Source organism: Elgaria multicarinata, chromosome 4, assembly GCF_023053635.1.
Source record: "Elgaria multicarinata webbii isolate HBS135686 ecotype San Diego chromosome 4, rElgMul1.1.pri, whole genome shotgun sequence".
NCBI lineage: Eukaryota > Metazoa > Chordata > Lepidosauria > Squamata > Anguidae > Elgaria > Elgaria multicarinata.
Window position 1 is genome coordinate 99,730,074 of NC_086174.1, and position 144,179 is coordinate 99,874,252.

At 42.4% G+C, this 144,179-nt stretch overlaps 2 protein-coding genes across 2 annotated transcripts; one reads left to right on the forward strand and one right to left on the reverse strand.

Moving 5' to 3' along the window:
• Positions 1-566: 566 nt before the first annotated feature.
• Positions 567-77,568, reverse strand: KLHL32 (kelch like family member 32). Its single transcript, XM_063125762.1, has 11 exons — positions 77,549-77,568; positions 62,803-62,893; positions 60,116-60,296; positions 53,715-53,822; positions 44,384-44,482; positions 29,099-29,314; positions 13,307-14,033; positions 7,645-7,703; positions 3,896-4,088; positions 2,354-2,448; positions 567-811 (listed from the first exon to the last, which is right to left on the reverse strand). The coding sequence occupies exons 2-11, from the start codon at positions 62,823-62,825 to the stop codon at positions 650-652; spliced, it is 1,863 nt and encodes a 620-aa protein (XP_062981832.1). The 5' UTR covers positions 62,826-62,893; positions 77,549-77,568; the 3' UTR covers positions 567-649.
• A 17,953-nt stretch (positions 77,569-95,521) lies between these two features.
• Positions 95,522-98,911, forward strand: NDUFAF4 (NADH:ubiquinone oxidoreductase complex assembly factor 4). Its single transcript, XM_063125763.1, has 3 exons — positions 95,522-95,655; positions 96,544-96,641; positions 98,298-98,911. The coding sequence occupies exons 1-3, from the start codon at positions 95,532-95,534 to the stop codon at positions 98,586-98,588; spliced, it is 513 nt and encodes a 170-aa protein (XP_062981833.1). The 5' UTR covers positions 95,522-95,531; the 3' UTR covers positions 98,589-98,911.
• Positions 98,912-144,179: the final 45,268 nt, after the last annotated feature.

Sequence of the window (144,179 nt, forward strand, 5' to 3'; positions counted from 1 at the left end):
CTGAAAATACACAGCAGTTATGTTTTCAAGGTTTTCCTAATACCAAGGACAAGCACCTAAAATAAGCCCTGTTCAAGGCTTAAGCAGTCAAAGCTCACTGTAGTTGTAGCCCACATTTTGAAAACTTCGGTTTTAGATCAAAGGTAGAATCCCTTTATTTTCTTTGCACATGTCTAATTAAAGTTTTTTTTTAATTGTTCTTTGTTCCCTTGACTGTATCTAACGCTAGAAGCAACAACCTGTGGAAATAAAACTAAGTTAAGGATACTTTCAACAAAGATTTTAAATTGCATATGTAGTATTATATTGTTCTTATTAGTTGACCACTTTCTTTTTTGCAATGCACTTCTGGAAATCAAAAGAGATAGCAGATCCTTATGAGCAAGAGGCCATATAAACTGCATAAAATGTCCCTAGAATACTTATATGGAAAAAATAGGCGATGATGCCCCATCCTGCTTGAAAGTAGGAAATGAGTTTGTTTAATTCTGGACCCTTTTGTTTGTGCTTCCCCCCCACCCATTTTTTTTTTTTTTTTTTTTTTGGCTTTTGCTGCACAGCACGGAACAATTTCAATGACTCTTCATTTTGGTTGATTCAAAGATGAAGTCAGGATGAATGAGGCAGCTTGTCAGTCCTGCTTCCCTTCTCACATAGCGCCTATCTTGTGGTGAGGCACTTGCAAAGGCTGCAAGTTTGGGCACGTGGAGTAGGGAGCAGGGAGAAAGCAGGCCGCTATTCCATTAGAAGCAAAAGGCAAGGTGGGCCCATAGAAGACTTCTTCTTTGCCTTCCCGACTAGCATCCAGCACCTGTAAGAGTAAAAAAGAGAGAGGGGTAGGTGGTTAGGACCATGACATTTTATCAGGAGCAAACTTGAGTAGCACTTGTGAGTAATGACAACTGGAAGGCAGTTACGTATTGTGGATCAACTGATTTACCTATTATAGACAAGAAAAGTTACACGTCACCCCGTATCCTTAAATTAGCAGTAAAATGGTGAAAGCTATCGGTGTCTATCCACCAGCAGAAAAGACACTGTCAATAGAATGGATTTGTCAGGATTGAGCCCAGGCCCTCTGTTTTGGTTCTGAACTCTCAGATTCAAAGCTAGAACAAGCCCAGCAGAGACAGGAAGTGAGGGAGGACATTCCCCAGGAGCCAGCATAGAACCTCCCCCAAGGGCTTTTCAAGGGGGAGGGCCAGGCTCAGAGATCATCCTCCCCCGCTCTCCATGGAAACCCAGGTTCTGCCGTTTGCCAGAGCTCGCCACCAAGTTAGGTGGGAGGCATCACACCAGATTGTCTCCCGGGCAGAAGTTGAGGCAGGAGCTCAGTAAAAGCCAATGGGGCATGGCAGGAAACCCCTCCAGGTGTTGAAGGGCAATTGACTTGCTTTCAGTAGTTCTCTTAGCAAAAGATTTACTTTGCAAATCAGACCTGGAAGACAACTCAAAGCTTTTACAGTCATTTCAGGGGTGCTATTAGCTGAATAAAGAGTTTGTGGATTGCAGAGCAAGTCTTTGCTGCCCCACTACTCAGTAGCAGTATCTGTGACAGGGTTCTCCTGCTCGCTGTGTACCCAAGATCTACTTTGAGGGCTCTCTGGAGCAGATTTTGGAGATCTATGGGGGTGGGGAGGAAAGGTAAAGTTGGTGGAATTTCAGAACTGTACATAGATTGGCCCAACATACGCAAATATACGTAGATTGGCCCAGTATGATTGAACTAGTGCCCTGTTTTGGACCTAGGCTTTGTCTATACCTGCAGCAGAGTAAGGTGGCAGAATGGAATGGACCACTTCAAACTACAAGAGTGAGGGAATCACATTTTAATGCTCCCTTAAAAACACCTTTGGTGGGGGGATACAATGGGAAACAGGCTAGGTTGGAATCTCTCTCCCTGGTTTGCTTGTTTTCTAGACCTGCAGAGAAGCAGTTGGAGGTTATTTAAAAATATGGAGCATAATCAAAGTGGCATCTCCTTACTTGTACAATCCTGCCCATTGTGCCACTTATTCTGCTGTAAACCTCATTTGGAGCTTCCTACAACGAATACCCTTAAAAGTTAGATACAGTCTAAATGATTCCCAGTAAACAGAGGCTAAATCGTCTTCCCTGAAAGAGAAGCAATATTAAAAACAAGTAAATCTGAAAATGAAGAGGTTATTGCATAAAGACACTGAGCAGGAGTCTTAACGGTTTACTTGAATGTGTTCTATTTCCTGCATACATTCTCTTTGAAGCAGATGTCAACTCTGATTGTCCTTTCCCATCCAAAAGATGTCTAGCTTGAGTAGCAGTTCTGTAAAAGGTAACCTTGGACAGACTTCAAAAGGGAACCTAAATCACTCACCTGGATACAGGCTGAGGGTTCATTTGTCCAAATTGAGTAGCCACCAACTAAATATATCCTGCCATTGTGGACAGCAACTCCAGATTCATTTTGGCCTAAAATGGAAAAACAAGACCCAATGACGTATGGTCTGCATTAGCCTGTCTTAACAACTGAAAGTCAGAACTTCTTTATTGTGATAGCATGGGGAAATTAAAAGGATTGGAGCAGGGTAGGCCTACAGGAAAAAATGGCCCACCAATCAGGTACTTTTATAGTGCCTCACAACAAAAAGGATTACTAAGCCCCTTCTTAACGGCCGGGGAAGGCAACGGCAAACCACCCCGCTATAAGGCCTGCCAAGAAAACGTCAGCGAAAGCTGGCATCCCTCCAAGAGTCAGTAATGACTCAGTGCTTGCACGAGAGGTTCCTTCCCTTTCCTAAGCCCCTTCTACAGGGGCACAAAACTTCAAGCCTGGGGTCAAACCTGGGGTTTCCCAGATGACCGCCCCCTTCCCCAGATTTCCTCTCTTTCCCCTTGACCAGCATAGGAGCACGCAAGGCGTGTGCCCAGGAACATCCTAATGTCTCAAGCAATAAGCGTGGGATCCAGACCCAGTGGAAAGCCCACGCCGAAGAACCGCTGCCTCCGAAAGAGCACCATTGCGCCTGGCAGCAGGAACGAAAATGAATTGCTCTGCCAGGAGCTGCACCCCCTTGGCCACTAGGCCTCTGCTTGAGCAGCTGCAACAGCCCTCCCGCAGTCAGGAAAACCGAACGTGGAGTACAGCATCAGTGTCTACAGTGCTTAATAACGATAAGAATAATACGAAATTTATTTCTTAACCACCTCTCCGTTTGGATCAAGGCGGGGAACAACAATAAGTATAAAATACTGATTAAAAACATACTATACACTGTTAAAACATCCCTAAAAGCATACTAAAAGTATTAATAAATAAATGAATAAAAAATATGTCCTTTATGATTGAGAATTCAATAAATGTTTGCCTTTAAAAAACCCCACCTAGGTGCACACCCTAATGAAATGTGCAGCACTCACCTATGCCAGTCATTTTGTGGTCCCCTGGCTTTGGGTCAGTTTTACCCCATTCTAAAAGGTTGAAATGGCCATAAGACCTTTAAGCCAAAATATGCTGGTATTTTGGGGGCTCCCCCCCCCCCAGCTACTCCAAAATGGAATTCAGACTTCGAGCTGAACAGAGTATTAAAACCCCTGTCCTAGTAGGTTATCAGACGTAGCTTGGTGGGTCAGAAATTGTCTATGCCTGAGATCGGTGACCCCACTCTGCCAATTCAATTATATGGAATTGGAACAGTTTTTCCTTGCATTCCAGGGTAGCTGACATTGGGCCCCTGCTGGGCAGTTGTCAGGATTTCCATGAAACAATGTGTTCTAGATCCATTGCGGATCAATGAAATCCAGGGAGCAAGCTCAAACCAACTGAATGAATGAGCTTCCTTTTTTTCTTTCTTTTTTAAACTAGACGAGTTGTCTTGCTCCTTTGTTTCAGGAACCGCACACTTCTAAAACTACTTGCCTGTCAACATACTGAAGCTGCAGCGTGTCCATTGGTCAGTGTCTATATTGTAGGAGTCTATGTGGCGGACGAGAATCCTGTCGTTATTATAATCCAGGTCATTGCCCCCTAAAACATATAGCTTCCTTTGAACAGCAGCCATGGAATGGTAGACTCTCCTTTGCAACATGGGGCTGCGACTAAGCCATTTATTCTGCAAATGTAGACAAGAGAGCACTTGTTCTCGTTAATTGCTACATATATATAGAAAACTGTATGACTTAAAACACATATCATCCAAATACATATCAATAAAACCACATCAAAATACCATTTAAAAAATGTGTCAGTATCTGCCTTTGCATCTATCACTGAACCACTAAAATTGACCAAATGGATGAAAGATTTGCCTGAGCGAAAATGTCTTTGCCCTCTTTTATTTCTTAATGTGTTCCACCACTTAGGTAAGTAAAAGTGATGTTTTAGTCAGTCCTAAGATGAAACATATTTTTGTGTGGTTTGAGGAATGGAGAGTGACGAGCATGAAACAGGGGAAGCTGGAAAGCAATTGCTCCATGTAGTCCCCATAATGTATAGCTATCCATTATACTGTGTAGTATTTGACTAGGAGGAATTAATATTTGCATTAACAGTCCAGTCCCTTGACACAGAACTATAGACACCATCTGCTTTGCAAAGCCTGCCTGCATCCCCTGATTATATCTTCGCTTCTTCCACAGCAGTGACTGCCAGGTAAGCCGCCAAGCACTGCAAAGGCAAAGAAACAGAGGGGCCTGGTGGGGTCATTCCTAATAAGCCAGTGTGTGAATACTAATCAGCAGTGGAGAAGCAGAGGTCACCCTAGCCTGCCTGTTGGCAGGTAGCTATGTGCTCGGTGGCAGATGGTAGGTATTATCAGCGCTCCACAAAGGCCTAGTGCAGAAACAGGCACCAGCACCAAATGATAGAGTTATTGAGATTCTGTGCAAGACGCAAGCAGATGTGAGGTTCTGCCAGTGCCCACCGTATACAATATGCCAGCAGAATTTTTAAAAAGAGCATGTGTGTAAAAACACGAAGCGGACCTCATTGAAAGAATGCTAACACATACTCTCGGCCTTTTTAACCATTTGTGGCTTGGGCCAAACAGTGTGCAGCGGGCCAAGATGCTGGGGGCCCCTGCCTCTGAGCCTTGACGGTGGCAAAATATGACACGCATGTAAAATGGGGTCCTTAGAAAATGTAAGGCGTAAGTACGCAAGATCTCACTTTATTCAGAGCAAGGCCAAAACTAATTGCTCTTGACAATCATTTGGAGGCAAAAGAAATGTTCTACTACACCCTTCAAATTGAGATGGGCTTGAACAGCTTCCACCTCCTTGCACTGATTATCTGTGGCTTCTAATTAAGTTAATACGTGTAGGGGGCTATAGCTCAGCAGCAGAAACTGGGCTTGCTTAAGTTATCCAAGTTTCAGTCTTGGGATTTCTAGTTGAGAAATCCAAAGAAGGTGGGCTGGGAAAGACTTCAGTTACAACAATTAAACTATACCAAAAAAAAAAGACTCGCACATCCCTCTGCCGGCAAGTGCTGTACCCCACACAAGGATACAGCACTTGCCGGCAGAGGGATGCCCACAGTGGCCATTTCATGCAACTCTCGTATCTCCATCCAGCCATGCTCCATGCTATGGACGTTATTAGAGATCCAGAGCTGCTAGATTAGGATAGCAAAGACCTATAGAAGCCTTTTGTTTCCAGTGAGCTGCTTTGATAGAGAAGCAAGGAGGGGAGGGGAAAACATGTCTGGGTTCGCACGACACAACAACCCAGCAGCAGCAGCCAGCCATGATGGGTTGTCATGTCGTCTGAGCTTGGCATGTTCTCCACAGGATGGCTTGATTTTCACAGACAAGCCATCCTGAGAACCCATGGCTTGTTGTAGGTTGTTCATACCCAAGGTGGCTTGTTGTGTCATCTGAACTTGGGAGAGCAATTTTATAGTGGGTTGCCAGGATCAGCTACAGAACCACTTGGCAAAAAAAGCCTGTGCCACTCTTTACAATTTCGTCAGTGACTGCCCCTCCACTGATGACCAAATGACACTTTGCAAGGACCGTCACTCATTCACCAACTTAAAAAATAAAATAAAATGGTGCTTTGGTAGTACACAAGTATGTTTGTATTTTTGTATTATTTCTTCACCATTCTTTCGCAAGTCCGCTGTAGTGCACTTTGGCCTATCCAGTATGTGTAGTCTTGCCTGGTAAATCTCCTTGTATGTTTCAGCTGTCAAAGGGAGCACTGAAATGGAGTAGGTATCATACAATGAAACTGACAAGATGAAGCTGCATTTGTGCACAGTTGCAAAGGATCAGGGAAGAAATAACAGTAAGAGAAATGAGGGATCCAATAGTGCAATTTAGAAGCACCAAAATTGGGGGGGGGGGGGGGAGTGAACAGAGTAAATCCATCCAAAAGGGGCCAATATCTCCTACTTGGCAATGTAGTACTTTTGCTTTTAAGTATTGAACTGACACTACTCAGTGTCCTCCACCTTTTCAACACTTCTTTGAGTACCCAGCTAGTCCAGAAAGGAGAGGTAGGAACTCCCACCTCCTTTTTGCAGCCAATTTCTGGTGCAGTCACTACGTTTCTTCCTGAAAGTTATTATTTATTTATTGCATTTGTATACTGCTCCATAGCCGAAGCTCTCTGGGCGGCTTACCTGACAGTTGGTCTAGGTGCCCCATTTTCTCCAGCCACCCTCTAAAGTTTTTATTAAAAAAAAAAAAAACCTGTTGGGAATATTTGTGCGAGAGCTGAGAAGTACACAGAGGGGAAATCTGCACTGCTGCAGTAACTACTCTGGAAAGGAGGCACAAAAGAGGATGAGCCAGTATCTACCCTTCTGAACTTGCTAGAGAGTTGGGGAAGTGTTGAATGGAACGAAGTTACTGACAAGTGTCAGTTCAGTATTTAAAAGCGAGAGTATTACTTTGCCAAGTGAGAGAGATTGATCTCCCCACCCTTTAGAGCACTTACTGTTCTCACCATTTCTCCCCCCCCCCATTTTTGGTGCTTCTGAATTGTGCCACTGGGTCCCTCCTTTCTCTATTATTTCTCCCCAGTCCTTTGGAATTGTGTGCAAATTCGCCTATATGCTGCCTCATACTGTCAATTTCCTTGTATGCTACGTACTTCACTTAGGCACTCCCACTGACAGCTGCATTGACCAGGCAAGACTGCACATATCAGACAGGTGAAAGAGCACTCTTGCGCATTTGCAAAAGAACGGGGGAGAAATAATATTAAAAAATTATGAACACATTTGCGTACTCCCAAAGCACCATTTTTGTTAAATAGCAATCAAAAGGGGATATTGATCAGAGTGGGGAAGGTGCCAGGGTGAGGAGACAAGACGGGTTCTGTTGCAAAGGAGCCGGCTGGAGGACTAAGAGGGAAGGGAAGGAGAACAAGCCATGACATGCCCGAATGTCGGGTATACTGTGCGTTTTAAGCTAACAACAAACTCAATGTGGGTTATTTGCAAGGAGGTTTACGAAGATGTGTGAATCTGCTCTATGTTTACGTTGTGGGGAACCCTCCATGCCAGAGCTGTGAAGGCAAGTGAAAGGACTGTACCCCAATTTATTCATACACAGCACTGTTGTGAATGAGATGCTTGAGAATAATTTGACAGTGCGTTTACTCACATAGTTACTTTACATTTTCCTTGTGTAACTAAATATCTGTAGTATAAAAACTTACTTGGGCAGGATCATACACCATTAGCCTGTTTTGATATTGTGCTGTATTCGTTACTCCTCCTGTAATAAATGTTTACAGTGTTACATGAACACTAAACACAGTTGGGAGTGAACCTAAGCAAATTATTTACCATCAATAAACATTCTTCAAATGTTGCCATGTTACATGTAGAATAGAATACTACTTAAGTTTAACTTTCCAGCTTTCATAGTCCTCTAGTGATGAGTTAACAATATATCCATGCCAAATGACCAGTGGACCCAGAGACAGGATGGATGAACGAAGAGTAAGAAGAGTTGGATCCACTGGCCATTCATCTGTGGAATGGAAACTAGTTGTAGAATTGGTTTCTTCTCCCTCCTACAAACACCGTCCCACATGCACCCAAATTGGGGCACATGCAGGTGATACAGGGGGAGGGGGAGAGAACGAGGAGAAGTCCTATTGTGTGAACCGCACTCACACAATGCTGGATTCAACCCACTATTTTAAACTAAAATATTACAATAACAATGAGTAAAATCCTACTACTTTTCTCTCCCATCCAAGGGGGCCTCTACCAAAACCCTTGCTATACCAGCCCTGTTTGAGAATGAGAATTGTACAAATCCCAAAGGTTGTTTTGCAAGAGATGTTCCTGTTGGACTGGGTTGAATAAAACATTTGTACGAAAAGGTACAATGTGCATTTCTTGGTAACTGGGACACCCTTCCTCTGCAGGTTTAATTTTACGCACATGCACACTCCATACCTCTAAAATCGTTATTCTCTTTGCATCGTGCCCCTCTTTAAAAAAGAAACTCATCTGCCAAAATGAGATGCTATGGATTTGCATACAGATTTGACTACACAAAAAATAGTGGAATTAATAACCGTCCCTATATGTTTTAATCTGTCCCCCCACCTCACCCCCATTAGATCAAATACCCTTTGCCTCTAGCAGAATTCCTGGCTTTGAAAGTCATCAAGCTGATTTGCCTGCTCTTAGGTTAGGCTGCCACATGCTGCTACACTGCCCCCCTGCAATCACCACATTTGCAGAGAGAGATTCCCTGCCTTCCCTGCCAACAAGTATATTTTATAGATTGGCAGTTTTGATCTCGCCTCCTCCTCCCATCTCTTCCCCACTCCATCCTCCACCTTCTCCCCAGGGGGATAATATGCATCTTAACAGCTTTCTATAGATTCATCTGCTATTAACTATGCCATTTCCTATCAGCATCAATTTTCAAAACCAAGTTTATCCTAACTTTGAAGTGCTATAGTGAAAGTTTTATTTTTTTTTAACATCCTACCAAAATTCACATTTAACAAGCCCATAATGCCCCCTTGAGCGACCACTTTAAGACTACTCTAGGCAATGGAGGAATAGAAATAAAATGTCTCCCAAAAAAGAAATAATAGTGGAGAAATAAAAGTTTAAATGGTACAAGAAAAAGTGATGTTTTGCGTTGTAAAATGGGACAATCAAAAAGGCAATTGCTTTAACTTCTCTGTGCTGCTTTCCAAAAGGAGAAAGAGAATGATAATGCCAGGAGAAGAGACGATATTGGGATGCATTTAAAAATAAAGTCTGTAATAGTCTTTTCGAAGCCAAGCAACCTGTAAATAGCTCATAGGCTTTCAAATGCAGCAAGAGAAAAATGTATCGGTAAATGATCATAAAATTTTTGGTTTGTTGATTGCTGGTTAAATTTATAGGACTACTGGAATAAATAATGCATTACATAAGATCTACACTATGTTGGATCAGTGGCCCATCAGCCCAGTATCCTGCCTCTGATGCAATAAATCTTCTAAGAGAGAATACTATTCCCTGGCATCCATTCTTAGCCGCTGGAAGCAGCATATTACTCTGAGAACATTCCCTCTCTGTTCTTGGCATTCCTTTGTTTAGACTGCCACTACAACCTTAACTATGATTACTGGATTAGCATAAACATCCCAAAGGCAAGCATATTCAGGGTGGGTGGGGTGGGAAGAGAATAATTTTGCCTATTTTTAAACAGGACTTATGTCAATTTCAAAAAGTACCCTTTCCTTTTTGCATTCTGGAAATTTAAGCAACAGTTGTGAACAGTTGCCTAACCTTCTTTGGAAAGCGCACCAAACCTGTTGTTTTTTTTTGTTTCGTTTTTAAAGCAGTTCATGGCACATTAATGCTAAAGTTTTTATTTTAGTGTAAGTTGGGGGCTCAGTAAGAAATGTCCCCTACCACTTCAATGTGTATGGGTGGCCTCATTGTTTTGGGTTTTTGTCATTTGTAGGCAGAGTTGTATACAAATTTTGGTCATATTATATATGCTATAAAATAGGGCCCCAAATCTAATTCAAGCCCTAGATCAAACAACTAAAATGGATTTGACACATGGTGTTATACTTGCACCATACATTGTCCCTCTGTAATGGATTAGAGAGGAGGGTGACAGGAAGACTTTCTGCAGAAGAGGATGAGTATCTAAAGATCTATTTTGCTATATCAGGCCAGAGTTCCATTTAGTCCTGCACTCTGTCTTTAAAAAGGGCCAACTGTATGGTGTAGGGCGCTCACTGGAATATCCATGCTGTTTGCCTCCTCCAGTCAGAGATAAACTGCCTGCAATCCCAGACAATCTGTTCCCCAAATACATGTATTCTAACCTAAAAGGCGCAGGATAGCCTCCCTTTACCATTTCACAAAATGGTTTATGGGCATAAAAATGTTTCACTCCTACACATTGTACACAGCTTACAAAATTCCCATGGGCCCAGCTAGCTGGTAGATGTGATCTCTGGAGGTGTGGTGAGGAGGAGGGCTTGTTTGAGGAATGATATCTGGGTCCTATGTGATAGCCAATAACCAAGTCTTGTTTAAAGTACAAGTTGGTCGCCTAGAAAGTGGTGCGTGTTAATCCCACTTCCCCATGCTGAACCTTATTAAAATTATCCATAGCTCAAATAGTGTGCCTAAGTAGACAGCAACCTGGTGCCCTCCAGAGGTTTTGGACTACAACTCCCATCAACCCCAGCCACCATGGCCAGTGGTCTGGGGTAATTGGAGGATATAGTTCAAAGCATCTAGAGGGGCACCAGTTTGTCTAAAACCATTGCACATGATTTGAGTTAGGCAGGGAGAAGTGGGAGCACCTGTCATGTTCCCAACTGAGAAAGCTTTTTTTTCTTTTTTAACTGCTGATATTCCAATCCAATAAAAGGAACTTACTGTTCCTGCAACACCTGTTATCAAGGTACAGGGAAGAAAGAAAAATGTACACGGAAAAAGAACCAAAAATATTTAGAGGAAGTATGCCGCTGAATGTCAGCCGCTGGAGGGCTGTGGCTTCCGAGCCCTGCTGCTTGAAGCATCTGTTAGCTGACCTGCTTCATGAGTGGCTACCCAGAGGATACAAGGAAGCCATCAAGCAGCAGGCTGTGAAAACTGTCTGCTGCTGCTGCTGCTTTCTGATAAAGCTTGATTATAAAATGTAAACCTTGAATATTTTGACAAATAGGTTTTACATAAATGAAACAAACCGAGGCTGAAGCAAACATACGGGCCAGAATTTCATGAGTTAGTCAGCAATTGGGGTTTGTTTAGATGTCGGCAGATCCTGTCGCAGCCAGAGGTTGGACTATATGGCCTTGACATGTCTTCCAGCTCTACTGAAGGTGATAAATTCCACTATAATTATAGACCAAAACATGTCTCCAGTTACTCAGTGCTGTTTAAACAACAAAGAGGCTTGTGCTGTGTGTATACAGGCAGTGCAGGGTGACTACTGATGCTGCAGGAGCTGCAGGAGACTTGGGAAATTTTTCAATTTAATTATCCCAGAATGAGCTAGCTTGACATACTTGGATTTAAGCCAATTTAGTCCTATCAACTTCTTTTACAAAGAATTCTCTCTCATACGCACACACCTCCATAGCCTTGTGTGCAATTTTAGCTTCTGTTTCCGAGTTAAAAGGCATGGAAAAGGTTAATGATGGACCTTGCTGGCTTTATAAATTTCCCCAAAATGTAAAGATACCAGTAAGAGAAGGAAAAATTATCCTGAAAATTTGATTGAATGGGGCTTAATTATTTCCTTCCTCCCCAACCCATTTCAAGTGTGAGATGTTATAGTCCATGCTGCATTTTTTTCTCATTCATAAATAGATCATTAAGCATGAACCTGTAATGATTCTGGTGCATTTCAAGGCCATTTTGCTTGAATACTTCACATTTTAAACATGAATAGTATGCAGCTCTTTTTAAGCAACTCATATCAAACAATTAACAGAATCCAAAAATTTAGCACTGTATAAAACCTCAAAATTACCAGACAAAAGGTGCATAATATAGCTTCATAATGCAATTCTGAAATATTCCTGTTATTACTCTCCATTAAAAAAAGGGAGGAGACCATCCATGTAAAGCCTCATAGAAGCTTTTCCTACCAGCATCTTTTGATGCTAAGGGGTGGTGGGGGTGAGACATTCTCCAAGAGAGAGCCATACAAGGAGTTCCAACCCTAACTCTAATTTAAATCAGTCAAGTCAATCAACTTCATGTATATGTGTGTCAGCTCCATTTTCATTTAGTACGTAAATGGAATAGGTGTAAAACACTCTTGTTTTTGGAAAATTATCATTCTTCCCAACACTAGTCTGAGATTAGTTCATTTTTGTTATCTACTTCCTCATCCTCCCACTTGCATTTAGTCTAAAATCCTGCTTTTCTGAGCGCTAGTCACTGCTCTCATTCTTCTACTCTGCAGATTAGCCATGATCCAGTCCACTCCTATGCATTCAAGGCAGAACCCCACATCCTACCTCAACCTCATATCTTAAAACCCAACCACTTCATCTCCACAAGATAGAGCTTCTGGACCCACCAACTGTATAGAAATGATCACATAGTAAACATATTTGGATCAGGACTATAGGTATATATATACATTTTCCTCCTACCCAAATGTGCCGATGCAAATCTTTTTGAATTGGGCTATTTCTTTTACTCAAATTGTAATGGATTTGTTGCTTGGGGAGAAAAAAAATCTTCAGGCACTGCACTTTGTTTATCCTTTTATGTAATTCTCTAGCTGTTCCATTTCCCCTTGTTACCCCACTCCTTTGGAGTTAATGCCTATGGCTCATAATCATTATACCGGGGTAGGAAACCTCTTTGGGTTGTGAGCACACTTGACAATCTGAGAAACTGTCCTGGGCCCTGCCACAAAATGTCTTCCATGAGAGGAGTGGTAAAAGACAAGTAATCTCCTCCAAAGACTGAACACAAGGTAGAGGTGGGGTCTGAGCCCCAACACACTAAAAAAAACCCCACCTCCTTTGAACCCCCAGTGTTTTGCACCAAAAGAAACCAATTTCACAGCGATCCCAGGTGCCAGTAAGAACATGTGTTTTGGGTAGTTTTTTTTTAAGATGGAGCGGGTCGGGCAACTTGATGGACATTAAGAAAGCTGTATGAGAATACTTTGGTGCCTCAGGCACCATGTTGCCAACTATTGCATTACACCAACTCTCCCACTCTTTTCATCCTTGCTTGTTTTCTTAAACCTCGATCTTCAGCAACTGGCTCAGCCTTTCCCAAACCCAAAATTGTTGCCCCAAATTGACTCTCCTGACCAAATGTTGCTACATCTCCTTAGTCCCTCAAATTCTGCATGAAATGTTTTTCTACCTGATATCCAAAGAAGACCATCCACAACATATCCTGCATGACAGGAGAGGGATCTGTCAAAAGACTGGACAAAAGTCCATTTGTTCTTCTTGGGGCAGTATCGCTCAACTGTTGGCAAAACTTGACGCAGCTCATTTCTGCCTCCTACTGCATAGAGGTATTCATCCACAGCTCCCAGCACAAAATGTTCACGACAATTCTTCATTGGAGCTATTTCAGCCCAAGAATTATTACGAGGGTCATATCTACAAGCGGTCCGTACTGCACAAGTGCGACCAGTAGCATGCTCAACCTCGCCTCCTGCAACAAAGAGGAAATCTCCCATTACAGCAACACAGTGGTGGCTTCTTCCAACCGGCATGGGAGCCAGTTCGCTCCAGTTTGCAATCCCCGCAATGTGAACATTCTCCTGGTCTACAGGATTGAAGTATCGCAGCTCTTTAACTCTGCAAATCTCCCTTTTTTTCCCACCAATGATGTAAAGAGTGTCTGACTGGAAGCGAGGTTTTGTCCTTCTGGTCTGCCAAATTGGTTGTGCATAGATGCTCTGGTGATATACCAAGGCCTCGTTGATAAGTGCTGTTGCAGTTTCACTAGCTTGGACAAGAGGGTGAGAGAGGGCTACTGTATGCAATGTATCCACATCCATAAGTCCAAACCGAACATACTGCAGAAGTTCATCCATGTATTGATATCGGCAGTTGTGTTCTAACCACCTCACAGCTAGCTAGAAGGGAGGAAAAACAAATCAAAAAATGGAATTATCTACATTATCCACAATTCAGTGCAAGAACTATACATTTGCATTACTCAACTTATCAACAAAAAATTATACTTCCAAATTGCATCTGCTGAATACATAAAAACACCCCTTTATCTGCCCTAAAATAATTATGACTGTCTGTAGAGTTTATACATAATAATAAGGCTGTGTTGACTTTTTGCTCATTGAAGTGTCTTGTGAACAGTCAAGGGAGATCTACCATGTATAAATGGAAAGTAACAATACATAGCAATGCTGAAGTTGTAACATATATCACATCAGAAATCAATCTGCTAGAGCAGTACAGAAAACAGCCATGATCCAAATCTCTATATGACTATAGTATGTGCAGGGTTGCCCTGTTTTCAGTTGTGTCATAATGCTTGCGTCCAAAGATGACCTTTGAATATGCAGAGCATTCTAGCTCATAGAAGACAAAGAGAGCAAAAACTGGACTATACTGTGGAAAGTATTGGAAAAGCCAAAAAGGATCAGATACTTGAGTATCCATGCTCAAATATTTGCATGCAGCAATATGTTTAAAAATATTAAAATATTGTGCACCCATGAGACAAACCTTATGCTCATAGTGTGGCAACAGGAGCAATGGGTTGGATCCAAACCAAGTTATTTCAACAACTTACTGATGACTTGTCCTATTGATTTCAATTGGAATTAAATGAAGCTTACTCTGGATTCAACCAAATATCATTTGAATGCCAAGCAATTATTTAAAAAGAATACTTTGCAGCCTTATAGTAGAACTGAAGACCACTTACATCCTACTACATGGATCAGGATCCTCTATGGACCAGGATACTCTATGACTAACACATTATCTGTATATTGTATTTCATCATAAATAATGACAAGGGCCAAGCAATATACGCTAAAGCATCAGTGCCTAAAACTTGAGGAATAGATGGATGGATGGATGGATGGATGCTTGGGTCTCATTCACTCACAGGGGGTGTCAGCTTTGATTGAAGGTATTACCAAAACAGGTAAAAAGTTGAAATATGATGCACATAAGGTCTACAGACCAAAGACCCCCAACCCATAGGAAAGCCTGAAAATGTTCAGTGTGTGAAACCTGCTTCAAAGAATCACATATTAAGCCAAAGTACAGAAGTGATGGGATGTTGGATTGTTGAATGTTTGCTGTGGTAGTCAAGGCACAACTCTGAAAATGACACAAACCACATGCATGTGAAACTTTCCTCTTCACATTGGCTCAGTTCAATCATCTCAGCTTATTAAGCGAGATACGCACAAGCATTTGCCAACATATGCAACCCTTTCATGCATGCATCCTGCAGTTAAACTAGAAAGCGTCTAGTTAACCGTCATTTCCCATTTCATTCTAACCAGGAAAGTCTGTTTCAGAGCAAGACAGGATATTAAACCATGGTTTGAAGGGGATTAACTATTCTGGCTTGTTCCAACACTGGAAACCATTGTTTCCCCGGTTCGGGCAATACTGTAAATTATGGAGACAGAAATGTATACACTGGAAAGCAAAACTGGAGTATATTGTGAGAGGCATAGAAGAAGCTGGAAAGGATGAGAATCATTGCAACTGGCAACAGTGAACTAGATGTGAAGAACTCTTGCAGCTGTTAATAGACAGTAGGTAAGGAGGTAAATTTGAAGATCTGTATGAAAATATTTATATACAGCACTCCTGGTCATTTACATGGAAGTATCAGGAAGCCATAGGAAAGAAAAAAACTGATCATCTTTGGGTTAAAGAAATATCCTATGATTTGTAATTAAAAGTGGAGGAGCAATTATGAAAAGCATACCTGGTATTCTTAAGTACAAAGGTAGAAGAAACGTGGAGGTCATTTAGGTCAGGAGAAGGCAACCTGGCGCCTTCTACTTGTTTTGGATTACTTCCACTTGTTTTGGATTCCACTTGTTTTGGATTACCATAATCCCTGACCATTGGCCATACTGGCTGAGGCTGATCACAGCTGTCGTCCCAAACTTCTGCAGAACACCAAGTTGCCGGACTCTGATTTAAGGTAGAGGGGTGTGTGTGTGTGTGTGTATGAGAGAGAGAGAGAGGGATCCTTCCATTCCTGGCAGGTCCTTCAGCTAGCATTTTAAATTACCTCTCTCTTATGAAATATGTTTATACATACGCACACACACACACACACACACACCACCTCACACAGCCCCAACAACATCCAGTGAGACGTACTGCTATTTAAAGCAAATAAGCTGTGCAATAATTTTCGACATTCTCATTCTACATTTTTTTGAAAATTACTGTGTCAGACACAGGTGATAAACAACCATGCTAAAGTAAAGAGAAAATTTAGAGGGGGGCAGGAAGTGTTCTACTAGATCTGTTGTGCCTTTGAGCGTAATCTGGGGGGAAGAAGGGAAGTAACAAAAAAAAAAAAGGCAGAGAAAAAGCTACAGTGAAGGTCATAGAGTGAAAGAACTTCCTCGGGGCACAGAATAAATTAAATCCCAAAGAAAAAAATAAAATGCGATTTCCAGAGTGCAAGGCACAAACTCAAAATGACAATGATTGACAGCCAAACTATATCCATGCAATATCGAAGGCTGCACGTTCTCATTTACCTCAGTGTAGCCAGCAAGCGCCCATTAAACATCCGTCTGATGCCCAAATTAACCTTCTTGGCAAACTGAAAGAGGCACAAACTATCATAATCAACCTTTCATTATCACAGCAGCCTCTAGTTAAAGGGTCAGAATAATTGTGCCATCAGAGCCCTGATTGTTTTCAATCAACAGACGGCTGGAGTGACAGCTCAGTGATGGAGTAGTTTGATGAAACCGCACCAGGCCTAATCAGAGCAGATGAAAGGAAGGCATGATTGGTGCAAATGAACAGTCGTGCCTCTCTTTTTCATTTACAATCTGAAATTACTCTTAAATTTACAGGTTTTCCCCCCTCCCTTATGAGTACCTCAGAAAGAATATTTGAGTTATTATGAGTTCTGACAGAGCAGAGTTATAAAACACAGGTAGGGTTTTTCTTCTTCCCCTTCTCCCAAGTGGTGGATTTAAGTGTGTATTCAGTGTAATTTTTAACAAAATTCACTCTTGAAAAGGCACAAAATGACTAAAGGCTTCCAATGACCTCACCTTTCAGTACAGTTTGATTAGCAGGGGTTTATTACAGCTAACATCTTTCACAATAACAGAAGAGTTTTGAAGGGCGAGAGAATAACAGCAACAATCATTGATGGGCAAAGACCTCTTCTAAATATTTTCTCCTCACTAATAAATACATTGCCAGACTCTGTTTGAAGAATGCCGCATTAATAGTGCTTTCCCTTTTTGAAAGAAATCAAAGCAAAGATTACTTTTGAAATTGAAACTGAAAATCAACTATTGTACTCAACAAATTCATATTTAAGCTTCTGATTGGACTGCGGCCAGTTCAACGTCTACAGGATAGATAGATCGATCTAAGCATGTCTATATTAAAAATTGTAACAGATAGACCAATAATAAATGATGTTTTATTTGCATGGCTTACAAGCTTAAAAGCAAGTCAAATTGGAACTAATGTTAATTAAAGGGGACCAGAAAATTCCAGTTATGCCTAAACCACTTCAGATCTTAACTCCTAAACTCTCTCACACAGCTCTGCATAATTGTACCACATGGCTTCTAGTAGCTATTGAAATAAAAGCAGTAAAAACTACATAAATCAAAGGTAACCTTTTTGTACTGCTGAATAGAGTAGGTATTTTAAGTGGAGAGCAGCAAGCCTCTTTACTTTGTGTTCTTGAGCAGCATCAGATATTATCTGGCCAATCATACACCTCTACAGTATATCAGCATTCAGGTCACTGCAGCAAAACAAAAGGAGGCTTAGCAGCAGAGATTAATTTGTATCTGTAGAAGGGTGAGCACAGTCAGAAGGCTGATGCTAATGCAAAAGATCTTCACATTCCATAATTTCACATCAATTTTGTACATATCCAATAAGCGGAATCTATCTTTCTGTGTCCTTTTATACACAGACACTTCTGATAGTAGCTATACCAATATCAGTGTGCCCCCCCCCCCAGTCTTAATAATTCCTGGCAGAGTGTCGATGCGATGACATTATAAGTAGCCATGGTCCAGTCACTTTTAAGTCCCATTCATTTCTATGGAAAACAGTTGAGGGGGTACTTAACTCTCTGCCATTGAAATCAAGGGGACTTAAAGATTCGTAACTTTGACCAGATCGTGCCCAGTGGAAATTATAGTAGCATATAAAAGATCACTTCCATGATCAACGGTGTTTAACATACTACTGACAAACTAGAAGTAGCAGCAATGATAACCAGCTGTATACGTTTGAAAAGCACCAGAGCAAAATGGAAGAGGATCCTTCAGCAGGATCACAGACCATTACCTTTTGTGAAACAGTCCACATTCTTTCCATCCTGGGGTCTCCAGTATGGTGCCTCCAGGCACCAATGTGCCTGCAGACTTCTCTCTCCCAGCACCTCCAATTCTTATTTTATTTCTTAAGACTTCTAAAATTGTTGTTGTTGTTTAACTGGGAAGCTGGCATGCTGCAAGGTGAAGTGCTTCCCTCCAGCACAATCTTTATTCAAAAGAGTGGTTTGCAGAGGGAACCCCATCCACCCTAGAAACAGCTCAATGGAGAGGGTGGATTCCCGCATTGAGCAGGGGGTTGGAATTGATGGCCTTTTAGGCCCCTTCCAACTGTACTATTCTATGATTCTATGAGACTGAGCATGCTCAATGGCCATGGAATGCTTACTGTTGGGGAGAAAGAACCATGGGTGTTGGTGGGAGATGGAATTGAGTGGCTGATATCTTGAGCAAGAGCACTCCACACATCACAGTTCCAACGTGTTACCTCTATTTCCAGTGTTCAGGCTGGGAGTGCCATTGCTTACATCGCTAAGACCGCATCACACCCACGCACAAGAGCAGCTATCAGCCAGCCTGGGGAAACGCCAAGTTTTGCACAAGTGCAACAAGGACTAAAGCCATTCAGTGACCACAGAAAACTGACATTGTTGGGGGGGGGGGACAAAACCAGGTGAGATGGGGAATGGAACAAAGCGGCTAGAATCCTGAAGAGTAGCACCCCATAAAGTGACATTTTCATGCAGGTCCCACTTGTCTTCTATATTAGTAATGTTCCACATGTCTGTGAGTGTGTCTTTCCATTCACCGTTTCTCCTTAATCATTTTGTTGATATGGGTAGGAGAGGCAGCATTAGAAAGCCGATGGTGAAGGAATGGAAATAAGCACTGTTTGGAGAATCTGAAACCCAGAAAAGTTATTGTTAAACACCAGCTTGTAGACCATCTGGGCACATTAAGAATAGTAATCCCATGCAGGTGAATAATTTGCCACATACAAAGGGTTGGTAAACTCCCCAAGGGAAGATTAATAATTCTTGAGCCCTAGGTCCAGAGAAACCAGCCACATACATCACAACAGAGGCAGGACCTGCACATGGACCTAATTTCTCAGCTTGTCATCAGCATGCAGCCTTTTCTAATTACTTTCGGTCACAAATTAAATTTTAGTTCCATAACAAAACCCACAATTTTTGTTTTGAGGGTTTGTATACAATGTGAGACCCACTTTTTAGAATGACCAACAATGTTGGTTTGATTTTGATAGCATTGGGGAGGAGATAATGGGCCCTCAGTTTAAACTTCTACTCAGCAATGAATGCTTATTGGATGGGCCTGAGTTATGAATGCTCATTGGGCAGGTCAACATTCCTCAGCCTGACCTACTATGACAAATGTTTGCCCCAGAAGCCTTTGCATCTTGCAAGACTCTTCCACCAACCTGCATAATAGGCTACGTTGAAAGTATTTATCCAAAAGAAAGATTTTTGTCTTCTACATATTTCTATCATAAGTTTAGAATTTCCATAAAGAAGTAAATGATAATTTAAGGTGTATTATCATATGAAGGTTGGATTAGTTTGATTCTAACAAAGCATTTTAACAGAAGCATTTGTGCTGGCATGCTGTGATGTTTGACTGAACCTAGGAGCTTGCTATGGGAAAGATGAAATTTTCCCAGCTGAACTCAAGAAAGGAGTAACAAGTGTTTCAGATAAGGACATTGGGAAAAGGGTAACTGCTTGCTAGACAACTGCACATGGTTAGAGTATGACACAAATAAAACAGTTAAAAATAAACAACTTATGAAAGAGAACCAGGGGGATCCCTGTATGCGGGGAAAGCCCCACGGTGGCTGCAAATCTGCACTGTGTCAGTTATATGATGCAGCTTCGCAGCCACCGTGGGGCCTTCCCACAAAGCTGCGCATTGAAAAAGTTGGGGACTTACCCCAACATTTTCAATGGGAACGAGGTCAGTACAGCTCTTCTGCCGTCTGACGTGGCTCTGGGCCAATCCAGAGGCGGTCCCTGGTGGAAGGCAACAGGCGATTAGCCACCTTCCACCAGGAAGAGGCCGGGGGCAGCAGCTCTGGTACCCAGATGGCTCTCCTTGGCATCGGGATTACCCAACGCCATTACAGGTGAGTAAAACTGCAAGGTTTGGGAGGGAGGCGGCACAAACTTGGCGCCTTGAAGACAACCCCCAGGTGGAATCCTGTTTGGGGAACTTGAGGAAATGTGTTCAGAGAAGGTGACAAGTAATTTAGTATTATTTCTCAAAACCATAGCTGAGTACTTTAAAAAAATGTAATAACTAATTTTTGTTAGAGAAATACTATTTTGTGGGAATGATACATAAGTAAGTTGATAAGGAATCATAAATATGAGGGGAAAGTACAAGGACTCCATAACAACCTGTCCTCACAAAACCAAATATCAGTTCTCAGGAGAGCAATGTCACCAGTCCACATTGACTACTCTGCTCTATTTTGCTACAAGCTCAGAAATATTATTGGGCAAGACATTTTATTACCTTAAAGACAATGCTCCTAAATGATTCTTAGAATGTTTTTAAAATTATGTGTGTGTTTTGAAATTACTATGTGTGTGTTTTTATGTTTAATACTTACATCATGAAATGTAAAACCTGCTTGAGATTTTAAAGTAAAAGATTAAAAGACATGCGTGATCTCAGAGTCCTTTGTCTAAAGATTCTGTGTTTATACCAGGAATGTTGTACACATACAATTTCTTTGTGACACTTTGTACCTAGAATATGGCACAGGATACGTAACCTGCTGATCCATGATCAAGCTAAATGCAAAAATCCCATATCATAATTTCCCTAGACAATGACAAAGCTGTCATACTACCTCACAGGCTTGTTGTGAGGCTAAACGAGCATCCTGAGCTCCTTGGAGAAGGAGTAGGTTACAAAATGTCACAAAATAGAACCTACCCTTTTTCTCTAATCCATTTCAATAACTACATAATCAGACATCTGATTGCAGATGTACAGAAAGAGCATGTTGAGAGCTGCCAAGGCAAGGACTAAAGCTCAGCACCACAGGAGATTAGAGCCAGTAATACACTCCCAGATCAGCAAGTTGCAGCAGCCAACTGGGGTTCTCTTTTTCTTAAGGTTTTGGCATAGCTGTTACTGTGCTGTAGACCTTTCGGTTGGGTACAAATGGTTCTCCGCAGCCCTCTAGAGTGCAACTTCCCTTCTCTTATCACAGCTCAATTCCACAACAAATGCTCTCCATTGCACGAGCTTCGAAGTGGAAAGCCTAACCAGACACACACACACACACACGTTATCAATTGTTGATGCTGCCACAGTATTCTCCCATGGGCTGTTAGATTATTCGAGGGTTGTTTCCCCCTCCAACAAGCCATGCCGCCCGGGTCTGGATGACACAAGCTGTACCCGGGCGGGTGATTAGGTAAGTGGCACTCGGTACATGGCTTGTTTAACCCACAGTGATTGTGCCAACCAGGCGTGCGCGTGCACACACACACACACGTGGAGATATAGAGTTTTGAAAAAAAACAACAGTTTTGCAATGTGAGACTAGGCGTCTTGATGGTGGCGCTTTGATAAGTGAGACCTCCAGCTCCCGCACTTGTGTTCCTTTCTGGCATTTGCATGGGAAGGAACGTAAGTGCGGACTTTCCGCCACAGCTGCCACTGTGCTGAGCACTGGGAGGGATGGGGGAGGAATGAGGCAGCCAGATGAGGAGAGGGACGCAGGGCGCCAGAACCACCTGTTCTCCCTCTGACCTCCCTCTGGCTGTCCGTTCCTCCCCTCACCCATTTTTAAAAAATTATTATCAGTATCTGCGCAGCTTCGCAGATACAGATAAAAAATAAATTAAAAATCGGGGGGTAACGAGCAACATTCTTCTCCTTCCCCTGTGTTTTTTTCATTTACCATGGGGCTCTCCTGAGCTCCTGGAGGTCCGTCTCCTTCTCTGTCCAGCTGATGACAACCAATCAGGGGGTGCCATTGATTGTGACACGCCTCCGCAGACAGAAAAGTCAGGGTAAGTGCCCGACCTTTTTTCCACGGAGTTTCTGGGGTTTGCCCCAGAATGGCTTCACAATGGTGGCTGCGTCATGTAGATGCCCTGCGGCTACTGCAAATCAATGCTGGGGCAAATCCATCATCTAGACAAGCCTTAGGGATCACTTTGTCAATTCAGCTTTTAAAGAATAAGGTTTTGAAGAACAGGGTTCTTAAGGTTTTAAAAAACGTTGTTGTTAAATTGATGTTACCCAGTTCTAACCATATTTACTCAGAAGTAAGTCCCATTGATTTCAGTTGGATTTACTTCCAAGATTGAAGATTGCATCCCACACTGCAGGATCAAACAAAGTTTTCAGAAAGACATTGTATGACCATGGTACTTGTCCGGTACTTGTCAAATGAAGTGAATTTATTTATCTACTCCACCCATATCTAGCATTTTCTAAAAAGCACTTGAAGCAACAAACATATCCCCACACACACACATTTTTGCCTCGTAACAACCCCATAATATACGTTAGGTTGACTGTGACTGTCCCAGGGTCACACAAGGGACTTTAGTGGATACTATAAACTGGCATTTGATGGCACAAAGAGCTGGAACAGGAAGAGAGTACACTCACACATGCATGTGTCTGTGGAAGCATTTAACCCACATGCATGGCCCTCTTTGGATCCTGACCATGAATTCCAGCCTTGTACTTTACAATTAATATATGTTGGCCATTTAACTACAGAAATTACCTAAATTATGTTCTTTAGACCCAACAACTGTCTTCACTTCACCTTTATGCAATTCAAAATGTAATCCAAGATAAATTATGCAGGGCAATTTTATTGTAAGACATGTGAGGCAAACATTATTCACTCCAGCAATTTCTTTGCTTACAGCACTGCAAAAAATAAAATAAAGAAGTCAAATAGACAGTATTAAAAGAGCACAGGCCTCCAAAATATCAAACATACACATGCATATCATATACATATAAAAATGAAGTCCATTAGCATAAACCTATGGGGTACATGGAAGTAATAACCTCATGCCACAAGTTAAAGGGGGAATGCAATGCTGAGAAAGCTCCGGAAAAAACATCCGATATAAAGAATGTAAAACCGATTCCTCTGTGGAAAAGGCTCAAGAGCACTGTATATGTTCACGGAAGACAAAGACAATGAGTGCCAGCTGTTCCAACAGATATCTAGAGGCAATATCCAGAGAAAATCTAAATCCCATTGAAATTGAAGGGCTTTAGGAGTGCACTTGAAACCCACTGATTTCAGTTGGGCTTAGGCTCACCTAAGGTTTTTTTCTCCAGAACTATGGACTGCGCACAGGCTTACCTCTGGGAAGAGTTACTATCCTTCAGTGCAAGTATTTTGTGTCTTTGCACTCATGGAATGACTTCGTACTGTCACATTAACACAATATACTGCATCAGAAACAGTCCCATGTATAAACATTTACTAGTTTAAAACACAGGTCATTATGTAAAGGCTACGGGTACTCCCCAAAGGAGGGCTCCTAGCACTACCAATTAAAAGACACTGTGTAGTTACTGACCCGGTTTGTATGTAACAGCTAACTATGAGTTTAATAACCCATGGTTAGTTGGGAGTTCGCTACTTCCTGGCCGCTAGCCGTTGTTTCCAGATTACAAAACAACTCAGGAACAATCCTAGGTTCTCTGCAATGTCCAGACTCGACACTTGTTTGTTGAGGGAGCAACAACCCAGAGTTTTAACCCAACAAACTAAAGCAGAATCGGCAAGCAATCAGGAGACAGTGTGCGTGCTCATTTGCTCCCATGTGGCTTCAACAACCCATGGATTGCTGTTACATCTGAACCAGACCATTCCATCTTTCTCTCCTTAATGGGTTTTTTCCCCGTCAGAAAAGAGTCAGAAAAAAGTGGTAGGAAAACATGGGAAGGTTGCAAATGGAAAATGACAATTCTCCCCCCACCCCATAAAATTTCTATGAATGAGGCAGGATGACTGCACAATAAAAGCTGCATCTAGAAACTCTCTTAAGCTCCAGCAGCAACCTTCAACCTTATTTGCATGCTTCATATATTACCATTTTTCTGACTCCCCCCTTTTAAGTGGTGCATTTGATATTCATTTAAAAATAAGGTTGTAATAATCAGCAAAGTCATGGGTAGTGAAGAGTATATTTTATTTACTTATTTCATTTCATTTCATTTCATTTATATCCCATCTTTTTTCCTCCCAGGAACCCAAGGCGGCATACATAACCCTCCTTCTCTCCATGTTATCCTCACAACAACCCTGCGAGGTATGTTGGGCTGTATGTGACTGGCCCAAAGACAAACAGGTCTGTCTACCTTGTTTGTGTTCAACAAGTATATGGAATATGAATCTTACTGAAGCTGAACAGTTTCAAATTGGGGACTGGGGAAGCCAACTCATTTGCTTTAGAGATCGATAAACCCAGACAGTGACCTTGTGTACCACAGTTGCTTCGATGGCAAATCCCCACAAGGATCCTGCATGAGCACTGCTGTTGTACTTTCTCTTATTCTACTTTTCTTCCTGGGTTTCATTGATTCAAGTGTGTGATGGGGAACAGAGCAGGGGAAATTCCTAATGCACCCAGACTGCACATGGGCACTATGGGGTGTTTTTCCCATTTTGTTTCTTCTCACTTTCATAAATTGTCCAGTATCCATAACTCAACTACAGAGGAGTAACTTGTGGTTTATGTAATGCAGCTTTGCTTTTCCTCTTCAGAAAGCTACTGATTTGAGAATTCCCTACAGCCTTCCCCAACCTTGTGCCCTTCAGAGGTGTGAGACTACAACTTCTATGATCCCCAGTCAGCTACCCCAATCGCCACACTGGCTGGGGAATTATGGGAGCTGTGCCCTCCATATGTATTGGTCTACAAGTAGCATTATGCTAAATGCTATTCAACCAACGCACAACTTCAGTGTCTAAAGGAGCATCTTATGACCACAAATCCCAAGCCAAATTCACCCTGAATCCTGTATGTGCCAGAAGTGTCTATTTCAGGTTTTGCAAAGCAATTTTAATTTGGGAGAGATTCTCAGTAAGATACCAAGGCTTGCTCATACACATATTTAAGCTTTGAACAACAACACATTTTTCATGTGGTTACTTTTAATGTTATTTATTTTAAGTTATTTATAATGCATTTTTATCATCAGTTACTAAAGCAGCTTACATGTAAAAATAAAAATGTGCTAACAATAAAGCACTAAAATAGAATTGGTAAAAAAACCAAAAAAACAGGAGCACTAAAGCCATCATGAGACAAGTTATCTATTAGTACACCATGTGTGGGGGAAGGGGGAAAACAATCACAAAATGTTTTACACAATAAAAAAAAAAAGCTTTCAATATCTATCTTAAAAAGGGAGAGGATTCCACAACTGCAGCGCCACCATGGAGAAAACCCTTCCCCCATTCCTATTACACCCAACTGAATATCCGCTAGAGATGGTCCAGAAAGCAGGGGGTTTTGATGTTGATTTGAAGGGTACTTCCAGTCATTTTTATCACCCGGACTCATTTATAGAATTTTACCAGGAAGGGGGGATCCAGGTGACAATTTCATCCACTCACAACCTCCCCACTTCCCAAAACCACTTCTTTCTGGTTCCCCCCACCCCACCCCTTACCAAGGAAAATCTGTTAAGGGAGAAAAGATGGAATAGCTGCACAACAGCTTCTGATTGTTAGAGCTAAGAGCCCTCCGCATAGAAGTACTCTAAGGCTCTGGCCAGTTTGTATTTGCAAAGATGATCCTTAAGAACCAGATTAGGGCTTTAAAGGTTATTACCAGCCATTTAAATTGATCCTAGAAACAAATCAGTAACCAATATAACTGGGGTAGCATTCTAAACTTCTTAACAACCATCTCCAGAGGAATAATCATAATTGGTCTTAAATATTGGAAGGGGGTGAGTACTTTGCATCCACCCTTCCTAAATGATTCCAGAAGCACGGACTTTCACAGCCAAAATTCACCGTAGATTGGCTTTCCCCCACGGACTGAGATAATCAAGAAAACAATGCTTTGGTGTTTTCACTGGAAGCAAATACAAGTAGAATAAATATTCAAATGTCACGCAGAGCATTTGGTTTAAAGAGATTTTATTTAAAATGTTCAAAAGTATTTTAATTATTACTGGTACAAGGACATAATTTCACCATGAATTAGAAAAGACAAAATTATCTACTGAAAGACTGTTTTACCCACAACTCAGTGCTAGTTGCAATAACTTCTGTCCATAGCCAGGCCTCACTAGTATCCAAAAAGTCAGATAAATATTTTTCCTCTAACTACCTCAACCTGAATATACATTGGGTGAGTCATCATTTCAGTGACACAGTGGAGGAATTATTTATGTCTACGCAATATTGCCATCCACTCCAGGGGTCCTGCCCTTGGGAAAAGAAAGGAGGAGAGACACCATTAAATTTGTGGTCGATGCTTATTGGAAGCTCAACCAGTGGATGATGCCTTGGGGGGAATACTAAATCAGAGTTATTTCTGTGCATGCATGTGCATACGCAACATGGCTGCAGATGGCATTTGCCAATGTCACAACGATTAACGTGCTACAGTAACCAAAGAGTAGCATTCCTCATCAGCTTTTATATTACATACTCTCCCTTTCCCCCACCCCCCAAAATTGGGGCCAATTTCCTCTTCCTTTCGTGGTACCTCTTGCTCTGTTGTTGTCCTTTAAGACACGGGATGAGGATTTGTCAAAGTCAATGAGCACTTTATTAAAGGGAGAGTGCTCGGTAATGAACAATTCAGGAATTTAATGAGATTCTGTAGCTCTGTCTCCAGCCTGTATATCAAGTTTCACTTCTATAAAGCACCCTGACACTAATCCTCTGGCATACCCAATCTTCACCCTGGGCTGAATATTAGATTCTTCCATGGTATATTGCATTACCAGTATAACCTTAGCAAAAATGATGAACTTAACTACACTTGAGGCAACAGAGCAGGCCTGATTTGATTTTCCTGTATTGGGTTGACTATGAGAGAATTACTTATTTACTAAGATAAAGCAAAAACAGTTTCTTATTGCCCACTCAAAGCTTAAATTGGCAAATATTTATGTGTGTCTTAATTCATTCTGGAGGACCAGAAATGAAGTATAACTATATATATATATTTGCCCACAGCAGTAAAATAGCTTAAATATTCTACGTAACAGCATTAGTAACCATCAGAGAGGCAATTATGATAACACCTAAAATGGTCAGTGTAGAGTTTGCTGCCACTCAGAAAGCAGCACATTAACCACAGCTGAACACAATACTAGCTGCAGCAAGTGTGACAAGAATACAGCAGACACTCGCATTTTCTTCATGGGGTGTTTACTCTCTGCTAACCTAAAAAAATAATCTATTTTTATCCTTCAGTACAGGAAGAGAGGCACATTTTCTGACAAACAAGACCTGCATTTGCTTCACTGGGACATGGTCAAATCGTTCTTCTCCTGAAGGTGTCAATTTTGTGCTCATCACTCTAAAAAAAAAATCTTCAGCAATAAAGGACACTCATACTGAGGCAGCAAAATGCCAACTCCCTGCTACAAGCAGTTACACAAGTAACCCCAGTCTGAGTCTACTACATGTGAAAAAGTTCTTCTCTCCCCTTCCACACACACACACACACACCCATGACTTAGGCTAAGGTAGTCTTGCTTAAGATGCCACCCAGGCACAGGGACCTGGACACTACAGGATTTCCTATTAAGAAATGACCATTTGAGGTAGAGCCTATCAATACCTAAACCCAATTCAGAAACTTGCTGCCCCGTACAATTTCCAATGATAGGATGTGAGGCTACCGTTGGATTTTTGTCATGTGGACATACCCATTGTATGAACCATTGTTGTTGTTATAGGTTTCTATGCTGCCCTTCAACACATTTCCAATAAGCATAAGTTAGTATTGGTTATAGTCACAGTCATACTCTAATCTTATTAAACATTGGAGTGAGTTGTACTATTCAGTACTCTAACAAAAGATACTTGCACTAAATGTCCTGGTTCCTATATCCATTTATTTAGGGAGGAGGTGCATTCCTTCTTTGGCAAAGCACATTTCAGGGGTGGCTCTTATATTTCTCCAGCTGCAAACTAGACAACACTGAATACCAAGGGGCAATAATCTGTTATGTTAAGAATTCAGACTACATAACTTACACAACAAAAAGGATTGTGTGATTTCCCAATGAATTAGTTGCATTAGGTTAATTGAATAGACTTTCACATATCAGAAATATCACAACCTAACGCATGGAGAGAGATCTCTGTAGCACAATAAAGGCATGTATGCACAGGCATTCAGTGTGTATGGCTATATGGAGAATGGAAGATCTATAAAGGTCTCCTATATCCCATCTAGTCCTCCCCACTCCACTCAGTTTAAAACATGTGTTTTCTGGAACTGCTGCACTCATGCCAAAGGAGTGAAACAAGAATTCCTCAGTGCACAGCCATAGAAGGACTGTGCCCCAAGATTTGTCCTCTGAAATGCTTAAGGATCCACAGTACTTGGTTTTCTGCAGTTTAACATATGCCGCCCGTTATCTTTGTACTTTACCTGCCAGATTTGTTCTTCACTGAGCGATGTGAGTCGGTCACTCTTCAAGACTTCTCGGATGAGGCAGTACGGTAGCGCCAGGACTTCTTCCGGGTGGCTATTCTGTAGCTCAGAGAGGTGCTTCACTAAAAAGTCGACCACTGCTTTCTCCAGCAGAGTGAGGTTAAAGAGGTCAGCAAGCTTATAGAGGTCCAAATAATTAAAGCTATTTAACTCCTGGCCAGATAAAACAAAAATACATCTTTAGAAGGAATGCAGTGTTCAAACAAAAGCATAAAGAACTATAGTGGGGAAATATCATTCTCCTACTTTAAAAGTCGCCCATCCATATAGATAACAATGTTTTAATATACTGTGTCTTGAACAAATTACTGACACACTCGAATCCCTGCAGATTCCCATTACCACCACCTAGATCACTAAAGACACACACACACAGATATGTTTATTTATTTGATTTAGACCCCAATTTTCTACCAACAAATGGCACTCAAGGTGGCTTACAATTTAAAATAGATTAAAACAATAAACACAATAAAATGCAATAAAAATGTAACAATTAAAGAATAAAAATAGCACTTAACCCACAGATCCACTTACAAGCCAAAGGCCTTTTTGGATAAAGACATCTTTGCCTGCTGTCGGAAGGATGGCAGAGAGGGAGAGAAACTAGCCTTGGGAGGGAGTTCCACTGCCTGGGAGAGGCCACCTAAAAGGCCCTGACTCACATCACCACCAAACACACCTCTGATAGTGGCAGTCTTGAAAGAAAGGCCTCTCCAGAAGATCTTAAGGTCTGGGCAGGCTCATATTGGAGAAGGCAGTCTTTCAGGTAGCTTGGTCCCAAGCCATGTAGGGCTTTATATATCGTAACCAGCACTTTGAATTCTTCCCAGAAACAGACAGTGAAACTGCTGTAACAAGGGAGTCACATGCTCCCTGTAACCAGACCAGGTCAACAGACTGGTCACAGCATTCTGGAACAGCTGGTTGCTGAACAGCTTTCAAAGGCACATAGAGTGAATTACAGTAGTCCAAACAGGATGTAACACAGACATGTGTGACTGTGGCCAGATCATATGACCTTAGGAACAGACGCACTTGGCACATCAGCCTCAGCTATGCAAATGTACTCCTAGCCACCCCTGAGATCTGAGCGTCCAGGTTCAGGGCTGAGTCCAAGAGTACAATCTGTGAGCCTCAGTCTTTAGGGGAGCACAACCCCATCCAGCACAGGTTTAACTCCCTATTCCTTGATCTGCCTTTTGACTGACCAGGAGCACCTCTGTCTTGTTTAGATTATGCTTCCATTTGTTTGCCCTCATCTAGTCCATTACCAACATCAGGCACTGATTTAGAACCAGAACAGTTCCCTTGCATTTGGATGACAAGAAGAGAAAGAGCTGGGTATCATCAGCATATTTGGTAACACTAAACCCCCCAAAGAGCTTCGTGTGGCACAGAGCGGTAAAGCAGCAGTTTCTGCAGCTGAAACTCTCCCCACAGCCTGAGTTTGATCCCAGCGGAAGCTGGTTTCAGGCAGCGGGTGGGTTGACTCAGCCTTCCATCCTCCCGAGGTCGGTAAAATGAGTACCCAGTTAGCTGGGGGAAAGGTAATAACGGCCGGGGAAAGCAACGGCAAACCACCCCGCTATAAGGCCTGCCAAGAAAACGTCAGCAAAAGCTGGCGTCCTTCCAAGAGTCAGTAATAACTCAGTGCTTGCACGAGAGGTTCCTTTCCTTTCCAAAGTCCCCAAACTCTGGACAACTTCTCCCAGTGGGTTCATGTATATGTTAAATAACATGGGGGATAAGATGGAACCCTGAGGGACACCACAGGCCAACAGCCACAGCATCGAACATGAATCCCCCTGTACCACCTTCTGAGATCACACCTCCAAGAGCCACTGTATAATAGTGCCTCCCACTCCCACCTCAGACAGATACTGTGCATGATGGTATCGAAAGCAACTGAAAGGCCCAGCATAACTAACAGGAACACATTCCCCCAGTCCAGTTCCCAGTGTAGATCGTCCTCCACGGTGACCAAAGCCGTCTTTGTTCAAACAGATGTGTACTAATGCGTTTTAAGAGTGTTAAACACACAATTAAATTCCTGTCAGTATTATGCCACCATAAAACATATATTAAATTAGATGCAAAACTCTCTCAGATCACTTTCCCTCTCAGAACTCTATTTCCATAGGGAGACATTATTCCTCTCCTCCCTATTCAGTAAGGGAGAGCTACCTTCACGCCACTTCTCCAAATTCATCGCTCTGCTTTCTTGGAATCTTGCAATCTACAAAAGCAACATCTCTTTCATGTCAGCATCACACAAATCAGTTACCCTTTGCTGCTCAGTGCCAGGAGCAGAGCAGGAAATAAAGAAGGATAACAAGTAGCATGAGCTTCCTTTCTCGGAACTCTGTGATTCCATAAGACAATTCAGTAGCTAGATCCAACGAACCATGCAATCAATGATGCATGTCCAAAGGGAGCTTTGGATTTGCATTCCTTTAATAACAAGCCCCACATGTAAGAACACTTCAGGAAATTCAGGGGCGTTTCAAAAGTACAGTATTACAGTATGGCATAGGTATCTGCTGTTCAAGGTCCAAAATCTAAATAGTCAAGCCCTTGGGTTCACTTAAAGTAGTTGAACCGTGGCTAGTAGTTCAAATCCTGGCCAGTGTGAACAGTTGAACTGTTATCATTAGTTATCACATTCTTTTTACACACTTTGTCTAAGGGCATTGGGCATTATGATCACATTTTATTCTCACAACAACCCCGTAAGAGAAGTTAGGCTGCTTAATAATGGATTAGCATGTTGTGAACCCGGGACGTTTTCCGCAGTGTGGCTTGTCAACCATGCAGTGTGGCTTGTTAACCACCCTGAATAACACAACGACAAACCATGAGTTTTCAAGGTGGCTTGTTCAAGAAAAATAAGCCACATTGCTTGGTTAACAAGCCACCCTGCAGAAAATGTCCTGGCTTCAAACAGTATGCTAACCCATCGTTCAACAAACAACCAAAGATCAACCACCACCACTGAGTGTGGGTTAGTGTATTGTGCAAACCCAGTCAATGACTGATCCATCTAAGCTGTGTGGGGATCTGAAACTAGTTTTTTTCTAGTCCATGTCCAACACTATTCAACGTTTCACACTGGCTTCTCTATAAACTAAGCCACAACTACATGCGGTCTCTTCTTGTACATAAAAGCCATCTGATAATGAACTTGAATGTAGAGCTTTTAATACCTCAAACTGTGTTCCACATTATTATTTTAAATAGAACTGGGTCCTTGCCCACTCAAGGCTACAAAATGTTAGTTCTGAATTCCACAGCCATGGAAGCTAAGTATATCAGCCTCCTCCAACAAAATTCACCCCATTGTAATACCAATCACTTCTTCAGCTTAAAATTATACACTGCTATCCAGCTGATGAAGCTGCACGCCAAAAAATGTCATGCTGAGATTGTGAAATGTATATTGCTGATCAGATAACCCACCTTCCAATCAGTGACAGGGCTTTTGGAAACATAATGACATGATAAAAGTATAGAAACTGTCTGCAAAATATGAACTTTTTACCTTCTTTTGGTTAGAAAAAATACACATTAAGGCAGCTATTGGAAAAATAACAACCTACTTCTTCAAAATACATTTCAAAACAAAACAAAAATGTACAGGAACAGTAGTAGTAGTAGTAGTAGTAGTAGTATGTGTGTGTGTGTGTATACATACATACACACACACATACTAAAAAGTTTTTTAGTTTACAAAAGATAGTTGTTAGAACAATCCAGAACGCACCATATTAACTTGATAGTTATTTAGCTATTTTAAAACCGGCCAATAGTCTACACAATTGGTTTTTCCAACTATGGACATTAAGATTATTTGTCCTTTAGAGATTCCCAAATATATCTTGTATCAATCAATCAACCATCATTTAAAACTCCACTCATCATTATGCACTGTTCTCTTTCTCCAAATGGGGGTAGGGGAGCTGAATGGTCAGTTCCCCTACCCCCATTATCTTATACTGTCACTGCCATTGTCATGTGTCACAGACCAACAATGCTCTGTTCTTTGAGTGGAAAGGAAAACAGACAAAATAAATGCACCCTCACCCCATCTTGCTCCCACCCCTTCCTGTGCCCTTTTCCACTGCTACCAGATAGAAACATTTTCTTCTCTGGCTGCCTCCACCAACCCAGCCTTAAAATGCTCTGAACCTCAGGTATTTTCTTTAGGTTTGGGGGGGGGGGGCGCATTGGCTATTAGACATAGCGTAGGTAATTCAAAAAGAAAAGGGACCACAAAGTTTCAAATAACAAAGTTTTAAGAATTACTGAAGAAACATGTTAATGTGAAACAGTTTTAACATCTGTTTTAACACATACACAACACAACACACAACACTAGGGTAATAATAAAACAACCAGGGATAAGCACATCCAACTAACCTAACTAGACTGTCTCTCTTTTTTATTCAGGTCTTTTATCCAAGCAATATCTTACATTCATTGGTCCAGCTCCCTCAGTCATTCTCCAGTTCTAGCAGTTCTGACTCTTTCCCCTAGGACTCCGGCTTTCTCTCTCTTCTTTCTGCATTTCTACCCCTCTGCCTTTGTGTCTTAGGTTTTTATCTACATATTAAAATTAGTCTTTTTTCTGCCCAAAAGCCTGTCTGAATAAAAATATATTTGCCTTCTGGTGGAAGGATGTAACAAGCCTTTGACCACCCCAAAAAGAGTGTTGGATGACTCTACGCAGACACAATGTGGCAGAGAATAATAATTCTATGCTGTCATTACCACCACAGAGTAGGACTTCAAATGTTTGGCCAGACTTGTTCCATGTTTTTTGCTAATATCACTCTAGCCATAATCTCAGCTCGTCTCATCACTGCCAGCTCCCCTGAAAAACAAGGAGCTTGTTTGGCTCTACTCGGTGGAAGAGGGCTCCCAGGAACGATCGTGCTAACTGATAAGCCATTTGCCGATTCCAGGCTTTGTCAGAATCGCCTGGCAGGAAATCCCCAGGACAGATCATCTTAATTGGACCTCTACCCCTGTAGACTATCTGAGCCCCCGGAAGTCTAAACTCCATCTAGCAGTAATCTATTTGTAACAATGAAATTATAGGTAGTTCCTCCACACACTCAGATCACCATCATCCAACCCAACACAGAAAACCAAATCCAAAGCATGCTTTGGGGCAGAATCCATGGTTACCATGGACCTCACCACTCCTGAAAGGGCAACCTCAGCATCTGTGTTGAAGTTCCTTGGCACAACAAGCCAGAGGGATTCCAGCACCATGCCAGCAATCTCAGGAAGGGAGTATGTTCAGAAACTGGGGGTGGGTGATAGTACACCAGCATAATTCCTATTGTGTCTCAGTGCAACACTCAGTACCGGAAGACAGGGCCGGTCCTACCATTAGTAAGAGTCAGGCAGTCATCTCAGTTGGCGGCAACAAGATGTTGGAGGAGAGAACTGTGTGCCATGCATCCTGCCCTGCAACCCCTAAGCTGACTTTAGCTGCAGTGGAGGAGGCTGTCCCATCCCCAGTATTGAAGTAAGAGTCAACTGCCAGGCCAGTTGGTTTTTGTACATGGAATGGAAGTGGGGTATCTTATTCTTCGCCTCAGACAGCAAAATGTTTGTGGCTGGCCCTGCTAGAAGACTTTAGGATGGAGAACCTCATCAGAGGAATAGAGTCATGACAGGCCACTGTAACTTTGCCTCCCCCCACCCATGCTGCTGCACAGTGAATCCAAGTGAGCAAAGCTGGGAGAGATTCACCACCACCCTGTCTCAACCAGTGATTCTCCAAAATACAAGCTAGGTCAGCATGCTGATCCAGAATAAGTCTTGGCCAGCTGTTGCTTTCCTCGTTCACCATCCTGATATTCAGCAGCAGTACTTTCAGCCCAGGGAGACTGTTCCCAAGGCCACTGAGGTTCTCTGAATTGGGAGATGGTTAAATAAAGCACACATTTAAATCTGTACCATTTTAAATTCAATAGGACTTACAAATGCTTAGCGTTGATTGAATCATGACCCATTTGCTCATTTACTTATTGTTCGTATTACTATTTATTCATACTGCATCGGCTGTCATAGTCAATTAAAAATGTCAACATGCTTACTATAGATATTACAGTGCCTTAGGTTGCAATCCTATGCAACCTATTCCATGGTTGCCTGGAAAATACTGGGAGTTTTAGGATTTTTTCTTTCTTTCTAAACATGCATAGGATTGCACCCTTGGTGTTTTGCTTTATGAACATGCTCCACTATTTTTAGTATTAATTTAATCACCTTTATGATAGAAAGCTTAGTTAAAATATCTTATAAACTTTTCATTACTAAGGCTGCAACTGCTTGCACACTTACCTGGAAATAAATACTACTGAACTCAGTGGGATTTACTTTTAAATTAATATGCATAGGATAGGGCTGCAAAGAGATTTAACAACAAATGTGCACTGAAAAATCCCATAGTATCAGATTGGTAAAACTATAGAAATTAGCCGCCAGAATATTTTTCAGAGTACCTCCTCCACTGCCCAAATGGTATATGAGCGTCTCTGCATTTATGACACATTGCTGCAAATATATATTATCCCTATAAGCTCGTAACATATACATTACATATGGCAATACCAATGTAAAACCACAGAGGAAAACAAACACTTATCAACGTTCTATTTTAGTATTATTTCACAGCTACTTGTTTTCCCCAACCATGTTTAAGAAAAGCACTGCATGTGCCATGGAAAAGGATGTATGTAAGTAACAGGCTGATAAATGGGAGTTAATCACAACCAAGTACACAGCAGAGTACAATATACCTCTGTTCCTGTGTGCTGTGCTATAAAAAGAAAAGAAAAACACAAGGAGAACTAAGGGGAGAGACTGCATTTCTTTATGACCTTATTTGAAAGATAAACTCCTTGGGGAAATACAATTTATTCAGATTATCAAGACCCTGCTGTGCAAATCTACAATCTGGGAGCACACTACAGAGATCAAAAAATATTTACTTTATTCTGTTGGGTATAAAAGCTTCTAATGAATGCATAATTAAGACAGAAAAAGTGTATACAGCTTTAGAAATTCCATCGTTGAGCCAAGCCATTAATATCCAAGGCATCATACCCAGTTGTTACTCCACCTGCTTTATTTTTGGATTATAGAATCATTATAAATCAAGGTATTATGTGATTTCCAAGCCATACTGCACCGCTTCCTACACACACACACACAGAGAGAGGGAGGATTCACTGGGCAATTTACTAAAATTATGTGGAAATATCTATAGATATTATCCTTTCTGTATCCCAAACATATCATACCTCTCTCTTTCTCTTTTACACACACACACACACACACACACACAGAGAGAGAGAGAGAGAGAGAGAGAGAGAGAGAGAGAGCGCCTGGCAAACCTACAGCATTCCTGTATTTATTAAATGCCAAGCTGCAGATGGGGGAGGTAGTTGAATGTTAGTAAAGTATTGAGGTTAGTTGTTGTTGTTTTTTAAAAAAACTACTTTGGTAGTCACAAACAAACACAAAGTAAGATTGTCTGTGATGGATGTGTCCTTGGGCTCCCATGCCGCCTCTTCTTCATCCCTCCTACTCAAAATCCCCCCTCCCCCTTTTAGTGACAAACATGATTGGTAGTATGCTTTCACTAAATGTAATATTAACCATGGTTAGCTTTACTTGGGGTTTGCAAGCAAGCTTTTAACCCTGGCTTCACACTCTGGTTTATTTACTTCCATGAAGATGTAATGCTAACCTTGATTAACTGAAAAGGAGATGGGGCACTAGATGTAGGAAGAGGAAGCTTGCAAGTCCATGGGGTACTCCTGATCTCCATGGTGAAGAGATTACCTCTTCACTGGTTATTTTCCTTTCCCACATGCAGCACCTTTCGCATGCTCAGGTCTGCACCCAGCAAAGGTAATTCACATATGGCATTCTGTTTCCACACAGTTCCCGCTTGCTTTATTGAAGCAAGAGTCTCCTCAATATACTGAAGCCTTGACTATGATGATAGGATGGCACTTCAGAGTCCAACAGATATGTCTTAAAATTTATTTCCTCAGCCCCAGTTGTCTGCCCTGAGCTATTCCTTCCCTGCTCCTTAACAACTCAAGCCTTGCTTAAATATTCTAACAGCAGAATATTCAAATCAAATATAAAAGTTGCACTAATTCATTCCAAATACAGAAGAAGTGGAGGGGGAAAGTGTGGTGCAGAACAGGGTAGGTTTTATTTTCTGTTTGGATGTGTGGATGGATAAATAGATAGATAGATAGATAGATAGATAGATAGATAGATAGATAGGAAGTCATAGGGCCCACCTAATAAGTTACACCCTTTACTAAAAGCAAAGCAGATTACTGCTTCTATTTTAGGCTGCTGAAAAGAATAATCAGTCAAACCCAGCAAGCATCTGACACACATCTGAAGATGAACTTATCCTTTTCCCATCTTAACCTCTCTCAGTAGCTTTTGGATGAGAAACAAGATTTATAATATGAAGGCTACTCGTTCTTCAGAGATGTCTATTAACATGGATAAAAACCAATTTAAAATTTTTGTGCATGTGGGTGGGTAGGACTGGGAAAGCCGAAATAAAATATTCTTCCAATTCTTTCCAAGAGCTAAAAGGGCTACATGCATCTGGTACTCATATTTCTATTCTCTTGCATTAGAGCCGCAAGTCTCCTCTTTCAGGTCACGTCTCCCACATAAAAGTGCTAAACTAATGCCGTTTAATGACAAATTAATGTCCATGAATAAAAAATACACCTCTAATAGCATAGAGTAATTTGCCATTACAATATCATCATTGGACATGCCCCTGGTTTAATACGATGTATTTAATTCATAACTTAATGAGTGATATATAAAAAGAGAGAGATGAACCCTGCAATTACATTTATGTGAGTCTGTCACCTTATTTGTAAAACCTTAGAGTCATTTACATTCAAATTAGAACAAATGAGTGATTTCACAAAGTGCAATGATAAATGACCATTGCGGCACAAGACGGGGCTGTATTTCCTGTGAAACCCTTAACAGTTTCCCATTATTTGTTAAAAATTACAATGCATATTGCCCAGTGTTGTGTGAATAATGACTTTTTTACTGATTAGGTCACAAGACTAATATGGAGCAAAATAAATAATTTCTTTTCTTTCTTCTTTCTTTTTTTCTGCCTTCTCTTTCCGATGCTTTAATTTATTCACACTCATGGACTCACACTGCCACCTACTGCCTATTGTTGAGTATGGTGGGAATTTAGTCCAATGTCTTTAAAAGCAAAATGCTCAGGCGTTTATAATCCCCGGCTGGTTGCTTTAGAGAATCCAATGCTTTCCCCCAGTCAAGAAATACGGGTACGCAATTATGGCATATTTACTATCAAATGCTAGATTGATGAAAATATGTAATGCACACTTGATTATCACTAAGCTCTTATCTGGATAAAGGACACCAAGAAACAGTCATCTTAGGTGAGCGTCCAACATGCATGTTTCTTCATTTACTGTATCAAACCACCATCACATATCAAACACCAAAGGCCAGACGGTGCCATCCAATACAACTCCCCTCTTTCCTACCTTGGACTTCTTTTTTAGACTTGACAGACAAGGAAGACAATGGCACACCTAATGAAATCTGCCACTTAAGGCAGCTGCTTCAGGGCAAGGCCTGCCCTGCAGCTGCTACCTAACGTATGGCCTATAAATGACTTAAAACCAACTAACAAATAATTCAATAAAATAAGATAAAATAAAATAAGGACAACCTTTTCCGGTTATCGTGGCCATCATGTGGAAGCCACTGGAAATGCTTTTGTGTGATGGCCATAACTTAATAATTAGCCCTGAAATTATGAGATAGTGCCACATTTGGACATCACCTTATAGTTTAGCATGATAAGAAGGAGCTGCACCGAACCCCAATCTTGCATACTCCCTGCCTCTCCTCTCGTGGAACGACTGCAAAGAAGAGTCAAGAAGCTTTTGCTTCTAATTTCAACTTACAATCTCAATCAACTGAACCCTAAACTATGATTACTGCTAACAAGCCAGCTTCATAAACCATGTTTTGAAGCTGACTTATTTTAAACAATCTATAGTTTAAACTAAACTATGATTATATTATCCTTCCCCAACCTGGTCCCCTCCAGATGTCTTGGACCACAACCAATCAATGATCATGCTGACTGGGATGATGGGAGTTGTAGTCTAACACATCTGGAAGGCACCAGGTTTGGAAAGGCTAGTTTAGGTTAACCATAGTTTGGGGTTCAGAATTCATGTCACAACCAAACACAGACACTGAGTGAAGAACATGTTTGCATAAATTAGCTTTAAAAATTATATTGGGGATCTAATTAAACACCCAGGGAAAGAAAATCACCTGATAATGTCCACATAGCACTTCAGAATATTTCCTCATATTCAAAATAAACAAACAAGCACCCCAACACAAGGAAAACTAGCCTAACTATGATAAGGCTAGGCTAGATACTTCCTTCCCACAGGCAGAGTTTTTTGGTGCGATGGGGAAAAGCCCAAAAGGTCAGATAATTCAAATGTGTAAACTTCATCCGGTGCTCTTGAATCCACTCAGTAAAGGAGAGGTCCAGGTTTTGTATGCATTAAAAAAGGGGGGAATCTCGTAATAATGTCTTATGGTGCACTGATGCCCCGAAAAATTTACCTAACAACATACTGTTTCCAAGTAATGAGTTGCAAAAAAGTTGAAATGGGAGGTTGACAGAGTAAGAAGGGTGTTTTTTGTTGCTGCAATATTTTTAGCTGTTGTGGAACATAGTGAAACACAATCAGTGCAAAGACATCAAGGGCAGAATGCATGCATAGATTCTTTGATGTTTGTTGCAAATGGTTAAGGAGCCAGAATTCAACTTCCCACTAAAATAACATCTTTCAGTCTTTTATACAATACTGTTACTTTATTGAAGCAAGAGTGCATAAAGGGGTATTGTTGTTGTTGTTTAAATTAAGCTACACTGTTGCTATTTGTACTTATTCTACTTTTGGGAAGCCCAGGACATGTGGGTCCCAGCAGTCTCCAATGCAGCATCTGATCAAATCCCACCCCTCTAGCAACCAGTCCATTCACTAAAATGGCAATCTCTTGTATTCTATAGCTTCCAAAAATCAACGAACAAAGCATGTTTTAAAGTCTTCTAAAACATTGTCCACAATGCTATATGAATGCAAATGCTAACAAAAGCTCCTATCAGTCCATGCGGACCTGCAGATTGTAACACTGCACCTTTGATAAGATTAATTTCCTGCACGTGTTAAACTATGAATTAGCCTAACTATATAGACTTTAGATGTATCTTAAGCTAACCCCCAGTGTTTCATCAGCCTTTCTATCAAGCGAATAAAAGCTTCTGGGCACTCTTTCTTGCCTGCAAGTAATAATTCAGGTAACAGAATATGAAAATAGAAGACCTTGCTATAATTTTTACTTCTTCCTAATAAAGACAACAGCAATCTATCAGAAAGTGGTTCTTCTGGATGCCTCTACAGCTGTTGCCACCATACATTCCTGTCCTGATTCTAACAGATAAGAAGAGAGAGAGGAAATCCTGGAAACCTTCCTAGAGATTAAAACTAAACCCTCAGAAAGCCAACAAACTCCAGTATGCTTTAGTGGCTATCCCTAGCTTAATTCTACCCTGGTTTAATTCAAACATGGAAGAAAAGTCAAATAGCTATTGGATGGATGGAACTCGTGAGGAAGCCATGACCACATCACATGCCTGCCAACTCATATTTCTCTGGCCAGCTGGTTTTGTGCAAACATCACCACACTCATGATACAGCTTTCAGCATGTTTTAGCAAGTACTCAAAATTAGGGTGACTATATGGAAAGGAGGACAGGGCTTCTGTACCTTTAACAGTTGTATTGAAAAGAGGATTTCAACAGGTGCTATTTGTATATATGCAGCACCTGATGAAATTCCCTCTTCATCACCACAGTTAAAGCTGCAGGTGCCCTGCCCTCTTTTGTATCTGGTCACTCTAGTATCGCTCCTGCAGCTTGAAATGTTGTGATGAAGAGGGCATTTCACCAGGTGCTGCATGCATACAAATGACACCTGCTGAAATTCCCTCTTTGATATAACTGTTAAAGGTACAGGAGCCCTGTCCTCCATTCCATATGGTCACCCTATCAAAATGCAACATCTGGAGCAGCCTGCCAAAGACTGATTTTTCAAAAGGTTACCATGTATCCAATGGTCAGATGAACTGGGCCAATATTAACCAGACAACCCAGCAGCCACAGTATCCAAAAGATGTCAGAGCTCTTGCCCCTATGCAGAAGCAGCAGCACAGCTTAGAATGAGAAAGCTACAGTAACTCGCCGAAGGGCAACGGGTGACGAGAGTAACCCAAGAACAGGCTTTCCCAGACGACAACAAAAAGTGTTACTAGTTGCTTAATGTTATGCTAGCTTTGCTGCAGAGCTAACTGTACAATATCCCAGCCCTATGTAAAGGATAGTAAGAAATGATGCATTAACAAGGAAAGCAAAGTGCAGGAAGCTTCGTCAAGTGAGTTTAATAGAAGCCAGCAGACTTCAGTTGGTTATTTATTTATTTATTTATTTTATTACATTTCTATACCGCCCAATAGCCGGAGCTTTCTGGGCGGTTCACAAAAATTAAAAACATTCATAGTATAAAACAACAGTATGAAACCATAATATAAAATACAATATAAAAGCTCAACCAGATAAAAACAGCAGCAATGCAAAATTACAAATTTAAAACACCATGTTTATAGATTGTTAAAATGCTGGGAGAATAAAAAGGTCTTCACCTGGAGTCTAAAAGCATATAATGTTGGTGCCAAGTGAACCTCCTTAGGGAGCTCATTCCACAGCCGGGATGCCAAAGCAGAGAAGGCCCTCCTCCTGGTAGCCACCTGCCTCACTTCCTTTGGCAGGGGCTTGCGGAGAAGGACCCCTGAGGATGATCTTAGGGTCCGGGCAGGTACATATGGGAGGAGGCGTTCCTTCAGATAACCTGGCCCCAAGCCGTTTAGGGCTTTAAATGTTAATACCAGCACTTTGAATCGGGCCCGGACCTGGAGTGGCAGCCAATGAAGCTGGAAAAGGACTGGCGTAATGTGGTCTCGTTGGCCAGTCCCTGTTAGTAAGCGTGCTGCCCTGTTTTGTACCAGCTGAAGTTTCCAGACCGTTTTCAAAGGCAGCCCCACGTATAACGCATTGCAGTAATCCAAACGAGAGGTTATCAGAGCATGGATCACTGTAGCTAGGCTATCTCTGTCCAGATAAGGGCGCAGCTGGTATATCAGCTTAAGCTGGTAAAAGGTGCTCTTTGCCACTGAGTTCACCTGTGCCTCAAGTGACAGTTCTGGATCCAAGAGCACCCCCAAACTACGGACCCGATCCTTTAGGGGGAGTGCAACCCCGTCCAGGACGGGGCAAACATCACCTCGCCGGACAGATGAACCACCCGATAACAGTACCTCCGTCTTGTCTGGATTGAGTTTCAGTTTATTAGCCCTCATCCAGTCCATTACCGTGCCCAGGCACTGGTTCAGAACAGCCACTGCCTCACCTGGGTTTGATGAAAAGGAAAGGTAGAGCTGGGTATCATCCGCATATTGATGACACCTCAGTCCACATCTCCGGATAACCTCTCCCAACAGCTTCATGTATATGTTAAACAGCATAGGGGATAAGATAGAGCCCTGTGGAACCCCATGGCTTAGGAGCCACGGCACAGAGCAATAATCCCTCAGCACCACCTTCTGGAACCGGCCATCCAAGTAGGAGCGGAACCACTGCAACGCAGTACCTCCAACTCCCAGCTCAGACAACCTATCCAGAAGGATACCATGGTCGATGGTATCGAAGGCCACTGAGAGGTCCAGGAGAACCAACAGGGTCGCACTCCCCCTGTCTCTCTCCCGACAGAGGTCATCCCACAGGGCGACCGAGGCAATTTCCGTTCCAAAACCAGGCCTGAAACCCTATTGAAATGGATCTAGATAATCCGTTTGATTCAAGAGTGCCTGGAGTTGTCCTGCAACCACCCGCTCAAGCACCTTGCCCAGGAAGGGGATATTAGCCACCGGCCTGTAGTTGTTAACATCCTCCGGGTCCAGGTTAGGCTTCTTCAGGAATGGTCTAATTACCGCCTCTTTTAAAGAGGCCAGCACCACTCCCTCTCTCAAGGAGGCATTTACAACATCCTGGACCCAGCCAGCGATCCCCTCCTTATTTGATGTAATGAGCCAAGAGGGTCAAGGTTCAAGCACACAGGTGGTCGACCGGACTTGGCCAAGCACCTTATCTACAAGCTTTAAGGGTGATAGTTACTGGAGAAAACTAAGAACATATCTAGACAGGGCGATATCCCGGGGATCACCCTGGGATTGTCCCTGTGTGTCCACATGATGCACAGGGGATCCCAGGAGGAGGGAGGGATGATCCCTCCTTTTCCCCAGGATCTCGCCCTACACTTCTAGCCCGCTTTTTCCGCAGTCTCAGGATGATCCTGAGACCGCGGAACATGTGGGCGGGCGTCGCGGTTTGTCCTGGCTCCTTGCGAGTACCTTTGAATTGTATTCCATATAAGTTACATATGATTGCAATAAAATGTATATATGACTTCTGCATAAACACTCGAGTCTTGTTGTTTATGCCAGTTGTGCATCCCTTAGCATTATTTTAGTTGTCTTTAGTTCAAACTGTACATTCAGTTTTTTTAGATATATATGAAAACAGGCATATATAACTAAATACTCTGGTTCTAAGATGGGAAGGGCTTGAAAGATCAAAAGAAAGCACTTTGAATTTGGCCAAGAAACAGAATGGAAGCATAATATGATTATAATGCCTAGTCTACCAGATGCATTCTGCATTAACTGCAGTCTTCAAAGCCAGTCCTTCACATAGCATATTACATTAACCTGTATGTTGCCAGAAGATGAATCACTGAGGCAAAAAACAACCAAAAAAACCCATTGAAAGCTAAAAGATTACCTTTCCAATTTAAGCCATGAAGTCAAGGTATATAGTGTAGTTCCAATCTATTCTTTGCTATATAGCTAATGGTAGTCATCCTAACCTCACAAATGATCCCACATGTAACAGAGATTTAGGAATGAAGTTAACAGAAGTCAAGTAAAGGGAAAGAGAATTATCAATTTCCTTCTTCTTACCTGGATAAGATAATGAGAACATAAACTAAGCATCTCCAACAGCTGCAGGTGACTCCCTGCAGCAAGCACATCCTGGATCACTCCTGGCTCCAAAAGAACCTATATTAGAAAATAAAAATAAATAAAGCTTGTAAGAAATCTGTCCTTAAATGTGCTCTAAAAACATTAAATGTGATGTTTCTAGTTGTTAATTTTTACAATCTAAAATTGTTGCATTTTGTTTGAAAACTTTTACAAACAAAATACTAAACTACAATTAAAAGGTCAGTTGTTTGTCCTCCCAATAAGAGCAAGGCAGAATCATCCTTACATATTTCTATAGCCAACAAAGGTTATTTTCAAAGCTATAATACCCATAAGAAACACAGAAAGTGGATTAATAACACATCAGACCACTAGTTCAGTATTATCTACACCAGGGGTGGGCAAAAGATAGAGCTCCAGATGTTTTGGACCAACTCCCAGAAGCCCATCTGCCTTTCAAGCACCCACACACTGGCAAACTGACACAGGATACCCAAATCAGTGAGACTTCTTATAGTAGGATATCCCACGGCAAAAGCTTAATTGTCACACTCTTCACAAATCATATTGCTAATGGTCATTAGCCAAGGCTCTCTGTAATTCTAGAATAGTTGAAAGCAAACAATGACAGCCATGACACTGTCAGCCTGGCCAACGATCAGGAATGCTGGGAGTTGGCATCCAAAACATCTGGAGATCTACCTTCTGCCCACCCCTGATCTACACGCATTGGCTCTCCAGGATTTTCAGACAAGCGTCTTTCCTAGTCCTTCCTGGACCTTCCAAGGACATGGGGCCACTTGGCTACAATCCTTCCCCAATAGGCAGAACAATCCTATAGCAGGAGGAAGGGAGAAACCAACAGAGACAAGCCACCTTTTCAGATACCCTGCTGGGTTCACACTGGAAAGTTAATGGTATCTACATTAAACTTTTCATGTTAGCTGCTTGGAGAGCTCCCAAGTTAGCCAATAAATAGAGTGTACATTTAAAACACATGTAGGTGCTCAGTTGCCTGAACATACTTAATATTCAGACAAGAAGGAAGAGGTTCCAAACAGCAGCCTAGTTATTGTGACAGGAGGCATGGAATACACATAGGAAATATGGCAAAACATCCCATATTCAATATATGTAAAATAAAAATCCATGTAAGTTCGCAACAGGGCCAGCCCAAAATATGGTACTTGCCTGATGCAGAGCAAAAAATGGTGCATGTCTCCTTCTGTGTCAGTAACAACATAACAATATCTAAATCTAACCATTTGCTGCCTTTTCATGAAACCCCAAATCAGCTGACTTATTTTTATTTATTTTATTTATTTAAGCATTTTTATGCCGCCATGCAGCCAAAAAAGGCTCTCACGGCGGCTTACAAAAGTGTTTCTTGACAGCCCCTGCCCACAGGCTTACAATCTAAAAGACATGACACAAAAGGAAAGAGGATTGGGAGGGAGGAGGAGGGGAGGGGAAAGGAAAGCAAATTCAGGCACTACAATCTTAGTTGCAAAGTTCAGCAGTTAGTTGGCAGTTGGCAGCAGGAGGGAGGGGGCTCTCAGCTGGAGCTGGAGCCAGGCACGATGGCGAGGTGCCTGGCTGCTGCTTCCTCCCTCATTGGAAGTCTCTGCAGTGTCAGTTGGTAGCAGGAGGGAGGGGGCTCTCAGCTGGAGCTGGACCCAGGCACGATGGAGAGGTGCCTGGCTGCTGCTTCCTCCCTCACTGGTGGCCTCTGCAGTGTCAGTTGGTATCAGGAGGGAGGGGGCTCTCAGCTGGAGCTGGACCCAGGCACGATGGAGAGGTGCCTGGCTGCTGCTTCCTCCCTCACTGGTGGCCTCTGCAGTGTCAGTTGGTAGCAGGAGGGAGGGGGCTCTCAGCTGGAGCTGGACCCAGGCACGGTGGAGAGGTGCCTGGCTGCTGTTTCCTCCCTCACTGGTGACTTAAGCAGCAATCGCACTCTGCCAAATGCTAGGGCTGACCTGCAAGTTCACACTACGAGGGGGCACCTACAATAGACATATACTTGACTCCCATTTAATGAGATTTACCTGAGGGAGCCTGGAACTGTGATGGGTTATCAAGGGTAACTAATGTATTATGTGGGCACCCTCTTTCCAGGCTAAAAGATTTAGTATCAGGATGTAATCATCAAGTATAGGTCACATATGGTACCTTTGGCAACACTATTACTATTTCAAAAGTAATATTTCAGTGTATTAGATACTATTCTAGAATAGTTTGTGCTTTTAACCTGTTGGTTGTTTTATTATGGTTTTAATTTTTGTGAACCGCCCAGAGAGCTTTGGCTATTGGGTGGTATAAAAATGTAATAAATAAATAAATTCTTCCAACATTTCCACCAAAAAACAATTGTTATTTACTTTTCAACAATATTGGGGAGGGGAGGTTATTTTCATTTACATTAGTAGTTTGAAATCTCTTAATTTGTGGATAAAAACAAATAGTACTACAGCAGGGGAAAGCAACATGGCACCCATGGGCACAAATGTACCCCCAGATACTTTTTTGTACACCTGCCAAGGTTCCCTACCCCTCCCATCTTTGATGGTGATCCTGAGTTAGAAGGAAAGAGATATGGAGGGAATGAGTTGGCTGGCAGAGGAGTGGGAGAGAGAAAAAGAGTTTGCCTGTTATGAAATTGCTTTCTACTGGTACTGAAAACTCTGGGTTCAAGAAGTTGTTTAGTGTGCTGTGGTTCAGTCACCATCGCCTTGTACTCAATCATTTGGGCATGATAGCAGCCATCTTGTGGTTGTACCCAGCATAATTTCTCAAATTGCTAAATGTGCCCATAGGGCCAAAAAAGGTTGTCTGAATACAATCACAGGTACATTTGGAAAAGTACATCTGCAGGAGGACAGTCCTTTTGGTACCCAGATCTTAACCCATATAGGACTTTAAAAGGTAAGCACAAGCACATTCAATTGTCCTTTGAAATAGACCAACAGTGAGTGACACTGATTCAAAAATAGCTAAATGTGTTGCCTGGTGCTGGTCCTGGTTACTAGCCAAGCAGCTGTGTTTGGAACTAAATGAAGTTTCCAAAAAGTTATCAGAGCAGCTCCATATAAAACCTGTTGCAGTAATCTACAGTGAACAGGGTGTGGATAACTGTGGCAAGGCTATCTCCGTCTAAGAGAGGTATAACTGATGCATCAGCTTTAGCTGATTAAAGATGCTGTGTGCCACAAAGGCCACATGAGCTTCAATGACAGGACTGGATCAATCAGCAATAATGATCCAGATGTATCAATGGTTGGACTCTGCATTCAGACCACACGCTAACCCACACTCAGTGGTTGAGTGTGGATTGCTTTGAACTTTGGGTTAATTGTTGAAATGTGGGTTATAATGTTGTCTGAAAGTAGACAGTGTGGCTTGTTAACCAGCCTGAACAACCCAGCAAAAAGCCATGGATTTTCAAGGTGACTTGTTTGAGAAAATAAGCCACAGTGCATGGTTGGCTGCATTCAGACAACACAATAAGCCACAGTTCAACAAATAAGCCATACTGAGTGTGAGTTAGTGTCTTTTGTGAACATCCCTACAAAGCAGCTTCCTATGTTCCTAATTATTTCCTGAAACCTACTAGTTCTATACAATTCAAAGAAATCTGCAAGACCAAATGAACAAACAAGCTATCAAAAGAGAAGAGATACACACACACAAAGTACATGGTGATTGCTGAAATACTAAACATGAATTCACAATATAACTGATAAGCTAGAGAGTGAATGTTTTATCATGAGAATTTCCCATAACTTGTGAAGTGGGGAGGGGGGGGCTTTGCCTAAGAAACATCCTTTTTAAAATTGCTAATGAATTTTAATAAATCTTGCTTCTGCTGAACAGGGAGAATGAAGTTTCCCTCTACAGACACTGTGTTCCCCTTTTTAATATCCAATCCCTGCAACACCAACTGTTTTCACTAGAGGTCTCAAGACACCCACTTTATATAGAAAATAAATGTTTCACTTCCGTACTGTTTGAATAGAACTGCATTGTATATTTTAAGGAGAGATCAAATGTTAAAATTAAATATTTACTTATCTGGTAAACTATTTCACACACAGCACAATACAACATGGACTCCTAGACACATGTAGATGAGGCACGAATGGTCAGGTGTATTGTAGGGCAGTTTAACAACAGCAACAACAAAATACCTCCCCCTGCCCAGGCCTAACTGTACTGCAGAAATGAAGAAAGTTTAGGACATGAGTAGTCAACCTGGTGCTCCCTAGAGATTTGGATTACTATCCATAATCGCTGACCATTAGCCATGCAGGCTGGAAGTTATAGGAGTTGTAGTCCAAAACATCCAGGGTGACTTGAGAGTTCTTGTGTGGAAGGGTTGTGACAGATACTCAATTCTGGTGCTCAAAACTAATTCCTGGGCTCAGAGTTCTTTAATTCTAAGCATACCGTATTTCTTCGATTCTAAGACGCCATCAATTCTAAGTCCATTTTTAGAGCTGTTTATTTAGGGAAAAAAGTGCGTCTTAGAATCGAAGAAATACGGTAGGTCTTTTGCACCAGTTTTCAGTTGATAAATCCCAGCATCCCTGCAAAAAGCTCAAAGCAGATCCTACAAACCTGAAGTCTGCAGTGCCTTGTGCATGGCAGAGCAGGGGAGGGTTATTTATTTATTTCCCACCTTTCCTCCAAGATGTTTATAACAGTTTACATGTTTCACCCTTTCCCATTTTATCCTCAAAACAATCCTGTGAAGTAGGTTAGGCGAATGACCCAAGGTCACCCAGGGAGCTTCACGGCTGAGTGGGTATTTGAAGCTGGATCTCCCAATACATCCCTTTGCCGCGTCCTTCTTGATCTTGGGATCTGCTTGTAATGCTCACATATATACGGTGCCACCTCTAGACCAAATGGCATGCTGGTGAAGAGCTTCTTTGCCCCAACCCCCACTCCATTCGTTTAGATTGTGCTACAAATGCAAAAAAACAAATAAGGTATCCAATTTCATGATTTTGATGTACGATTTGTAGGAGCAATTTATCCTGTGATACAAAATGATACAACTATATGCATGGATCGGATCACAAGCAATCACATGCATACAATGACTCGGTTAGCAAATCCTGGGTTAATGAACTCAAAATTTTCGGGGATGTGTACAGCGTGCTAGCCATATCCTGTTTGCAACAACAACCTAAACACCCCAATGAAGGTTGTCAGCATGTCATCTGAACCCAGATACTTTTGGTTGTGTGTGAGCTAAAAAAATGAAAGCTAATCCATAGTTTGTTCTTAGGTTAATTTTGGGTTGTTTAACCTAGCTGAACTGGTTGCATAACGGCAGTAAATAATGGGTTAATTAACCCAAGGTTTGCCACAGTATGTGCCAAGCATTTTCCATGGCCATTTTGAAATTTCAACCCTGATTGGGGGTTGCTACATAGGTTAAGTGTGGGTTGTTTAACACACAATTTGCCTCTAGTGTCCGGGTTCAGATATAATGTAGAAAAGCCTGATCTGCCTGACCAGGGGTTGAACATTCAAAAAGGCTGTAGAACACACCTGGCACGATTTGCTACCATTATATATAAACAGCATCAAAATCTCCAGATTTAGACATCACACTAACAACCAATGAATGAGGTATATGTAGGTTGTTGCTGCAAACTGGAAATGGATTGCATACAGTCCCGCTTGAATGCTGCTGTTACATGCTAATAGTCCAAATTTGTTGAACAAGCATCAATGTTGTACATTTCTCCCCAAATTTAAAAAACAAAACAAAAATGACATTACACAGGTCACTGTTGCTAGCTTTACAAATGAAGATGAACTGTTCGCACTACTACCAGTGTATTTTTTCAGCTACCGAAATGGACAGATGAATATATCACCTTGATTCTGTTAACCAAACATATAAATACATACTGAAGGACAGATGTTTCTTAAAATGCAGAAACAAAGATGTAGAGCTACTTTTTAAAGAACAAATCTCAAAGCCATATCAAAATCCCCTTTTGAAAGAGTCCCCGTTGCTAGAATCATCTTCAACTATTTATTGGGCAAGTACACCTCTCTATAGTGCACCTACTTTCTATGGCCCACTACAATCTGGATGGTGCAGATCTGTGGGGAGATGTTGCAAGGAAGTTTCTACAATGGACTGGATGTCTGTTGATCCCTTCCTATTCTACAATTATGAATAAAAATGCTAAATATCAATTTTAGGAATTATAAACAATTCAAATGATAAAAACAGATGTCTTTTATTATATGATATATACCCAGCAAAATCACCTTGAAAACAGAACAGATTGTATGAGTCTAAAGAAGGTTCTTACTGTGTTTATTCTATTACCAAAGTTTATTTATTGAGCACATAATCACTAAACATTCATCTTGTCATGTTTTAGCCAGTCCAACCCAGTACTTTACCTTCCATTTGTTTCAGTTCACATGTAAAGATGACAATTCCCAGGTAGTTTACCCCCAAGAATTGCCATGGATGAGCTGACCATGTGAGTAGCCATTTCCACTTTTAATTAACAACCTTAGAATGTGGTGGTGTTCGTAGGTTGTTTCATGACATGCAACCCAAAATTCTGGGTTGCTTATAGGTTAAACAACCCAGAGTTAACCCATGGTTTGTTGTTGGGTTGTTCAGTCTATAAACTTTCCAGAGTTTCTAGTTTCAGACACCACAAAACCATCCAGGAACGCAATGCTCCTGCATTGTTAATTAAGTGTAGAAATGGCTCATGTACTTCTCGCCAGCAATTTTGGGGTTAAACACTGCGACGTGCAAACCAGGTCATTACCTTGGACCTTGATTCAAGCTTGAGTAATTTTAAATTTTCATACATTTACATTAACCAATAGTATTTCATTTTCTATCTAGGAGCAGTGCCATGCCTATCTATCATCTGGACACAATAGTTGAGCCAGAAACTGAAATGGGAGGTTTGCCACAGCAAGCCAAACCATAGTTTGTGCTTGTGGTGAATGGCTGAGATAGCTGATTCACCATCTAGGCTTGAAGAAAAAGAAACAAAACAAAACGAAAAAACAAATCATACAGTGGACTTGGGGGAGTTGGGGGGGTTCATAGCTAGAAACAGGTCTAGTTGCAGTGTCATTTTTGGAAAATTCTCAAGAAGCCAGCTGGCCAGGCACTGCCTGTTTGTAAGTTACAATACAAAGAATTTTCAGATGCTTTCCCATTTTGGAAAAGTAGCCTTTCCTTTGATTTTATGCCAGGAGATTTTGGTCAAAATTTTTAAACCGATTCCTAAGCAAGTCTCATTAAACTGAGAGACGCTTCCTTCTACAGATATCTGATGAAGAGTGGGCTACATGATGGAGCCATTATCAGCAAAAGAAGGAGAACAGGGGTGAGTTCTGAACAATATTATTCTCATATTGGAAGAGAATATGGATAAATGAACACACACACACACACACACACCAGCAAGACAAAACAGCCAGGAATATCTGTTGCTTTGAACAAAGCACTATTATTATTATTGTTGTTGTTGTTTATTTATATAGCACCATCAATGTACATGGTGCTGTACAGAGTAAAACAGTAAATAGCGAGACCCTGCCGCATAGGCTTACATTCTAATAAAATCATAATAAAACAATAAGGAGGGGAAGAGAATGCAAACAGGCACAGGGTAGGGTAAACAGGCACTGGGTAGGGTAAAACTAACAGTATAAAGTCAGAACAAAATCAAGATTTAAATTGTTTTATTTATTTATTTTCCTCAATTAGGTCTGTTGTGACACCACACAGAGTTATGGTTTACTCATGGGAGGGGTAGGCACTAGAAATTCTCCATTTCAGAAAGAAAATATCCTACTCCCTTGGTAATACTGTATGTATGGATCAACAGTTGTTGTGACTAAGACTTTTCAGAGTAGTGTGTAGGAGGCACATGCACAAATCCAATTATTTGTTAATAGCATTTATGGATTACACCCACACAATACCTTGAAGTTTTCACCATTAACACTTCAATGGTTTTGAGTCACCTCATGGGCATAGAGGCGTCTCACTGCTCTGGCAGCAGCTACAAACATCTGAAAGATTGTCTTACAGGGAAAGCATTCCAACATATGTAAAATAAAACTTTTAGACTCCCACTTGGCACACATAGTTACAATAGCTCAATCCACATCCATAACAAGGAAAATTTGTATGTTAAGAAACTCAACACTGGTTGATTACAAGGACTATACACTTTAGTCATGTCAAAATGGACTCAAATTGAATATGGTCATAACTGGGCATTTTCAAAGGCCAAATGCAATGCTTAAATTACACATCCCAAATGTACAAAAATATCTTATTTCAGTAGACATGTTTTAAAGTATCTTCTTTTAGTAGACTTGTTTTAAAAAGTATATTATTCAGGCAGCTCAGGCTGGAGTCCGTATAACACAAAACTGTCATGTTCACAGTATTTCGAAATAATACTTGGGTCAACACCATTTTAACATCACTGAAGTCAATGGGGCCAAATCTGCTTAGATTTTAGGACTTTGGCTCTTGGGCTGAGGTACAGACAACTCAATTATACTACTCTAGATATTATTTACCTTAAAAATTATTCAGCAACTACAACAGACAATAGTAACAGAAGACAAAGCAGTATGTAGGGATGGACTCCAAAAAGCAGAAGCCAAACCTGAGCGATAGAGCTTTCCCCTTCCAGCTGCAGCCTTCCACACACCCCAAAAACCCACTCCTGAGGCTTGCTGGATCACCTGGAATGTGGTGCAGGGAGCTGCAGTAGGAGGAAACCAGTGGAAATTGAGGGGCCTCTTGTACAAATTTAAGTGTATTCCATCAATGCAAGGGATTCTCTGGTTCCCAGCCATAACCTATTGTATGTAAGAAAAACTTCAACATCACACCAACCCACCCACTCCCGCAAAAGACAAATAAATTCAACCAAAACACTGTGAGATAAGCAGCAGGAAAAGCATTTCTGATCACCTGCTGCCATTCAACGGGAGTACATATTAAAAGCAAGTATAGAAAACCACTGAAGAACTGCTACATTCCTCCTATTGGCAGAAACAAAGGAGCTCTGAGAACTACCTATAGGAACTTGGAGTTATGATATAGTAGAATGAGCTGTGAATAGAGCATGTGCTGCAGTGGTCACATGACCACTCCAACACACACTGGATTCATGCCAACCATTTTTTGCGCTCTGCCAATTTGTTTGAGTCAACTCAGACTTGTTTACCAATTCCAAGGTGGCCGTACATTTTTATAGAGCAATTAAGGATTTTAGTACTATACCTGTCCAGTATATGCGAAGTCCAGAGCTTGCTTTAAACCTATGCTTGTGATGCCATGTAAATTCACCTCATCTGCTCCACTTTCAACCATACAAAGGCTGAACATTGCCTAAGAAAAGAAATAAAACATGAGTCTGTATTAAAACGATCAAGCATAGAAGTTCCCATTAAATATCAGGAATTATTATTGCTTTGTTGCTATTCCTTAATTAAGACATTTATTAATATTGGGTTGGATCCAGCAGAGCAGGTAGCAGAATTCTGCTGACATTGGAGAGAACGGGTGGGAAGGAGACCATCACAATTCCTCCTTCCCCCTGTAGCCCCCTATGCCTTCTGAAAACTGCTCTGGAGGGCTGGGTAACCCTCCAGAGCAGCTTGAGTGGCAATTCAGGGGACGGAACGAGGAAACTGGAAAAAGTCACCCTCCCTGCCTCCAGTGGATCTGTGAATAAAAGGACCCCTTCCGCTCACAAAATGGCCAATCTGGATACAACCCAATGTGGTGATCAATCAATATACAATCTACCATATTTCAGAAGTCAACGTTATTGTTTCATTTTAACTGGGTTCGCACAATCACCATACCTCACTGTGGCTTATTTAAGCCACGACAACCCGTGGTGTCTGTGGGCACCAAACTGTCTATTCAAGATGCAACCATGGTTTGCTGTTGTGCGAACTCAGTGAGGGTGGGTTGTTGTCGTGGTTAACAAACCATCCACAGCCCTAAAACAGCCTAAAGGTTCTGGGCGGTTTGTTAATCATGCTGATAACCTACAACTGCCAGATTTGCAGGACATGACAAGCCACGATTGTGGGTTGAATATCCAAAATGGCCACAAATAATTAACTCCAGGAGTTAATTAACCTATGAATCCTGGGATATTTAAGAAGTGATTGGTCTTTGAATGGCCCATCCAACAACATTTCTCAAAACAAAACAAAATACTTTTTTGCTTCCCCCACCACCTCCACCCTGCCATGAATGTCCTACATGGCCTTTAGTGAGCCTCTCTCAGCCTCACCTCCTATCTGCAATAGGAATATAACAAAACCAGCCTCCCTGACAGGACTGTTATAAAGACTGCTGGGAGTATATATAAGATGCTTGGAACGCTTGAAATGCAGTCTGCATTCACATGGTAAGCATTACTACTCCCACTATTCAATCAAATGAGATAAGGCAAAAAGGGGGTATTGCGGGAATGCAAATCACAGCTGCCTCATATGCAGCCCATAGGATCATACCCTCAGATCCTCAATGTCATGCCTCCTGGGTTGCAAGCCTGCAGGCAGCTCCATACACCCCCACAGACCGTTAAGGGTATAAATTTAGTTCAAGCTTTTAAAAATCCTAGCAATTACAATTTCTCTCTGAAACCAATTTACAATTGTACTGAAATGGTAATTACGGATCAAAAACTCTGGCTTTTAAGCTGGAATCAAAACACAGTCATTTTTATTTGTAGTATGAAATAGTGAACAACAGTAGAAAACAGACTGTGCATGTAATACTCTGAAGGCTCAACTCCTACCACCCATCAATTTTACCAAATATAATGCTATAGAAAACCCCATTTTAATGACTTCATAACTCCAAGTGTGAGATCAATTCAGTGACCTCCTTTTGTCCTCTGTTTGTTACTGGAGACACCATTATTAATTACAGCCTAACAGTTTTCTGAATTATATAAACACAGAGAAATGTCCCTGATTAGCAATGCTAGAGCTACATGATCAATGGACATTTTGACACTAGTATATACTGCAGAGAAAGAGAGACTGATTCTTGTATTTAACGTTATAAAAGTGACTGTGCCCTTTTACCCACTGGATTTTCCCCTTTCCTCATCCCAAATAGATTTATTGGGCTTCTAAGAAATCAGATCTCATATACTTATGCTCAATCAGAAAACACTTCAGTAAATATTTCAAAATTCAAACTGTTCCCTTTATAAATCTTGAGATAAGATGAAATATTATTACGCTTTTCACAAGAGATGTATAAATAATGTATTTCAGATACACACCATTTCACAAAATATTCCTTGTGAAAGGACTTGGAGGGAGAAGGCCTGGAAAACTGCCATGTAGCATGTCTCATCTTGCATTCCTTAGACAAGATTTTTCTTACTAAGCCTATCAATAAATTTGTTGACCTGTTCAGATAACATGCTAAACTTAAGCATGTTTAAATGGTGGTTGTGCAGCTTCCATGGTTAGGAATGGTTCACACAACGCACTAAGCCATAGTGTTTAGCACAGAATGCTTAACCACTGTGGCTTAGTGTGTCCTCTGAACAGGGTCTATGAAGCAATCAAGCAAGGAGAGAGCATAAAGGAACAAAAATGTATTCCAATAGTATTTTCTTTTCAGAAGTTACTTTTAAAACCACAGAAGAGAATGGAAAAAAAAATGGGATTAGGATGCAGTCAACTGAGCTTGGCATATAAGGCCAGATCTGTAGGTCCATCACAGGCAGTACCTGTTCACATTGCTATCTGGACCTTCTAACAATCTGGTATTAGAAAGACATCCTGGAGTTGAGCTGATGAGCTTACTTGTCCTCTGTTTTGTTTAGTGCTTGCAGGATTTTTACAACCCTCTGCTCACTCCAAAGACTTTCTAGATCAAAGAATGTACTCCTGCACAATTTGGTATCCCAGTTATACATCCAACATATTTTCAGGATTTGCTTAGTCACACAATACCTGGGCATAAATTACAGGTGAAAACAGCAGAGCCAAAGGGAAGAGAAAACAGGAGGAAAGAAGAAAAGGGTCAGTGGACTGAAGATTCCAAGAGGTTGTAAAGTAAGACAAGTAATAAGGTGGTGGAAAGGGGTGGGGTAACATAAGAAAAGGAAGTGTTTCAGTGACCATGGGGCTGTCTATACACTTTAAAAGCCCCACGGTGGCTGCGTGGTGGTGCTGCACTGGTTATACAACACAGCAGCCACCTCGCAGCCACTGTGGGGCTTTCCCGCGAAGCTGCGAATAAAAAATGTTGGGAATTTACTCTTTTTCGGCTGGACTGAGGTGAATACAGCCCTTCCGGAGTTTAACGTCGCTCTAGCTTTGCTGTGGAGGTGTTCCCTGATTGGTCGCCAGAAGCCGGGAGGAGGGAGGCAGAGGGGCAGCTCCAGTACCCGGATGACTGCCGGAAAACCCGTGCTTCCTCCTGGTGTAGGGATTACCCAGCGCCACCCCACAGAAGCAAAACCGTGGGGTTTAGGGGCAATGCGGCACCGTCAAGGCAGCCCCCATATAGCATCAGAACAGGGTTACATTTTGTGGAGCCTTTCCTTATGTCTATCAGAACAAGTAGCAGAGGTGGAACAAGATCTGGTGCTGAAGAAGGTAGGAAAGGGAAAGTAATCTGGAGATAGTTGGGTCAGAGTGGGAGTCCACATAAAATGTGGAAACTCCGAAGGGAAGGGAAGAAAGAGTACCAGAGAGAAAGCAAGTGAAGCCAGGTATCCACAGGATGGAAGAATGAGTGTAGATAGCAGCATCTCAAAAGTGGAGGAAGGAATAGAGGAGAGAGAGGTTACAAGAGCAGAAAACAGCAAGCAAATACGATTATCATACTCATTAGAATAAGTGAAAAAGAGGCCAGATTTTAAAAGAAAAGATGAAAGGTAACAACAGTGAGGAATCTACATCATAACAAGGATATGAAGTCTTAAGGAGTGAAAAAGTAATACTAATCGATGAAGAGAATCTTTTTTTTTCCATAGGAGAGCTACTGTTGCAAAGAGCGAAGTGGAACTGGAGACAAGAAGTTGGGGAGGTAGGAAACAGAGACACAGTTTGAGGAAAGGGGGTGATTAGGAATGGGACCTTGGATTAAGGGAGACATTTCCAAAGATGAGGACATTGAGGAGGAAAAGCTAAACAGGTAAAAACGGTGGACAGCAAAAGGTAAAAGAAAAAGGATCAAGGAAGATAGTAGTCAAGTGAAATCTATGCCAAGATGCAACATTAGAGTTCCATTTGGGCTGCAGCTGAACTAAAACAATATGAAGGCAGATCAAAATGAAAAATTTTCATTTTCACGTGAAGTTATTTACAAAGCTATTGGTGGTATGACCAACCTTCAAAAATTATTTACAATCAAATTCTTTGAGTATTCAATGGGATCTACTCCCATTGATGTACTAAAACATTAATTCCTAGAAACAATTACAAATACTATGCAACTCAACTGAAAACAGCATCAATTCGGCAGGAAGAAGCAACTCATTTCACCTTGTCCTCAGTCTGTAAGCAGCAAAGACAGAGAACACATCTTTCCCAAAGCACCAATAAAATATAAAAAAATAATTAAGGGTGCAATCCTATGCAAGTTTAGACAGAAAAAATCCTATGACTGCCAACATTCCCCAGCCAGCCCTAAGTTCCACAATATGGCTCAAAACCATACCCATCTGCAAAGCAGAGAAAGAGACATTAGTGGAAGCCTCCCATAATACTGACACTAACTGGTAAGCACTTTCTCTTGGGTTCTTCCCTTGGGTAATGCGTGTGAAGGAATCATGTGGACAAATCATCAAAATGATTCCTTCCTATACAAACTGTTTTTCCTGGCCAGGCAACATTCCAACCAAGAAAGTCTTCATCCATGCTCACAAGGTTCCTTCATGCACACAGTTCTGGAACAGCTTGTGTAGGAGAACTACTCCCACACCACTGCTGGTAAGTGAAAGAACAGCACTGAGGCACAGGCTGTGTTCAGGCAAACATTTAAAATGCTGAATGATATGATGAAGGTGACATATGGTGATTCTGCTAGCACAATGACTAGTCATTTGAATGCTCTGGCATGGCACAGATGGTTTGCAAGATCACAGCTCATTGCCGCAAGGCTCAACCTAAGAGTCTATTCTTTTCCAGGATGTAGTATTATTAATTTTCATCCTGCCTTTCTACAAAAATAGTGTGGCAGTCAATAAAGTCACAACAAAAACAAAAACTTAAGCACATTAAAACGGACTGGAACAGAAAATTAAAACAATAGCTGGTATAAATTACTCCTGGTTAATAACAAATTAAATTATCTTCAGACTCACCTAAAAGCAAGCAGTGATGGGGATATCTTGGAAGGTAATTCTAGATCAGCCTTCTCCACCTGGTGTCCTCCAGATGCTTTGGACTGCAATTCTGGACCTGTGACCACACTGGCTTTGGCTGATGGGAACTGAAGTCCTAAACATCTAGAGGACATCATGTTGAGGAAGTCTGTTCTAGAACTTGAGCACCATAACTAGAAAGGTCCTCTCCACTATACATCCAAGAGCAGAAGTATCTTAGGAAAGGCCTCAAAAGAAAAATGGAGTTGTTGGGCAAGCCTATCTGGAAGGTGATACTTGAGATATTTTGATCCTAGTTATTTAGGGCTTTAAAGGGTTAAAACCAACACCTAAATTTGAGCTGTTAAACTGTGACCGAGTGGGGCATTGTGATCCAATCCAGCAGTTTCAGCCAGTATCCTGGCAGATGCATTTTTAATCAAAAGATAAGTACATGTAGAGTGCACAACCACAGTCTGGCCTAGAAGTTACAAGAACATGAATGACTGGGGCCAGATTTGGTTTCTCTAGGAAAAGGTACATTTGGTAAAAGCATTCCTGACTACCTGGTCATCCAGGAAAAGATCCAGATGTGGGAGGAATCCCTGAACCTGATGCTTCAGGCAAAGTACAACTTCCCCCTCCTCTTGTTATAGTAGGCTTCAATCTTGTGAAGAGCTTCTAAACAATATTCTCCACCTCCCCCAAAACCATCTCAGCTGTCCAAAATAGCAAGACAGATCCATTCGTCATATTCCGACTCAGTAATGGGGCAAAATATAATTCAGAACCTCTTGTGCACCAGAAGGAGAAAAGTTGGAACCATAGAATAAAGACTTTCTACTCAATGAAGCTTTTTTTTTTGTTACCTAGGCACCACCTAAAATCAAGCTCCAATTTTGCTAATGTAAGAAGATGACCATATTTCCCTTCATTTTTGTTTCCTGCTTCAATTAACTGATTTATTCTACTTAGTGTTAGAGACAGATCCAAGTAAACAGGTAAATTTTATATTTTAGTAAATGCCACGGGAGTGAGGGAGCAGTCATGATTGTTTCTTTGTCCAGTAGCCATTAGTGCAACCTGAAATCTGCTTAACACTAGCCAAGACCAATATAATTAAATAAATATATGCACAGAGAGACAGACACACAGAGTTGAAAAATCTAATTCTCCCATTGAAATATCTGGATAGATCTTGGTCCCTGTTTAGGCTGGCAAAAATAGATACACATCGATAATTATAATAATCCAATAGTTTACACTGACCTAAAAACACAACTGCAAAGCATATCCATTCACCAGATATACTATTCCAGTCACTTACTCTGAAGTAGTCACTGCAGGCTGCTAAGACTGCCTTGTGGGCATGGAATTTCTGTTCTTCTGCAATGAGAGTTATATCACAAAGTGTCCCGTCGCTTCTTTGTTGGTTCAGAGCAGCCAAGACAGCATCATTATGGGAGTTGGACTGGCAAAGTCTCTGACCAGTCAGCATATCTTGAATGCTGCAAAAGATGAAAGAAGGAGTACATCCAGGAACATCAAAGTACAGACACTGGATGATATGCACTGTAATCACAGGTTTGCAGCATTATAGTGTGGTACAAATATTATCGTGGCCCACTAGATAATGGTGGATTTAAATCTTCTATACATTCACAATGTGGCCCCAGGTAAGCCATCATCTCACCACCTCTGTCTCTCATCTGTAAGATGGATGTAGAGCAGCCTACTTCACATGATTATTGCAACAATGAATAAGGAAATGTTGTTACCCACCTAAACTTTGGGTTTGGGAGACCTATAGATTCATAAACAAAATGAATGTTCCCGAACAGGTTGACAGATGCTGTACTGATCTAATTAGGAAATAAAACCACCCACCCACAGGACCTACAAAAGGAGAGCACAGCAATAACTACAAATGCTCAAATGTTTTCATCAGTATCATATCCCTGAAGGAATATAGCTAATATTACAACTGGTGTTTGAGAGCAAAAGCAGAATGCAGTTTTTAGCCAACAAGTTATGCAGTCCTACACCATTTTACTTAGACGTAAGCCCCATTAATTTTGATGGGACTTACCTCCAAGTATTTCTGCTCAAGGACACAAGCATTTATTTATTTATTTATTTATTACATTTATTACATTTTCCAGTAGCTTTTGGTACCATACTTTCAATTTAACTCTTCTATACTTAGAAAAGGCACTTTATAAATTTGTTTTGTTATGGTGATCAAGCAGAGCCCTAAATAAATCACAGTTAAAAAACAAACAAATGCAAACAGTGAGGTGCATTTGACAATTGTTCCAAAATAATGTAAAATATATGAAATTTGCTTAAGGATTATTTTATATTACCCATATGCAAACATGCTATGCGATGCCTGTTAATGAGAATGACTTTAGAAAGCTTACTTGATTTGTTCCCTTCCCCCAACTAAAAATCTCCTGGTGGTGTGAGGAAAAATAAATAAATCCTAAAAGCTTAACACCTCTTTATCTTAATTTATGCTTAATTATTATAACAAAATTGCTATTGTGTATTTGGAGTTATTGAGACCCCTATATATGGGGTATGCAGCAGCGTTTTTGTTTCTTTTCCCTCCATTCACTTGATAGTCTAACTGCTTCCAATAACACTTTTACCAAAATTCTCAAACAAAAAATGGGAGTGGAGGGATTGAAGCATCTGTCCCCTACAGTAAGAAAATTCACAAAGTACCATGGTTTTAGGGAAAGGTTTACATGTTTTTGTCATTCTTGAGCAACAGGTATCACCTCCCCAAACACAGACGGGTTAAAGTGTTAAAGTACTGGAATATCTTTCTAAATATAGTACTGGCTTCTTCTGATAATCTGTTAAATTACCATTGCCAATTCCTGTCAACACCTTTTGCTGAAACATAAATACACACAAGCTTGATAAGATGATTTAAATACAAACAGAGACACAAATATTTCACTATAGTCTGAGGACACAGGCGCATTTTGTATTTCTCTAGTCTGGCATTCCACAACCTGGTAGCTTCCAGATGGGCAGGTCTACAAACCCCATCTTCCCCAGCTATCATGAACAATGGTCTTGCTGGCTGGGGATAATAGGAGTTCTACTCCAATGCATCTGGAGAGCACCAGGATGGGGAAACCTAATCTAATTGGTAATTCAGATACAAAACCTGCACTGGAACACTCATTTAAAGGAAGTTGCTCTTCTATATCCTATTTCAAGTTAACCCATGAACACAAGTGTTAGGATAGGAACTGTTGCAGGATCAAGCATCTGGTGACACTTCCTTAAGATTGAAATCTGAGCCTAGTTCTATGAACTTGGGGACCAGAGTTCATCTCTCTCTCTCTCTCTCTCTCTCTCTCTCTCTCTCTCTCTCTCTCTCTCTCTCTCTCACACACACACACACACACACACACACAAAGCATGCTTATAATCACATATGAAATAATGTAGAAATATGTAAAAGATACAGACCAGTTACCCTGTAAAAATGACCTCCCACTATTTTATGCATTATGCCCATCACCGTAAACGTCACAACAAAATTAATTGCCTTAATCAAATCAGGCTTGCAGGAAGGAGAGTCTCACTGTTCTTTCTCCTTTATTGTTCATCACCCATAATAAAAACAATCTGTACCCAAAGTTTTGATGGCAATCTGGTGGCTGATCCATGAGGATCAACACAATGCTGCTCATTAACAGGAAGACAGATCTTTTTTGTGTGTCAGTATGATTAACATGCAAATGAGCTCAGAAAACACAGCAGGAACAAATATTTTCTATGTAAATGTTTCTATGGGGAAAAGTTACAGTGAAAAATCATGGAAGCCCATCACAGCTGCAAAAATAAATCCTCACAGACACGAATCGGTACAGTCATTTTGATGCAATATTTATGTATGCAGTTTGTCACACTGCTGTCCTCTAGGCTAGCATTCAGTACATGAATGTACACTAAATGAAAACTGGCTGGGACAGCTCCCACGAACTATACCTGAGGCACACCTCAGACGGCATCCTTCAGCTTTGCCCTTCTGAACCTCTTGCTGCTTAATAACTCGCAGGGAAAGCGGCACGCATTCCAGCTAGAGGGGTGGGGGGAAGAAAGCAAGAGTTAGAATTGAAAGCCCGAGCTTCTATTCCCTCCATAAAGAAAGCCACCACCACAAAAATAATCAGGCAAGATGGTGCCCCTTTTTAATGGAACAGATCAGCTGCAACATAGTAAGTAAAACTAAGCTACATACACTTACATACACGACAAATAGGGTACAGAAAGTCATAGGTGGAAAGTAGTTCATTGCCTGATTGTTGCATAGTTTCTGAGAGCAGGCTAAATGGAGAAAATTAAGGTGTATAATATGCAGTTGAAAGACCTAACCTCGAGACTCTAGGATGCATTTTTTTTCCTTAAGCAAAATTTGAAAAACAAGATATATTAAACACATTATACACATTCTGCACTATCTATTCTGTACCTTTTCCATTTTGCTCTGACAAATTATATCATATATTGCAGGCCTCTTCTAATCATGTTGTACTCACTGGGACCCAAATTGGGCAAAAAGCATAAGAGTTATAGCTTCAAAAACTCTTACACAGGGTACAAAATTAGATTTTAGCACTGTTCCTTTAAATGTGCAGGACGTTTTGTGGAAAATGTAAAACCCAAAGGTGGGAGGTTTACTGCCTACCCAAAAACAATAAAATTAAAAATACAGAAATTATGTAGCCTACATGGGATTGTCATTTAAAAAAAAAAAAACATTTCTGATCACTTCTTTCCAGTTCACACGGCAGCCTATATCTGTGCACTGAAGGTCCAAGAAGTGGACCTAAAAACCTTGAAAAGATAATTAAGGTCGCCAGCCAAGAGTTGTAGACTTTTTAAAGTATCTATGCATAGGATTGCACCCCTTAGGTGGGTTTGAATTGACTCACAATCCTAACTATTTTAGGAAGACTGTACACAATAAGGAGGAAAAGATAGAGCCAAAGCAAGATGATGCAAGTCTATCAGTAATTGTTCCCACATGAGCCTTACTAATCATGGTACATCTGCCGGTGTTATTTTGACGTTTCACTACTTCTGAAGGTGAAACAATCTTTCCAGCCACCCTTGTTTTCCACGTTCCAGAACGGACATCTTTTACCACCAACAGTAATCTGGGATAGTAAATTTTCCAGTGATTTATTTTTCCATAGGAAAAAAAAATCCATTTTGTATTTTTTTTTTTTTTAGGAAAATGAATGGATGCCAGTTGCAAATACAATATTAGGCAAGCATGGTAGTTTCAAAGTTACAATTAATATTTTTCATGTGATTATTCCTAGCGTGTATGTGAGAAAATACATGATACTGATATATATGCCTCAGTGTAAAATGGGACTAAGCAGTCACAATGGAACTGAATGTGCCCCAACAAGCTCAAGAGAAAAGAGTTGAACTCTGTTGAAATCGATGTGCGGTCGTCAGCATATCATGCACACTTCTTAATTAGTGGCCTGTTTGAACATAATGGTGGTTTTGGGCAGCAATTTGTGGGTAAATTAATGCAAACAAAATTGCGGGGAGGTGAGCCACTTCTGGTTTCAAGTCACCTTTGCTGCAGTTATAGGTTGTTCCTGTGATGTCCAAACTCAGGCACTTGGGGTTATTTGTGGGTTATTTGTTTGTTCTTGGGTTAACTTGGGGTTGTTTAATCCATGAACAACCCCACGTGCCTGGGTTCTGACATCACAGAAACAACCTACGAATGCTGCATTCATATATTGCTGCAGGAAATGAAAGTGGCTCGCACATGTCCCCACAATTCATGGGTTAATTAATCAACCCATGAATTGCTGCCATTATGTCTGAACAAGGTTACTGTGTCAGTTTTTAGTAACTTTTTTCCTCAAATTTAAACAACGCAAGGAAAAGTACATTCTACTGTCTTCAAGAAATTTTTACAAGCATTCCAATAAAAAGTCTACATAATATAACATTTAAACCATGAAGTGGGCTTTAATTTCCTCAATATTTCAGGTCAAGGATTTGTGGTGTACTGGGACCAAAAATTAATTAATAATTTTTTTAGCTTTATTTATTAAAGACAAGTAGAGTAAATATGCTAAATTAGATCACTCTCTAGAGCATCTGAAAATATTCTAATGCAACCTGATTTTTTAAAAAACAAATTACCGTACACAAATTAACCTAACTTGCATAGGACATTTTTCTGGATTTTTTTCCCCATTCAAAATTTTACTGAAAACTCACTTCACCAGTATATTAAGAAATCATCCATAATGTACCTACACCACAAGTTCCAAAAGTGTTGTTTCCAGATTTAGGGCAGAAGAACAGCCCAGAAGAAACCCCCAGGTACTATCAGAGGTTTTTACAATAAGAAGTGCCTTATGCATTTCCAGTGCAGCTCTTCACCAGGACAAGTTTATATAATCCTTGAATATTTAACTTAAGAAGTATACTATATCAGATTTTTGAGCTTTTATATAGATTTGCCCCTGGAGCTTTTCAAGGGTTCGTAAGTACATGGTATATGTGTGGGAATTTTTCAAACCTTACAATGCATATATATAGGTTGGGGACAGTGCTTGCCACCATGATGATGCCTGTTCATTGTATATCCAAGAATGTCTGAAAAGTGCTCAAACCTCAATATGTAGAAAATTCAAGTGATATATATGTCGGTTAAAGACAATGCTGAACAAGTGGAAATTTGGAACAAGTGGAACAACAAATTGTTTTCACTTGCTCTCCTACTTCTGCTCCATGCACATATACCCCAAATCTGCTCCAGAGCATCCCCATACGCACTGGAGCAGGTTTGGGAGCACGAGGGGGCCTGCAGGAGGGAGGGGAAATCCATGCAACCAACTATTCTGCTGGTTGTATGGCCAGCTTTGGATGCGACCCTATATGGGTCTTTATCCATGAGGCATTTATTGTGCACTTATGATTCCTCACTCATAGCACTTTGCGGGTCCTTAACATGACATTGTCATCCCCCAGGGTCTCTCCCCTGCTGTGCAACCATTTTAGGGAGGCGCGGTCTAACAAGGAAAGTCTGGTGTATCCTGAATGATGCCATGAAACCTCATGTATTTCTGCAATCCCACTATACCACAGTGCCACCTAGTGGTTGTGTAATGGAACATATACAAAGGCAGAGAAAGAAAACCCGGGGGTGGGGGTGGGGAAACATATGTAAAGGAACCAATCTTAAATCCACAAAGAATCCAGAAGCAGAGGCCTTGGTAAAGTGGTGGGTCAAACCCCTCATGTAGAAAAGCCCTAAATTAAGACAGCCCTAAGGCTCAGCTCACCATGTGACCAGAGGCTAAACAACCAAAAACTGATACATTTTAAATAAAAAATACTACTTTGTTGCAATTGGTATCAGAAATACAAGAAACCTTTCACTACCACTCTATTCCACATTCTTGAGGCTTGATCTAAATTAAGATGCAGCACAATGAGATGGCAAAATGGACTAAACCATTTCAGACTACAGACTGGCAGATTGCATTGTTTGTTTTGTGGGGAAACATTAAAAAATGGTGTCCTGCACCAAAAACAGGACACTTCCCACTACTCCACAGGAGTCTGTGACCTCATTCTGCTGCATATGTAGTTCCTACCCTAACTAGAGCTAGCAGAGCTGACATCTATTATTATTATTATCATCATCATCATCATCATTATTTATTACATTTATGTACTGCCCCATAGCTGAAGCTTTCTGGGCGGTTTACTTACAATAAAAACACTTAAAAACAATATACAAAAAATTAAAATCACAAAAACATACAATTTAAAACCACAAAAGCATACAAAAACAAACCCAGGCTAATTTCATATTGCTAAATGCCTGGGAGAAGAGAGCTTGATGTATATTTTTTTCCTTTTCAGAAGGGCTGATTGCATGGGAGAGAAGGTGGTCACTCTGCTCATTTATACTATATGTATGCAGCCCTCATCATCCATTGCCCCATCGCCTTTATCATTTTATCAGATAGGTCATTCTAATAATATATTAAGCTGCAGAGCAGTAGCCAGCGGCTTCTGTCCTAATATCAGCTTTTTACACTATGCGCCAGTACTTTAAAAACCTGAAAGTTCTCAGAGGCAATATCTTCAGGGTTGCACTCTAATGCTTACTATTGATAGTGTCAGCACGACCAGCAATTACCGTCTTAATAAACCTAGGCATTGCCGTGTAGGATATTTGATTCCAGCTGCTTTGATCTACCACACAGCGGTGAGCAAACACTGCCCTGTAAAGGGTACGCTGACTTGAAAAGCACATTCCGCCCCAGGAAGGACATTGCAACCAGATTAAAGCTACAATCCCACAGGCACAGCACATCCCATGAAACAAGAGTACCAAGCATTTACAGTCTTTCAAAACCACTAGGAGCTATAGTGAAGCTGATTTGTTGGGAAATGAAAATAGTCCTCTATTATTCGTGAGACAAAGAGAGAATAAGCAATATACTTAGTGCTAACAAAATGCCGCTCTCTGTTTTTTTAAATTCTTTGCCTGAATTAAATGATTCCTGGAAGTTATACAAGCAATAGGTATTTTGTTTCCTCATCCATACCCCAGGAAAGTTTTAAAAGAGGAGTGAGGAGAATAAAGAAACTGAGGTTGCAATCCTATATACTGTATACTTACCTGGGAATAAGTCTCATTGAACTCAGTAGGACTTACATCTGATTAGACATACTTAGGATTGTTCTGTGAAATTATTTTGGTTATATTATTAACAGTGCTGTCAATGCTGTTTCACAGAAAGTATAACATGGCAATAGTTTTTTTTAAGGTATATTCAGAACTATACTGTGCACAAATGAAAGTGTTTTTAAAACCCATATCAAACAAATGACCCATGAATTTAAACTTCTACAAAAGTTCATGCTGGATATGTTTGCTTTATTGCCAAGAGTTAATAAAAAGTCAGGAGTGTCTACATTTATTCCATATAAAGCAGACTGTGATGGAAAATGTTTCTGACATAATAAGGACATCAACCTGCTCACAAATGTTTGGAATTATTTTTATGTAACTTCAAGCAATTCCATTGTTGTTTGACCATAAATTTCAAACCCATGTATTAATCTCACAAAGACGCAGCAACATGGGATGGGCTTCAAAAGGAGAAACAGAGTGGGGTATGAGGGTAAAGCACTCTTTATTTTTGCACTCTTATATGTTTGCTGCCAAACAGGATCACAAGTATAAGAGGAAAGAACATGGTCTTTTTCTGCCTTTTTCAAATAACCCCACAAGCCAATCAAAGTTATGGTCAAACATGGCACTGAATATCATTTTGGGGTATGTGAATTAATATGTCATCACCAAGGAAACATGGAGGAGAGACATATGATTACTAAGATAATCCTTAGAATTCCCACCTGAATTACATCCCCCTTGCATAAACAGATAAAAATTAAGGATTAAAATCTTTTTAAAAGACTATAATTCCCATTGTGACTTTATAATGGCAGTGGGATACATGTGAAGCTCTTACCCCTTACCCCAGGGAGGGGAACCTTGCACCAAATCCAGCCCACCTGAAGCCCAATCAGTCCATCCAGAGTCCCTCAGGTTACCATGCACCCTTTACTCCAGCTACCAATCATATATTTGGTAGTTTCCAGCAGGTTTTTCCCACTCAATTCTAAAAGATTAAAAGGGTTTAAGCCAATGCAAGCTTGTTTTTGTATTTTTGCCTCCCACCCCTTTGCATCTTAGAATCCAGCCACTGAGAGCTGTTTGAACACTGAAGAAGGGAAGTATCTCCCCTTGAAAAAAACACCCAGAGAAGTACTGAGTACTATTTGTCTTTGTTCCTTGGAAGCTGTTTTATACCAGGTCAAAGTATTTGTCCATCTAGCTCAGTATTTTCTACTCTGATTGGCAGCAGCGCTTCAGGGTTTAAAGCAGAGAGGATCCCCCCCCTTCATCACCTGCCACCTGATCAGTTTAACTGGAGATGTCAGGGAATGAACCTGCCTCCATGTCAAATAAGTGCATACCAGGAGCAGTGGCCTACACTGCTGCTGCTGGTCTGCTAGTTCTGTTGTGCCAGCAGAATGGACCACTAGTACAACAGGAACTAATGGTTCCTGGAGCCGCAGAAATGAGCAGAAACTCTAATTTCTGGAATGTGTCCACCACTCTGCCGCTAAGATCATCTTCTTGGCCCGCCGCTCTGACCAGGTCACTCCACTTCTGAAATCTCTTCATTGGCTTCCAATTCACTCCAGAATCCAATATAAACTTCTCCTGCTGACCTTCAAAGCTCTTCACGGTCTAGCTCCTGCCTATCTCTCCTCTCTCATCTCACACTATCGCCCCGCTCGGGCTCTCCGCTCCTCTGATGCCATGCTTCTCGCCTGCCCAAGGACCTCCACTTCCCTTACTCGGCTTCGTCCTTTTTCTTCTGCTGCCCCTTACGCCTGGAACGCTCTTCCAGAACACTTGAGAACTACAAACTCAATCACTGCTTTTAAAACTCAGCTAAAAACTTTTCTTTTCCCTATAGCCTTCAAATATTGAGTTTGTTCTGACTCTATACTGTTAGCTTCACCCTACCCGGCGCCTGTTTACACTTCCCTGTGCCTGTTTGCATTCTCCTTCCCTCTTTATTGTTTACTACAACTTATTAGATTGTAAGCCTATGCGGCAGGGTCTTGCTATTGACTGTGTTATCTGTACAGCACCATGTACATTGATGGTGCTATATAAATAAATAAATAATAATAATAATAATAATTCAGCAGAGCTGCCGTCTGTGAGCTCTGCTGAACTGCCCCATTCCAGAAACAAGCATTTCCACTCTTTTCCCATTGTTTCAAGAGCCATTAGTTCCTGTTGCCCTAGTTGCCTGTTCTGCCAGCATAGGGACAGTGTAGAATACTGCCCCATGCATTCACTATTTTTAAAAAGTTGGCTTTATTCACAGTAATTAGTACCACTCAGCCTATGCAGAGAGCTTCAGCTATTGAGTGGTATAAAACGCAATAAATAAATAATAAATATGCACTTCCACATGACTGTCAAACACTTAGGAACAGATTTTACAGGACACTTTAGGAAAAAACTAGCTGTGGCAGAGCCGTGTGTTTCAACAGCCTACAGACAGCTGGTTGGCCAGAATGCTGGACTAAATGGACCTTTGTTCTGACTCAGCCTGGCTTCTCTTATGTTCTATCTAAAGCAGAGTGAGCATGGAATCCAATTTTATGAGCAAGAAGGGTGAACAGGTAAGGGGCATTCACTCTCCTTCTTCCCATGACTTTCCTACTTATCACCCCTCTCCAAGTCCGACTCTTTTGCACATCTCCTCTTTCTACGACACTGGGATGTACCCATGTTTATGTCAACAGGACATGCACTTGATTTGGCATTTTATATTGAGTGGTGAAGCTATAATGACACATTTGTCAGGGATATATCATTATCTGCTTTGGTTTGGGATGCTTACTGCTCCTGACTTCCAAAATGAGTGGGAAACTCTATTCTCAAAGGTTTATGCAGCCAAATGGGTCTGGAATATTCCTGCCCATATGGCTGGCAGTGCTGACAAAACTCTAGCGTCTCTGAAATAGGGAAATGACCAAGGTAATCAATATGATTACTCTTAGATACTTTCAGCCAAACCATAGAGCCCATTCAGCTCCTTGATAAACAATGGAGCTGAACTGCAATGAAACGGATGAGTTAATGGCTCACTGACAGAAAAGAGGCTAGAGTTTACATTAAGGCCTACTGTATGGTGATGATAGTTGTAAAAATGCATATCTCTCACCACCATTGCATCCCCAACATTGGCTAGCAGAGCTTTTCCAAGAGCGGATCTACACAGATATGTCGTTTTATGAGTCATTAAACGTATTATTTTATTATGATTTTATACGTCCCCGGGCACATGTATTTATTAATACATTTCTTACTGTTGCGTTGTCCGTAGATATCTGCTGATCTGAGCCACACAATGTATTTTTATCATTGTTTTCTCAAGTCCCTGTCTGCTTATTGTTCCTCCCACTTCCTCTTTTCTTCCATTGTCCCTCCTCCAAGAGAAATGGTGAAGGGTGGTGGTGGAAAGATTTCCCTTCTTTCCACACCTGGGAGCTTTTCCTAAGCTGGAGCCATGGAGGCTGGGAGGGAGCCTCCAGGCAGGGTTAGGGGATTTACTTTACTCAAAAGTAAATCCCATTGATTTCAACTGCTAACGTGACCTGCTGCCCCTTGGTCTGTGCTTGGAGGGGAGAGAAACGGAGAGAAGGAGGGCTGGAAAGATTTCCCCTCTTTCTGCGCCCTTTTCCTAAGCACAGACCAAGGGGCAGCATGACATGTTAGCAGTTGAAATCAATGGGATTTACTTTTGAGTAAAGTAAATCCACTAACCCTGCCTGGAGTCTCCCTCTCCCTACTTGCTTGCATCTTCAAGTTCATGAGCTACAGGTGTGCTGGTTCCCTTACTCAAAAGTAAATCCCATTGATTTCAACTGCTAACATCACATTCTGGCTTACCTTTGAGGAAAGTCCATTGAACAGAGAGAGGCTTACTTCTGAGTAAACACACATAGAACAATGCCCATACATGGAAGAGGGGAGGGAGGTTGTGGCTGCAAAGAGGAACATGAGGCAAGACTGAAAAAAACGGTTGCAACTTTGGGTGCGGAAAGAAAAGGAACACGCCCCTAGGAAGCTGATTGGCTTTAAAAAAAAATAGAAAAAGAAAGAACACTTAGGAACGATACAATTGGGCACATAACAGATCATACTCCGACTTATAAGAATAACATCACAAAATAATACGACAGGAAGGGTAAGCGATAAAACGATAAAAGCCAAGCGTCATGTGGCGGAATAAGACGGAAAGCGCCATTAAAAACATTTATAAGTTGTTTATCCACTTATGTGTAGATCCGCTCCAAGTGGTGAGTGTCAAGCCTCTTACAATCTGTCCTGGACGGATAGTTGATTAAGCCTTGGCTAGCCCAGAGAGTCAGAAATGGATGCAGCTATTGTCCTATCCAGTCAAGTTGTTATGGATATCTTTCAGCTTGTTCAGTCTGAGTACACAGACAGCTGGAGTACTGAGACCAATCACCTGTACTCTTGACCCCTGCTCTACTTAATACAGTGTCTGTTGTATGATTCTTGGAGGTGGAGAATGTGTATCTGAGACAAAGAAGGTGCCATGGACCCTAGACGATTATCACCCAGTTTCAAATTTATAGTTATTGGGCAAGGGATTAGAGCATGTACTGGTATCACAACTCCAAGTATTTCTGACTGAACTTAGATGCATTTAACTCTGAAACCACTTTGGATGACACACAAAGGAAGAAAAACAGGGGGAGTAGAAAGGTAGAGTCTCAACAGTTTTATATACCAACCACCATGGGTGGGACAAAGAATCAGTTTTGCAGTGCCTCCAGGCCTTCCTGGAAGGTAATTCCCAGAAGGTGCTGATGGCTTACAGGTTGTGACAAGGATCTAGTGTGTTCCCTCATGCAGAAAGTTGATACCTTGCTTATGACAGGAACTCTCTCCAAACTCTTACATGGATTAGAAATGTTTATAATTGCTGAACTCCAGGGTATAAAATGATAGTGTGCATTACAATTCCTGCCTCATCTAGCAGGAGAGCTAGAATTATGGAAAACAGGTTATAACAAAGAAATGGCTACTTTATTGGGCAATCACTTCTATACAGGACCATGGAAATACAAAGCATCCCTTAAAGGACATCTTCTCCAGGAACTGTCCTTGTAGGGGGAGGATGGAACAAAGCAAGACAATAATTGGAAACAGAGCACTTATTAATATTTAATGTAATCAATTACCTGGAGGCTGAAGCATCTGTAAGATGAAAGTGTCAGCGCTCAGTATACATGTAATTTTAACCATTGCTGATAAAGCCAGACAACATTTACCAGGCTCTTCATCAGAGTAGGCAGCTTGTGCCTCTTTGGATGTTTTGGCTTACAACTTTCATCAGCCATAGCCACTGGTGAGGGATGCTGGGAATCTAGAAGGCCACAATTTGCACATCTACATTAAATCCCATTTGAAGGATTATCCCAAACTGGGTAATACAATTTTTCTTAAAAAAAAAAAGAAAAACAATCTTTCCTATTTAATCCAAGACTAGGGGCTGTTTTACACAACTATTTTGACCTGCTGGAATTAGAGTTGAAATCAGTCTATAAGCTATTACAAGCAGGAGACTGCTCTCTTGAATGGTTCACTTTGTATTGAGATTGCCAAGCAACTCACATTGAGTTGACCCATTTTTCAAATGACCCTCAATTCAATATATGGGACAGCTGATCATGGGGCTCACTGGAGTGTGCAGTGAATGCATCTATGTCTGCTTGTGTAGAAAGGTCACTTTGGACTAATTCCATCCCACAATTCTACCACAGCAAAATGGATGCACAATTGTCCTGACCATTAATAAAATATTTCCTTATTATTTATCTTATATACCTAAATGCTTAGTATCTGTCACAATTGTTTGCTGGTACTTTAAGAGCTTAGACATTATTACAAGAGACTGCCATCACTCCATGCCACATCCCCCCCCCCCATTCCATATAACTACCATGACATCATTGCAGTGTTTGTTGCCCCACTTCAGAAGCTGTTGGCTCTTGGAATGGAGCAATGCACAGTATGATGACATCACATCACGCATTTTGTTTACCTCAGCCTTGTGTTTAACAACTTGCTTGGTACCCATAGGAGGGTAATCCACATCGCTATTTCCGATCGGAGATAAAGCAGGGATTTCCCTGCTGGCACGGAGATAGCAGCAGGCATGCCTGGGCCTGACTTGCCCATGCTGGGGAGTTCCAAGGCCCCTGAGGTGGGAGACAGCAACAGGGATGCAGGGTGACCTGAGCAGCGGAACTCACCCATGGTCTTTCCTGTGCATGGGCGAGTCACAATCCCAGCTGCCCTGATCTCAGATCAGAAATAGCAGCAGTGGGAGGTGGGCAAGGTGGCCCGGCTTTCTCAGTGCTGGGAGGAAGCACTGCCTCCTTCCAGCAAGAAAAAGGAGGAGGAGGAGGAAGAGGGGTAACATCAGGGGGTGGGACCATGCCCACTGATGTCACCCAGCCTGTGGGGAGTGGAATGGGGCTTGGATTGTTCAAAACAGTTCTGCACCCATGCCCTAGATGATCAAGAATTCCACGTAGGAAAGTGAGCAAGCTGGCACAGAAGGTACGGATCTCTCCCAACCAGCCAGCTTGGTTTTCGTACTACCTGCGGAGGAAGGGAAGTCTCTTCTGCCACAACTAGCACAGTAACACAGCAGGAAGGTAAAAGGGGGACAGAGTGATCCCTCCCTCCTCTACCAGTCCACTTGGCAGAAGTCAACTTTTTAAATATACTTATCTGCTAAGAGGCTAGTAGCCTGTGTTTTCATGCTGGCTACAGAGGTGGGGAAGTCCCCAACTCCACAGCCCACATGAAAATACAGGCTACTAGCATCTTAGGCTAGTAAAATTTGTGCTTGTTAGTACATTTTGTAGACTTATTTACACTGCTGGCTTAACTAGACATTGCAATGATGAGGGGACAAGCCACAAGAGCAGCTTAACTCCCATGCAGTCTTAGTTATCATTGATAACCTTATCCTCCGCAAATTAATCAAATCCTCTTTTAAAGCCATCCACTCTCAGGGGCATCTCTACATATTGTAGTAACAAATTCCATAGTTCAACTATGCACTGTGTGAAGAAATATTTCCTTTCATTTGTCCTGAATCTCCTACTAATCGGCTTCATGGAATGACCCCTGGGTCTAGTATTATGAGAAAGAGAGAAAAAAATGTCTCCCTGTCCAGTTTCTCCACAATATGCATAATTTTGCACACCTCTGTCACTCCCCCCACTTTCTTGATTTTTTTCTAAGCTAAACTTTTCCTCATAAGGGAGTTGCTTCACCACCTTGATTTTTTTGGTAGCACTTTTCTGCACCTTTTCCAACTCTACAATATCCCTTTTAGGTGCAGAGACCAGAATTGTAGACAGTATTCCAGGTGTGGTTGCACCATAGAGTTGCATAAGGGCAATATAATAATAGCAGTTTTATTTTCAATTTCTTTCCTAATTATGCCCAACATGGATTTTGCTCTTTTCACAGCAGCTACACATTGGGTTGACATTTTTGTCAAGCTGTCCACCACAAGAACTCTTTCTTGGTCAGTCACTGCTAGCTCAGTTCCCATCAGCTTATACTTGAAGTTGGGACTTTTTACCCCAAAGTACATCACTTTACAATTGCTTACACTGAACAGCCGTTTTGATGCCCATTCTTTCAGTTTGGAGAGTTCCTCTTGGAGATCCTCACAATCCCATTTTGTTTTAACCACCTTAAATAATTTGGTGTCATCAGCAAACTTGGCCACTTCACTGCTTGCTCCTAATTCCAGATCATTTATGAACAGGTTGAAAGAATTGGTCCCAATATAAATCTCTGTATTGGGACCAATGCTTTTCAACTAGTTTACATCCATCCATCAGGAGAATTTACCATTTGTTCCTGCTCCCTGCTATCTGTTCTTTAACCAGTTAGGGATCCATAAGAGGACCGCTCCTCTTCCATGACTGCTAAGCTTGCTCAGGAATCCATGGTGAGAGACTTTATGAAAAGTGTTTTAGAAGTCCTAGTAAACAATGTCTACCGAATCACTCCTGTCCACATGCTTGTCACTCCCAAAGAACTCCAAAATATTAATGAGACAGGAGAACATATAATACCTTTACAAAAGTCATGTTGATTCTTTTTTAGCAGGGTTAACTGCCAGTATCATAGTCAAAGTGGCTTTTCAGGAAAAACACTTGCTAAGTGTTTAATTAGTTTTACAGTATGTTTGGAAATCTCTGGGAAATATCCATAAGATAAGTCACATTCACAAACATCCATGAAGTATGGTCTCCCTCCCTATCCAAAGTTCTCAGAACATGAGCTAAAGGCACAAGAGGCAGCAATTTGCTGGAGCTAATGGAGTCTTTATCTGATCAGTGCCCCTGGATAAAAGCCATGGAACACCATACACACTGCCCTAGGCCACAATAGAAGGATATAAACATTATTTTATTTATTTATTAAGTGGCCTTTAGAAGTGTGCTATATTTTATGGATAGTCCCTAGCAGTTCCAAACTGATTAATATTAAAATAAATCCCACTTCTGAGGGTACAATGAACACATAGGTGATAATGGCCACATCCACAATGTGAAAAGCATCACTTGCTTATTTCTGCACCCCAAGCTGTTAATGACCAAAAAAAAAAAAAAAAAAAAAGCTCACATAACACAGCCATCTACTTTGCTCGTAATCAGCCCACAGTCACAAGCCACCAAACTCTGGCTGAGTTCAGACAACACGCTAATCAACGGTTGCTTCCCATTCTGTTCTTATTAACACCCCTCCCCTAGTTGATTAGCGTGTCATCCGAACTCAGCCACTGACTGAAAAGCAGCAGAATTGTCTAAAAGGCGTAACAGTGAAATATCTCCTTGCCTAAACTAGGGTGACCATATGAAAAGGAGGACAGGGCTCCTGTATCTTTAATAGTTGTATTGAAAAAGGAATTTCAGCAGGTGTCAATTGTATATATGGAGAACCTGGTGAAATTTCCTCTTCATCACAACAGTTAAAGCTGCAGGTGCCCTGCCCTCTTTTAAATCTGGTCACTGTAGTATAGCTCCTGCAGCTTTAACTGTGGTGATGAAGAGGGAATTTCACCAGGTTCTCCATATATACAAATGACACCTGCTGAAATTCCAACAGCTGTTAAAGATACAGGAGCCCTGTCCTCCTTTTCATATGGTCAGCCTACATAAACAGCCTGTGGACTGCACACCCTTCCCAAAGGATTCTGTTCCCACTATTCTGCAAATCTTCTTTCTTACAGAGTGAGATAGCGAGATACCTGGAATTATAGGTGATAGGTTGACTAAAAGCAAAGGGGGCGCAGGCCCCTGTACCTTTAGGAATGGTGAAGAAGTGGGAATGCCAGGAGGGTACCGCATTTCACTCCCCCTCAACAGGCCAGAGGGCCAAAATCCCCCCTTCTACTCAGCAGCCTTCCCCTAGCCGCTTCCCCGTCAGACGTGTTGGACTACAACTCCCAGCAGCCCCCAGCCAGCAAGACACTCAAGGGCCCCAATCCCAAATACGTTTACCGAGAAGCAAAGCCCCAATCCCCTCCCTTGTTTCGGTGTTCCTCGCCAAGGAGAGACGAATAAGCGTCTCCACAGAAGAATTAAACTCCCCTCCAATTCCAACGTAGTAAATGAATTCATCGCCGCCGGTAACGGGAAAGCCGCTGTTTAACGTTGCCCGGGCAACCCAGACGGAAAAATAAAATAAAATAAAAACCTGGGTTCTTGGCGCAAAGGCCCCGCTGAGCGAGCTGGCGAACTAAAGTGGGACTTTTTCATGCGTGGCCGTTCCAATGTCGCCGCCGCCACCACCTTTCTCTTCCTTCAAAAACCGTCGGGTAAAGGAGGGAGGATTCCATTATTATATTTTAATTTAATCCATTATTATTATTATTATTGCGACGCTTTGCCCAGAAAGGTGAATCCGTCCACTACTGCCGATTAGCTCAAAGGAGCCGCAGACAGCCCGCGCCGGCGGACTCCCCCTAATCCACCAGGCAGGCTCCCCGCGCGCGCGCACACACGCACTCACCTCTCAAGGAGACGCCGAGCAAAAGCAGCTCAGCAGCAGCGCTTCCTGCGTTCTTGCTCTCCTTCGGCCTCCCCTTCTCCAGAGGAACAGACGCTCAGCTGCACCTCCGGCAGGCGAACGGCCCGGAATTCCCTCCGCTGGCTGAGCTGGTGCTGGTGAGCGGCGGCGGCAGGAGGACACCCGCTCTCTCCCCCCTCCCTCTTTTTCTTTTCTTTTCTTTTTTTCTCCCTTTCCCCCTTTCTCTCTCCCCTCCTCCTCCTCCCACTTGCCCAGCTCTTCGGGTCTCCTTTTCTCCAGTGCGCAGGAGCGACAGCAGCATTGCATTGTTAGCAACGGCAGAGCCGGAGGACGCCGAAGAATAGACACCTGCAGGAGGAGGAGCGTTGGAGGCCGCTCGGAGCTGAAAAGAAACGGCGGGGAGAAGGGAGATTGCCTTAGCCGCTGATCTGATCATCATCATCATGGCCCAGTATTGAGGGCCGCAGCTGTGTCCCTGCCTTCTCCCCCCCCCCCCACACACACACACACACCAGCCAGCTTATTAGTGTTTCCCTTTCCACGATACAGGGCCATGTTACTGCCTGAGGTGGAGGATAAGAGAAGCACGGACCCACAAACGCACACCCCTTCCATGTATAGGCTGGCAGTTGAATCGTACTTCAACACTGGCTTAGGAGCCACACCTGAGGGCAAAGGTTTAGGAGGTGCAGGGCACACACACTGGCCATGTTCAGAAGAGACTTTAAACCACAGCTTTAGCCACGGTGAATAATGCTTTTTGCTTTATTCACCATGGTTAAAGTAATGGTTTAAGGTGTCTTCTGAACACGGCCACTGACATCCTCCAAGGCCTCACACTGTCATCGCTCCCCCTGGCACCTGCACACTCAGTGATAGTGGTGCAGTTGTGGTGCACATCGCGGGAGCAAAGCAGTGCATCCACATTAGTTGTGATGGCCGCCTCTCTGCTCACAAGTTCCCGGGCCTTTCCTGATGGCACTGGCTGTGAGAAGATAACTAGATCAGAAAGAAGAAGCTGACTTTCCAGTGAATGAAGGAGCCCTAAGGTCAGAATGGCTCCATAGATTCCCCCATTTGGAATCTATGACTATTTGGCTAGTGGTTTCTCAGATTGCCTTCTCTTATGCCATTAAAATTCTTGAACTGTAAAGGTTACTGCTCTCCATTTTTGTGCAGAATATCCCTGATGAAATCAGTGAAATTCTGCTTCCAGAATTGTACTGCAGCTAAGAGGGATAAGTGTAATTCACACACACAGTACCAAGGATTAATTATTACTCTTTTCTTTATAGACTTGCCCAATTAGGCACTTCACCAAGGATTGCCAACAGGCAAAAAAATAAAAAAAAAATTGCCCTGTTCTTTTGCATTATCTCTTTATATTAATTACCCCTTATCAATTTGGAGAAGTGGTCAGATTTCAGTTGGTTCAAAATGCTGTAACAAGGCTTGTCTGGAGCCTGCCGCGCAGGGAGCATAACACTGACACGTCAGTGATATTGGCTCCCTATTTTGCTTTTGGCCCCAGTTCAAGATCCTGTAGTATCCTTTAAAGCCCTGATCACCACATCTGGGGGATGTTAACAGAACAGTGGTTTATAAGATTTTTTAAAAAAATAACATCTGCGCTTCCAGATTATGTTAAAAGCACAGCTATACTTACATTTTTCATGTACATACTTACTAGCTTCAGAATGACTTGGTAGATTTCAGGAGGTCTTCCTACAACTGCTTTGTCTTCCAATAATGAGGACAAGATGGCACTGAAAATATGCAAAGAAAAGAAACCAAGATTTTGTACACAGGGACCTTCTCAAAGGTCCACGTAAGCTGAAAAAGTAGAACTTGATTTATATTCACTTTCTATTTATACTGCAATTACATCTCCCTTTACATGTTAAAGTAGAATTAGGTCTGATTGCTGAGGAATATCCCCTCCACCCGTGGCCCCACCAGTTCTGTATCATAAGAGAACCTCATGCCTGGGGCCCCAATCCGGTCCTCCGTGTTTCCCTAGGTGGCCATGCTCCCTTTCCTCCAACTGTTTGGTGGTTTGATGGCTTTTCCCTTCATTCTAAAAAAACAAATGCAGTAAGATCTTTAAGCTAAAATATGCTGTTATTTGGGGGATTTGTCCCCAACCTTTTGTTTTTGGACTTGCCCATCCCTAAGAGCATCTTCAGAATAGCAGTCAATCCTTGGACTGAAAGATCCCACACCCCTCCTTTAGGATGCATGGTCAGTTCACATGTGGCATTGACCTGTCCTGAGACCTCTTCCTGTGTAAATTGATAATAATATGCCTAACTTAGGGTGACCATATGAAAAGGAGGACAAGGCTTTAACAGTTGCAGAGAAAAGGGAATTTCAGCAGGCAGCACTTGGTGAATTCCCTCATCACACCAGTTAAAGATGCAGGAGCCCTATCCTCCTTTTTGCATGGTCACCTCACCTAACAACCAGCAAGCCCATTGCAAGAGAAATTTGGCAACAAAGATGTTTTTTGAGCAGCTTGTCTGGCATTACCATTAGCAAGCACCATTTTGTTTATTTTACTTAATATTGCAATTATATCCTGCCTTCCCCCCCCCAAGGAACCCAAGGCGGGGTACAGAATCCTCCTCCACTCCATTTTTATCCTCACAACAACAACCCTGTTAGGTAGGTTGGGCTGAGAGGCTGTGACTGGCCCAAAGTCACCCAGTGAGCTTCCATGGCCAAGTGGGGACTAGAACCCGGATCTCCCAACTCCCAGTCCAACACTCTAACCACTACATCATACTGGTGTAGTGGCTAAAGTGTGTGTATTTGGAAGTAGGAGTGATTCAGTTATTGAACGAACACTAGGGCAAGGATTGACACTTTTCGTACCTGACCCATTCCAATCTTATTGCTGGATGCCAGGACATAGAGGAATCAAAATGGCTTGTGCAATTCAGATGTGTATGGATTGTAGAGGGCAGACATCCTAAAAGAAATTTATTCCCCACAACTACTAAATTGTCTGATTACCTGATGTGCTTTTTAATTCTGCAATTAAAGCTTTAGTTGATTAACCCCATCAGTTAAACTCTGGAGCTGTACTCCTCATGACATGCTGTAACGGTGGGTCATTATCTGTCTAGCTGTACCTTACCTCTGGGAGAATGTATAATATTCTGTAGCTACCCAGTGATAATGCATAAAGAATTCACTAGTACTTCTTCCTGAGATTAAAACAAAATAGGCAAGGCTTCAGTAACAGTTTCAAAAGCTACCTATAATCACCTTCACAAGCTGTGAACTTGCAGGATGATACTATCTCAACCAGTGTGAAGAGAGAAAATAGCTGTCATGGGGCTAGCAAGCTGCTTCAAGGTCTGACACAACTTACATCACTATAAAAAGAATGCATTTATTGATTGGTAATGTGTGTTTATTCTCTCCATTTAGATAAGTACTGATTGAAATGCACTGCTAAAAAGACAGATGGCATTATATCATGCTCTCAAATAGGAAAACATTGCTTTATCAATTACTTCCTACTCACACCTTTGAAGAAGAATTGTTCATCTCTGCAGGCAAATGACCTTTGAATAAATTCATCAGCATAAATAGTGTGAGGAGGGAAGCCTCACTCATATTGTGGCCATATATGACAGATTCAAAAGACAGATTTTCTAATCTTGTGTGTTTCAGGATTGGATTACTAAAAAATAAAATAAACATGAGCCAGCAGTCTTCAAATTGCTCCAATCAAACAGTCCCTGATTAAGCCTTGGCTCTATTTGTACTGAAAAACATGTATTTCTTATATGGGCCACTTTAAGGATTCGTAAATCCTTAATTTAAACTTTGTGGCCATGTAGCCCATAGGCTTCAAGGATCAATCCCATTACTGTGCCGGGGTGGGGTGGGGTGGGGTGGGGAGAAATAGAGACTAAATGTAGGTTGTGGTAGCCATTTACACCTCACCAAAAAAGAGGAAATGCATCACCCGAAAGGTGAACACCAATCTGCATGATATTTGCATATGCCAATTTATAAGTATAGGTTCAAATTTAGAAATAACTATAAATTAATAGACATACAATACATACCATAGCAGGGAAAACTGTGCCCAGGTGACCTGTTCACTCTGTTGTTGTTCAGGGTTCTGTCTATTTATGGGGAAAGCCCCGCAGGGGCTGTGGATCTGCGCTGCGTCAGTTAGATGATGCAAGTGCAGCTTCGCAGCCATTGCGAGGCTTCCTTGCGATGCTGCGATTTGAAAATTCAGGGATTTACTCTGACTTTTTCAAAGGGAGTGGTATCAATACGACACTTCCACTATGTGACATCTCTCCGGGGCCAATCCAAAGACAACCCAGAGGAGGAGCCTGGTGGAAAGCAACCAATGATTGGACCCAGTTGCCTGCCCAGAACCCCCACACTGCTTCCTCAGCATCACCCCGGGAGAGGGAAAGTGCGGGGTTGAAGAGGGAGGCGGCACCAACCTAGCGCTGTGAAGACAGCCCCCAGGTTGCCCATCAAATCCTGTTGATGGGCAACTCCAAGGTTCTTCCTTATGGTTCTTTGACTTCAATTCAGGCTTGAACTGGACACTTTTGGATTAGGGATTGTCTTCTGTAAAAGAAGACACCTGGCCATCTTAATTCATACTTGAAGATATTTACAGAAACATATTTCCCTGAACCTACGTAACTATTGCCTAGATCTATTGGGATTTGCTGGAGCCATTTAAAACAGACCAATCAGCATTGTGAAAATGCAGAGGCCTTCTCTAGAACACACACACACACAGAGAGAGAGCACTTGTGCAATTGAGCTAGTAGTTTGAGAGATAGTAATCTATGCTTCCCCATGTGACACGCTCTCTCAGGGACTACCAGTTCCAGAGTTCCTTGTGCACCAGACAGCAAGAGTCTGTGCTATTGGTAGGATTTACATACCCAAAATATATGTGAGTAAATGTCTAGTTAATGCAGGACCAGCCCAAGACATTTGGTGAGGTGATGAACAAGGAGGTGACCCCTCCCATCTCATCAGAAAACTGAATGATGAATCTGCTTTAAAACCTGAAGACAGGACAACATCCCTTCACTGGGCCTGAAGACAGCAGACTAACTTAGGGATCATGGAGCAGGGCACATAGCATACAGGTCTCCCCTCCAACCTTGCTGCCACATCCTAACATCTGCTGCCTGAGGCGACTACTTCACTCTGCCTAATGGTAGGGCTGGCCCTGAGTTGCACACATGCACTACTGCCAGAATCAGGCTTCCTGAAATGTAAGGAGATTAAACTAAGGGAACTAAAAAAAAATAAAGGACACACATTAATTTGAATTTTAAAAAAATCATCAAGAGGATAATACTTTTATTAGGTCCAACCAAAATTTCAAAATAGTCAACAAGGTTTGTAGGAGTCTTCTTTAGGCTGGATATTTCATTGAACAGAAAATAATAATAATAATAATAATAATAATAATAATAATAATAATAATAATTTCTTACCTGCTACTCCCTCTGGATGGAGGCGAACAACATTTAATACAAAAATATCATATAAATCAAATGCATAAACCTGATTAAAAGCATATAAAACCGATACAATATAATCTGACATCTTAAAGTTCATCTGGGTAGGCCTGCCAGAAGAGACTAGCCTTTACAGCTGCCTTAAACTCTCTCTAGAGAGAGTATTAAGTTGACGAATCTCTCCTGGCAAGCCATTCCACAGTCTGGGAGCAGCAGAAGAGAAGGTCCTCTGAGTAACATCAGCCTAGTTTTGGCTGACTGAAGTAAATTCTTCCAAGAGGACCTAAGTGTGTGGGGCGAATTGTATGGGGGAAGGCGATCCCACAGGTAACCTGGACCCAAACCATGTAGGGTTTTAAAGGCAATAACCAAGGTGTCTATGTCTGTGTCTGGTAGGGATGTGTGTGTTTTGGTATATGGCAGAAAAGACCCATGGTTTAATTTCAGAAATTTCACTTGCTGAAATCCCTCTTCTGCAAAACTATTAAGGGTGCAGGAGTCCTGTCCTTTCTTCCATTTGGTCACCCTATAGTCCCTCCTCGTCCCTTTTTCCTTTTGTGTGGTGTATTTTAGATTATACACCCATGGGCAAACTCTCCTGTTTTGTTATTAATCTTATGCAAACCACTCTAGAAGCCTTTTTGACTAAAGAATAAAAAATGCTGTAGATAATTATATAATTCTCCCCCACCCCACCCCCAATATAGGTTAACACAATTGTTGAATCGTTATCAGTTACTTATTTGCACAAAACCAAAGCTCATTGCAAAACAGTATTTCAATTTGAGCTCAGAGGGGGGAAATCATTTATCATATCAAAACAACCACAAATAGTAACATTCTTAGATGAACCATAAATCTAGGAAATCTCAGTATAAACAGACACAACAACTCACACCAAATGGTTACCCATCACAATTTTATGAATAAATCCAGTCATTTGTAGAAGGAAAGTCTCTTTTTAAGTCAACCATTCATATTTGGAACTATCCTTTATTATAGTAGCATACCAAATAACTTTAAAAAGTACACAACACCAAAGGGAAGTTGTGTGCTGGCTTTATATCAATCCGCAAGATTTTTTCACATCAGATCTGGTCCATCAATATGATACTGTACTGAGGCAAGTCCTTTAAATCTCTGAGACCTTGCTTGTTGCCACAGCTCCAGCATTTATTCTGTACCTAAAATGGCAATTAATTAATCACATCAACTAATCAATTAAAGTTTGCAGTTCTCCATTTAGCAAATGAATAATACAATGTGTGAAATTCCATTTAGTTTGCAGGAACATTTATGTTTGCGTCTTTTACATTATGTATTGGTGTACTCATTTCTGCACAATTGATCATATTAAAAGTAAGTAAAATGTATTAAACAGTTTTTAGCAAAGTTTCTTTCCTAAATGAAGGAATGTATTCTATTATTTCGAGAAAAGTAAAACTGCAAAGTAAAAAATTCATAGTTCTGAAGCAAAGAAATAACCCTCAGGCAGAGAGTATGTTAGGATGACTGCTTTATATTAAACTAAACTATGTGCTAAAAATAACCTGATTTTAGCTTAAATTAACTGTCTGATATATTCAGCAGGAGATGGAGGGTGTTTGATTATATACAGCTGTCCCCAACCTGATGTACTCCAGATATTTTGGAATATAACTCCCATCATCCCTGATCACTGGCTCTGCTCTCTGGGGCTGATGCAATTGTAGTCCAAAACATTTGGAAGGCACAAGAAAGCTTATAGAAAAGTATCCAGACAGTTTGATAACAAACATTTCCTTGTTGACATTTGATGGTATAAAAGTTCTCTAGCTATTAAACTGTGTTGACCAATTCACATCTGGAGGGCCACATGTGCCCCAAACCTGCTGTAGGAGATGACAGGTCCAGATAATCTGATATCCAAACTACCAGTCATATTTCTTGCAGGTCTGGGCATCTGATAAGTAGAGAATTTAGAGCAGCTTTCCTGACCTGGTGCCCTCCAGATGTTTTGGACTACAACTCCCAGCATTCCTGACCATAGGCCATGCTGACTAGGGTTATTGGGAGTTAGTCTGACCATATGGAAAGGAGGCTAGGGCTCCTGTATCAACAGTTGTATAGAAAATGGAACTTCAGCAGATGTCATTTGTATGCATGCAGCACCTGATAAAGGTTTGACACCCCTGCTTTAAGGGAAAGCCTTTGACCATGTTTGCACCCAAAGTGTATTTTTCTGCAAATCTACAAAGTATGCAGGGGGTGTCTTCATGGTGCCAGGTTGGTGTCAAGTCCCCTGGAAACCCTGCGGCTTCCCTCCACAGACCGGAACCACCCCCTCCCTCTTCCTGGTAGAAGGCAACGAATCGCAGGTTGCCTTGCACCAGGCACTGCCTGGCCATGCTTCCACTGAGAGGTAAGTCCCCCTTTTTTTTTTCTCCGCAGCTTCAACAGAAAGCCCCAGGGTCGGTGTGCAATTGCAGCCGCGTCATATAGTCGACACTGTGCCACTGCACACCCACTCCAGGTCTTTCCAAGTGTTTAGACATCCCTGAATCATGTGCATTCTACTACATGAAAACAGTTGGATGCTTTTCTGACAAAAAAATATTCAGCCTTGAAATTTCTGCTCTGTTGACATATCATCTGCAAAGCGACAAACTGAATTAGATATTTTCTGGGATGAACAGTGCACCATAAAAGCCCTGTCAGCTGTGAAGTCAACAGAGAGCTAGCTGTGAGCTTTTGATTGCATGCAAGTTTCCACGAGTTCTGATCTAAATGTAGTCCTCAAAGGAATCATTCTGTGAGAGTTCCATGTATTTTGAGAACTCAGTGTCTACAGCAATGACACTATTTCTCCAAGTAAGCTTGTCTTGTTCTGCAACAAGATGTTACTCTGGTTGAATTGGATCTGCCACATTCTCTAATTAGACACTCAGTGGTTGGAAACCCAGCTGATCATGTATGGTAAACTGCAAATGTCATTTGTCTGTTTCATTGGAGCACAGGAAGCTGCCTTATACTAGGTCGGATTATTTGTATCTAGCCAGTACAGTCTCCTCTGACAGACAGCAGCTCTATGTGCTATCAGGCAGAAATTGTTCCCTTCGCCTGCTACCAGATCCTTTTAGCTGGTGATGCCAGAGATTGCACCTGGGATTAACCTGCAGACCAGTAAGCTATTTCACTGTACCAGTGGAAGCTATTTTGAAAAGGCACTAATTGCCATGCAAAGAGATGGTGAATTTTCAGTGAGGTTGCAGCACATGGGGTAGGAAGGCTTCCTTTCTTTGTCAAAAGCCAGTGTAGTGTAATTGTTAGAATGCTGAATTAGAACTGGGTGGAACCAGGTTCAAATTCCCATTCAAACTAGTTGGGCCAGTCACACTTTGAGCCTGTTCAGACAACACACTAAGCCATGGTGGTTAAGCATTTTGAGCTAAACATTATAGCTTAGTGTGTCATGTGAACTATTCCTAGCTATGGTGGTTACATGATCATGGTTTAAACACGCTCACTAACCATTAGCTGCAAAAGGTTTAGCAGCCTAACCATGGCTTAGCGTGTTGTCTGAACAAGCCCTATCAATCTAAAGTACCTCACAGTGTTGTTGTGAAGATAAAATAGGGCTTGGAAGAACAAGGTATGCCCCCTTGAACTCCTTGGAGGATTTGGCATCATTTTTAAAAAATGTGATGATAAATTTGTCCTGGACAATTTCCCTAGAACATCCTGCTTTGATCAAAGGATGATGAACAAACAAACTGAACCTTCACTTCACTCCAAATATCAGCACCTCCTGTCAGCTCAAGTCTTATCATTAGGCTACAAAATTTTCAAACATTTGAGCTATTAAAAGATATTTTAAAACATACCCTACCATTTTTGTTTGTTTGGAGGGATAAACAAACTTGCATCACCCTTTAATACAGCAAAACATGAGTGAACAGTTAATTAGGATCCTTTCCAAGTTATGTGGGTTTTGACCCTCGAAACTCAAAACAAGACACAATCTGTGGATGGGCATATTATGAACAGCATTTGGATGTTGTAATAATGGAGGGAAATAAACCTCCAATGGCCTTGGTATAACATTCTTGTGGGCCCGTGGTGATCATATGCTAGATTGTAGCTGGATAACTTGCTTGTAAAACATAAGCAAGAGCTGGTCACTTTTGATAAATTGTTGTGTCAATCTACTCACATGGGACAAACAGCCTCGAGCAGATTCCAAGACCAGGTTATATAACTATGCATCTATAAAGAAAATGACTGTTCTCTTTGAGGAATGGTCCTTGTGGGAAACCTCCACTGGCAAGAGTGAAGATGACTGGAGAATAAGAAATGAGCATGTGCAGTCAGCAGGCTGAGCTGTTAGATGCTGGAGGCTATGTGTTAGTATAGCAGCCCTATTGCATATGAAGTGATACCCAAAGTCATCGTGTTTTCCAGAAATCCAATAAGTACAGCAACCTTCGTAGTAATGACTCCTGCCATCGCAAAGCTTTTTATAATGAGGTGCTCTGCATCATGTATGAACCTACAGATAGGCAGATAAATATTGACATTTAAAGCCCTAAACAGTTTGGGGCCAGGTTATTTGAAGGAATGCCTCCTCCCATATGTACCTACCCGGACCTTAAGATCATCAACAGGGGCCCTTCTCCGTGAGCCCCTGCCAAAGGAAGTGAGGCAGGTGGCTACTAGGAGGAGGGCTTTCTCCGCTGTGGCATCCCAGTTGTGGAATGAGCTCCCCAGAGAGGTCCGCCTGGCGCCTACACTGTACTCTTTTCGTCGCCAGCTGAAGACCTTTTTATTCACTCAGTATTTTAACACTTAATTTTAACTTAAATTTAAATGTTACTGTTTTAACTCTGTATTTTAATCTTATATCAATTTTGCTGCATGGTTTTATCCTGGTTGTGCTTTTTATACTGTATTTCGTAATTGTGTTTTAAACTGTTGGGTGTTTTATCATGGTTTTAATTTTTGTGAACGCCCAGAGAGCTTCGGCTATTGGGCGGTATAAAAATGTAATAAATAAATAAATAAATAAATAAGCTCAGTCACTCATTAAGGCTTCAGTCCTATACATACTCGTCTTCGTCCTTTTTCTTCTGCTGCCCCTTACGCCTGGAACGCTCTTCCAGAACACTTGAGAACTACCAACTCAATCACAGCTTATAAAACTCAGCTAAAAACTTTCCTTTTCCCTATAGCTTTTAAATATTGAGTCTGTTCTGACTCTATACTGTTAGCTTCACCCTACCCGGTGCCTGTTTACACTTCCCTGTGCCTGTTTGCATTCTCTTTCCCTCCTTATTGTTTACTACAACTTTATTAGATTGTAAGCCTATGCGGCAGGGTCTTGCTATTGACTGTGTAATCTGTACAGCACCATGTACATTGATGGTGCTATATAAATAAATAAATAAATAAATAAATAAATAAATAAATAAATAAATATAATAATAATAATAATATAAATCTCATTGAGTGCAGTAGCATGAGATTTACAGTTTAAGGTAACCAGATGCAAAAGAGGACAAGGGTCCTGCATTTCAATAGCTGTGAAGAAAAGGACATTTCAACATCACCAGTGTCCCTTGCTGAAATTTCTTTTCTTACACAACTATTAAAGGTGTAGGAGTTCTGTCCTACTTTGCACCTGGCTAAACCTAAGCTCAACAACAGAGGCTCTTTTCACTTGCCCACTTTTAAGGGCAGTTAGATAGACAACTATACAAAAGTTGTACAGTTGTACACTTTTCTACAGTGGCCCCATACCTCTGGAATGGGTTGTCATTGGGGTTTGTCACATCCCATCATCACAGGCTTTTAGGAAGGCCCTGAAGACTTACATGTTTACTCTGGCCTTTCCCTGGTTATGTTTTACTACACTGTTATGGTTTGTAGCTGCAATTGCTTTGTAGGTTTTTAGTACTATCTAGGGGGGGATCTACACTACTGCCTTTAAAGCACTTTGAAAACATTTTGAAAACTGTATATGCAGTGTGTCCTGGGCTCCAACAGTTGTCAAAACTGTTATAAAGCACTTTAAAGCAGTAGTGTAGATCCTGCCCAGGTCAATTGCTTTCATTGCTCATGTTTGTTATTTTTATGCATATTTTAGTTTTTTGCTGTATCAGTTTTCAGGGCAAACTGTATCAGGGAAGTGCCACCATAATTTAGGGTGACCATATGAAAAGGGGGACAGGGCTCCTGTATCTTTAACAGTTGTATTGAAAAGGAAATTTTCAGCAGGTGTAATTTGTATATATGGGGAACATGGTGAAATTTCCTCTTCATCACAACAGTTAAATCTGCAGGTGCCCTGCCCTCTTTTAAATCTGGTCACTCTAGTATAGCTCCTGCACCTTTAACTGTTCTGATGAAGAGGGAATTTCACCAGATTCTCCATATATACAAATGACACCTGCTGAAATCCCCTTTTCTATGCAACTGTTAAAGATACAGGAGCCCTGTCCTCCTTTTCATATGGTCACCCTACCATAGTTTGAATAGATTTCCAAATAGATGGAAATTTGCCTTTTTGAACAAAAGTGAATGAATAGGAACAGTTGCAATCCCCTGCATGTCTCCTTAGAAGTACCACAGAGTTCAATGGGACTCGGGGCCACTGTCAAAGGTAGACATGGTTGTGAAGGGACCCTCACCTCAGCTGGGCTCCCTGGAGTTGCTTCTTCTTGTCACTATTTTAACTTGCTTCTTCACCTGCCCCAGACAATGGTGGTGGTGAGAAGCAGTTGATGCCATTGCCTGCTTGTCCACTGGCTTCCTGCCTTTCAAGCAAGCAAGTGGCAGCAGTGAAGAGAAAGAAGGTGAGGAGCACTTGCAACAGGTGACACTGGCTGTGAGAACTGGAGGGAAAAGGCCCTTTTACTGAGGGAAAAGACCCTTTCAGAGTGCCTTGCCCAAATCCTGGAGCCAGCACTGATGGGATTTACTGCCAGGCGAGCGTGTATAGGATTGAAAACTAAGACCCATATTTTTAGACCTGCCTTGAATTTATATTTTAAAGATGCACTTCCATAAGGGCAATGATATATTCTATAACATGATGAACCAGTGTCTCAGTGGACGGGTCACTACAGTTTCTTTTTTCATGAATATAATGGAAAGAATACAGGAATGTACAGGCAGACTTTTGGTTCTGGTATCCAAGCCACTGTGACTGACCTCTATGACCTTTGATTTCCTCTGTGACACTCTGGAACATGAATTCTCTGAAAGTGAAGAGGGTTATCTTTAAGGAACTAACTCCCATGCTGAAACACAAGGCTAAACATCAGTTTATATACTCTTGTCTGGTCTTTTCATGCTGTTCTCTGATTGGATCATCTGACAACAGACTATTTTGGGGTGTTTTCCCTCCTTTTCTTTAGGGTATGGAGCAGCAGCCATGACATCAGGCTGCAGTAGAGGGTGAGACCCCTTTTCCTCTTGTGTCATGTGGGCAGTGACTCTCCTATTATTGATCTTTCTTAGCATCTCTGGAACCATTTTCATCTGCAGAGCAGGATAAAAATACTTTAAATAAACCACCCTGTACTGATAGTTAGGCAAGATATACACTCTTGTTAAAATGTGACTTATTTCCAGGTAAGTGTGAATAGGAATGCAGTCTATGATAGGAAACAGTGGAGAAAAATACTATCCATGGTGTTAATTACAGCCATGAGGAGGGAGCGATACTTTGGATTGGAACCACAGTGCAGAGGAGGATGAGTATTGTGTAGTGGAAAGATGCGGTGCACAAATCTTTTTAAATAAAATCAAGTTACTCTCTTTGTATGGAATACAGAAGACCGTAGTCTTTTCTCTGTAATCCTATACATGTGTACTCAAAAATAATTTCCATTGAATTCAATGGGGCTTATTCTCCGGTAATTGGCTAGAGGATTTTGCAGCCTTAAGTTTGTACCTTTGCAATTGGGGTGGTGGTATGGATTTAGTCATAACGTAAGTATAGTGCAAAGCAAGGAACAAATGCAGTGGCATCAAATGTCTGAAGATGTGTAGCATGGTGCTTCCAGACAAGGCTTTTATTGCACCATTGCCCTTTTACAGGGGTTTTAGGCAGCATCTTATTGGGCACATTTAGACATAGGCCTTGTAGTGCTAACACTCAAAAGGCATCCTGACTGGGGGTAACCCCCTCCCATATAAGGCTAATGGACAGCATGCTGAAGTTGTGGCCACACAGCTTTGAGTGGGTTTCCTCTGATATTTGTACAACTTTTCTACCCCCTTCTCCCTTCCTTACTGTTAATAAACGTCCCATCTATTTCAAAGTTTGTGTACTACTAAAGCTGCAGTACTGAATTCAGAGCCTTCTGCTTTGGTCTTGCTGTTTAGAATTTTTGGGCTTGAGGTATGAAATAAGAGGGTAACACCTTGAACCCTTGTTTCTGTGAGGGTGTTTCAGTGGTGGGATAATTTGGAACTACGTATGTTTTGATGAAGGGTTTCTCTGATTGCTTGCCACAAGTGAGTCCTGAAAGGACCGAGTATTATTATTATTATTATTATTATTATTATTATTATTATTATATTTATTTGTATCCCGCCTTTTGCCCAATGCTGGGCCTCAAGGCGGCCTTACAAAGTTTAAAATATACATGGGCGGGCGGGGGAGGGGAGGGAAACAAAACCATAAACAATTAAAAAATACACAACAAAATTATAAGACATTAACATAGATGGAGGGCTGGATTATTCTCCAAAGGCCTGCTTGAACAAAAAAGTTTTAGCCTGCTTCCAAAAGCCCATCAAGGAGGGAGCCAGCCTAGCTTCCCCAGGAAGAGAGTTCCAGAGCACCGGAGCAGCCATCGAGAAGGCCCTCTCCCATGTTCCCACCAAGCGTGCCTGTGAAGAAGGTGGGACTAAAAGAAGAGCGTCTCCAGAAGATCTCAAAGCACGGGCAGGCTCATAAGGGAGAATACGTTCTTTCAAATAACCTGGACCCGAACCATATAGAGCTTTATAGGTCATAACCAGCACTTTGAATTGTGCCCGGAAACAGACTGGAAGCCAGTGGAGCTGTTTTAACAGGGGAGTTGTATGCTCCCTGTAACCAGCCCCGGTCAACAATCTGGCTGCAGCTCTTTGAACCAGCTGGAGTTTCCAAACACTCTTCAAAAGCAGCCCCACGTAGAGCGCGTTACAGTAATCCAATCGGGATGTAACTAAGGCATGTGTCACCGTGGCCAGGTCTGACATCTCTAGGAACGGGCGCAGCTGGCGCACTAGCTTTAACTGTGCAAATGAACTCCTGGCCACCGCCGAAACCTGGGCATCCAGGCTCAGGGCTGAATCCAGTAGTACACCCAAGCTGCGGACCTGCGTCTTCAGGGGGAGTGTAACCCTGTCCAACACAAGCTGAATCCCTATTCCCTGATCTGCCTTTCGACTGACCAGGAGCACCTCTGTCTTATCTGGATTAAGCTTCAATTTGTTCGCCCTCATCCAATCCATTACTGCCAACAAACAGTGGTTTAGCACAGAAACTGCTTCCTTGGAGTTGGGTGGAAAGGAGTAGTCATCAGCATACTGGTGGAACCGCACCCCACAACTCCGGATAACCTCTCCAAACGGTTTCATGTATATGTTAAATAGCATGGGGGACAAAACAGAGCCCTGAGGGACTCCACAGGCCAATGGCCAAGGAGTCAAACAGGAGTCCCCCAGTACCACCTTCTGGGTCCGTCCATCCAGGAAGGAATGGAGCCACTGTAAAACAGTGCCTCCAAGACCCATCCCAGCAAGGCAGCCCAGAAGGATACCATGGTCGATGGTATCGAACGCCGCTGAGAGGTCCAGCAGAACCAGCAGGGACACACTCCCCCTGTCCAGTTCCCGGCGAAGCTCATCCACCAAGACGACCAAAGCTGTTTCTGTCCCATAACCAGGCCTGAAGCCAGATTGAAATGGATCTAGATAATCCGTTTCATCCAGGAATCCCTGGAGTTGGGAGGCCACCACACGCTCCAATACCTTGCCCAAAAATGGGATGTTGGAGACTGGCCGGTAGTTATCCAGTACAGTGGGGGCCAAGGAGGGCTTTTTCAGTGTGGGTCTTACCACTGCCTCCTTCAAACAGGCTGGGACCCTTCCTTGGCGAAGGGAGGCATTACCCACTCAGCCAGTCCCCCTCTGGCAGCTTTTATAAGCCAGGAAGGGCAAGGATCTAGTATACACGTGGTGGCTCTCACCAATCCAAGGACCCTGTCCACATCATCGGACTGTGCAAATTGAAAGGTATCCAATAATACTGGACAAGCAGGTGCCAAAGTTACATCCACTGGATCTGCATCAACAATAGCATCCAAGTCAGAGTGGATCCGAGCGATTTTGTCTGCAAAGTGCTGGGCAAATTGGTCACAACAGGCTGTTGAAAGGTCTGAAATCACTTTTTGGGGGCCAGAGTGTAGAAGGCCCCTGACCACCCGAAACAGCTCTGCTGGACGGCTCTTTGCAGACGCAATAGTGGCAGAGAAAAAAAGTTTTTTCGCTGCCCGAATTGCCACAGAGTAGGCCTTCAAATAGGCTCTAGCCTGTGTTCGATCAGATTCACTCTGAGTTTTCCGCCAACGTCGCTCTAGCCTCCGTCTCACTCGTTTCATTGCTGCCAGCTCACTGGAAAACCAGGGGGCTGGTGTGGCTCCACAACGTGAGAGAGGGCGCTCAGGAGCAATCGTGTCCACTGCCCTGGCCATCTCTGTATTCCAGAGATCAACCAGGGCATCGACAGAATCACCTGCCGAGGCAACAGGAAAATCCCCAAGAGCCATCAGGAAACCATTCGGATCCATCAGCCTCCTGGGGCGGACCATCTTAATCGGTCCTCCACCCCTGCAGAGGTTCTGAGTGCCAGCAAGTCTAAACCCCACCAGGTAGTGATCTGTCCATGACAACGGAACTATATAAAGTTCCTCCACTCTCAGATCCCTGTCACCCCATCCAGCACAGAAAACAAGGTCCAAAGTGTGCCCAGCAACATGGGTGGGGCCAGATACTACTTGGGACAGACCCATAGTTGTCATGGCGGACATGAAGTCCTGAGCCGCTCCCGACAGGGCAGCCTCAGCATGGATATTGAAATCCCCCAGAACAACAAGCCGTGGGGACTCCAACACCAAATTCGAGAATGGCAGTCTACTGGGTAATTGTTTTCTCCCTGTCCATATTACAGGGAGTAGGGTGTTTGGGGGCAAACCTTCCACATGTGCAGTTATTCCGTCACTTTTTCCTTAACCTATTTTTTTCTGATAAGAAAAAAGGCAGAAGAAGCAATGGTAAAACAAATGGAAGCAATCCTCCAGCCCTCTCATAAAATTCCATAAACTAGACAGGGTGCTTGAAGGTAAAAGCCTCATCTGGAAGCTTCATATCACTGGGACAGTCAGTGTGGCATAGTGGTTAGAGGGTTGGACTGGGACTCAGGAGACCCAAGTTCAAGATCCCCACCCAGCCATGTAGCTTTGGATCAATCAATGACTCTCACAAGGTTGTTGTGAGAATAAAATGGAGAATAGGAGGATTAAGTAAGCCACCTTAGGTTCTTTGCAGGAAAAAATGTGGGTGGGGAGACATTTCTCACCCCTCTCCCACAATACTAGAACCTGGTGGTCACCCCATGAAGCTGATTGGTGGGAAATTCATGACAGATAAAACGAAGTACTTCTTCGCACTGCACATAGTTAAACTCTGGAATTCACTACCACAAGATCTGGTGATGGCCACCAATTTGGATGACTTTAAAAGGGAGTCGGATACATTCCTGGAGGAGAAGGCCATCAATGGCGACTAGTCCTGATGGTTGTGTGCTACCTCCAGTATCAGAGGCAGTAAGCCTGTGTACACTAGTTGCTGGGGAACATGGGTGGGAAGGTGCTGTTGCACCACGTCCTGCTTGTGGTTCCCTGGATGACAGGTGGTTGGCCACTGTGTGAACAGAATGCTGGACTAGATGGACCCTTGGTCTGATCCAGCATGGCTGTTCTTATAAATTAAATTAAATTATTTTTAAAAAACTCTTGTGTTTCCCCACCTATTCTCCTATACTGCAGAAAATTTTCTGTGGTAAGAGAAAAGACAGAAGAAAACATGGGGAAACTCCGAGTGGACAGCGCCGCAGCCCTGCAGAATGAGGCAAGCGGTGCAACAGCGCCATCACAGCCCCGTCTGGAAGCATCCGCAGAAGGCCGCCGCACAGTGCCTTCGGCTTGGGAGCGGCCGGGAGCCCTCCGTCTGGAGGCTTTCCACTTGCCCGTCCGCCACCGTGATGGCTCAGAGCCGGCTCAGCCTCCGGCCCACTACGGGGCGCCCTGCAGCCGCTTTCCTCCCGCAGCGGCTCCCTGCTTTCTGCGCATGCTCGACCCGGACTAGACAGTTCCCGGTCGCGTTCGGAAGTGCAGGCGGCGTGCGCCGGGATGATGGGCGCCAGGGTGACCCGCGCGTTGAGCAAGTTCAACCTGGAGAACCGAGCGCACCGGGAGATCGCCAAAGCCAAGCCCAGGCCTGCCCCGCGCTACCCCACTGCAGCCGCGCGGGACGGTGAGCTAGCCGAGAGCCCAAGCGAGGAGCCCGGCGGCAGGAGAGGGGCGTGATGTCCCTCCAGCTGGGGCTGCCGCCCCACCGCCGCCTTGTGCGCGCGCGCAGAGGAGCTTAAAGTCAAGGGGACGGGATGGGAGGAGCGCAAGAGAAGCGGGGTTTCATGAGGGATGGGGGCTTGAGCTGTCCTTGCGGTAGGACTCTGCTGAGCCTTGGGGCTGCTGCGGCTTGCAGACGCTGGACGCAGCCTGCAGCCTTTGCGGTAAATGTTGATGGTGGAGGCATGCAACCCCTTTCCCAAAACTGAGCGCCCCGCAAGCGACGCGACGGCCGCTGCCTCAGGGCCCCCTGGAATGTGACCCTGAATCGCCGCCCCTTGTGCTAGGAACATTTGGAAGCCGCGCGGATCCCTCCAGAAAAGCTGCTCGCTCCTACTTCGCGATTATGACCTGGCGCATGCGTGGTCTGGCAGGATTTGCAGGCTGGGAGCTGTAGTCTGGCATATAAATTTAAGTGACTGAAGGCACAATCCTAGGCATGTTTAGCAGAAAAAAGCCCTACATTTCCCAGCTATCCATGCTGGCTGGGGAATGCTGGGAGTTGTAGGACTTTTGGTTGGGTGCTATTTTAAATAATTTTTATTCTGTAATTGAGTGCTACTTTTTGGCAGAAAGGGGGGGATACAAAGAAATACCACCAACCCACCCACTCCGGAAAAAAGCAACATTAGTATGTGTATTGTTATTAAAGTTTGTGCAAATTGTATTGTATTAAAATAAATGTACTCTTTATATATAAACAAGATGAATGAATTGTGATTTCAGGAAGAACCATAATATGTTGTTGAAGCTAGGGGAAAATGGTAAATAATTGTAGTCTCTCTTTCCCTAGACTTGACCAGACTCCAAAAAGAGATCAAGAAAAAAGATAACCATCTTCACACCTTATTAAAGGAAGTCTATGTTGATTCCAGAGATCCAGCCATGCATGTGAGTCAGGGTACCTTTCTGGAATACATGCATGCTCAACTCTTCTTATATGTATCTGTAATGAGAGTAGTGTCAGGTTTTTGTCATGGAACGTTAAGACACTTTTGCTGTTTTATATCAGGGGTGCACAACCTGCAGCCCAGGACCCATATGCAGCCCTCTTAAGGCCTAAGCATTATGATGGTCCATACCATTAACACTATGGACCGTGGCTATCCTGCTACGGCCTAGCATGAGAAATCAGAGATGAAGCAGTGAAAAGATGTCTGGGAATCTTAAGCGCACCTTTGAGAAATGAAAGAACTCTTTGTTCATCAAGGTTTTGATGTTATCGATCAGCACACACCCAAATATTCTTAAGAAGAGATGGCTGCAGGCAGCAGCAAAACATAAAAAGCTGACAAGGAGGTAAATGAAAAGAATAATCTAGATCAGTCTTCCCCAACTGAGCACCGCCCAGATGTGTCAGACTACAACTCCGAGGACTTCTATGGCCTTGCTGGCTGGTGATGATGGGCACTGTAGTCCACACACATCTGGAGTGTCAGGTCAGGAAGGCTGATCTAAATTGCAATGGTAATGTGAACGCATGCGTTTTCCAGAGCTGGCTATTGTGCATAAAGATGACATGGGCTATAAACTACAACAGCTGATGCCAAAACAAATGCGTTAGTCTTTAAGGTGTCACAAAACTTCTTGTTGTTTGAACTAATACAGTTTGTGTAGCTTTTCCTCTTTCGTTGTCACTTGCAAGGGGTTCATGTGTTTAGCCTTGTCATATAGAGGGCAAATCTGCCAAGCAGGAACACATTGTCTTTTTGCGTATTACTCTGTAAAGTTCCATGTCTGTTCATGGTGCTTTAAAAGAGGGTTGGGCACCTTGCAAGCCTTGGCCTCATCTCAAAACTCCTCTGCAAGCTATCAGTCCAGCCCTCTTGTGTGGCAAGATGGAAGGAAGGGGGTAGTAGCATTTTTCTTTCCCTTCTTCCCCACTTCCAGGTCTTATTCTTTATTTTACAGTTCTGTTTCTCCCTCCCCCCCCTCCAGTTCTGGGGACGCGTTGAGGGAATGGGAAGGCTATCGATCTTGCAGATCCAAACCTTTCCCCAGTATGCCCACAGAATGCCCTTTTCCCCTTGTACCAACACTGAAGTGGCCAGGGCTGCAGACATTTTCATAGTGGCTGGGGGCATGTTTGTGAGGTTGGATCTCCACTTTTGAGGTCAGATGTCTTACTTCACTCTCAAAGGAGGAGATTTGAAACCTATGACCTTTGGGATGTCCTCTCAAGGATGAGAGGATTGCAGCGTGGGGGTACTTTCAGATGAAGGGCTCATAGCACTGTCAATTACAAAGCATGGGATGAAGTCCCATCTTTTATTCCTTAATGGATTTTCTTGGGTAAGAAAAAAGATGAAAACACAGGTGAGTTACAAGAGGAAGACAGGAACTCTCGTAAAATTCCGAGAATGAGGTAGTGCGATAAAAGCTTTGTGTAGAAAGCAATACCCTAAGTACCACCTTTTCAGAGCAGAAATAGATTTAGAATGTTTCACATTCTATTAAAAGGGAAAACATGGTACTTAAGGCATGGTGGAACATGTGACACTCATGGACTCAAATCTAACTTCCGGCTTTAAATTTCCTGTGTTCTAGGTAAACAAAAGAGAAAGCCTTCCATCTAAGCAAGAAGAACGCAGGCTTACAAAAGTAGGCGGTTTGGGTCAGCTGGATATTCAGACTATTCCCAAAGGCAAAATCTCAATAGTCGAAGTCTTGACCCTTCTCAGTAATCATCACCAGTCTCCACAGACATGGACTGCAGAGAAAATAGCAGAGGAATACTCTTTAGATTTGAAGGATGTGACTGCTCTACTAAAATTCTTCATCCCTTTTGCTGTGGAGATCTTTCCTCATGTAGACAAAAAAGCTCTAAAACCTAGTTAAACATGCCTGACAAATCTTGATTGACATTCCTGGAGTCTTCTGTAAACTACACATCTAATCCCCTCGTTTCACCCCAGCCACATTAAATGTGTCTAATTTAAGTGGTATCTGCATTTATCTGTCACTTTCACATTCACAATCCATCCTGGGCATGCTGTTGTGAAGTGGGTATGCCACTGTGAAGTGGTTATTGACAAAATCTATGAAGATGTCCTAACTTAGAGTAAAATTTGTTCAGAAGCGCTTGGTTCTTCAGACCTCTGCAGAAGCTTTTGCCGTAAGAGCATTCTGTAAATCGTTTTCATTAAAGCAAAGCAGAGTTGCTCTTTGTTTTTCTTCTGAGAAATAAGAGAATGTGTGTAGTTCTTGCATGTGGTTAAAAGAGAGGCAAAATAACAAATGGGAAAAATGAGTTATGGGTATAGGCATTCTTTTAAATTTGACACAATTACGGATGTTTGAAACAAATGGCATTTGAATCAAATACATTTTTTCTTGTTTGTATTGGCTTACTAGCTGTAACCCTGGTTATCAAAGCTCTTAAGAGCTGCCTTCCCCTCCCCTCTCGGTTCATGTCTTTTAATCCTTGGCATCATGCCCATGAAGAGCAAACTGCTGCTGTATTGTGTCAGCTTCTTGATCCTGCTTTTTTTGTGACAAACTGAAATATATATTGATTCAGGTGTAGCTGTTCTACTTTTAGTTTCAGGACTGTTGTCTTGCACCACATACTGTATTTGGCTGCTGGATACTGGCGCAGAGCATTAGTACCACTGGGGATAGGGAAAATCCAGAGGTGGAGGAACTGCCTTATCTAAAACCCTGCCATGCTTGTGCCAGCAGTGGAGAAGGGACTGACCCCCTTCATTTGCTGTTGTTTAATTTAATTTTTTATGTTTTGCCTCTCAAAAGTTGCAATGGGAGGAAAATGATATATGCTGGCTTCAAATGTGGTGTCTTATGTCCCTCAATTCCAGGGACATGTTGGGGGAATGGGAAGGCTATAAATCCTGTGGATCCAATCTTCTCCATGCCCCACAGAATGCCCCCCTTTTTGCCTCTACTACCATCGGAGCGCAAGGGCCATTGACGTTTTGGTGGCTAGGAGTGGGTTTGTGCTGTCACACCTTACCATCTGACGTTGGCCTTTCTGTTCTCAGAGGGGGGAATCCAAAACATCTAGAGTACTGAGTCCAGTTCTGGGCACCACACTTCATGAAGGATGCAGATAAGCTGGAGAGGATTTAGAGGAAGGCAACAAGGATGATGAGGGGTCTGGAAACAAAGCCCTATGAGGAGAGACTGAAAGATCTGGGCATGTTTAGCCTTGAAAAAGTAAGACTGAGGGGATACATGATAGCATTCTTCAAGTACTTGAAAGGTTGTCATACAGAGGAGGGTCAGAACCTCTTCTCAATCACCTTGGAGCACAGGACAGAATAATGAGCTCAAGTTATAGGAAGCCAGATTTCAGCTGGACATTCAAGAGGCAGCTGGACAGCCATTTGTCAGGTATACTTTAAGGTGGATTCCTGCATTGAGCACGGGGTTGGACTTAGTGGCCTCATAAGCCCCTTCCAACTCTACTATTCTATGATTCTTGTATCCTTTGAACACTTATGGAAGAATCTCAAATGGTACATTTTGATATGTACGCAGGTAATAAAAGCTACATCTGTTGAAATTCCCTCTTGTGCCAAAGCCTTAATGGTACAAGCACCCTATCCTGCTTTGCATTTAATCAAACCATCTAATCAGTTTTTCCAATATTATATGGGCAGTTGTTAAATATATTCAGTCGCCTCATTCAGTGAATGGAAAAAGGGAATCATTTGAATTCAAAAGGAGTGTTGCTGTTTGGTGTGCTATCTTGAAAAGCAGGCTCAAGGCCCTTCTAGTCCCATGGAGCTAATTGAAGTAATTGAATTTATCTCTGGCGCAAAGGCCATTACAAAATACAATGCTATGTAAAATGTAGCACTACAAAATACCAGTAAACACAAATATGCACTTATAAAAGGTCTATAACAGATCATCACTGCAGACATGGTGATGGATTTTTTTGTGTTGCTACTGCAAAGGTAGCAACCTTGTTTGTAATGAAATTACTATAGTCTGCCAACAGGTCACAGATAATATCAGCTGGAGGCCATCCAGCTCTTATTTTCAAAAAGATCCCCAAGAAAGCTGAGCCCTAGTTCTTTTTACAGGGGACAGTATAACGCAATGTACTACATCTTCTACTTCCCCAGTGCCACATATACACAACCACTGTGCATAGGGAACCCTCCAAATAGGCCAAGGGCGTTTTTTGAAAATGGAGGAGAGTAAATGGCTTTGTACAACAAAAGTCAGCTCATGGAGGTACCATTAGAAGTATCGTTCTCTCGAAAAGGCTGAACCATGGGAGGAAATGCTTGAAATTGGCTGGCCCATACAGTTTCATTACAATCGACCTCAAAAATTCTGTCTCTGCTGAACCATTTATCCTTATGAACTAAGGTAGACTGAGCTTCTCCAGAATAGAACTGTGACACTGATAACCAATCATGGGCCCATCCATTTTCGGAAAATTGCTCAACATTGTTTTGTTGGATTTCCTTCCTTGACTTTCAGCAGTCCTTTGCCTAACAGAAACTTTAAAGATTCTTACCTTAATAGATGGGAGTCCACCTTCCAGTCTCAGTAAGGAGGAAGGAACCCCTGGAGGGAATACCAACAGTTCCTTCAGGAACCCGTTCTGCATGGCCTCAACTACAAAGCCTTGTCCCTGAGCCCATATCTCAAAGGACTGCCTTAGGCCTAGACCTAAGGATTATCCCAGGCAAATGGAGGGGTCGTCCCTGCCTGCTCCCGGGATCCTGTGTGTCATTTGGATGCACAGGGATGATCTTGGGGTGATCCTGGGATATAAACCTGGCCATTGTTGTATTGATGTGGAGCTAATCGCACAGCAAAAAAAAATGTTTTGTTTTGGAAAATGGGAATTTGAGGATAAGCCACCTCTTCCAAGTCATTTCTTTTGTCAGGTAAAACTATATTAATGTTTAGCTGCATAGATGTACAGTCTTGAGATGTTTCCAGCCATTTATTTATTTATTACATTTCTATACTGCCCAATAACCGGAGCTCTCTGGGCGGTTCACAAAAATTAAAACCATTCAAAGTATAAAACAACAATATAAAACCATAATATAAAATACAATATAGCCTCCATCTCTAGCAGATGTTGAGAAGTAAAGTTCTTGATGTCTATAATTCCAGTTCTAGAACTGGCAGCTTGTGCTCACAAAAACCTTACTGTGAGAGAACCCAGGAAGGAAAGAGGGCAAGATGCCAACCTGGTGTCATCCAGATGTTTTGGACTAATTCCCATCAGACTAGCAAACAGGCCAATGGCCAGGAATTATGATAGTTGCAGTCCAAAACATATGGATGGCACCAAATTGGGGGGGGGGCTGTATTAGGGGGAAGAAATGGTTGGAATGGTATGCAGAGTGTACATTCCTGCACGGAACTAGTGTAGCTACATGACTGACTGCTGAAAAGCACCGTGTGCATCTGAGGATACATTCACACAAGATCATTGGATGCCACAGTCATCAAGTGATGGACATGCGTGTGTGAACTGGGCCTAAGAGTCAGTAAAACAACAACTCGGGCTTTTGGAATGGCATCTGACCTGTAAGATTGTGCTCCATATTAGTGACTGAAGTCATGCAAATCTTGCTTCTACCCACATCCAAATGTAGGTGCAGAGGATCTTTTCAGATCTTATTAATGCATAGAAGTTAGCAACATGCATTTCCACCCACATCACCATTCATTCATACAACATTTTAATTAAATATACAATCACACATGTAAGAAACATGACACAGTCTTACTGTACTACGAGCACTGTGTATGCCAGGTAAGGGTTCAAAGCCTTTGAGCATGGCTCTCACTATAACTACCCAGCTTTAACAAGAGTATCTATTTGAGGAACTATGAAAACAAATTCACAGTCAACTGGAGAATAGGATGAATTATTATTAATTGCATTTGTATAGCACCCCATAGCCGAAGTGCTCTGGGCAGTTTACATAAGATTAAGCAGATTACAACAGGCAATCTCCTAGATAACTGTCTCACTGGAGAAAACACTGCTGAATTGCAGAAGCTCCAGTTTCAATAAATCCAGAAACATATTGTGCCTTGTGTCGATACCTGGTGTGCTGGGTTAACTGGAAAGTGGGCGTATCTATCCATATGACAACATTCTTTACAGGCAGGGTGTGCTCTACAATCACACAACATCCTAACCCATACTGAGTGGTGCTGTTTACACAACATGCTAACTTATACTCAGTATTTGAATGTGGTTTTTTGTTGAACCGTGGGGTTGTTTGTTGAACTGTGCATTAGTGTGTTGTCTAAACCCAGGACATTTTCCTCAGGCGGCTTGTTAACCATGCAGTATTTGTTAACCACCCTGAACAACCCAACAATAAATCATGCCAAAGTGGCTTGTTCAAGAAAAATAAACCTCACTGCAGGGTTAACAAGTCACCCTGCCAAAAATGTCCTGGGTTCAGACAACATGCTAACCCACAGTTCAAAAACCCATACTCAACCACTGAGTGTGGGTTGGTGCGTTGTGTGAACCCAGCCAGTGTGAGGATGTCAGCTCCTTGGATTTTCTGACTCATACCAAAATGTCTGTGACCATCTTTGTTTAGAGCAAGTTGTTTTTAAACCCAAAATAGTGAAGGTGAGGGTGTGTGCATCTCGAAATGGAAAGCGTTCAGCACCTTATAGATTGGGGTCTAAAATTAGAGTGCCTGAAGAGACCGGTGGCTCTCAGGTGAAACAGAGAATGGAAATTCACAAAGCTAAACAATGTGAGAACAAATTGGCCCTGTTGACTTCTCTGGTGGAGAGGAAAGAGCAAATCCAAAAGCCGCAGAGAGCTGCAAATTGTGTTGGCAATAGCTGGACGCCTTCCCTGTGAACTACTTCTATAATTGGAAGTGTGAGGAAGAAAGCAGCAGCAGCTGGAATCTCTGCACGTGTAACAGAGACCAGCACTCCAGAGGAGATAACAGCAGCAGCTGCTTTTTTGAGCTAAGGTTTGCTGCTAAGGCACACTTACCTGGGAGTCAGATCCACTGAATACAGTGGGATGTACTTCTGAGTAAACCTGCATAAGATTGTGCTGTAGGTGTCTGAAATGATAAAGCCAAGGCTGTGAAAGAGCATGAATCTTATGGGAGCTACATGTTCATCTTTATCTTCCTGAAAATAAGGGCTAATATTTTTTAAAAAGAATAATGGCTACAGGCAAGAGAAGTAGTTTTATTATTTGCAATTAAATGCAGGCCTGCTTCTGGAATTTGTCAATTGATTTGTGTTTAATCACAGATGATACTACCAACTGAATGCAATTTAATTCCCCTATCCCATGTTGTCTATATGAAATTATATCTGTGGTTTTATTTATGTACAGTGTTTGCTGTCTGCTAGCTTTGAAAGTGAAACATTTTCATTCCCCGGACGTATGCAATACCATGTTTTAGACTTGGTTTATTGCACATTCCTTCACAAATGTGTTAATGGTCAGTTAAATTTCAAGAAGGTCATGATGGAAGCCAAAAGCTAGTCACCATTGCCTGTACTACTCACTCTTCTTTTTCATAGTTGGGTGTGCAGTCTGTAAGATACATCTGTGGTTTATTATGATGTTTGAATGTGACAAAGGTGGGTGGCTAGGGTAGTCTACAAAACCACACTAAAAACGTAGAACAAGCCACGTGACTAGAAAAGTTAGACTGGCTGGGTTTGCACAACTCATTAACCAGCATTCAGATTGAGTATGGGTTGTTGTTGAATTGTGGGTTGTTTGTGGTTGGTTAACCACATAGTGTGGCTTATTTTCTGAAATATGCCACCTTGAGAACCCATGGGTTGTTGTTGGATGGTTAACATGCCACCCTATGGAAAATGTCCTGGGTTTGGACAACAGGTTAACCCATAATTCAACAACAACCCACACTCAGCCAGTGGCTTATTTTCCCTCACTATGCATGTCAGTCATAAGCTGCCTAATTAGCATAATTACCCTCACCCTGTGTGGGTTGTCATTATATCCAAATCCAGCGAAGATGGATGATTTGGGTGGTTGACAAACCACCTTGAAACTCTAGAACAATCCATGTGACTAGATAACGTAGACTTTTTCATTTTATTTGGAATTTGTGCGATTGTTACCTTTCCTGATCTCTATCCCCCTTTGTTTCTCTTTCCCTCTAAATAAACTTTTTCATATTTGGACATTGTGTTGTGTTGTTCTAAAAAGGATTTCTCACTGAACACTACCCCACATAAAAGTCTGCTTGGTTGCGAAGCTACTGCTTGTGTTTTAAGATTTTAAAAGGCGTCTTGGTAAGCTCACTGTTTCTGGGAGGGAAGTCCAAATCTCCTTTCGTCCCCGACACCCCCAAAGCTGGGCTGAAGGGAGGGATCCTTGGCAATAGGGCTCAGAAACTTCCCAAGCAGAGGACAGACTGGAGTATCTCAGGAAGTTCCTCTTGACTGGTGGCAGCCTATCAGAAACTCTTTCCATGAGGAACCCACATAAAGAAGGGGTCCGCCAGGAGAAAATGTTATCCCTCCCCCCTCCCTGGTCTTGTAACAGCCTCCCAAAGGGGGGGGGATGTTTTCAGTCCTTCCAGGATTGAAAGTTAGTTGAAAACTGCAAGTACATTTTTATGAAAACTATAATAGCTAGATGACTTTTCCCCCCACCCCCCCATAGCTGTTGACAATATACAATCCTGAAATATAGGAGAAATCCTCATTACACTTCACAGGTGTGATGATCGCTTCATAACAGCATCATGTAGTTGGGGGCTTGCATGCATGAAGAAGTTCTCACAGATCAAAGCTCAGAGAGAGAAGTAGAAAATTCACATTACTAAATAAGATGAGCCTTTTTACACAAGGCTTTTATTGAGCACTTATGATCACTCTCTCATGGTAGTTTGCAGGTCCTTTGCATGATCTTGTCATCCTCCAGGACCTCTCCTGTGCTTTGTGACCATTATCACATTTTTTTATTAACAGGGAAAGTGCAGTGTTTTTTCTGAATGGCCTCTATGCTGCCACAGAAATATCATTTAATTGTGCAATTTCACTACGACACAGTGTTACCTAGTGGTTGTCTATGGAACATATAGAAAGATAGAGAAAGAAAAACCCAGGGGGGAAACATGTAAAGGAGCCAATCTTAATTTAATTTGCTGTTTAAAATGCATAGGCTTGTGCCCTTAAGGACTAGAAATATGCTCTTTTGACACAGAAACAGAGGTTGGATTATTTTCTGTATGCAACAGTACCTGAGCAGCGCAATCACATAACAAAAACTAGCCTCGTTATGTGATAAGAAGTTGAAGGTCAGACAAGGTAGTGAAAGATGTATGGGAAATATAATTTACTGCTTCATGTGACTCAGTGGTGTTGGCCTTTCCTGAGCTAGAAAAAATAACATTTACAGACACGACTGCAGGTGAGTTGTCCACTCACCACTGCTATTCTTGTAAAAGATAGATGCTAGTGTGCTAACTGAAGCTGGTTTTGCAATGTATTTTCATTTACCTGCACTTTACCCTATGGACAGGCCCTAGAACCAGGGAAAGTAAAATCAGTCTGTGCTATCTAAATAGAAGGGGAGATAAAGCAGTTTTATAATAAACGTTTGGATCAATTTGTGTAATAATCTTAAAATCCATGTACTGATTTATGTACATTGTATTATATGATATATATTCTACAAATACAAACAGTTATTAGTTGCATACAGGAGAGAAAGTAGTAATTCCCTGGTTTGAGAACAAGAGATAACACCCTCCCAGCTCAAAAATATTATTTATCTTACCATTATTATAAACCATTATTTCCATGGAGACAATAAGTCTGCGACCGTCTACCATGCTCCAAAGTAAACAGAATAGGTTTTATCTTCCTCTGCAGTTGTATGAGTGTGTGCCATCCGCCAGCTTTTTAATACTATTTTGTAGATGTTTTATGGGTTGTGGGACAAAGGTGGGGAGGCTGATTTATTGTGCAGCTCAAGCTTGGATGAAAATAATGTACACGAGTAGCAAGTCCATTGAAAGATAATAAATAAGAACATGGCTTGTAACAATGCCTTAGCAGAGGGGATAATGCCTCTTGCTTAAAATTGATTGTTGTTTGTTCGACTCGTTTTTACAATGAAATAAGATAGCAGCATACAAACTCTTTCCACCGTCCTTTCTGGTGCACAAGCAATCTGTCAGGCTGGTGAACATGCTGTGTTCACTCAAACACCAGTTAATGCCACTACCCACTAATAAAGAGCAGAGGTATCTTGAGGCTACTTCTGTTCTTCTGTCTCCCCCAGACTATGGAATGGCCTGCCGGAGGAGATTCGTCAACTTAACACGCTCTCCAAGTTTAAGTTAGCCATAAAGACTAATCTCTTCTATCAGGCCTACCCAGAAGATGAATGTTAAACCAAGAATTTTTAAGAACTGTTGATTGTTATATTGATGCTATATTGATTTTACACAGTCGTTTGAAAAAGAAAGTACACCCTCTTGGAATTGTATGACTTTACATATCAGGACATAATAACAACCATCTGTTCCTTAGCAGGTCTAAAAATTAGGAAAATATCTCAGATGAACAACAACACATGACGTATTACACCGTGACATGATTTATTTAACAGAAATAAAGCCAAAATGGAGAAGCCATGTGTGAAAAAGTAAGTACACCTTATGATTCAATAGCTTGTAGAACCACCTTTAGCAGCAATAACTTGAAGTAATTGTTTTCTGTATGACTTTATCTGTCTTTCACATCGTTGTGGAGGAATTTTGGTCCACTCTTCTTTACAATGTTGCTTCAGTTCATTGGGGTTTGAGGGCATTTGTTTATGCACAGCTCTCTTAAGGTCTCCCCACAGCATTTCAATCGGGTTGAGGTCTGGACTTTGACTGGGCCATTGCAACACCTTGATTCTTTTCTTTTTCAGCCATTCTGGTGTGCTTGGGATCATTGTCCTGTTGCATGACCCAATTTCGTCCAAGCTTTAGCTGTCGGGCAGATGGCCTCACATTTGACTCTAGAATACTTTGGTATACAGAGGAGTTCATGGTTGATTCAATGACTGCAAGGTTCCCAGGTCCTGTGGCTGCAAAACAAGCCCAAATCATCATCCCTCCACCACCGTGCTTGACAGTTGGTATGAGGTGTTTGTGCTGATATGCTGTGTTTGGTTTTCACCAAACGTGGCACTGTGCATTATGGCCAAACATCTCCACTTTGGTCTCGTCTGTCCAAAGGACATTGTTCCAGAAGTCTTGTGGTTTGTTCAGATGCAATTTTGCAAACCTAAGCCATGCTGCCACGTTCTTTTTAGAGAGAAGAGGCTTTCTCCTGGCAACCCTTCCAAACAAACCATACTTGTTCAGTCTTTTTCTAATTGTACTGTCATGAACTTTAACATTTAACATGCTCACTGAGGCCTGTAGAGTCTGAGATGTAACTCTTGGGTTTTTTGCAATTTCTCTGAGCATTGCACGGTCTGACCTTGGGGTGATTTTGCTGGGACGTCCTCTCCTGGGAAGATTGGCAACAGTCTTGAATGTTTTCCACTTTTGAATCATCTTTCTCACTGTAGAATGATGGACTTTAAATTGTTTAGAAATGGCCTTATAACCCTTACCAGATTGATGGGCAGCAGCAATTGCTTCTCTAAGATCATTGCTGATGTCTTTCCTCCTTGGCATTGTGTTAACACACACCTGGATGCTCCAGACCAGCAAACTGAAAAAAACTTTGGCTTTTATAGAGGTGGTCATACTTGCTGATGATCAATTAATCATGGGCATTTGATTAGCAGCACCTGTCTGCTACTTAGCATCTTAATTCCTATGGAAGCAGTAAGGGTGTACTTACTTTTTCACACATGGCTTCTCCATTTTGGCTTTATTTCTGTTAAATAAATCATGACACGGTGTAATAACACATGAATAATGTGTTGTTGTTCATCTGAGGTTGTATTTACCTAAGATGCTAAGGAACAGATGATTGTTATTATGTCCTGGTATGTAAAATCATACAATTCCAAGAGGGTGTACTTTCTTTTTCACACGACTGTATGCTCTTTTAATGAATTTTATGTATCTGATTTATACTGTATTGTATTAATGTTCCAAAGGGAGAGGTGGGTAAGGAATTTATGATGATGATGATGATGATGCACCAGAGTGATGTTTTTAAATTATCAATTTAGGGCACAATACCTTGCAGAAAGAAGTTTTACAACTCCCAGCATAACCCAGCCAGCATGGCTGGCTAGGGAATGCTGGGAGCTGTAGTACTTTTTTTTGTACATGCATAAGATTGCCCCCTTAGCCATTCAGAAGTGGGATTCAACTAGAGGAAGTTGAGTATCTACCACCTAAACATGGGACTTCACTCTTTGAGGGTTATCTTCCTTCCAACCCCTAGGTAACAGTACTCAATATGGCTTGTATTGACTTTTTTTTTAAACCTGGTGCACCATAAAAAATTGATTTCTAGCTTTGCTAATATAAAGATTGCTATATTTCTTTTCTTTTCTTTTCTACTTTTGTTCTCTGTCTGCAAAGGACCTGTGTGCTTCACCTAAAGTTGAAGACAATTCTGAGTAACTACTGGATTTTATATTTTTAACAATGAGGGAAGCAGCCATTACATGGATGTATTGTCCCAACATTCCTATGTACCTGAAACCTGCATGGCACCTAATAGAGCCTAATCCACTTAAATCTGTGCCACCGCCACCTCCACTCCATCTGAAGACTCTGCCCATGAAGATTTGTTTAAAGGTTAACTCACAGGCCTAGCTTACCTTCCAGGGTTTTTGTGAGGGTAACAGAGATAAATAAGTAAAAACCAACTAACCAACCTGGTGCCTTTGAGATGAAAGCCCACACACATTGTTTGCTTTAAATGACAGGGAATGATCAGAGCCACCCTGATCCAATATATTTTGCTACCTGAATCAAAATCAAAATAGCACTCTTATGTCTGCTAGGGCCAACCCCTTGCTTCACCATTCAGACCCAATTCCTGCCTTCATCTACCACCTCCTCTTCCTCCTCTTCATGGTGCTGCCTGAAGCAAATGGCTTTAATCTGCCTATATGGCAGAGCCAAAGCTGGCCTTGAACCAAAGCTTTCCGTGTTCAGTTTCCTGACATTCAAAACACTGGCTGTTCCCTGTGTTTTCAGAGCTGGTGCTCAAGGCCAAAACCAAGCTTTGAGTAGAGTGTTCTCAGACTTCAAATAGCTGCTTCTGAGAAGCTGTGTGTTCAACAAGGTGAAAAATGGTGGTGTAAAGCATACCTGAATGATTACTTTATACAAATAAGCAGCTACAATGGGGTGCTTTGCTTCTGCTTTGATACAGGATTCCAGTTAAGTCCAAAAACACCCTAGCTAGAAGGCTGTTATTTTACTCTTCAGGGCCAGAGCAGACATTATTTGAAATGTTTGTCTAGCAGCTATATCTTATTTTCATTTTTATTTTAGGGTAGGTGCAGGGAGCCCAATCTAGATCTTAAATGCCTCCCTACCCGCCATGCTAAGGTCCTGATCCAGATTTTGCTCTAGAGTAAAAAAAGAAAACAAAACAAAAAATAGTCATTGCTAAGAAACATTTAAAGTAATGTCGGTTTTGGCTCCCATTCAGTCCTTTTGTTCCATTAGTTGTCATGTTCCTTTAAAGTGCTCAGTGAGCACCCATCAGAATGCTGTTGGTAACACTGCACAGGAATTTGAGTTCTTGTTTTTTGGCTAATGTTTGTGCAGTATTTTTAACATCGCTGCCACAGACTTGCATACATTTCCATCGTTATAGTTTAAACGGAGCAGTCTGTATTGAGGAACTATTGAGATAGCTAATTCACAATGCTACTAAAGATGCAGAGCTGCTCTGCCTGTGAATACATATGATCGTTTAATGGATTCAATTACTGTTATTGGGCTAGCCCGTTTTTGACTCTCCAGCTTGAATCTAGCCAGGTTGTTTTGACCACTAGAATAAATTCCAGTGTACCTTTGTGATATCCTTTCCATGCCCTTAGTTTTAATGAGTACTATTTCAGCACGTTTTTGCAAATTTTCCTTTAAGAAACCATCACTTAATCAAAACTGAATAAATGATTCAGTCTCACAGTTAGTCATCCTCTGACAAAACTTAAGTAGGATAAAGTGCACTTAAATCTCTTACAGGCTGCAGATTAACCAAAAATGCAGAAAAAAATTAAATTTTACTGTTCTAACTCTGTATTTTAATCTTATATCAATTTTTGCTGCGTGGTTTTATCCTGGTTGTGCTTTTTATACTGTATTTTGTATTTGTGTTTTTAGACTGTTGGTTGTTTTATTATGGTTTTAATTTTTGTGAACTGCCCAGAGAGCTTCGGCTATTGGGTGGTATAAAAATGTAATAAATAAATAAATAATAGTGGAAGTACATTTGGTTTTCAATGCATAAATTTCGGTGTGTTCAAGCCCAAATCAAGAGCTATTAGAACATAAGAACTGCCATACAGGATCAGACCGAGAGTCCATCTAGTCCAGCACTCTGTTCACACAGTGGCCAACCAGGTCAGGGATGAACAAGCAGGATATGGTGCAACAGCCCCTTCCCACCCATGTTCCCCAGCAACTGAAAGGTAAGTTGTAAGAGGATTGGTTTGCACAATTGTAGACCTCATCAGGTAGATCATGGACAGGGTGACCATATGAAAAAGAGGACAGGGCTCCTGTATCTTTAACAGTTGTATAGAAAAGGGAATTTCAGCAGGTATCATTTGTTTCTGTACAAATGTTAAAGATACAGGAGCCCTGTCCTCCTTTTCATATGGTCGCCCTAATCATAGATGACAATTTTAATGACACTAACAGGTGTCATTTTTATAATCAATAGAACTTTAAGGCTTATAATGGCAGAAGTTTATTTTTGCAACTCTGTTAACTAAATTTGACAGAACTTTCAAAAATCAAACTCTCTTTTCAAAGAAATACCATAATACTATATTGAGGCAGCTTGTAAAGTTATGGTAAGCATGACATATTATGCAATGTTCTTACAAAAATTGTTGAAATGACCGCAAAGGATGTAAACTTATTTTACTTACATTCTTACTTACTACATTTATCTACCACCCAATAGCTGAAAATCTGTGAGAGGTTCATAAAACAGAGGTCAAAACCATTAATTCACCTGTGGCCTAAATCAAAATAATAAGTTTTTATCCCACTACAGGTGTTGATAAGCTTACTAATACCGGGATATTTGTGTAGCCATCAAGATTGCTTTGTAAAAGTTGACTGGAATGTTAAGCTTAATTGTCACAGTCTGTACTTCTTGCATTTCCCCCTATCCTCACTGCTTCAAATCCCTCTCTCCATTCCGCCCAACCCTCAAACATGCCAACTTAGGATAACACTTCATGCATCTTATGAAGTGGCTTTCTAGTCCATTAAAAGTTATGCCATAATTAAAAAAATATTAGTCTTTATTGTGTCACAAGATTCTGTTGTTTAACATTTATTCATGGGGACAGGCCAGGAGATACCGAGGAAGCTGAAGACATGCTTATTATTAGAATTCTTATTTCGTCCCCTTTCCCCACCTCGCTGTTCCTGAGGTTTTAGGAGATCCACATTCTTTTAAGCATAGTTCACAGCTATAAGAGGTACAAAGTTACAATTTTAAAAAGAATGAAACCTGATGTTCTTAACAAGTTCGTTTCTGTGCCTCTTATCACATTGTTTGTCTCCTGCATCATGCCATAGGGACATAGTCTACACACACAGACTAATTCAATTAAAGTGAACATTCAACATGCGAAATAGAAAATAGTCATGAGGATCCAAACCTCTGTGAGAAAAGGAATCCAAGGTTTATATTATGGCCATGTAAGTGAATTGTTGTGTTCAAATTTAACATTTGTACATCATCGTATCCTTAAAAGATGTGTTACTGAAGATGAGGTTTTCTTATAAAACACCCCTAAAACTGTACTTTTCTGGCATTGGACCAAATAAATAAATAACAGCTGGAAGTGTAGGGCACTCTCTGTGAGCTCCAGTTGGCGAGGTTTTGTTGTCAAGAGCAATGCCTACTCTACATTCACTGTTATCGCTCAGGAAATAGGTACCAGCATATGCCATCCCAGTTACCATGGTTTCCATGCAGACACAGTGCTGCTCAGAAAGGAAACAATTAAGCTTAATTTTATATTCACTACTTAAAACACTTTAGACTTCACAACCGCCCCTCCACCCCAGTCTCTTCACAGGATTGCAGTCTCCATCACATATTCAAATAGTGTCATGACTTGATTGAGTTTTCTACTTTCGGAAAATCTTCATCTCCGACAACCCTGAAAGAGTTTAAAAATAAATGCAGCCAATAAGATTCCTTTATTAAGTAGGGCCAAGCATTAGGGGATGAAGCTTTTGAAAATTACAGGTTTTGACTCTCTGTGAAAGCTAACGGAATGTGTATTTTTGTGTGTGAGAACTCAACAATATCTCCTAATCAGCACTAGGCTGCAACTGGCTCACAAGCTAGGCAAAATTGCATGAAATTTCCATGAGCTCAAGGTCAATGTTTCAGCAAATTTTCATTTAGAAGCCCCGTTCCACTTCAGTTAGTGACAAAGCTAACTAGCATTCACACTAGTTAAGGTGTCTTCACACTCATACAGCTACTGTTATTCCTGCTAGATGTCTTCGCACTCGATACAGCTATTGTTATTACTGCGATAACACCAACAGCAGCTCACACCTCTTCAATCCCTTTAGTTTACTGCAGCCATTTAAAACATTTCCCAAAGTAGTCTAGTGCTGTGTTGTAGAGCATTATGACCACAGTTCAATGCACAGGACATGGCCGACACGAGCACCTACAAAGATCAGGCCAAGCACTCAGAGCTTTGGATTATGAAGTGTTTTCTTTCAGAATTTATATGTTGTTACCCAGGTTTTACTCCCCACAAAATGATTTCTAAAAACTATGTAATAAGAACACTATGTAATAAGATGTAAAATGTCTGGAAATAATGAAGCCATGGACGAAAATGTTTTTTTTTTAATCCTGTCTGTGAGATACCCAGCAGAGTTATTACTTTCATTCCTTATTAAAATTAGTGATTTAAAGTTTATTTTCCTGATAGATATTCATGCTCAGTTTCCCAACATGTGAGTAGAGTCACCATTGTACATTCCTGACAGTAAATGTGCATTTTTGTTCTGTGTTTCTGATGATGTGGCAGACATTTAATGTAGTTCCAATCTATTCAGACAATTATAAATTTACTAATTGAGTTTACTGTTAAAAGTTTTAAAATAAATATAATGATAATCACACTAAGTTATACATAAAGTAACTTTAGGAACAGAAAGGGTACACTCCCCAACCTGGTGTCCTCCAGATGTTCTAGACTACAGTGCCCAGCACTGCTCACCACTGGGTGATGGGAGCTGAAATCCAAAAGATCTGAAGGGCACCAGGTTGGGGAAGGCGGTCTTAGATCTCTATAGTGCTAAAAATTGAGTATTGCCTATTTATCCAAAAAAATCCATTTTTTCCCCTCTCTGGTAATTTTACATCTCTGTGCATATATCAGTGCCAAACTTACAGTGGTTTGAAAGTTATGGTTGAACTGAATATACAAAAGCTGGTAAATATTTTTTTCAGCCACATCGCCAGACCCCTTTCAAATCACAATGTGCCTTGGGCAAAGAGATCAGCACACATGTGGCAAGTGACGAAGGGCAAAAGTCGATTGGGATGCGCATGTGACTGTTGAACCACAGGGCTCTGGGACCTATCAGTCAACAGCCTGAGTGCACGGACCTGTGAGATATCATGCATGCCAAGTCAGAGTTACCAACCGAAGCACTGGCAGCCCAAGACCTTTCAGAAGCCTTGTCTGTGACTAATATGTTTTCCAGTATTATCAATTTATTGTAATGATTAAAAACCTGCCTGGTTGCTCTTCCCGTCACCTCTTCAAGCACACCTTAGCCACAAACAGAATGTATGCCTCTTTTAAATATGTCGGTAGTCGCTTGCATATAGATAGATGAGTGTCATTACATACTAGCCAGCACCCACCTGCTTGCTTGCACTAAGTGACCCAGTAACCAGATACAGCTGGTTGCCCAAGATGAAATTCTACTGCCAGGGTGGTAAACAATGTGCTTGTGGTGGTGGTGGGTCTGTTACGGTTGGGGCTTCAGGCTGGGAACGGGGGTCTGGGGAGGTGCTCATGCTTGAAATTGCTGGATAGGGGCTCATGCTGGGGTTGGTGTATCAGGGGTGGGGGATCGTGCCAGGAGTGGGGGGTCTGGGGGGAGCTTGGTTGGGGTGCCCAGGCTGGGAGGGAGTTGGTGGGGTGATTTGGGGGGCTTCACACCTACGTCTTTGGATCGGGAGCTCAAAAGAAAATAAGCAACACATAGGAATGCAAATGGGTTTGTGATTGGAGTGAGGAGGGGGCACAGGACAGGCAGACAAGACAGGTTCTGCTGCCAAGTCCCATGGGATACGTGCCAGAGCTGGTTGGAGGATCAAGGGGGGTGGAGGGGGAGAATGCCACACAGTAAGCCCAATCGCCTGTTGGGCTCACCGTGGATTGTTCCACGAAAACCCACACTGCATAGCTAGTTCACCGGGGTGGGTTGTTGTGTGGTGCAAATGCAGCCTGAGAGTCAGTCTGAATAATAGTGTTATAGTTTTCTCCTGTACTGATTGTCTATTAAAGTTTATTTTAAAAAATGGTCAGCTTCTTCCCCAAAGCTTGTGGCTCCCTGTTGCCAAGGGTGTCCTAGGCTTCTCTCTGAGAGCTCACTCCTGCCTAGCATCCTTTGAGGCATTCTACAGATTATGGGAAATGAGGTGGCAAACTGAAATGGTAGAATTGTGGGCTGTACCACTTCAGACTGCAGGCAGAAGGTTCCCCATGTGAAAACAACAACACCCAAACCCATTGACCCAACAAAATGCTCACGTATCAATACCCACATCCCAATGTATCAGATAGGATTTGATGGTGGATGACCCCATGGTTAGTGTGGAAGAGGTTCTTGCGCTGCTGCCTCTCTCTTCACTATTCCCTTGCTCGCTAACTACATTTACATCTATATACACTTGGCCTGATTTTTTCAGGAACAACCCCCTCCCTACTTTCCACTGTTGCTATAGTGCCTAATTTCTTAAGTGTAGAAATTGCCAAAACTTCCTTGGGAAAAGAAGCTGAGCTGTCAGAAGCTGATTAATAGCCTTTTTTTTCTGTGAGGACACTGCAAAGGATTTGTACTCGAGCTCTCCAGTCCTAATGAAAGCAAGTGCCTAATTCCCATGGCACCCTGTTTGATTCTGGTGTGGCAATTCCATTTAATTCACAAAGCATTGCTAAATTAATCTAATTTGAGGATTTGTTCCAACATACACTGCTTTTCTGTTTGTTCTTTTGACCAGCATTGGGAGGAAGCATTGTAATTTTCAATGTCAATTATCTCTCATTCAGAGAAATGGATCGAACTCTTCTTGATATCAAATTGCTTACATCATTTACTATATTATAAGAAAACACTGTCCAAAGTTGAGTCATTTCACATATTCTACTATATATGGGTTGGATCCTGATTTAGGTGCATGCAACTGGGCTGGTGAAAGTGAACTTCACTGCCCCCCTCCACCCCATGGCAGCCCTTCCAGCCCCGATAAAGCTACAGAGGGTTGGAGGATCCCACTGAATGGGATGTGCTGTGATGCAGGGAGGGAGGGGGGATCCTTGAAAATTAAGTGGAAGCACCATCTGTGAACAAAGTCCCTCCATCCATGGTAGGCAGATCTTGGATCCAACCTAACATTTATGAATTGTTACTTCCATTATGGTATGGGGTTAAGTCCAATGTCATGGGAGTGGAAGTCAGCTCTTGTGACAGAAATTCTCCTCCCCTCTGCAGTTCCCCGTGCCCCCCCAAATCAGCTTCGGAAGATCCTGCAACCCTCGTGAGCAGGTTTTAAGGGTGCAGCAAGAAATGCTAGGGGAGAGGGGGAATCAGCCCTCCCTGTTCTGCCGGTGGAAGCAGCTCCAACAGAAGAAAGGCTTCATTGGATTTCACCCCTGATAGAGTGCACTAGAGCTTTGTAGAACAAGAGCAAGTGAGACCTGCAAGAAAATGTTGCACTGTATCCTGACCTCCTAGCAGGCGTGTTCAGGGTCCTAGTTGCTGCCAGCCATTCTAGCCTCCAGTATACTATCAGCAATAAGGAGCTCAAGCAGGATATTCTATTCCACACTTCATTTTTCATCCCACCACCCCAAAGGCACTCAACATTCTATGGCTATTGAGCACAATTAACCGTCACTGGGCATATTTTAGGAATTTTTGTGGCATTTTTAAAAGAAATTGTTAAAAAAACATTTCTGTAAATCTTCTTTCAACATTTCTTGATACCTCCCTGACATTTCTGAGTAGCCCCAATTTGACTCCATTTCTGTCTGCACTCACTACTTGAGTTCACTACTAGAGGGAGTGATAGGGAAGGTTAAATTGTAAAAGTAAAACATCTTCCACATTGGTTTATAATTTTTTTGTAAATGTCTAATATTTTAATTCACAGGCACCTGCTTGTGTTTTGTCACTCTTTTTAAAATATTATTATTACACCGCTATTTACCTCTGCTGTGATTATTCTTCATTTTTAAAAATGGTGAGTAAAATACATCTAATGGAAAAGTAGAGCATAGATAATAGACCTATGGGTGGTTTTTATTATTTAAAACTACATGAAAGAGTTAGGGAGAGAGGTCTAATAGGAGTATAATGACAAAGATAAAAGAAAGGGAGGGAGGTCTAATAGGAATATAATGACGAAGATAAAATAAATGGAAAATCTATGTCAAAAAAATATTTCAAGTCCTTAACCACATGAATAGCCCACAAAAAGCCTACAAACTCAGTCACGTGCATGAGTAAAATACTTGAATGGTTGTCACACAGAGGAGGGCCAGGATCTCTTCTTGATCATCCCAAAATGCAGAACACGGAATAAGGGGTTCAAGTTACAGGAAGCCAGATTCTGGCTGGACATCAGGAAAAACTTTCTGACTGTTAGAGCAGTACAACAATGGAACCAATTTCCTAGGGAGGTTGTTGGTTCTTCCACACTAGAGGCATTCAAGAGGCAGCTGGACAGCCATCTGTCAGGGATGCTTTAAGGCGGATTCCTGCGTTGAGCAGGGGGTTGGACTTGATGGCCTTATAAGCCCGTTCCAACTCTACAATTCTATGATTCTAATACAGGGGGATGTTGAAGCTGCCTATCACTGACCACATTTATACAGCACAATAGGCCAAAATGCTAAAGAATTCTGGCTTATCATGAACAAGCTGTGTGCGAGCAGATCTTCTGTCTGTGGTTTGCTTATTGTGACATGGGAACCAGAAACTCTTGCCATGTCTCTTCCCAGACAAGCCAGAGTCATAAGTCAAGACAAGGCATGGCTTATGACTGTTGGCTTGATTTAATTTCATGGATGAAAGTGGTGTTGCACCAACTAGGCCAAATAAGTTCTTTGTCAGAGGCATAATTGGGAACTTTGGAACATTCTAGGGACTGGTTCTCTAGAAAACAGAAGAGAAAGATTTTTGTATAAGAGCATGGCAGAATTTTGTACTTTCCTTCCTGGACATTACAGAAGATTGTTCCAGGGATACTTGAAGGAAGCAAGTATTTTCATTAGATGCTGCAAGCCTAAAACCATGACCTCCTGGGATTGATCTATTTCCCCTAACCCTTGCAACAACCGAGGTGTAAAGGAAACCACACTCAGCCAAACCGGCTGCCCACTGGATTTTGCACAGATCTTGGAATAAAGCACACAGCTCTCAATTTGAAAGGGTTAAGCCCAATCCTTTATTGAAATAGGAAGGGTAAGAGGCAAGCATTTACATCAGATTAGCTACTAAAATGGATACATAAACCCCAAACCCCATACCAGCAAACTAAAACATTTGTTACAGAATATACTTCCCCGCAGCCAGGTGTCCTTCAGCTCAGGCACTGGCCTCAAATTTGGTGGACTTTTTAAGGCCTTTACCATTCTACTCCTCCCCCTCCCTCCGGAAGGGCCAGTTTCTCTTTCACAGTTGCAAATTGCCTCAAGGTCGCTTCTCTTGCCTCAACGGAGCCAGGAGATGGCTTCCCGCCTACGGCCAGGTGGAGAGATAAGCGGTACTTCTGCAATTCTATAACAGACAATGAACAAGAATGAATTGCTAAAAACAGTAATTCTGAGCACGCTTAACCCTTTCCTTACACCTTCCCCCTTAAGATGGCTTTTCTAGAAAAAGCCATCTCATGCTAAAAACCCTTTTTTACCACTTAACTTCCCCCCTCCCCTCGGTTGAAGCTCCGGGATAGTCCATCAGCCACCACATTCTCTCTGCCCTTAATGTGGGAGATTGTAAACTCAAAGTCTTGTAAAGCCAAGCTCCAGCGCAATAGTTTTTGGTTGGTGTTTTTCACCCTGGCTAACCAGCACAAGGGAGAATGGTCAGTTTGGATTGTAAAGGCTCTTCCCCAAAGATACGGTCTTAGCTTGCCCAGGGCCCAAACAATAGCCAAGCATTCTTTTTCAATGGTTGCTAACGCCCTTTCCGTCGGCAGCAACTTTTTGCTGACGAATGCCACCGGTTGCTGTAGCCCCCCGGCTCCTTTCTGCAGTAACACCGCACCCAAGCCTGCCTCCGAGGCGTCCGTTTGCACCACATACGGCTGGTCAAAATCGGGGGCTTGCACGTTGCAACCGCTCCTTCAGCTTCTTGAACGCCTGCTGGCAAGCTCTAGTCCAGTGAACCCGTACCGGCTGCCTCTTTCTACACAACTCTGTCAAGGGGGCGGCCAACTGACTAAAATTTGGCACGAATCTCCAATAATAGCCAGCTAGCCCCAGAAAGGACTGCACTTGCTTCTTGGTTTGGGGAATCGGCCACTGCCTGATGGCCTCCACTTTAGCGGCCATCGGCTTCAGCGACCCCCTCCCCACTTTATGCCCTAAGTAAGTCACCTCTCCTCGCCCAAACTGACATTTGGAGGCCTTCACGGTCAACCCCGCTTCCTGCAGACGGCCCAGCACTTGCCCCAGATGGTCTAGATGTTGTTCCCACGTGTTGCTAAACACGGCCACGTCATCCAAATAAACGCACGTCATCCAAATAAGCCTCTACGGTGGTCACACTGTTCAACTTCCTAAAATCAACGCAGAAACGGACCGAACCATCCTTCTTGGCCACGAGCATGAGGGGGGAGGACCAGGGGCTCTGACTTTTTTCAATCACCCCCATAGCTAACATTTCCTCCACTTCTTTATTCACCACCTCTAGCTGTTTGCCGTTTAACCGGTGAGGTGGGGTATGTATCGGGGGGTGCTTCCCAGTATTTATGGAGTGCCTAGTCAAAGACGTTCTCCCGGGCAACCCCGAGAACAATTCCCTAAACTCTCCGAGCCGCTGCCGCAACTGCCTCCCTTGCAGGGCGCTCAGCTCCCCGGGAACCTGAATTTCTTCCACTCCCTCCATGCGCCGATAACTCGCCAAGACATCCAACCCGGCCCCATCTTCTCCTCCTTCCTCCCTGCCTATTTGTCCAATGTGCACTCCGCGTTCCCGAAACGGCTTCATCATATTTACATGAAAAAGTTTCGCCCGCCGTTGCTTCTCTACATCCCGCAACAAATAGTTTACTTCGTTCAACTTTTTCTCCACCACTAAGGGCCCTTCCCAACGCACCGCCAATTTCTCGGGCTTCATGGGCTTCAACACTAACACCTTGTCACCTACTTGAAACACTCGCCGCCTGGCTTGCCGATCATACCAACGTTTCTGACTTTGCTGAGCCTGCTCTAAATTCTCCTGGGCGGCCTCTCCTACCTCTTTTAGCAAATTCTGTAAGTTTTGCATATACTCCACCACCGACACCGGAGCGGGAGAGGCACCCTCCTCCCATCGCTCCCGCAACAGCTTCAAGGGTCCTCTCAACTCCCTCCCAAACACCAATTCATTTGCTGAGAACCCAAGGCTATCGCTTTTGGTGTCCCAGGCAGCAAAGAGAAGGTAGGGCAGGGCCTGATCCCAGTCGGCTGTGTGCTTCACCGCATATGCCTTTAACATTTTCCCCAGAGTTTATTAAACCGTTCCACCAGCCCATTCCCTTCATGATGATACGCCGCCGCCACACACTGTTGCACCCCGGCCAATCGCCACAGCTCCTTCAGCAGGGCTGACATGAAATTTCCTCCTTGGTCATGCACCAAGGTTTTAGGGACCCCCACCCGGGTGAATATAGACATCAAGGCCTTGGCTACCTGGGGAGCCGAAATAACTGCCAATAGTACCGCCTCGGCATATCGCGTGGCATAATCTACCATGGTTAAAATGTGCTTTTTTCCTCCCCGTGTAGCCGGGTTAAAAGGGCCCAGAATATCCACCCCTACCTTTTCAAAGGGTACTTCTGTAATTAAGGACGGGTGCAGGGGGGCCTTCGGGTGATCTCGAGGGTAGCCCACCCGCTGGCAGACTTCGCAAGAATTGCAAAAGTCCTTTACATCTTGCGCCACCCCCGGCCAGTAAAAATCCCGACTCACCCGCTCCAGTGTGCGGCGGATTCCCAAATGCCCCCCCCCCACAATCGCTCGTGTGCTGTTTCCAATACTTTTCCCCATTCTCCTTTGGGTACCACCAGCTGTTTTTGTTCCACTCCCCCTCTTCCTTTCGGTGAGAACCTGCGGTACAGCCTGCCTCGTTCCCACACGAACGTAGCTTTCCCCATTTTTCCTCTCTCTCCCGCAGGACCTCCCGCAGCCTCCCGACACTCTTGCAACGAGGAATCCTGTTGCACCTCCTTAAGGAATTCGGGGGTAACCTCCTCCCCTTCTCCCCGTGTCGGGTCTTCCGAAACCATCAAGGCTTCCTCCTTCTCAGTGGGATCCTTCCGCTCCCGGGCCGCCTTTCCCCGGGTCGTGACAGCTAGCTGAGTTACTTTAAAACACAAGTCATTGCCCAAGAGGAAGGCAGGCCCTTCCTTATGCGTAAGGATAACTAGCTCCCCTTTCCACCCCTGATATTCCAATTTCACTCGGGCCAGTGGCGCGTCGAAGGGCGGCGCCCCGTAAGGGGTCACCTTTATAGTTCGGCCCTCCAAACTCTGTCCAGGCTTCAATAGTTCTACGTGGGCCGAACTTAAATCTGCGCCGGTATCCCTCTGAGCCAGAATGGTGTTCCCATTGACCACCACGCACTCACAGAATTTGCGCCGACTCCACCGAAGCTGTGCAGGAGTCACCAGCCGCATGGAAACCGCGTTCGCTGGCTCGGGGCTTCCAGACACCGTGGCGGCCTGGGCTACTCCTGCTGACTCTGCCCGCATGTGCTCCCACTCCAAATAGGTCGCCTCGCCTCCGCTGCCATCACTCCAGTTGGACCCGGGTGAGGATGGCGCCGCCGGTGCCCCAGCCGCTCGTACCCCGGGTGACGGTTTTGCCCCTACGGCTGGTGACTTAGCGGCCAATTTGGGGCATTCTCTCTTCATGTGCCCCGGCTCCTCGCAGTAGAAACATCCGCCGCTGGAGGTTCCGCCTGCTGCTGCTACTCCGCCTTTCTCTCGCCGCTCCTTGGCCGGCCACACAGGCTTCTTCTCCGCTGGACTCGCTCCAGCCCGCCCCTCCAGCAACCTCAATGCCCCGCCAGCTCCCTTCCGCTCAAACGCCTGAAGCCGGTCTGCCATCTTAGCTGCCTCCATCACGGTCCTGGGATTCTTCTCTCCGACCCAGGCATCGAACTTCTCCTGGAACTGCCGATACAGTTGTTCTTTAGCCACCAGATTCTTTGCTCCTCTCAAATCTCGCACCCCCTCCGCTTCCATCCAGGCATCCATGGCGGTCACCATCCTGGTGGCAAAGGCGGAAAAAGTTTCTTTCGGACACTTGGTCAGACGGCAAAACTTTTGTTGGCAGTGCTCTGCTGTTAAGGCAAACTGTTCTTTGGCCAAGTTTTTGAAATACGGGTAGCTATTACGCAGCTCCCGCGGGATGGTAGCCACCATTTCCCGCAAAGTCCCCGTAATCTGCGGCCTCAGCAGACTCATTCTCTGGGCCACCGGCACCCCCATCTCGTCACACGTATCCTCGAACAGGGCCAGAAACGCTCCCACATCGTCTCCCTCCTGGAACACGGGGAATGCCCTTCTATCGATCCGTGGACCGGGGTTTCCTCCTCTCTCCATCAGCTGTAGCTGCCTGGCCATCATCTCCATGCAGTCCACGTACATTCTCCGCATCCTCTGCTCCTCGGTTTCCCCGCCGTTTCCGCTCATCCCTCCTGGAGAGCGAGGGAGCAGGGGTGGCCGGGCCTCCTGCCGCAGCGGGACCCACATCTTTAGCCCCTTCGGTTCTCCGAGCTCCCCTGACGCCGTGGCTCACCGTGAACTGGGCCTCTCCTTGACTTCCTCTGCCAGCAATTCCGCTGGCATAGCCATGCCCAGTTCGCACTCGTACCACGCTTGGTCCACCTCCTCCTGTGGCTCCCACCACCGTACTGTGGAACGTCTCCGAGCTCTTCCCTCGAAGCCGGGTGTCTCCTGCAATCCCCACCCTAAGGTGGCTGCACAGGCCTCTTCCCCTGCTTCTTCCCGAGGGTTTTCTCCTACTCCTGGAGCTTCCGCTCCCTGACTCTGAGCTAACTCTTCTTCTCTCAGGGGTATCCCCTGAAACATCCTGGCTGGACTACCTTTTGCTGGTTTAGGGCTCAGTTTCCTTTTTCTCCTGCTCTCCTTAACTTGCCAGCATTTATTCCTCCAGATCTGTGTTGAATCCCAGCGCTGCCCACCATTCTGCCCACCAAGAATGAATTGCTAAAAACAGTAATTCTGAGCACGCTTAACCCTTTCCTTACACGAGGTATGAAATTCTCCCTAGAGAATAGTCTAGGTGGACCCGGTTGCTCTTAGCCCCATTATACTTATAGCGTATCATAATCCTTATTACCACAAATAGTTTGTAACATATAAAAAAGAAATCTCTGCAAGGCTGATAGAAGTAAATTACCTTCAGATTTTAAATACAGTTGGAGCAGTCCTATGGGGGCAATACCCGTGCAGCTTGTCTCCAACAAAAGTTCAGGAGAGGTATTGGCACACCCTCTTCCCTGTGAGAGGAAGGCTACACCCTCCAGCTGCACCTCACCTGTTAACAATAGGTTTTATTTGGATTTTATGTAAACCGTCCGATACTGTACGAACAGAAATTTATCAAAGATATGTAAAAACAACAACATCAGGATTTATTTATTTTAAAATCACATGGAACCAATACGAAACAGACAATGAGGTGGCAAACACAGGGAGTCTGCAGATACAGACTTGACAACTCTGCCCATCAGTACCTTTGCCACCACAGGGTAGGTGGGAATGGGAGGGCTTTGTATCCTATTTTGCAATACTCTCCTCTGGCATTCCCCCTTCCCCACTCTCCGATGTCAGAAATAGATTAGCACCAAATCTTTCTGCACCCTCATGGAGGACGCTTATGAGGTCAGCTCTCCCTCTTCAAAGGCAGCTCCCTCTCTCTCTCTGCCCTCAGAGAGACAGGGATCCATAAAATCCTATGGCTCCTTGGATGCCCTTCTAGGGACCATTGAGCTGAAGGCTTAGCCTTGCAAATAGCCTCAGTGAAGACGATATTTGTGTATAAGAACATCATAACAATGTGTTACAAAGTGTCCATCATAACAATATACAGTGTGACCTCAGCCAGTAGATGGGGAAGCACAATCACATCTATTTTGCAAGACTGCACCATGTGGATGGTAGGGATTCTAAGGATACAGCAGCATGTGAATTCTAAGCTGCTTTTGGGAGTTCTTTTTCACACAGAAATCAAGTTTCGTGTTTCAATGAAATAGTGGTAGATTTCCTTAGAGGTAATTGAACTTTCAGTTTCTATGTAGTAACAGGATTGCATCTAGTAATGCCATCTTGCGCTACATTTTGTGCCAGTCAAAATTAAGCAGCTGATTTCAATAGCAGAGTTAAGCATGAGTTTAAATGTCTAATAACTGAAATAATCTGGAAAAGTTTGATTGCATTGTGCTCTAAATATCTAATCGATTATCAGTAAAAAGAGGACGTAAGCAAATGCTTTAAGAATATTCAAGAAGTCAGTCATACCAGATAATTTCTTCATATTTGCATCCCCCTTACGTTGGCATTAGATTATAAGCTAAACTGGCTGCCATTGTTGGATTTATATTAGAATTGGAAGCAAGTCTCTGGATTTGTTTAGCGCTTCTGTGTTGATTACTGCTTAACAAGTTGGAGTGTAATGAGAATGAGTAAGGCAATCAAAAGCTTCGAAGGGGCAATTTATCAGTGTTCTATTAAACCTCTTTCTAGCTTGTATAGATCCAAAGAGCATTTCTAGGAGCCAAATGGAACATAGGTTTCCAAAGGGCAAAACAGATCAATGCAAAGTCTCATCAGTATATCTTCACTTTGAAAACTAGAAGGAAAACAATTTTTGTTGATGCTCAGGAGACTAGTTCCCATCAGGAATTCCAAAGTACCACAGCAACACTGAAAAAGATCAGAACCCTTCTAAAAATGCCCTTCTCAATCTTCATCTATCAAGTTTATTCCTGGATTAGAATTAACTGAGTCACTGGTCAAAAGAAAATCAGTTACTTTAGTTTCCAGGTTACTCCTGGAAGCCAACAACTTTAGTAGGAGCTGCTCTTCCTACACTTTATTTCCCCCCTGCCATCCTATAGCATTTTGTCCAGGGAAATTCCTCATGCAAGTCCCAAATGAAATGAATGGAAACTCTAGAAGAGTACTACTGCCCATTTTAATGAGGTGTGTATAGATCTTCTGGGTGGACTATGGCCCATGTGTATAGGTTGGAATTTGGCTAGTAGTACCTTATGACTCCTGGCTTGGTTTTAAAACTTGCAGAATAAGGGACAATTATTTGGTGGCTACTCTCATTTTTTAAGGTTGGGTTTACCTGCTACACCTGTCTGTTTTTATTGTTTGTAAGCAGGGTGGGTTAGTTCTGTGGCGGATCACCCAGTACTTCGAACCTTGTTGGTTCACTCCAAGGGTGAGAAACGGAGGAGCAGTTTGCTTGTTTGCCCTTTTTCTGGTGGATTATTGCTTTTTAAAATTTCCCTCCAATTGAAAGCAAATGGGACTGGAAATCCATACTTCAGCCTGGAGCTGGCATACATTGGGGGCCCAATCAGGGGCATGTTTTCAGAGCAAGGGGGCTTTGGGCCCAGCAAATCCAAGGCCACTGTCAACATGCCCCCAGAACGTGCCCTGCCAGTGGAGGAAACACTGCCAAAGGTGCAGTGTTTCGGTTCGGCAGGGGAGGCCAAGGGGGAGGCCTCTAAGAAAGAAAAAAAAAGAGGGGGGGAAAACAAAGAAAAACATAAAGAGAAACCCACCCACCCCACAACGCACCCCCAAAAACCAACCAAAAAATATTATTTTCCCTTAAGACATACTCATATAATTGTGTACCTTCAGAGAGGACAGGACAAAGTAAAGGCAATTCCACTATAATCAGAAAGGAAAAAACAGCAGAAATAGACAATATGGATGGAAAGGAGCCCCTAGAGGTGGTGACCTGCAAAGGGTGTGCAATGTTCGTATTTCTGCCTGACCTCAACATGGCGTATACCTGCAACAAGTGCAAGCTGGTGGCACTTTTGGAAGAAAAAGTGAGAGGACTTGAGCGGCGAGTGTCCACCCTCCAAAGAATAAGAGAAGACGAGGAGTTCTTAGACCGAACGGTGGAACTGCAACAGCGACAAGAAGCACACGAGATTGAAGAGCAACAGCCAGCAGAAGCGGAGTATGCTGAGGGGAGGAAAGCCAATGAAGAGGAAACTCTCTGGAAAAGAGTGACAGGAGCAGAAGAACTAGAAGGCATTCTGCACCGGTGGAACCATTAGAGTTATGCAACTGCTTTCAGCTTCTGGAGGATGAGCCTGAAGGACAGTTTGCAGAGGAAGAAGTATAGGAGACACCGTGCAACAATGAACAAGAGGCAGAAGGTAGGTCAACCAAGAAGAAGAGAAGAGTAGTCATTGTGGGAGACTCCCTGCTGCGTGAGATTGAAACCAAAGTATGTCATGAAGACCCATGGACTCGCCAGGTGTGCTGTCTCCCTGGAGCACAGATTAGAGATGTGACTGAAGGGTTACTGAAACTCATAAAGTCCACGGACACATACCCCTTTCTTCTCATCCATGTGGGAACAAATGATGTCGCCAAGCAGAGCTACAAAGAAATCATTTCAGACTATGAAGCTCTGGGAAGGAAACTGAAGAACTTTGGGGCCCAGGTAGTTTTCTCATCCATCCTCCCGGTTCTTGGAAGAGGATTAGAAAGAGAAAGAAAAATACTCCGGATGAACAACTGGCTATGAAGGTGGTGCCGACGTGAGAATTTTGGATTCTGGGACCACGGGCTACGCTACTTGGAACACAGACTGCTGGCAAGGGATGGGTTGCACCTCACAAGGGCTGGAAAGAATGTGTTCGGCCACAGCATGAAGAACTTGATCAGGAGGGCTTTAAACTGAATCTTACGGGGGCGGGAGACGTAAACCTCGAGGCAACAATGGATGAAGGCCAAGGCACCACAGTACAGAGAACAGCTCCAATAGTGCCCCAAAATAGTGTCCGCAACAATGTAGGAACAAAGCCAGACTATAAAACACATGGTCTTCGATGTCTATATACTAATGCCCAGAGCATGGGAAACAAACAGAACGAACTTGAACTCTTATTACATGAAGGCAAATACGACTTGATAGGTATAACTGAAACATGGTGGGATGACTCCCATGACTGGAATATAGCAATTGAAGGATATAACTTGTTCAAAAAGAACAGAAGAAATAAAAATGGAGGTGGAGTTGCACTATATGTTAAAAATACCTATCGCTGCACAGAAATACAGGCGGATCAGACTGGGAGCCCCATCGAGAGCATCTGGATTAAAATAAATGGGGCAAGGAATAAAAAGAACATGATAATCGGAGTCTACTACCGACCACCCAATCAAGGAGAAGACGAAGATGAAACTTTTGAGAAACAAACTGCCAGTGTTTCAAGGAAGTGTGATGTAGTAGTGATGGGGGACTTCAATTACCCCAAAAGCGGCCCTTCCAAGAAATTCCTGACATGTGTGGGTGATAACTTTCTCCTACAGAAAGTGGAGGAAGGAACTAGAGGATCGGCAATCCTTGACTTGATATTGACCAATAGGGATGACTTAGTGGATAAAGTGGCAGTTACGGGAACTCTGGGGGAAAGTGATCACATCATACTTGAATTCTTGATTATGAAGGAGACAAAAGTTGAGTGTAGCCATACACGTACTCTGAATTTTAGGAAAGCTGATTTTAATAAACTCAGAACTATGATAAGTAAGGTCCCATGGCAAATGAGCCTAATGAGAAAAGGAGTGCAGGATGGGTGGGAGTATTTAAAAAAGGAAATTTTAAAGGCACAGTTACAAACAATTCCAACAAGGAGAAAAGACAGAAGACAACAGAGGAAACCAATGTGGCTCCACAAAAAGCTTAGAGATGACCTGAAAACAAAAAGGGATACATATAGGAAGTGGAAGGAAGGCCAGGCTACAAAAGAAGAGTACAGACAAGTGGCGCAGAAGTGCTGAAATGGCATCAGGAAGGCTAAAGCTCAGAATGAGCTGAGATTAGCGAGGGATGCTAAAAGCAATAAAAAGGCTTTCTTCAGATATGTGAGTAGTAAAAGACAGAGGAAAGAAAGGGTGGTTCAACTGCTTAATGAGGATGGCAAATTGATTACAGATGACAAAGAAAAGGCTGAAGTGCTCAATTCCTACTTTGCCTCAGTCTTCTCCCAAAAGCGGGTCTATGACCCCCCTGGAAAAAGTGAAGCAGAAGTTGAGGGGGCAGGTTTACAGTTTGAGATTGATAAACAAATGGTCAAAGAACACCTAATTTCCTTGAATGAGTTCAAATCTCCAGGGCCCGATGAACTGCATCCTAGAGTAATGAAAGAGCTAGCGGAAGAACTCTCAGAACCTTTGTCTATTATCTTTGCAAAATCATGGAAGACGGGTGAGGTGCCAGACGACTGGAGGAGGGCTAACGTTGTCCCTATCTTCAAAAAGGGCAAAAAGGAGGAACTACAGACTAGTCAGTCTGACATCCATCCCTAGGAAAATTCTGGAGCAGATTGTAAAGAAGTCAATCTGTAAACACCTTGAAATCAATGCGGTGATCACTAGAAGCCAACATGGATTTGTCAAGAACAAGTCCTGTCAGACAAATTTGATCTCATTTTTTGATAAGGTAACCTCCCTTGTGGACCGTGGGAACGCTGTGGACGTCATATATCTTGACTTCAGCAAAGCTTTTGACAAAGTACCACATTACATTCTGATTAACAAACTAGCTAAAAGTGGGCTAGATGGAACAACAATTAGGTGGATTCACAGTTGTCTACAGAATAGGACTCAAAGAGTACTTATCAATGGAACCTTCTCAAACTAGGGAGAGGCAACGAGTAGGGTACCGCAGGGATCAGTCCTGGGCCCAGTGCTCTTCAACATTTTTATTAATGATTTGGACGAGGAGGTGCAGGAAACCCTGATCAAATTTGCAGATGACACAAAATTGGGTGGGATAGCTAATACCCTGGAAGACAGAAACAAACTTCAAAGTGATCTTGATAGGCTGGAGTGCTGGGCTGAAAACAACAGGATGAAATTTAATAGGGATAAATGACAAGTTCTACATTTAGGAAATAGAAACCAAAGGCACAGTTACAAGATGGGGGATACTTGGCTCAGCAATACTACAAACGAGAAGGATCTTGGAATTGTTGTAGATTGCAAGCTGAATATGAGCCAACAGTGCAATATGGCTGCAAGAAAGGCAAATGCTATTTTGGGCTGCATTAATAAAAGTATAGCTTCCAAATCACGTGAGGTACTGGTTCCTCTCTATTCGGCCCTGGTTAGGCCTCATCTGGAGTATTGCATCCAGTTCTGGGCTCCACAATTCAAGAAGAATGCAGACAAGCTGGAGTGTGTTCAGAGGAGAGGAAACAGGATGATCAGGGGTCTGGAAACAAAGCCCTATGAAGAGAGACTGAAAGAACTGGGCATGTTTAGCCTGGAGAAGAGAAGATTGAGGGGAGACATGATAGCACTCTTCAAATACTTAAAAGGTTGTCACACAGAGGAGGGCCAGGATCTCTTCTCGATCCTCCCAGAGTGCAGGACATGGAATAATGGACTCAAGTTAAAGGAAGCCAGATTCCAGCTAGACATCAGGAAAAACTTCCTGACTGTTAGAGCAGTGCGCCAATGGGATCAGTTTCCTAGGGAGGTTGTGGGCTCTCCCACACTAGAGGCCTTCAAGAGGCAGCTGGACAAGCATCTGTTGGGGATGCTTTAGGGTGGATTCCTGCATTGAGCAGGGGGTTGGACTTGATGGCCTTGTAGGCCCCTTCCAACTCTGCTATTCTATGATTCTATGCTCCTATGCTTGTGGCTGCCACTATTTGCCATTTAAAACTAAATCCGATAAGAGGCCTTGAAACAAAACCAGCCGTGCCCCCCCCAATACCTATTGGACACCCACAAACTCTTAAAAGGGGAATTACAGTGGGTAGGGCTGGAGCAAAGAATCTACACAATCTCATTACAAATATTAAAAGGTTTTCTTTAATTGAGAACAGGGATTTAAAGTCATTTGAAAGATGGAAAATGATTAAAAATAATTAAATAATTATGAGGCACTGCTACGGTACTTGGCTCATGATGTCATCTGAGTAGGGGGTCCTACAATTGTTTTGTCCTACAATTCCCATGATCCCTCACCATTGGCTATGCTGGGTAGGGCTGATGGAAACTGTAGGCAAAAACATCTAGAGAGTCACAAGTTTCCCACTCCTGCTCTAGCCCAAGAGGCTTTTCCTTCTTAATTAAATAGCAAGGGAACTCAAACTCATACGGTAGGTCAAACTTACTTTTGGACATAGCCAAACTCAGTAAGCCACAGCTAGCAGCGTCTAGTCTTGCATCAGCAAGGGATGATCATTCAAAGGGGAAACTGAGTTTAGTGCAGGCCACTAGGCAATCCCCCCAATGCATAACTGAAACACAAATCAGACTGTCCAGCTCAGTACTGTCCATTCTGATAGACAACAGCTCTCCAGAGTTTCAGGAAGAAGATCTTTCCCATCACCTGTTACCTCAGCCATTTTTTTAAAAAAAAACTGGAGTTGCCAAGGATTAAATCTGAGTCCTTCTGCATGCAAAGCACGTGCCCTCCTTCTCTTTATCTCTCCAGTACAGTCCGTGACTGTCAGATATTTCTTTAATCCAGAGGTGCAGAGCCAAATCTGGTCTTCCTATGGTCCCAGTCAGGCCATCTGGGCCACAGCCATTTCTGCAACCACTGATCCTCTTCATAGAATGACAGAATAGTAGAGCTGGAAGGGGCCTATAAGGCCATCGAGTCCAACCCTTGCTCAATGCAGGAATCCACCTTAAAGCATGCCTGACAGATGGCTGTCCAGCTGCCTCTTGAATGTCTCTAGGGTGGGAGAGCCAACGACCTTCCTAGGCAACTGGTTCCATTGTCATACTGTTCTAACAGACAGGAAGTTTTTCTTGATGTCCAGCTGGAATCTGGCTTCCTGTAACTTGAGCCCATTAGTCCATGTCCTGCACTCTGGGATGATCGACAAGAGATCCTGGCCCTCTTCTGTGTGGCAACCTTTTGAGTATTTGAAGAGTGCTATCATGTCTCACCTCAGCCTTCTCTTCTCAAGGCTAAACATGCCCAGTTCTTTTAGTCTCTCCTCATAGGGCTTTGTTTCCAGACCTCTGATCATCCTCGTTGCCCTCCCCTGAACGTGCTCCAGCTTGTCTGCATCCTTCTTGATGTGTGGTGCCCAGAACTGGACACAATACTAAAGTTGAGGGCTAACCAGTGCTGATAAGAGAGGAACCAGTATCTCACGGAATTTGGAAGCTATACTTCAATTAATGTATCCCAAAATAGCATTTCCGTTTTTTGCAGCCACATCACACTGTTGGCTCATATCCAGCTTGTGATCTACAACAGTTCCAAGATCCTTCTCGCTTGTAGTATTGCTGAGCCAAGTACCATCTTGTAACTGTGCATTTGGTTTCTTTTTCCTAGGTGGAGAACTTGGCATTTATCTCTATGAAATTTCATGCATAGTGATCCAGCCTAACAAGATCATTTTGAAGTTTGCTTCTGTCTTCCAGGGTATTAGGTATCCCACCCGATTTTATGTCATCTGGAGATTTGATGAGCATTCCCTGCACCTCTTTATCCAAGTCATTATTAAAAATGTTGAAGAGCACTTGGCCCAGGACTCAGCTCTGCAGTACCCCGTTCGTTACCTCCATCCAGTTTGAGAAGATATCATTGATAAGCACTCTTTGAGTCCAATACTGTAGTCCACTGTGGATCCACCTAATAGTTATTCCATCTAGCCCACTTTTAGCTAGTTTGCTGACCAGAATGTCATGTGGCACTTCGTGAAAAGCTTTGCTGAAGTCAAGATATATTATATTCAAAGCATTCCCACAGTTCGCAAGGGCAGTTACCTGATCAAAGAATGAGATCACATTAGTCTGGCAGGATTTGTTCTTGACAAATCCATGCTGGCTTCTAGTAATCACTGCATTGTTTTCAAGGTGCTTACAGACTGACTTCTTTATAATCTGCTCCAAAATTTTTCCCAGGGATTGATGTCAGACTAACTGGTCTATAGTTACCAGGTGCTTCCTTTTTGAAGATAGGGACAATATTAGCCCTCCTTAAGTCATCCAGCACTTCACCTGTCTTCCATGATTTCGCAAAGATAATGGACAGATTAGAGAGTGCTTCTGCTAGCTCCTTTATTACTCTAGGATGCAGCTCATCAGGCCCTGGCGATCTGAACTCGTTTAAAGAAATTAGGTTTATAAATCTCAAACTGCATTTGTTTATAAATCTCAAACTGCAATCCTGCCCCTTCAGCTTGTACTTCACTTTTGCCGGTGTGTGTGTATGTCCTAGACCCGCTCTTGTGGGTTCCAAGGTTCTATGTAGTTCTCCACCCCATTCAGAAAACTGAAATGCCTTTTAAGGCTTACTTGCTGGCAATAAGAGCTTTAAGCTAAAATTGCATGTGTTTGGGGTATTTAACACTGCAATAAGCTGGCCCCAACTGCTTTTGCATTTTTCCAATTAGGGGTTTTTTTAGGCCTCAGAAATATGGAGCACATCTCCCGCCTTTCAAATGGTTACCATGGCATCAAGATGGGTTGTGGGTCGCAAAGGCCTGTCATTTCCACATTCTAAATTCTCAAGCTGTTCTTGCTCTGAAGCTTGGGTTTGTTAAAAACAAAACCAACTAGGGTGCTGCAGTCCTGTGTACAGTGTCCTTCCACACAAGGATCCAATGGTTGAATGTGCTTTACTGTATTAGGCTGCTGGCACAGAGCCAATGAAAAATTGCAATGGTGACATGGTTTCTGGTATGTTGTCTGCATTTAGCTGTTGAGTGGGTTGTTCTTCTTCTATCTCAAAAATACGCTTAAGGCAAAATCTTACGCATGTTTAGACAGAAATAAGTCCTGCAACTCCCAGTATCCCCCCAGCCAGTCATTTTGTGGCCCTGTCCAGGTGGCGGCTCTTTACTACCCTATCCTATTTACTACAGCAGAGATGAGCACAGGATTAGCGCCACGGTGAGGGAGAGTAAACCCACTGGAATGAATGGGGACGTACATGAGACTAACATTAGCTCCAACGCAATGAATGGAGGTAAGAGCGTAAGGCCCGTTCCCCCCCCCCCCGAACAAAAGTGCTGACGCCTAGCGTCTTAAAAAGACGTGGATAGTAGTTCTAGCAACAGAGCTTCACTGCTAGCAAAGGAAGGACGCTGTTTAGAGTAGGCGGCGGCGGCGACGACTCCCCCGCTTCCCACTCTCTTGCGCACGCCCAAGCCTGAGATGCTCACCCACATTCCTCGCGGCCGGCGGTAGCGCGGGGCTGCCGATGCAGCAGCGAGGCGTTCACGGGCGGGGACCCGCGCCCCGTGTTTCAGAGCCGTCGGCAATCTCGCCGGTGGTGGCCGTGGCCCGCGCCCCCGGGAAAGATGCGCCCCCGAAGAGCGCGCCGATTCGCTTGCGCGCACGCCTGGCGCCCTGAATCCCCACCCCTCTCGGCCTGGGACTCCGCCCCGAAACCTGGCCACAGGAGCGGCGGCGGCGGCGGCGGCTAGTTCAGCTGGGAAAGCAACGCGCTTGAGGGTGGGGAGAAAGGAGACGGCGAAGGGAGAGAGAGGGGGACAGGATTCTTCTTCTTTCCTCGAGCTGCGTGTTGTGATAGGCGACTACCGTTCGCGGTGGTAACGGGGAGGCTGCGCTGAGGAGGGGGAGGAAAAGGCGGGCTGCGCTGAGGGAGAAATCCAGCTAGAGAGACGACCCCCCCCCCTCCGCCCCTCAGTGCAATGCTCCTCACTTGCTGCCTTGGTCGTCTCCTCCTCCTCCTCCTCCTCCTCCCGGCTTTTAAGCTTTTGTTCTTCTCTCCAGTTTGGGGCAGGAGCGAACTGCCTGTCTCTCGGTCAGGAAAGTTCCAGGAGGAAAGCGGCTCGCGCGTTCGCCCTGCTTTCATCTGCGAGACATTCTCTTTGCTCTGAGGTGAGGTTCGACCTCGAGGGGAGGAGGCGGCATTTTGCATGTGTAGAAGCAGATTAAACCTGTGTGTGATTTGAGAGGGGGATTTGGGACCCCTCCCCCCCGCAAAGGTGTGGTTGTGAATTTAACTGCCTGACGAACCACGCAGTGATATCTGGACGGTCGTGTGTGTGTGCGTGTGTTTATCATCGTGGAGATGGTGAGGGAACTAATTGCATTAGTTCGGTCTAGTTCTCTTCCGACTTTATATTTTAGGGTACATGCTCGGGAGGGGGCACCAAACCTAGATTAGTTACTCCTTAACAGCCTTAAGGGGGAGGTGTATCTTTCTCTTCCCCTCTCCTCCCTTCCTCTTTCAATACATTGTTATGAGTGAAGTTCAGTTGCTAATCGACACTGATAATTGAGAGTAGCTCCTGAAGGAAGGGCTAGCGTTACCACGGCACACAAGTTGTGATTTTGTATTTGTGGTATGTAGGTTGTTTTGAAATCTGCCAGAGCAGGTTTAAAATCAGTAAACTATATCCGGACTCCAGTGTTTTAATTTCTGCAATGAGAATTCTTCTGGCTGGAGCCTGCTTGCATCTCTCAAAGCCTAGAAGTGTCGTTGAGGGCGGATGGTGGTTACACAGAGATGAAGGGAAAGCATTTTATGATTTGATGTGCCCCAGAGCTAGGCTGTAGCATTCACAACAGGTTCCTGGTGAGTGCTTTCAGTCTCAGATTAAGCTTTGCTTGTATCCCAATGACAACTTCAACATTGTTGGCAACTGACAATATGGTCTTTATTTTTTAAACTGTACTCCAGTAATCAGTAATCCAGATTAGTTATCCCTTAACACACTTTAATAACCTATCATAGAGTGGTACATTTGTGGGTGCTTCAGTAGCTACTCCATGTTGATGTTGTGAGTATAGAACCAAGGGGTGGTATTAGGAAGTGAAACTACTATAATTTTACCTATATGCTTGCTACATATCTGAGGTGAGCTAATAAGAGCTTTCAAACTTTGAGTACTTGTGCTGGCTATACTGAAGTGGTGAAAATGTAATCCTAGTTAAAAAGGGAAGAAAGTCCACACCGCTAGACAAATGAGATCCCTTACTGCATTTAAAAAACCGTTTTAAAAGGTGTGTTTTTTTTTATCAGAGTATTTTAACAGAGCAGTCCTATTCAGGCCCCAGTGGACTTACACCCCAGTTAGGGAGTATAGGACTGCAGGCTAAATCACTAATTTGTTTTGTTAATACTTCTAAGTTTTTTGTTTCTACTTTCCAGTATCTGACTTAAATCTGGGTTACTATATAGCCCTACAAACTGATTAATAAAATGTAACAGTTTGTAAATTAGTAAAATGTAATGGTTTGTCACAGACGAGCAGCGAACTGCCAAACCAGAAAGCTGTGATTCATGAAGGTGGTAAAGACTCCCTGTCATCTTGTAAGGAAAAGCAAATTCATAGCTAAAATTTAAATGATTAGTTTTAAATGGTTGTCATCTCTTGACTTTTGCTTTCTCCATATTTCATATTCTTCACAAATAGAATAACATTAGCAAGCCACTTACTCTGGAGTAGTTGAGTTGAGTTTGACATGTCTGTGGATTTGCAATGTTGCAGCCTATGCATGTTTGTTTGGAAGTCCTACATAGATCAATGGGTTGTATATTTTTTGGCAAGTATATTTAGCATTGTAGCCCTAGACTGGTGTGTGTGAATCTGTAATATTTATTAAATAAAATTTGAAATTTGAAATTGGGAAAATACCACCAACTAACCTCATTCTATCCGGATTTGTTAATAGAACTTTTTAAAAAGACTTGTGCTGTATTTGCATATTGTATAGTTTTGTATTTGTATTGTATAGTATGTGTGGCAAAGGGGTTTACAATGCCAAAATTAAGACAGTTCAAACGTAGCCTACTTTCAAATCAATCCTGCAAGTTATTTCTCAGAATACATTGTGCTCTAAATTCATCCTTGGAGAGATTGCAGTTCTACTGCAGCTTGCTATTCACAGCATTGACTAAGGCTATATTTAATATGTATTTTTATTTATTTATTTATTACATTTTTATACCGAAGCTCTCTGAGCGGTTCACAAAAAATAAAACCATAATAAAACAACCAACAGGTTAAAAGCACAAATACAAAATACAGTATAAAAAGCACAACCAGGATAAAACCACGCAGCAAAATTGATATAAGATTAAAATACAGAGTTAAAACAGTAAAATTTTAATTTAAGTTAAAATTAAGTGTTAAAATACTGAGAGAATAATAAGGTCTTCAGCTGGCGACGAAAGGAGTACAGTGTAGGCGCCAGGCGGACCTCTCCGGGAAGCTCATTCTACAACCGGGGTGCCACAGCAGAGAAAGCCCTCCTCCTAGTAGCCACCTGCCTCACTTCCTTTGGCAAGGGCTCACGGAGAAGGGCTCCTGTAGATGATCTAAAGGTCCGGGAAGGTACATATGGGAGGAGGCGTTCCTTCAAATAACCTGGCCCCAAACCGTTTAGGGCTTTAAATGTCAATACCAGCACGTTGAATCGGGCCCGGACGTGGACTGGCAGCCAATGAAGTTGTAAAAGGACTGGTGTAATGTGATCTCGCCGGCAAGTCCCTGTTAGTAAACGGGCTGCTCTGTTTTGTACAAAGGCAGCCCCACGTATAATGCATTGCAGTAATCCAAATGAGAGGTTATCAGAGCATGGATAACTGTAGCTAGGCCATCTCTGTCCAGATAAGGGCGTAGTTGGTATATCAGCCTAAGCTGATAAAAGGTGCTCTTTGCCACTGAGTTCACCTGTGCCTCAAGTGACAGTTCTGGATCGAAGAGCACCCCCAAACTACGGACCCAATCCTTTAGGGAGAGTGCAACCCCATCCAGGACAGGGCAAACATCACCTCGCTGGACAGATGAACCACCCACTAACAGTACCTCCATCTTGTCTGGGTTGAGTCTCATTTTGTTAGCCCTCATCCAGTCCATTACCATGCCCAGGCACTGGTTGCTCTTGATTAGACAAATAGGTGAGTGTATACACCTTTCCTGTCTTAATATTTTTGTTTTGGTAATTACTATCAGGGAAACAGTTGCTTTCCTCATTGTTTATTCTGAAAGGGTTTTTAAGGATTAAATAAATGGCAGCTTGTGGAAATAACAAACAGACCTTTGAAGACCATAGCCTGGTTCGCATGTCACAATAACCCAGATTTTTTTTTCATCTGGGTTATTGTGAACATGGCAGTACGCGTGTGCCTGCAGCTTTATTGTTCCCGTTAAAGCCCTGGTTCCAGCAATAACTTTTCAGCAGAGAGACAAGTCAGAATTCTTCTCTGGAAGTCATGGTAAACAGTCCAAGGATGGAGCATCCATGGGTTATTACGTTCCTCTCACTTGTAGCAGAAGCAATCAGGCAGTATGCACAAATATACTGCCACACTCACAATAACCTTTTTTTTAAAAAAAAGTGGATTATTGTGATGTGCGAACCAGGCCTATATTGGTGCACAACTTGCGATGCGCCAAGCCAAATGCAGTTCACTAGCTATTTATTGTAGCCCCACATAGGCAGTTATCACTCCCCTGGTGGGCTGCATATGCAGCTGCTGGACTATGTTAAGTCTTGTGGGTTGCAAGTTGTACAGGACTGTAACAACCATTCGTGCCTACTTTGTACCTTCTGGTATTGTCTCCTTACAACTAACCAATAAAGAATCAGAAGGCTAAATAGCAAGCCAAATGTTCTACACATTCCCCAGAGGAACATGAAACAAAATCCTTTTCATCCTTTTTATACAACATACTATTTTTTTATACAGCATATTAGGTTTGATGGCCAGAAAGTACATGGCAAACTGTGTAGCAAATAGAGAATAGGAGATTGATATAATATAGATTCCTAAAGTCTTATAACCGCTTCTTTGGGAATGAATGAGCTCTTGATGGAATTTCTTCCAAGCAAGAAGTTTCAGGATTGCAGCCAAAAACCTTTCAAAGACTGAGTAGGCTGTGTCCAAATATCTGTAATAAGTGAGACAGATATTGCCAAGGTTACTTTAAAAAGCCAAGTAGTGTCATCTGTTACATGTGCTTTCACTATTGTTCACTGATGGTGCTATATAAATAAATAATACTAATAATAATAACAATCCCATATTTCCAGCATGAAATTATGCATTTGTACTCAGAAGAATGTCCCAGTGAGCTCAATGGAATTTACTCCCTTCTGAGTTCCAGTGGAACCTGTAACAAATGTTGCAGGCAGGAGAGCAGCTGTTCAAGATTCTAGACACTCTATTCCATTCTCCTTTCCCTCTCTCCCCACCCCCAAATCCTAGTTTTCCATTTTTTCTCTCCTCCCAACAGTCAAGTCAGCATTCCATGGCACACTCATTGGTGTGCGTTTGTTTTTCACTCACCCCTTTTTTGTCTAAAAATTGTCAGTACTTCTGTAAACCTTGGGGTTCCCAGAAGCCCACTGATACCTCCTTCGTGTGTGTGTGTGTGTGTGTGTGTGTGTGTGTGTGTGTGTGTGTGTGTTGCCATTTTGGCTACATAAGCAATGGCACTCAGCCTAGTATTCAGAAATAGGGAGAGGATATTGAGGAATGCAGCCTCAGTTATCTAATGCATTGTGTCCTTCTTTAACTGGTTAAGTTGTTAGAGGTATAACATGGCATTATTGGTAATGCATTTTTAGCAATTTAGAGTACAATCCCATGCTTGTTTAGATAGAAAAAACTTTCCAACATCTCTCCAGCCAGCCAAGCTGGGTGTTAGTTATAGGACTTTTTTTTGGTCTAAATATTTATTGGATTGCACATTTAAGTTTTGGGTTTTTTTTACATTCTACATTAGTGATCTAGATATTTCTACATATGGTGATTATTTCTAGCAACTTGATCTTGAATTGGAAGTTTTCAGTGGGACCTTACTTCTACATGAGTTGTTCACTGAACTCTTTGGCCAAAACCTGTGACTTCATTATAGGTAGCTGAATGAATTACTTCTGAATTGATGTACTTAAGTATTGTTAATTCTAACTTTTTTACAGGGTGTAAGATCAGTGTTTTAGCATGATTCTGGTGCTGATGTTCTTTCTAAAGAGTATCCTGGGATTAAGGCATGGGGGAGTAGCAACCATAAAATAAAAACTGAGACTAATATTCCAACCCATACATTTTTAATATAGAAAATAATGATTACAGCAGTACTATGATGTATTGGTCTGACCAGATGAGGGTTTTTCAGAAAGTGGTTATTCTGCATATCCTCTTATATTCTGTCATCAGCATCCAGAGAGTGACCTGAGGACACATGGTACTGTTACAATATTAAAAGTATGCAGGTCTCAGCTGGTCAGTGCTTGAGTCAGCTTGGAGCCCTGAAACAGAAAAACAAGCAATATCTGTAATAAATCAATGCTGCACTTTTCTATTCCTCCTGCCCCTCTCCTAGTGCTCATTAAAGTAGTACAAACATTCCTGCAATTAGTCTGGCCTCACAATGTATCCCTATCTAGTTTTAACTTGTCTATCCACCATATCTATTTTTTTCAAAATATTTCAAGGTTTATTTTTTATGTTGTGCAACCCCATATATGTTACAATTCTCTCCCCATACCACCCAAACCCCTTTCGGGTTGCCTGTTTGCAATTTTTTAAAAATGTAAACCTCAAAGTGTATATACACCAGTTTCTGGGGGTCATGGGTGGGAGGGTTCTGTTGCACCCATGCCCTGCTTGTGGATTCCTAGCTGACAGCTGGTTGGCTGTTGTGTGAACAGAATGTTGAACTAGATGGACCCCTTGGTCTGATCCAGCATGGCTCTTCTTATTTTCAACCTGAGTCTTCGTTACCCAGAGGAGGAAGCTTGTTCATGCAGGAAGTGCATAAAAATGTGTCTTAGATATTATACAAACTAAAATGAGGATAAAAGAAATATGCTGAGCACTTAGCTCAACTTTTACCTGTTTAATTCATAATGTGCACATATTTTCTCAAAGCGACTGAATTTTCATCCACAAACTTCTTAAAATGCATGTCCTGCAAGACTGTTTTTCTATAGCTGTATCTTATTCCAGTAAATCCTATGTATAGGCAGGAAATTTGCTATCATGCTTGAGAAGCAGACACTTGTGCAGCACTCATTAGTTTTTATGAAACTTGTGCAGGAGAACTTCCTGAAGGATTGTGCTCTGTCGGCTTTATGACTGTTAACAGCTCATGCATATTCACAAATTTGAGTATTGACTTCCTATCATGATTATTAAAATTTACATGAATTAAAAACAGTTGGGTTTGCTTTTTTGTACAGTAGCCAAACATCAGTTTTCATCAGTTTATAGATTTTTTTAAAAATAGGCTAGTTGTCATTTGAGCTCTGTGAAGTTAAAGCAAACTCTTAATGGCTTAAAACCCCGGAGGCTTTTCAAGTTAATGACGTTTTTAAGCTTACTAGACTTCCTGTTATTGAATGTTTAGTTGGAAACTATTTGGGAAATACAGGCAGAAAAAATCAACCTATCAAAAGCCTTGCAGATATAGCACACGTGAGCTATAAGCCTGCATCTCACTATGTATATATTAAATTCTACTGAAATCAGAGTTTGCATGTAACTAAACACAGGACTCCAGCCATTAGGCTAACAAATTAAAATGCCTTCTTCCTGTCATGTTAGCCTTGGAAATAGTGCTTAAAAATAATAATTCTGCAACGTGAATTCTTAGATGGTATAGGACAGGACAGGACATCTGAGCCATATGTTTTCCTGAACAATTAATTCAGCTCTTCAACCTTAATTATTTGACTTCATGGATTTAATATTTAGTTCATTTGTGCTTCAATTGAGTTCCAGAATTAGTGATGCATCAGGGATCGTCAAACTTCTTGGGCTCGGGGGCAGATTTGGAATTTTGAGAGAGTGCTGTGGGTGCTCTCACAAAATGGCTGTCAGGGTCTTTCCCATTCAGAAAATGACTGCCACGGTGGATGTTGCCAGTCACAAAACACCCATTTTCCAGAAGGAAAACTGGTGAGTCTAAAAGAAAAGTAACTTGGCCAAGAACTTAATTGCAATGCAGAGGTGGGATCTGAATGTATAATGTCAGATGACAGCTTTGCTCCCACAAAACACAACAAAATACACATTTAACAGAAGGCAAATGAGTGATGTTCAGAGAAACATGTAGGGATGCATCCAATGTTAGTCTAACTTAACACCCATTTATTTAATTTCTAAATAGGACTAACATTAGATACACATGCAGACATAGGCAAAACACACACCATACCGAAACAAAACAAACCAGCTAACACACACATATCACACCAAAAAAAGGCACTCACTCCCCCCACCCCATCTTTACTCTGGTTCTCCCCAGGATACTCTTCACCATCCTTCCAGATTACCTTTTTCTTATTTCTGGGTGACTGGGCATGATTTAAACTGAAGCACTGGGCTGCAGCCACCCACCATTTTTATTCTCTAAGAATACTGCCAGGGCCCACAAAGATGGTGAAGGAACTGACTCTTCACTTTGCAGCATGCAAGCCTCCCATTTTTGTTTTGTTTCTTTAAAAAAAAGTTTTAGAAACCAAAACAATAAAACAAAAATGGCAAGGACTTTAGAAGATACCAAGGAAGGTGTCTACGGGCACCAAGCTGGGGACCGCAGTGCTAAGTATTTGTGATTTTGAAGTATCGGATCAAGTATGGGATGGCTAATCCTGGGAGGAAGGAGGATTTTTATTGTTGTTTGTTTGTTTCTATGCTTGGTGTGAGGACAGCTGTACAATTTATGGGCAAAGGTTAGATTGGGTGGTGTAAGGGCCAGGAGTTGCTTTTTAAAGAAGTGGGAAATATAAAATAGAATTGGTTGAGATTTTGACACCAATGTACACCAACTTTAAAATCTCTTCACTGGCTGCCAACTAGTTTCCGGGCGAAGTATAAAGTGTTGGTTATTACCTTTAAAGCCCTACATGGTTTGGGTCCAGGTTACATGCGGGATCGCCTTCTCCTGTACAATGCGCCCTGCACACTCAGGTCCTCTGGGAAGGGTTTACTCTAGTCAGCCACAACTAGGCTGGCAGAGGACCCAGAGGACCTTTTCTTCTGCCACCCCCAGACTGTAGAATGGCCTGCCTGAGGAGATTTCTCAGCGTAAAGCTCTCTCTGAGTTTAAGACAGCCATAAAGACTAGTCTCTTCCAGCAGGCCAACCCAGATGAATTTTAAACCTAAGAATTTTAAGATGCTGTGATTGTTATTTTAATATTGTATTGGTTTTATATGCCCGTTTAACTAATTTTATGTATTATATTGTATTTGGTGTTGTTCCCTGCCTCGATCCAGAGGGAGAGGTGGATAATAAATAAATGTATTATTATTGTTGTTGTTGTTATTGTTGTTAATGTGAAAACCCCATGAATGGGAATAGGCCTGAGGTTTTTTCTCTCCGTCTTTAAAGATTCATTATGAAACATTTTTATTTATTTGATACATTTATATCTCACTTTACTTCCAAGGCAGAGTACATAATCCTCTTCCTTTCTGTGTTATCCTCACAACAACCCTGAGATAGGTTAGGTTGAGAGTCAGTGATGGACCCAAAGTCACCCAATGAGCTACATGGCTAAGTGGGTACTAGAACATGGACTCCTGACTCCCAGTCCAACAGTCTAACCACTACACCATCATGCAGGGGATGGAATTCTTTCAAATGGGAATGGAGGACTAGATAGTTGTCTTTCCCCTTTGCACATTCTAAATGTTTTTCATATTGTATTATTTGTCCTGCATAACTTGGATTAGGATAGGCTGTGAAACTCTTCAGTTATATAAATAGTTAAGTTTGCTTTATCTCTTTCCTGTTGTGAGCCAAACCAACTGACATGTTAAATGTATGATTGCATTGGTGTTACCTTTTGTTTGTTTTTATATTAGTGACTGCTGGAAGCCCCAGTTTGAATGAGGAGTGCAAGCTCTGGGCAAAGTGGGCTGGGGTAAAGGCTTACCACTTTACCGCCTTACTGTTTTCCTGACAAAAATACTGCCCAAAACTGCTGTGAGTGGATGTCTCTTCTTAAAAGTGCATAGGCTCAAACACTCTAGAGTTTGTTCTATATTAATTATGCTCTGCTTTCCGTTATATACTGTTTTGAGTGGTGCCTCCTAAAAATGACCACCAGAGTTATAATGCACATACATGTCCTATCATCTAAAGAAACGATCTTTTGAAATAACTTTCATTATAATACATTGTTTGTCTGAAGCCAAATAACACATTTCAGTAATTGGAATAAATAAATACACACAATTCATGTAACTGTAACCTGACACCCCTTTCCTACTACTTAAAAAGGCCCTTTCAGTGAACTCAGTTAATAGTGGAGCAGCAGTGGAGGGGAGCAGGGAACACAATATCGAACCCTTTCCCTGGTCCAAATATTCCCAGGAGTAGTGTCCTCTCCCCTCCCCTCCCCACCCCACCAGGTTTAAAATCCATTTTTGTGGCTTTTAAAATAACTGCAAAAAGAGCCAGTGCACTACACATCAACATGTAATGCATTGCTGATACTATGGGAAAGTAAACATTGAGAAAATAACCTTATTATGAAGAGTTCTCTGTGGACAACACCTGAGAACTCTGGAACTGCTTGGGAAATTTTGAACCAAATTTGTCACTTGGTAGGCTTT

Excerpts from the sequence above, each read along its gene's own strand:
- NDUFAF4 (XM_063125763.1), top strand. The coding sequence starts at position 95,532 with ATGATGGGCGCCAGGGTGACCCGCGCGTTGAGCAAGTTCAACCTGGAG. Across the intron at positions 95,656-96,543 it reads CACTGCAGCCGCGCGGGACG|ACTTGACCAGACTCCAAAAA; the intron begins GTGAGCTAGCCG and ends CTCTTTCCCTAG. Across the intron at positions 96,642-98,297 it reads CCAGAGATCCAGCCATGCAT|GTAAACAAAAGAGAAAGCCT; the intron begins GTGAGTCAGGGT and ends CCTGTGTTCTAG.
- KLHL32 (XM_063125762.1), bottom strand. The coding sequence starts at position 62,825 with ATGCCGTCTGAGGTGTGCCTCAG. Across the intron at positions 53,823-60,115 it reads CCTGCAGTGACTACTTCAGA|GCAATGTTCAGCCTTTGTAT; the intron begins GTAAGTGACTGG and ends TTCTTTTCTTAG. Across the intron at positions 14,034-29,098 it reads GTGAAGAACAAATCTGGCAG|CTAGCTGTGAGGTGGTTAGA; the intron begins GTAAAGTACAAA and ends CCTCCCTTCTAG.